Raw genomic sequence first — 142,269 nt, 5'->3', positions numbered from 1 at the left:
TGTGAGAGAGAAAAAGTTCAAGACACAGGCTCAACTTTCAGGAGGTGTGCAGTGTAACTGTGGAGCTGAAAAGGCAGAAGACGAAATGTATGTATACACACACACTCACACCACACCCTCTCACATACACACTCTCTCACACACTAATACTCCCAAAACTCAAACAATGACTCCCAGTGAACGAGAGCTAAGATTTAAGAAGGGTCTTCAGCAAGGATGGGGTGGATGGTTTGGGGGTGGGGGGGAGTGGGAAGAGGTACTTATTTCTATAATCAACAGGAAAAAAATAAAATATTTGGATTTTCAATGCATTTATTTTAAGTTTCACATAAAATCTTTTCCATGGAATACACTGTGATTTTTTTTTATCTGTCTCACTGATTAATTTTCAAATGTGATATAAATATTCAAACACACTAAATGAAGAATCAGAACCAGGAACATTACAGAAAAGGAATCTCTGTGGCTTTCCATTATTGCCATGAGTAGCAAGTTATTGCAACAGTTTAATAGTGGAATTATCCCAAATTCCTGTGTTAACACATGGCAGGCTTTCAATCAAATATATAACTTTGCTGAAATGATGAGGAAATATTTCCAGTATAAACTGGACGGAACTGATAAATCAGTGCTTTATTCTCTTCCACGTCAGATTCAAAATGATGACTGTTTTTCCGAGCTGCAAGAAAAAGAGTGTTCATTTTTAAAAAGTATAAATAATCTTCAAAAGGCTACTTTATAACATGGCTTCCTATAATCAGCATTATTAAGCAGGAAAATACTACCAAAAAAGGAGAAATATCTTACAAGAACTCCCCTACATAATGCAGCATTGATTCATTACCTACCGAAAAAGAGCATCTGTATTTGCCCCGCACCAGATCCAGCGTGGGGCTCACTCTCCCACTGACTCAAACACTTACAAAGGGCCTACTGTGTGCAAGACTTGCTGCAGGGCCTGGGGACGGAAATATAAACAGGGCAAGGTCCTAGCACGCAAGAAGCCTAGTCTAGTAACCACACAGAATTGTATACTGTGATGTTTTCATGGTCTATCTTCTTGAGATGCTTCAAGAGCGAAGAGAATGGAGATGTTGGCAAAACTGAGGCATACGGAGAAGTGAGAGGCAAAGCAGAAACGGGGATAACAAGGAGGAACACAGAAGTCGGCTGAAGTTTGGGGCGCCTGGGTGGCTCAGTCAGTTAAGCATTGGACTCTTAGTTTCAGCTCAGGCCATGATCTCACGGTTCGTGAGTTTGAGCCCCACACTGGATTCTGCACAGAAGGCATGGAGCCTGCTTGGGATTCTCTCTCTCCCTCTCTCTCTGCCCCTCCCTGGCTCTCTCTCTCTCTCAAAATAAATAAACTTAAAAAAAAATTTTTTTAATTGAAAAAAAAAAACAAAAGAAGGCAGCTGAAGTCTGGGGGCGCCTGGGTGGCTCAGCCGGTCAAGCTTCCGACTTCGGCTCAGGTCATGATCTCCTGGTTCGTGGGTTCGAGCCCTGCGTTGGGCTCTGTGCTGACAGCTCAGAGCCTGGAGCCTGCTTTGGATTCTGTGTCTTCCTCTCTCTCTGCTCCTCCCCCACTCAAAGAAATGAATAAACGTTAACAAAAAAAATTTAAATAAAAAAAAAAGAGAAAAGTGAGCTGAAGTCTGAATGTGAAGCAGTGAAGGCTCAGACTTTCTCCTAAAGTGAAAATAAATATAGGCTTTGTGGCATTTTTAGAAAGAAGGATATTGGGAAATGAAGATAAAATAAACAGCTTTGCCACGTGATAATGCTGCAACAAACTGCCTACGCCGTTCTCATTTTCTCTGAATATGCAACAGGAAAATGTTACTTGGGATTAGCACTGCACAGGAGACAATTTTTTTTTTTTTTTTTTAAATTCGGAGTTTTTGTCATGAAACTACCCATTCAACTGAACATAATTTTAAACCAGAGAGAACTGAGGAGGTAAGTACTTTACTCATGAGTGTGGCCAGGAGGGCTGATAAAAACATAGGGCAGCTTGGAGACAGGGTGCAAACACAATGGGCTGGAGTTCACGCCTCGCCAGAGTATGCCGTGTCCCTTGCAAGTTGCGTTTGTAGCTCTGTCCCATAGCTGTGTCACTCAACTGGAACCTAAGCATCTACCGCCAAATTCTCAGTTTTACCCATAAATGTAACAGCATGAAAATGCCTCTGTGTTTTCATCATGAAAAAGCCCATGAACTTTCTCCAATGTGCCAATGCCTGCAGACAGGCAGCCTTAAAATCACAGACTGATGAGTATATACTCAATTTATGTAATTTTCTTAGAAAAATGACATCTAATTCTCAGAGAATGTTAAAATTAAAGCATTATTCCCACAATGACGACTCACAGGGAAAACATTTTTTTAAAAAATCTTCAAGAAAGAAAGAAAAACAAAGAACTCAACAATCTTCATGCTGTTGTTCAAGAATTCAGCACATTTTTGGGGCGCCTGAGTGGCTCAGTCGCTTAAGCATCTGACTTCGGCTGAGGTCATAATCTTGCGGTTTGTAAGTTTGAGAACCACATCGGGCTCTCCACTCTCAGTGCAGAGCCCGCTTCGGATCCTGTCTCCCTCTCTCTCTGCACCTCCCCCCCACCCAAGAAAAATAAAGTAAACACTAAAAAAAAAAAAAGTTAAGTGCGCTTTAGATTGTATAATTAACTGAAATAACTGTCCTGATTTTATTTGAATGTCTAATATCTCAATTTCAGGGCTTTCCTATGATTTAATCTTTTTTAAAGTTCAACCTATGGAACATCTACAGAGCCAAGAGAGTATAGGAAGTTCAGATGAGGGCAGTTTCCTCCAAAGCTACAGTGGACTAATAAAGTTATGTACCCGCATATTACCTTCAGCAACAAAGAACTCCGCTAAATAAAACGCCGCCATCACAGCGTTCGGAGCATGAGAAATGCCTTCTAACTTCCCCCACTCGTAAGGTGCTTTCTCTGGATGCCACTGGACACCGTATACTGGGTACCTGTACCCTGCATGAAGAACACAAACAAGTAAGCGAGGTGAGAATGCTCTAGGCTGTTACTTACAATTCAGTTATGTTTTACACCCTAGGGAAAACATTATTTTATAATTCACAGTGTCAGGGTAAAATTGCGCTCATTCTCTCAGAGACAAAAGAATTTCAGCTCAGAATGTGAACATTCACAGTACATTTCCCTGGTTTTTCAACCTTTTACAATTTGTAGCATGATTTGCTAGGTAATCAGAGAAGGGTGAAATAGTTGAGCCTCTGAGTATAACCCAGTTAAACAGTCAGGTGCCCGCGCGTGATTAGTGACACAAGTTTCTTCCACAATGGGTCTGTTTTCCCCCTACCTCATGCTGTGTTTTCATTTCCTCCCATAACGTAATCATATGAGAATGAACCATGCTGTGCATTTTTGGTGTCCTTTTACATAAGCCAGTTTGTCTCAGCCTAAACTATGTCTCTGTGGAAAGGTTCCTAACTTCATAATTGGTGTTTCAGAGGGGTCACCAGAGGCCACCTGGAAAGTGACTTTGTGGACAGTTAGGAGGTTACCGAGGAGTCTAGGTAGAACGTGGTTAACACAGAAGTTGGCCAGGACTAAGCTGGATGCAGGGAGGTAATATTTTCAAGAGGCATTTGGGGAACAGAATGTTGCACACATTTTTTAGATGTGGAGAATGAGGGCAGGAAGTCAAGGACAACATCCGAGTTTCTAACCTGGGATGGTTTGGGAAATGCCAATGCTATCATTAAAGCAAAAAAACAGAGGAAGAAAATAGTGTTAAGGAGAAGGTAACAGGTTCAGACTTCAGACTAGGCTGACCAACCTTCCCCACAATTTCCCATACACTGTTTGTAAACCCTTGGACCTCTGACCTCCCCCAAGAGCAAGCCAGCAAAAAGACCAATCTTTGAATAATAAGAACTATATCCACTTTATTTCAGTTCATTCCACTCCAGGACCCTGGCCTCTCATGTGGCACAGCCTCACTGACTCAAAGACTGTCTACTATTTCTGTAAGTTGTCATGCATTGTCCTTGCTTGCACATTAGTGATTTCTTGGCTTTGACGGCTCGTTTTCCTTAAAGTCTCATCATATGGAAATCCCTTCAAGTCTGGAATAAATGCAGTTTCCTCTGGGGCGCTTAGGTGGCTCAGTTGGTTAAGCATCCGACTTCGGCTCAGGTCATGATCTCACAGTTCATGGGTTTGAGCCCCGTGCCAGGTTCTGTGTTGACAGCTCAGAGCCTGGAGCCTGCTTTGGATTCTGTCTCCTTCTCTCTGCACACCACCGCCCCCACTTGTGCTCTCTCAAAAATAAATGTAAAAATTTAAAAAAAAAAAAAAAAAAAAAGTATTCCAAGACACCTGGGTGGCTCAGTTGGTTAAGCCTCCAGCTCTTGATTTTGGCTCAGGTCATTCATGGTTCATAGGTTCAAGCCCTGCACTGACAGCACAGATCCTGCTTGGGATTCTCTGTCTCCCTCTCTCTCTCTGACCCGATCCCCCAACCCCTTCAAAGATACATAAATTAACCATGAAAACAAGAAAGTACTCCATTTAACTCCCAGGGGTTTCGGCGTGAGTATCCCTACAGGCACTTCCTCAATATACTGGTATCCCCCACTTGCCAGAAGTCCACATGTGCCACTTCACGGTTATGAGAGACTTACGTGAGTACAGCAATGGCGTTTCTTCATGAAAGTAAAAGCCCTCTTCGGATTTCTTTCACTTAGCGGAAATAGGTTCTAATGCAAGTCCCTCATAAAACCAAGGTGGCTTTAATGCGAACTTTTGGAATGTGGGGGGATACTCTTTGCTTTGTGCCATTTTGGTTTAAGAGTTTCATAGGAAGGTTCTACTTTGGGATAGTGGGGTATACTTGTGTTTAGGAAGATGTTTTTCTGAATGTGAATCATATTTTTTGTTGTTGTCTGCGGGAGAATCTATCATGGTGCTTAATCTATACCACTGCTAAAAACAGAAGTCATTTTCTCCATTTCTATCTTTAGCTACCCTTCCCTTACTCTTTATTTTCCATTTCCCTGACCCCATTCTTGAAGAGGACCCAGGTAAATCACAACTCATTTGGAAAAAGTCGGTTTCCAAAAATGCCCTAGCTTCTATCTTCACACCCCAAAGTAACATGATTTTATAATTCATAAAAGAACTATAAAATGAAAATTAATATATAGAAACATAAGGTTTGTATGTGCCATGATATATACCTTCCATGGTTGAAATAAACTCAGTCTCGCCATCTGTATTTGTAGTTAACACATTGAAAAACTTCTTTAACTTTTCATTCATCGTAAAATTCTAGAGTATAAAAATAAAACAAAATAATTACTTCTGTAGTTAATCTAAATGCATTAATTTCATTGTTAATTAATGTGATACCGTCATGGAGAGGCTCCACTTGTGGAAATTTGCAGTTAGAGGTTCCAGTGATAATGACATCAACAAGTCAGCAGGAAAATTCTGGAACATTCTGCTCTGGAATGCACCTGAAATAATTTAAGCACAAGAGAAATGATTTAAACACAGGCAAAATAAAATCCACCAAAGTCACTGATCTAACAGCCAAAAAGAGGCCATTATTAAGACATAATCAAGATGCCTAGTTGATAAGCAAAACACATCATTTCCACATATGTTTTCTGGACAAGCACAAAATGAGTTTAACACACAAATTCAAATATGTTCTATAATCAAGTATTTTTCTTACAGAATTGTAACTTGAATAACTAAAATCCTTCCAATATTATCATTATCAGGCTGGCCATAGAGTAAGCAGAGAATTTTAACTTGAGTTATCTTGAAATCAGGTACAGTTTACCACACGAACATATTTTTGTTTTCTCAGGAAATGATCCAGAACTTTCAACATATTTTTAAAGGTATCTGGACTTTAAAAGGTTTAAAAATACCAACAATGTAGGGGTACCTGGGTGGCTTAGTCGGTTAAGCATCTGACTCTTGATTTCAGCTCAGGTCATGATCTCGAGGTTCATGGGTTCGAGTCCCACATCAGGCTCCACGCTGATAGTGCAGAGCCTGCTTGGGACACTCTCTCTCTCTCTCTCTCTGTCTCTCTCTCTCTCTCTCTCTCTCTCTCTCTGTCTCTCTCTCTCTCTCTGCCTCTCCACCATTTGCTCTCTCTCTCTCTCTCAAAATAAAAAATAAAAAAAAAAAAGGAACACCAACAACGTAGAAAAGAACATTGACCAGGCCAAGAAATCTCTACTCGGTAAAGAGATCAGAAAAGAGCAGTTTACCTCACACCAGGCTCTGGAGTCTGATGCATAAACTCAAACACCAGCAAAAGGATAAAAAAGTTCTGATGATATGCAAGGCCCTGACGCCAGCTCTCCCTAAATGGAGCCTCTCACTCAGCATGCTAATGGCTTCCATGAGAATCCCTGCACCTCAGATAATAAAAATGCACTCAGGTAAGGCACTCTTCATTTTTTTTATAAACTGGGTTCTCACCACACACATCCAAAACAGATTGACCTAATACATGTGCTTCCCACAGAGCTCTTACGATGACTAAGTGAGATAATGTGAGAAAGAACTTTGAAAAATATAGAATATTCGATGGGTTCTATGTATAAAACTACTGCTTTCCATCCAAAATCCTTATGAGAACAAGATAGCAGACGGCACTCAACTCTGAGGCTCCAGAGATCAGATAACCTACAAGAATCATTACGTAGTTACACAGAGTGGTATGACAAAGAATTTGCCTAGTTCTGTGCCCTGAGTTCCTGACAGCTTCTAAAACTCTCAGAATTTCCTGAGAAATAGGAGAGTCTCTGTAATGCTAATGAGGTGACTCCTGGTGGGGCCCTAGGCAGCTTCAAGAGGAGGCTGGTCATCAGAAAGGTCAACCACATGACTAGAGTAGGTTAGGACTTTGAACCAGCCTGACTTCCGGGGACGGAAGGGAGACTGGAGATTGAGTACAGTCACACAGCCCACGATTTAATCAACCTTGCCTTCGCAATGAAACCCCAGGAAAAAATTCCTGACATGCCAGGAGGGTGATGTGACTCAACAGGGAGAGGACACAGAGGTTCTGCGCTCCCTCCCCAGATGTCACCTTGTGTGTATCCTTTATAATAAAAGTTAGCGCAGACACAGCACCTTCCTGAGTTCTGAGAGTCATTCTTGTGAATTACTGAGCCTCAGGAAGGGTCATGGGAATCCTCAAAATTGTGGCCAGTTGGCGAGTAGTGTGGGTGGCCTTGCGGATGTGACTTATGGCTGGTGTATCTTGAAATAAGGGCAGTCTAGCTGGGGAGATAACCTTTAACTGGAGGCTGAGCTAACTCCGGGTGGTCAGTACCAGAATCGAAAGTACACCACAGCTGGGATTCAAACAGAGTACACAGCCAAGGGAACAGTGCTGTACTATAATAGTTAGAGCTAACATTTACGAGACTTGTATTGAAAGCGTTTCACACAGTACCTGGAAAGCAGCGTCTTGTTCAGTCCTCACAAACGACCATAAGAGGAAAACCCTTAAAATCAGGAAATGAAAGCCGAGAGAGGCTAAGCCATGCCTCAAGGCAAACGCGACAAAGTAGGACTCAAACCCAGGCCCGACCTCAGAGGTCTTAATCACACATGGTCCCAGGAGCACTACAGGCAATGAGGGCTCCTCCAGCCATCTTCACAGCTCAGTGCAAAAGCGATCATCCACCTCGTCAGCTTGTGTAAATCATTTAAGAATCAGTAAACATTAGGAGCATTTCCGATGTGGAGATGTGCCACTTACGAATCCTGCCCAGGTAATATCTTTCAAAGGCTGGAAAAGACAGTACTCACCTTTGGTGAAGTTGAGCGGCATCGTAACTCCTTCCGTTTTCGTGAGCGTTAATAAGCACTCCCCACTAATCAGATACGAAAGCTCTTCAAATCCAAGGCATGTGCCCCACACAGGAAAATAGTCTCCATCATCGAAACTCTTTGCAGAGTGGAAGAGAAAACTAAGCTTATTCAACTTTTCGAAACAAAAATTATACATTTGGTTTGTCATGATGAGACAGGCACGTCATGCGTGGGTTTCTAAAGAACTTTCCAGGATCCATAAGTAGGCTAGCACTTCATCTTTCCTCAGACCAAGCTCCTATATAATAATTCAGCTTGAGTCAAACTACCTAACCTCACCTGCGCTGGGAAAAAGACTGACATCTGCCAGGCGGCTACTAACCAACACAAGTAACAATCAGAGACTGCAACCACCAAAGGTAACGCTAGATAAACGCCCATTTATACATCTTCTAGAAATCTTGTTGCTTTGGATGATTGTCTGGTTGGAACACACTCTGAAGTCCCTCCTCCATTCTAAGCATTTATAGTAATAGCTGCATGATTTAAATCAGATTTAAATCAGGGGAAAGCTATGATCTGGAAGGGAAGGAATGAATGGTCAGTAAGAATAAGGCCAAGCAAAAGTGAAATAAATTTGCATAAAGTGAAAGTTGCCAACTAAAGAAGTACAAATGTATTGAGCTTCTTCAAAAGGAGTCACAACAACTAGCACGGATGGGGAGAAAGTTTTCCAGCAACTCCATTTTTTTGGCTGAGGAATGATTAAACCCATATGTACTGATATTACCAACATGCGTTTTGCAACTTTTCTAAAAGCAGTGATTTTCCTGCATACATTGTAAAATATAACCTAACAGTCACTCATTTTAAGTGAGGAAATTGTTAAGGTTTCCCCCTTTTTTTTTTTCCTGTTCCTCTCTAAGAAAAATACAGATTTACATTAATTCCTATACTTTCCATCCCAAGGTAGGATTTCTAACACTTTATATGCAGGTCTGGCAAATTTTATTTTTAGAAGCTAGAGTTGCATCCATCAAGTTGAAAGGTCATACTGCATCTATAGTAAACACAAAAGAGGGCTTAACTGTTCTGTGTCCATAAGTACCAAATTAATTTCTCGGCTAAATGTTAAGTCCTTGCTTGCTGGGACCACATCTTTTATTTTTTGTGGATCCTCCACAAAGCCTAGCAGAGCAAAGGACACAGAGTAGCAGTGAACAGATCTAACAGACTTCGCTTCTCAAGGCTTCTTCAGGGAGGGCTTTGTGGATCCCAGGAGCTGTAGCTAAATCAGTTCAAGGTGGCTGAGCTATTTTCCTTTGCTTTGAAATCTTCAGGTAGCTAATTACATTTTAAAAAGTAGACTTTCAGGGGGCACGTGGGTGGCTCAGTCAGTTAAGCACCTGACTCTTGATTTTGGCTTAGGTCATGATCTCATGGTTCGTGAGTTCAAAACTGCACATCAGGCTCTGCACTGATAGTGCAAAGTCTGCTTGGGATTCTGTCTCCATCTCTGCCCCTCCCCTGCTTGCTCTCTATCTTTCTCGCAAAATAAATAAAAGCAAACTTTACAAAAAAAGTAGACTTTTGGATCTTATGGATTATGTGTTTCCTTTTTTTTTTTTTAATTGAACAAGCTAGTTACATGAGTCCCGTATGCAAAAGGAAAAATGACTACTTTATAATGTCCATATGTATTTCCCAAATGCATTTTAAATCACTCACATTACAAAATGTCCACTTTGTTCACTTTTTTAAAAAAATATCCACTGAGCATGTACTAAGTACATGGTAGCATGTGATATGAAATGAGGAACACCTCAAAAGGTGCTAGAACTGTGAAATCTGAAGAGACATAAGTAGCTAACCTCAACATAGTCTGTCTTCTGAAATATAAGCTCCTGAAGGTCGCAGATCCTGTCATATTGCAGAGTTGGAGCTAAGTAAATGTTTGAACTATTCTACAACAAAACACTCTAAAAGTTAAGAGGGAGTGGGACACCATTCCAATTGGAGTTGGCAAAGCAACTTCTACAGAAGGGGAGTAGCACCTTAGTCTGGAAACACAGCCAAACTGTGCACTGGGGATAGAATGGAAAGAAACAGACTAAACCAATTTAAAAGTAAGAGGACACAGGGGCGCCTGGGTGGCTCAGTCAGTTAAGTTTCTGACTTCAGCTCAGGTCATGATCTCAAGGTTCCTGAGTTCGAGCCCCACATTGGGCTCTCTGCTGTCAGCATGGAGCCTGCTTAGAATCTCTGTCCCCCTCTCTGCATCTCTCTCTCTTAAAAATGAATAAAACATTAAAAAAAATTTTTTTTAAGTAGGAGGACACAGAACATATGCTAGGAATACCAACCTGGCTTCAATTATGTGCATAAGGAAAAGCTGGAAAAGTGGGGATGTGGACACACTACATGTCTTGACCCAAAGACTATGATAGGCTACAGATTACCTAGCCTAACCATTAAAAGTCTTTAAGCAAGTATCTCGGATGCTAAAGGCATTTCTTTTAGGGAAATGTTTAAGGGCCGGGGGAGATACCAGGGCCAGCAAGATTATAGTTCAGGAGAGAAACAGTAAAGATCTGAAGTATGGTGCAAACGTGGGCTCAGTGTGAGACATCAGAAAGGAATCAAGAGGCTTTGGTGCCTGGTGACACTGTGGAGTCTAAGGTAACCGTTCAAGGTCAAATAGGACGGAGAGGAGCTTTCAAGAGGAGATGACAATTAGTAACATACGAACAATGCCTGGTTCATAAGACACAAAACAGCTTACTAAGCCCACATAAGGACCTGGATCATATTAATGAGCACCGACATAGAGGGCCGGTCTGCGAGACTCTGGTTCCCTGGGCCAGCCAGAACTAAATGAAGAACACAGAAAACAGGTGACAGCTGCCACGAACTTTGGAGCTGGCAGCTCCAAAGGTAAAGCGGGATGAGCCAGGGAAATCGTGAAGGAAGTACCACCACACGCTTAAAAAAGCATTATCCCCACGGAAAATTACAAAAACCCATCTGGTATAATAAACGATGAACAATATCTACCTGTATGGCCAAGTTGTAAAATTTTTTGGCTGCGAGGGCGTAACCAGACTTCTTGAGATTCGCGCTTCCTCCAGGGAAAAGGATCCTGAAACGACATAAAAGTGGGTGCATTTCAACCTCACGCCCCACTGAAAATAAACTCTTTTTACTTTAAAACAAGTTTTGCCTTAGGGCACCTGGGTGGTTCAGTCGGTTAAGCGTCCAACTTCGGCTCAGGTCATGATCTCCTGGTTCAGGCCCCTTGTCGGGTTCCAGATTCTGTGTCTCTCTCTTTCTCTGCCCCTACCCCGCTCGCACTCTCTCTGTCTCTCTGTCTGTCTCTCTCTCTCAAAAATAAACATTAAAAAAAATTTTAAATACATTTTGCCTTACCACATAAGTAACAGTATCATTAATGAAAGAAACTACAGCAAAAAGATAAAATATTTACACTCCCACACATTCACAAACTGCCGTAGTTAATACTTTTGTGCATATTCTCCTGCAATTTCTTCAATAAACGAGTTTATTTTTGAGATAGAGTATAGACAAATTAAGGATAAATAGGCAGGGGAGGGGAGGAGAGTATACAAAACTAGAAATCAAGTCGAGATAAAATTCCAGGCACAGCTAGGTTTAAATTCAGGGGATCAGTGATGGCAAAATCAAATGCAGGCTCATAATCGTGCATTGGTTTTGGCTCATAGAGAATTACTTTTAATCCTAAAGAACAAACTGGTCATAAAAATATACATGGGCTAGAAGCAAATATCCATGAGAATTTAATTTTTTTTTCATTTTTTTAAGTTTATTTATTTTGAGAGGGAGAGAAAGAGAGTGAGCAAGCAGGGGAGGGGCAGAGAGAAAGGGAGAGAGAAAATCCCAAGCAGACTCCATGCCTCAGCACAGAGCCCGAGGCAGAGCTCGAACTCATGAACCGTGAGATCATGTCCCGAGCTGAAGACGGACGCTCAAACAACTGAGCCATTCAGGAGCCCCTCGAACTACCTTCTGAAAGATCACCAATTCCGATCCCCAGACTTAGAACTTCTAAATCCCCTGAGCAGGCAGTATGCCATGCCATTCAAAGTGGCTTCAAAACATTAAAGACAAGCATTAAAGGAACAAAGATTATGTGACACTTAAAAAAAAAAAAAAAGACCTAAATGTATCTACCATGTAGCATTTATTTCTTAGGCCACTTCTGGTCTGCAGTACTTTTTCAACTCTCAACAAAACGATTCCTAAAACGGAATTCAGAAAACTACCATTACACCACTACAAGATAGTTACATTGAAACATGTATCCTTTTATGTATTTTTGCAAAAATAGATGACCTCCACCTCGTTCCCTATATCAAATCAATGCTTCAACTTACCCATTAATAGACCGGAAAAGCCTTTCATACTCTTCTTTGGTAAGATCAGGTCTGAAAACAACAAAAACAATTATAAAACATCCATTTCCAAAACTGAAAGAAAAAAGACTGAAAATAAAGTCCCCACATTAATTAAAAAAAAAAAGAAAGAAACATAATTCTTAAATGCTAGGCAATATCTCTCTCCCTTCCTAGAGATATTTTTTCAAACTACATGAAAATCATATACTGTAAGTATATCCTGTGTTGCTAATCAAACAAGTGAATGTGTTTTCATGTGGTCTCAATATAACTTAATATTGTGAAGTGTGTGTTAGTATGTAAAACTTTAAAGACCATGAGATTTGGGCACCAGTAATTTCTCTGTTAGCTGGAAACTATCAACAACACGTAAGGATACTCAGTAGTTTTATATAAAGACTAAATAAAAAGATTTATGAATATGCCTACCTTAACTACAGGCAGTTTGGGCAGATAAAAAACAACACATATAAATGCCAAGTCCCTTCTTCATCCCACCCCCACCACTAACTGCAAAGATCTGGAGACCACTGTGTTTTCAAAAGTCAGAAGAGTTCCGATCTAGGGACAGACTACATGTACACCACTGTAGACCGGTGCAATTTGCCCAGGTAATTATTCTGAAGCTCCCTTCATCAGACCCCGCTTAAGGGCTCCTAACATCACCACGTTATTGACGATTTTACCCCCTTCTCCAGAGAAAAGTGATGGGATTAATCTGTGAAAATTTAGTTAGGTCATAGTAAAATGGGTTTTGCTCTTCCAAAAGTTCACAAAATGCAAGAACAAGAGAAGAGAGCATCGTGATTATGAAATTCCTGCAACAGCTTTCCTACGTTAAGCAGTCTTCTGGTTCTGTAAGAGAATAACAAGACATAACGCCCTTTCAATCCGCCACAAAAGTGGGTTTCTGATCAAATGTCAACCACAGTCCATTTCTGCCCTAGGGAAAGTTTAAGGAACAGTTAGAACACCTCTCCCATTATTAAACACACTTATGATGCCCGGAACTTGGCTGTGCTTTGTTGTGCTGGGTTTTCCTCAAAGTCCAAATGAGCCTTGCCAGTCCGGGTCTCTTTAGAAGTTCATAATAATCCTCCTCCCAGCAGAGAGCTACAAAGCAGTGGGTGATATTAATGGTGCCTACCATTATCTTAGATGAAGGATACATGGGCAAGTGGCCCTGACTTGGGAAGCAGCAGGGAGATGAAACGTGAGTCCGCATTCCCAGCACCCTGCCAGTCCAATCTCCCCAGACTGTGCCAGTGACAAGGGAACCGAACAGTCAGGACCCAGAATCTTCCCCATGGATGTTTAAACCAGGACAGACAATCCTCACAGGAATGGATTTAGATCACTCAGCTACATTCCAGGGACTTCTACCAACTAGCCATGCATGCTGGTTTCAGTCATTTCATTAATTCTAAATAAATGGCTCCCATATTGTGCATGACTGAATTTTTGGACCCAGGTAATCACTTTTAAGGGGCTTAATTGTTGGGGGAAGGAGGGGAAGAAGTGTCATGAACTCAAGTGCCTCAGAGACCAGACAGCAAAAACAGGCCAGGTCATATTCTCTGAATATAGATGTTGCTTGCATGTTGTGATACTTTCTAGAAACGAAAGACCTTCTCAATAGGATATGAACTAGTTTGCTCTCTCGTTAACTAAAAGAAAACGGCTTAAGCCTGATAATGATGGTGGATGACACAGTTTCAGTGGCACAAAGAGGAGTGACAGGCCTTGTTGCCAATGTTGTTTTATTTGAAGTCAGCTCCATATCATTATCTTGGCGGGGGGAGAGAAGAAGGCCAGAAATTCAGACTTTCATGAAGGCTTCTGACTTGTAAATGTTTAAAAATGTTACAAAACGCTGTGTGAACAAAACAAATTTTTAAATCAAAAGGGGTCAATGCTACCCTTCAGGAGGACGCTGATCCTGGGTTCCACCAGTGGGGATTTAGCATAACCTCAGGGCACCAGGCACCTGAGAAGGCAGAAGGACAACAAAGACAAACCCCTTTACCTATTCCGGAATTTTCCTTGGGTCTTCCATCCTCCTCCTTATCCCTTCTAAGCCACGGAAGTTGACCCCCAGCATCCCAAATGCGGAAATAAACTCAACCTTATCAGTGTGGCCACTTCAGTCCCATTCTACATTAGGCAATCCTCTGTAGGTCACTCTGGAAATTTAGCTGCCATGAATCACATTGCTTTTGTAGGACTCTATGATTCTAACTGCTAGTGGTACACCTTAAAATGAACTTTGGGAACCCAACCTGGAAATTAACCTATGTGCTGACAGTCACACTTTCAGTGACTCCGTCATAAATGCCAGTATTCCGTTCCCAGTCATCAGGTTTCAAAACTTCCTCAGTTTCAAAACTTCCCCAAGTTTCAAAACTTGCCCCGTTTCAAAACTGGTCATTCTTGACTATTCCTCCCTGTGCCCTTTCATTCTATTAGTCATCAAATCTTGTTGATATTTTTAGAGAACGTTTACCCATCAGTCCTACAGCAAGCACTGCTCTAAGCCAAGCCTGCATCACTTCACACATAGCCTACCTCAACGGTCTCTGAAGTCGTCTACCTGCCTCGTGTCTCTCCTACCTCCCATCCAGGTGATCAGCACTAATGTCCTAAAAAACCACTTGCAGAGAAAGCTTCGGTGATGAAAACATTGAAACTCTGTTCTGAAGACTCTCTAAAGCCTCCTCGGCTCTAAAACTCTGGTGTTGGGGCGCCTGGGTGGCTCAGTCAGTTAAGCAGCCGACTTCATCTCAGGTCACGATCTCGCAGTTTGTGAGTTCGAGCCCCGCATCGGGCTCTGTGCTGCCAGCTCAGAGCCTGGAGCCTGCTTCGGATTCTGTGTCTCCCTCTCTCTCTCTGCCACACCCTGCCCCCTGCTTGCTTGCTTTCTGTCTCTCAAAAAAATGAGTAAACGTTAAAAAAAAAAAAAATGTAAACTCTGGTATTATCTAGGTTCCAAATAAGATCTCACTTGAAAAAATTAGATCTGCTACTAAAAACTGAAAGACAAGTGCCAAAGTGAAAGGGGTAGAGGCACTTAAACGTAAAAGGTTAAGCAAGAAGATGACCCTCATGAAGCTAAACATAAAGCCATGTTGTGGTACAACTCTCTCAGCTGTAATGCTTGCATTTTCATTATTAGTGTTTTATTTGAAGAGTAGCTTTCTTTGTTACAACTTTTTAACGTAAAATTAATGACAAAAACAGGTTTCCCAAAGCAAACAGCTGTGTTTTATGTGTGAAGTCGCTTATGATGGATAGGTAAGAGTGCCAGAAGATTGTAAAATACACTAATTTGGGGTGAAAAAATATTATAGATACTTGTAAGGTTTTGTTAAAAAATTCAGTTCTTTCCAAATCAAAATATGACATAAGTCATTTTAGTCTTACTAGGCCATTATATCACCAAAAGTAATGTAGCTCCTTTAAAACTGTAATAATTGTAATTTATACTGAATAATTGTAATTCATATTGTAATTTATGCTGTATTAGTCATTCACAAACATTAAAACAGAGTGTGAAGGTATTTTAAAAGTCATCTTCTAAAAACCTCTTTTATTCCCCAAGTGTTCCCGTATCCTAATATGATGGAATAAAGCTGGTTAAGTTTTAGATCCTTTTACTCCGTTACTTTCCAAATACCACCTTTTCCGGAGTATAGGAAACTGTCATTTTGTTCTTTACCGAATGCACAGGACAGACTTCTAATAGCTTGGCAAATACAGCTTTATTCACACTTTAAACAATTTAATGAGAGACCCTAAGCATTAGATTTGTGGCAAAAATCAGGTGCAACGTTGCCACGTTTAAATGATGCAATCATAGCAAAGGATGAGATAGACGATAATTTGCAATAAAGCAGGAGTTTTTTCCTTGTATGGTGTAAAAATATTGGATCATACCTTATCGGTACTACTCTTGCACCTGCAGACTCCAGATATTTTACATAGGATGCAGCAATATAGTATTTTCCCAGGCTTTTCATTTCCTTACTGCACGTTTGCATTAATACTCCTAAATTACAAAAAGAGAGAAAGAAAGGGTGGGGGAGAAAACAGTTTTAGTTTCAAGCAATTTCCTCTTTTTCTTACTCAGAAACAGAAGCATATCAGAGTAAAGATACCACTACCTTACTTGTTTAATTACCAGAATGAAACACCAAGCTTCCCCTATAAGTGCATCCATAAACTTTGAGAAAAGAGCAAGAGGAGGCTGATAGGAGTTTCAAGTAGCAGCCTCTTTCTCACCTCAGTTAGGGAGACCAAATGAGCCCCAAAGCAGGTTTACAATAGCACCAGCCTCCTTCACACAACCCAGAATCAATCTCACATCCTTAAATCTAGAAGGAGGCCTCTCCCCTCCCATACACACTCAAAGACACATTGTTTCCTTGACAATAAAGCAGTGGAAATATACCTTCTTTCCACATAGCTCCAGAATCAGCAACACTATGGTAATCTAAGCAACCAACATCTTGGCTGATTATAATACCTTCTTAAAAAGCCTGTCTGTATCCCTTCTTAAACAACCCGCAACAACTCCAACCTATTCTCCACGTGGAAAGAGATCTGATCGTATCACCATTCAGTCATCCATTTCTTCATTCAGTACGTTACTGGATCATAATATTTACCAGGCACTGAACTAGGTGCTGGGGACACATGAATGAACAAAACACAAATCCCTCCCTTGTGGACTTTAATCCTAGTGTGCGGGAGGGAGAGAAGAGAGGACAAATAACTAACAAGATAAAAGGTTATAATATAAAGTCTGATGGCTGGTGGTAAATGCTAAGGATTGAAAAAGTAGAGCGGAGTAAGAAGGTGTGTGTTGGAGAGGGGGAGGAGTTGGTCCCATCTATCCAGAGGTCCCATCTAGCCGGTCTCTTACATATGATGGCCAGGTAAATCCCCCCTGAGGATCCTCCCTTTCTGAGAAGGCAGAACATGACATTTGAGCCGCGGCTTCAGAGAGATGAGGGAGAAAACCATAGGCAAATATCTGGAAGAAAAAGGATCCAGGGCGTGGGAATAGCATGTGCAAAGGCCCTGAGTCCAGTGGGCGCCTATCACATCGCAAGGAGTCCATATGATTAGAGCCCTGTTTAAGTTTCTCCTTGTTTAAGCCACTGGGTCCCTAAACTTTCATAAACTCTCTAAGACCCTGTGTGCTCCGCCCCACCTCCCACCCAGGTTGCCTCTTATCACTGAAACCTCAGCCCCAGAAAGCCACTGGCATCCAGTATACAGCAAAACATGTCTGTTTGGAGAACACAGTATCACTCGCTGCTTCACCACCTGGAATACCTTCACAGTCTCTGTGGGCCACCTGACTGGAAGGGCTCCCTGTATCAATCACTTCTGTATTCCCAGCTTCTTGCAAAAAGTTGTCAGGCACTCAGTGGACATGTGCCCAATACCAGAATGTGTTCACTAGGACTGTCTTCCTTGTTGTGGACAGGCAGGATTATTTCCACTGAGAAAAATGAACTGTGGTAGGGAAAGAATTCGGGGGTGTCATCGGAAATGGGAGAATAGAATGGTACAAGGCAGGCAAGGTGAGGTGCCATAAAAAAGGGTCTGGGACAGGTGAACATAAGTACCAAGAAGGGGAAAAGTATATTAGAACAGGTAAGTTCCACCGTCTTCTCCCCTGCCCTGCCCCTTTACCCACATATTCACTTTTCCAATCTATGGGGGGAAGCTCAGGTCGTACGTAAGTCCCTCAACATGTAAGTCCCCCCAGATTCCACCCATACTTTAAGACCATCTCACAACGTTTGTGATTTCCTCGTCTTTGAATCCTTTGCACTTCCGCATTCAATGTCTTGCACACAGTAGGTGCTCAGTTATTTTGTCTTAATTCATGTGACCAAAAGCAGACTCTCCCTTTTTTCTATATTTAACCCTGAATTACCACTGTTTCTAGGAGAGGGAAAAGAGTCCCCCTCTTTTTCCTTTTTGCCTCCTCTGTGTACTCACAATTCTCAACACACTACATAGAACTTTATTTTGAGTTAATTCTCCTGGGAGACTCTAACCACCATTTTATGAAACCACCCAATTTATGAAATAAGGCATTCCAAGTTCTAAATATTGATATGAAACCCATTTGAGGGGCTCCTGGTTGGCTCAGTCAGTTAAGCGACTGACTTCGGCTCAGCTCATGATCTTGCGGTTTGTGAGTTCGAGCCCTGCGTCCAGCTCTGTGCTGACAGCTCAGAGCCTGGAACCTGCTTTTCTGATTCTGTGTCTCCCTCTCTCTCTGCCCCTCCCCTGCTCATGCTCTGTCTCTCTCTGTCTCGAAAATAAATAAAAACATTAAAAAAAAAATAAAAACATCAAAATTTCAGCACTACTAATATATATGAAAAAACACTCATTTACTTTCTCTTTAGTAACAGAATATGCTGTTCCTCTTACGGAAGATAAAAGAGTTTGAATGGCATAATACTACCTCGAAAATAAAGTCAATCTTAATTGTCTGACACAAATTGCTTTTGGTAAATTTTAATTCTAGGCTGATTGATGTTTCCTGGATAGCTTTCTCCTTCCCTGCCTTGAATGTCTGTTTGGGCAAGGCAAACTGATCTTACTCTTCTTAAAACATAAATTAGTTGAAAATGAAAAATTAGAAGCTTCACTTTCACACAGAGTAGAACTGACATTAGGGTTCTACTAGCCACTGCTGCCCTCCGGTGCTGAAGAATGACAAAAATCCAAACTATACCATAATTTCTTGATTATCTGGTCAATTCGATTTTTGTATGTGTAATGCACTGTACCTTGAAACAACGCCCTCGCTCCGTGAAGCTGTAATAAACATAACGCATATACAGTTTGTTGAGTTAGTAGAAATTCCTAGCTATGTACCAAAAAGAAAACAATCCGCAGGATTCTTCCCAGCGCACCCTCCTCCCCTCCAACTTCAAGAGCCATTCGAGTTTGAATCAGCAGGCAGCCCCAATATTTCGGCACGATCCAAACGGCGTCTGGGCTCGGCTCTTACTCGTGCTACAAATGAAGGCACCCAACGTAACCCTGGACTCGGGTATTTCCAAACCGGGACGCAGCAGCTGGAGCCCAGCGGCGGGAAGTGCCAAGGACGGACACCCGGCCCCAGCCCGCGGCTCCCGCCCAGCCTTCTTACCGATGATGGGCTTCTCGGAGGTGGAGGCGCGAGGAGCGCACAGCCCGCGGCTGGCCGCCCAGCACAGGAGCAGGCTCAGCACGCACAGCAGGCGCTCCAGGCTCGCCATCGCGCCCGCCGCCTCCCGCCGCCTTTCAAAAGCACAGCTGGCAAGACACCAGAGGCTGCAGCCGCGGCGACAGCGGCGGCGGGGCGGGCCGTCCCCGGACCGCGCGGGGGCGGCGGGCTGGGGCGGGGCTCCGCCGCGGAGGCCTGTGGGAAATGCAGTTCCGGCGCGCGCGGCGGCCGCGGGGCCTGCGCGGAAGGTTCCGGGGGCGCTGTCGCCGCACGCGTCCCATTGCTCGGCCCTCGTTCCGCCGCCTGCGACCCCGCGGCCGGTGCGGAGACACCGGAAGCTGCTCTGCGGGACCGGGGTGGACGGAATCCTCCTTTGGACTGTTCTATGGATGTGACCTTCAGTCCCGGGTAAGGGAGCCCAGGCTCTCGAAGGGGAACCTGCGAGTCTCCGCCAGACCGAGTCTTGTAACCAAGCAGGAAGCGGGCCTGGCGAGAGGTTGAGAATTCGTCTGAGAACTTTGCGCCAACCATCGCTGCCGCCTTAAAGGCCAGACGTTGACTTTAGGAATGCTGGCAGCTGGGTTGGGCACTCCAGCGTTCCGTGGAAGGATAGACTGTGACTTCAGAGGTAATTTCCACATCCTGCTGTGTGTTTTCAGGGTCCAGGCAGCCCAAGGAAACAAAGGGAAGAGGGAAGGACGATGGATGTGAACACGTTCCCAGGCGCGTGGCCTCAGCTCCGAAGTGGGTCAAGGAGGGGCCACCCCCTGGCATCCCCTGCAAAGGGGCACGTCCCCTTCACTGTTAGCGTCAGCCACAGACTTGCGGGCCCTACGCACAGGGCCAGAAATGATCACTTTGGCTCCTGGGCATTAAAAGTATTTTGTGTCTGTTTAAAATTTCAGAAGAGATTTAGAATCAACTAGGGTGGGAAACTAGGTAAGAGACAGAAACCTTTTGCTTTTTGTACGAACACCCAAATACGAAGATATGGTTTGTACTGGGTGCAAGTGCCCAACTCCAAGGGCCAAATTAAATTCAGAATAAAATTCTTGAGTGTTGAAAGTCTACGCAATCAGTACTGAACATTGAGGATGCAAAGGTGAATTGGACAATGACTTTTTTACAGGAAGTTTGCAGTTTCTTAAGGAGAAAAGACAGGACCAGAACACAACTTGTGGAGAGAGCAAGAATATAGTTTTGGCGTGTTTCAAGAAGAGTGAATGCAATAAATTATCTGGTTCGACAAGAAAATAGTGCTCCTGTAGAAGGGTGTGGTGAAGAGATAAACCCAAAGGATGTGGTTAAAGACATTATGAAAGGCCTTAAGTGCTCAGCTAGTTTTGAGCATAATTTTTGAACAGAGGAGGAGCCTTGGTGAATATGAATTTGAGGTGTCGGAGAGGTAACCATCCGCAAAGGAAAAATTATTACCTGGCATGATACACAAAAAATAAACTCCATATAGATAAGAATGTGAATGTGAAAAGCAAAATATACTTCGATAAGAAAACATAGGAGCATATGTTCATGACTTTGATGGCAAATGTTAATGGAGCAAAATAATAGATTTGACAATGCTATAATTTTGAAACTTTTATGTGACTTTAAGAAAGTTAAAGATAAGGCACAAACTTGGAAAATATATTTATAAAATATAGAATTTTAAAAGTTTGTTTCTAGAATATACAAAGAACTAAAATCAGTAAGGACAGCAGCCCAAAAGAAAATTAGGGAAAGACTATGAAAAGATAAACCAAACCCTCAGTAGTCATTGGAGAAATAAAAATTAAGATAATATGTCACATCCATCAGATTGGCAAGAATGTAAACTTTGAAATAATAATTAAAGCATGTAGAAAATGAGAATTCTTTAACACTCCTATTAGACTTGTATTATTACAACCATTATTGAGAGCAGTTAGGCAATATCTGGTAAAGGTAAAGTGGCATATATTCTGTAAACCAGCACTTTTCAAAGAGGTATACACCCTAGAAAATTCCTTGCATGTGTGAACAAAAACATAGATACAAATATGTTCTTTGCAGCATTTTTTTTTTTTTTGGTAATATTGAAATACTGAATGCAATGTAAATGACCTAGAAAAGAATGGATAGTAAATTGAAAAAGTAATAGACTATTAGGAAGAACGAAAAATCAATGAATTGGAGCTGCTTGGCTGCTTATGAACAGAGATAAATCTCTATTAATAAGAGATAACACAGATAAATTATGCTTGGGCTTGGAGGATAATGTCAACCACCTAAACCAGAATCTCCATACATTTTCAAAAACATATGTACAAGCAGTGCAAATATAATTACATGTGATCCATGCCTTTACCAATATTAGAAGACAAAGGATACCACAAACATCAAATTTTCAGAAAGTTGATTTGTACCAGATTTTAAAATCTTCCTCCACTGCTGCAAGACCTCTGGTTGCTGAGAGTGGGAGAGGCAGGGCTTCAAAGAATGAGAGGCACCTGGGCAGCTCTGTCAGTTAAGCTTCTGACCCTTCATCTCGGATCAGGTCATGATCTCATGGTTCAGTTCATGGGATCAAGCCCCTCACTGGGCTCCGTGCTGACAGCACAAAGCCTGCTTGAGATTCTCTGTCTCTCCCTCTCTCTCTTCCCCTCCCCCCAAAATCAAACCCCAGAAGAAAATGTCAAACATTAAGTGCCAACATACTAACCACAGCCTGGGTCTTGGTAAGTTAAAGCTTTAGCTGTCAAATAGGAGCTTGAAAATGAGTGAGACCAGAGGTGGCAGCTTCAGGTAAGTATTACTTCTCTTGTTTGTTTGTTTGTTTGTTTGTTTTGAGAGAGGGAGCAAGAGCGGTAGAGGGAGAGAGAATCTCAAGCAGGCTCCATGCTCAGCATGGAGCCGGACGCAGGGCCCAGTTTCATGACCCCAAGATCATAACCTGAGCCAAAATCAAGAGTTGGACTGAGCCATCCAACGCCCTCATGTTATCATTACTTCTGAGGAAGAATCAGCTACATTAACATGGGGGTTGGGTCCCTTAAAGACATAGAAATGAAAAGAAAGAAAGAAGAAGGGGGGAAATTAAGGATTCTACAGAAACGAAAGAGAAATAAGTCATGCCAACCACCCCACCTCTCCTCTACATCCATAAACCTGTCACCACTAAAAACATCATGTGTTAAAGGAATTGCACTTCACTACACTGACTCAATAAAATACTTTTCAACTAGGAAGTTGTCCACAAAAGACTTATTAAAAAAAAAAAAAAAATCAGACCAACACAGTATAAAACTACTCTGAGACGAAAACAGAAAAGGTAAATTGTAACATTTCACCTAACGAAAATTACTCCTCAAAACAGACAAAACAAAACTGTAAGACCAAGCTCCAAACTATAATTAAATATTCTCAGACAAGCATTAGCTATGTGTTTATATGTATATATATCAAATCTAGTTCACGACCTAAGAACAGAAATGAACAAAAACAGGAAGAAGTGTCACAAAAATGCACAGAAGGTGATCAGGAAAAAGTTGAAGGTAAAGACAAAACCATCTCACGAGTGAAGAATGAATTACCATTGTCTGTCTAAGGCAGAAAAGATTCAAGTGAAATTTTAATAAGCAGTGAAGAAAGGGAAGAAACAACCAAAGACAAAAGTGAAACGGGTCTGAGAAAAAGTGCTTAAAATGGAAGACAGGCAAAGAAGATTCAAATTATGTATTATTGGAGTCCAGGAAGAAGACAAAGCAATCGATTAAAAGCAATATTTATCATTATAATCCAAGAGACTTTCTGTAAGTTAGAGAAAAATGGTGAAAATTGACCTGGAATGAACAACTCTGAGACTTATCCTAGTAAAACTATTGGACATTAAGTAAAAAGAAGGAAGGAAAGTTGCCAGGCAAAATAATCAGTTTACTTATGCAGGTAAGAATATTAGTATGACCTCACACTTTTCAAGAGCAACATAAAAATCAAGGCAATAATGGAGCATCATTTTAAGAAAAATCCAAATAAATTCTTAGATTTCTGTATGCAGCTGAGCTGTACTTCAAGTCAGAGGGTTATAGAAATGCATATTTTAACTGTTCTCCTACACCCTTCCTGGAAAACCATCTAGAAGATGAATTTCATCTAAACAAAAGATGACTTGGGAAATACATCAGAATAACTGATTGTGAGCATTTAATATACTTAATTGTAGTACTAATACTAAAATAAGGGTAGGGACATGACTCAAAGAATAGAATATAAACATATATTCTGCCCAATAGAACACAAGTTAAAAAATGAGAGGAAAAGGGAGAGAGAAGGGAAAAACTAAAATGAAATCATTGTGGATAGGTAATAGGTGGGAGTCAAGGGTGTCATTTAAAACTACCCAGATATAAAACGTTAAGACAAGAGGAATAAAGGGCATGATGTAAGATAAATAACTATACCTACATACATAGATATAAGGCAGATAGATCCTAGCTGGAAGAGAGAAATCAGTGGAGCTTTCTGTAGTTATATAGGATGGGGAAAAAAAAAAAATTGGAAACTATACATGGTTAGATTTTTCCCATGGGACATGTGCTGAGTTCTGGGATGGTACCAGAAACTGGTACCTTGCTGAGTAGGAAAGGCAGAGCGAAACATCCCTTTATCTTGCAGAGTTTGGGAAACAAAGAGTGAAGAAGCCTTCAGCAAACACACAATAAATCTCTGCTTCTAGGCATTTGCCAGATTTTTAATTAGCAAAAGACGGGAACCAAGTTTAAAATCTGCCAAAGGCTGAACTTCAAAGTCTGAGAAAAAATATGCAAGACACCAATCGAAAGTTGAAGAAGACCAATTTTAAAGAATGGGAATGAACCAGAGATGGACTGAATCTTACTAAATCTGCAACCCAGCATAAGACCTGATTGGGTTGTCACTCTATCTGATAAAAGAAGAATCTTTGCTAGTGGAAGATACTATCTGGAGACTCTACAGTGTCTAGCATATAATAAAATATTTCTAAAAACATGAAGAAGCAGAAATAAATAATAGCAATCTAAAAAGAAAAGTAAAATCAAGAACCCATAGATGATCCTGATACTGCAATTAGAACACAAGGCTTTAAACATACTTTAAACAAAATATGGTTAGTTTTAAATAAAGTAGAGAAAAATATGGGCAAAATGGATGAGAAGTTTTCAACAGAGAATTGGAATCTATAAAAAAGAATTTTGAATTCTATTTTGCCTAAAGAATAATGTCTCCTCATTTTGTATAACACTTTTAACTAGAAGACATTACATCATCAGAGGATCCCGTTTTACTAGTATGAGTGTTTCTAAGACTGTAAGCACTGTAAGTTACCTAACAAAAATAGCTAAACAAAAGCCTCAGTAAGTTTAGTGCAGTATAATGCAAAGCAAAAATCAAAAGGGGGCACACATTGAATTTTTCTTCAAAATCAGGAAGACAGCAAAACAAAACTCACCACCGGAATGTCAGAGAATAAAACAAAGACCACCAGAGCTAACACAAAAACAAAACATAAACAAAACTGATACTTCGTCCTTCCCACTGTATTGGTATTTAGATGTGATAAGTAAAATCTCCCAAAATGACCTTTTCCCTCAGATCTGTTTGAGGACCACTTGAAATGATTAAATTTATCATTAATAACTTGTTTTTCTTAAATATTTATAATAATAATATCACATCTAACTGGGCCTATAATACATTTTTTCCCCACTTTCAAAAGGACAACCGTTTTGTTCCCTTCTAAATATAGATGTATTAGGTAACTGGATATTCCATTCTAATTTTACATCAATTATTTACCAAAAATAATGCATGTCTGAATTTCTCACGCCAGTTTTTACTTCAGGGTCAGGGCAGGTTCTCACCACTGGCCAATTTTACACTCTTTATTTAAGTGTAAATATTTGACTCTATGTGCTTGTGGGCCACTTGTTAGAAGTACCACTGACTGTCACCAAAGCAGAGAGTCCTGGGTGCTGCTCATCTAAATGCTATGACATCTAGGTCTCCAATCATCAAATGCCTGCAGATCACTCATGGCTTATCTAGCAGCAGAAGGGTATCTGGCTGCACCTTAGAATTTGTCGAGCCTCTTCTGAACTACCCTGTTTTACCATTTACTTCCCTTCTCTGCTCTGTTTCATCCACCTTGACCTCCAGGATAGTAGTGGTGGTATAGAAAGGGATACTCCAGCACTAGTCCTTGGGTAGGACTGGGAAGTGGCAAAAAGCAGTCTCATTACAACTTTACTGTTCTCCCTCTTTGGTCTAAAAGAATGTTTGAGATCTCAGATGGCTCATCTCTTCAAAGGGGAGAGCAATCCACTTAGTGAAGCCCCACTAAAGAAATCAACAGGCCACTAGAGGAAGAGGAGGAGAAAGTGGAGGAGGGGATAACTGAATAGAGCTAGCAGTATTATCAGTGGGACATACATCCAGAAGTTGAATCAAGTCACTCCTTCGGCATCTATTTAATTTTGGTGAAACCAGTAAGTTCAGTAAAACAGGACCTCTATCTCTGGGGGCTGGCAATTGCTTATTAATCACAAAAGAAAGGGCTCTTCCCAGGTAGGGCTCTACTTACTAAAAACAGGACCCGAAGACTTAGAACCACCAACCAGAGGAACAACTGTAGCCTTCTTTAGCTAAACCCAGTTCTAGCTTGTTCTTGGTTTATGGTTAAAGGGAAGCTGATAGGAGCAAACCTCGAGCTTTCTGTTATGACCCTACTGAGAAGGAGATCTAAACCATCCTAGAGCTTAGGAATATGAGAGCAGTAGAGTGGCCGGAATTGGGCTACAGAGTCTCTGTCTCTTCCTATTAATGTGCACTGGAATGTTTGAAACCAAGTATTTCTTCGCTAAATTAAAGAAGAGGCATTTCTTTGCAAGTTCTTCACTCATGACATCATCTAGCTTGCCCAGAACCCAATGGGAACAAAAGGTTTAAGAGTGGTTGAAAAAGGGAAAACTGAATTGTAATTTGGAAACATATAATGTTTCATGCAAAATTAAAAAAAAAAAAAGGTTTAAAATGAGCTAACCTCCCAGTTTTTAAAATTTAATTAAATTTATTTATTTATTTATTTATTTATTTATTTATTTAAATTTAAATCCAAGTTAGTTAACATATAGTGTAATAATGATTTCAGGAATAGAATTTAGTGATTCATCACTGACATATAACACCCAGTGCTCATCCCAACAAGTGTCCTCCTTAATGCCCCTCGCCCATTTAGCCCACCGCCCCCACCCAACACCCTACCAGCAACCCTCAGTTTGTTCTAGTTTAAGAGTCACTTATGGTTTGTCTCCCTCTCTGTTTTTATATTATTTTGTTTCCCTTCTCTTATGTTCATCTGTTTTGTATCTTAAATTCCACCTGTGAGTGAAATCATATGATATTTATCTTTCTCTAATTTATTTCACTTAGCATAGCACACTCTGGTTCCATTAATGTTGTTGCAAATGGCAAGATTTCATTCTTTTTGATCACTGAATAATATTCCGTGGTATGTATGTGTGTGTGTGTGTGTGTGTATATATATATATATATATATATATATATATATATATACCACATCTTCTTTATCCACTCATCAGTCAATGGACATTTGGGCTCTTTCCATACTTGGCTATTATCAGTAGTGCTACTATAAAAATTGAGGTGCACGTGCCCCTTTGAATCAGCACTCCCATATCCTTTGGATGAACACCTAATAGTGCAAGTGCTGAGTCGCAGGGCAGTTCTATTTCTAATTTTTTGAAAAATCTCCATACTCTTCTCCAGAGTGGCTGCACCAGTTTGTATTCCCACCAGCAGTGCAAAAGGGTTTCTCTTTCTCCACATCTTTACCAACATCTGTTGTTGCCTGAGTTGTTAATTTTAGCCATTCTGACAGGTGTGAGGTAGTATTTCATTGTGGTTTTGATTTCCCTGATGATGAGTGATGTTGAGCATTTTCTTCATGTGTCTGTTAACCACCTGGATGTCTTCTTTGGAGAAGTGTCTATCCATGTCTTTTGTCCATTTCTTCACTGGATTATTTGGGTTTTTTTTGGTGTTGAGTTTGATAAGTTCTTTATAGATTTTGGTTACTAATCCTTTATCTGATATGTCATTTGTGAATATCTTCTCTCATTCCATCATTTGCCTTTTAGTTTTGCCAATTGTTTCCTTAGCTAAACATATAAAGTTCAATACAGAATTTTTAAAAAGGTTTAAAATGAGATACCCCCAACCCCTAATTTTTTTAAAAAGCATAAGACTAGGGGCCCCTGGTTGTCTCAATCAGTGGAGCATGTGACTCTTGATCTTAGGGTTGTGAGTTCAAGCCCCACATTGGGTGTAGAGAATACTTAAAATCTTTATTAAGAAAAAATATAAGACTAGAATTAAAACTTCAAAAATAAGTTAAAGACTTGTCACCTATCACTATTTCCATACTTTATAGGAATCCCACCCTATTTCCATACTTTATAGGGAAGGTGGATTCTGGAAGAGATCTTTTGTTTTGCCAAGGGAGAAGGGTGATTATGGATTTAGAGAAACCCCAAAGGAGCCCTGAAATGAGACATAATGAGGGAAGAGAGAGAAAGACAGTAAGGGAAGGGAGATGAGTAGTCGGGAAGGGAAGAGAGGAGAGGGAAGGGAGAGGACAACAAACAAAAGTGAAAGACTGTTGTTCTAAGGTACGTTGTGGTTTTGCTGGGTGAGCTGCAATTTTGCCTTTTTGCATTTCTAGGTGGAAGCTTTATTAGAAGTCTACATTGTTCACTAATGTTTTATTGTCTGTATTGTGTGTCTGTGCCTGATGGGAAATTTATCTCAACACAGCAACTGGTTGAGGGCAGAGTCAGCTGAAGGAAGCCCAGTTACATGTCTGTATCTACATAAAGCATTCATGTAGCAAAGGGCTGAGTAAAGCTGAAGTAAAAATGGTTTCTCATAACCTTCCCCAGAAATCCTCTTATGATTCTACACAGCAGAGAATATTTGGGTGGCTTCTATCAAAGACAAAAACTGGACAAGCATGGTGGTTTATTTTTATTTATTTTTTTAAGAGAGGGCATGAGAGAGAGAGAGACAGAGACAGAGAGAATCCCAAGCAGACTCCATGCTCAGCACAGAGCCTGAGACAGGGCTTGATCCCATGACCCTGGGATCATGACCTCAACTCAATTAAGAGTCAGATGCTCATCAGACTGAGCCATGCAAGCACCCTGAGGTTTATTTTATTCTATTATAATTTAAACAATACCAGATCTGAATATCAGAGTTCTCAATATTGGTTTTGCCTTAGACTTTCATGGAAAGGGGTGAACATGTGGCGTTTTGGAGATTTACAGTAGGGGTTGATTTGCAAGCAGAAGTCTCAAGATACCTGAATAGGAAATGTTTTTCTCTATAGTTAGTAAGTTTCAAGGAGGCAAAGAGTTTCTAATCTTAGCTAATCAATAATGAGACAAAAGGTGGGAAACTGAAGGGTCTGTGTCTGGCCTTGTCAGCAGGTTTGGGCAAAAGAGAAAGGTCTGTGTTTGTTGGCTTTGTCAAACATAGTCTGTCTGAAAACAATATTAAGGATTAGAGTAATTAGTGTGGAATTTTGGTGAAAGTTCATTGAAATAGTCAACAAAGTCAGCATTTCTTGTTGGCGCTGTTCTTGGAGAAAGCGCTGAACCATCCGTTGTGCTCTGACAGTGGCCTAGAACTGAGAAGGGTTCTAGAGACAAGTATTTAATCAGGGGATACATACAGGAATAAGCAGAAAGAATATTATTAGAAATTATATGAAGGAATAAAACCAAGACTTGAGATCAGTCTAATGGATTCCAGAATATTAGTATGGTAGAGTCCGTTGACAATGGGGTCAGCACTGCAGTGGCAATGGGGTGCATTTCTTCATTAGCAACTTGAACTATATTTATGATGTAGAAGTCAGAGAAATTTGGGGGAACACATATGCAGTAGTCACTTTCAAACAGCACATGTCTTGCCTATGGATGCGAAGATCAGACCAAGGGCCACTCAGTTGTGGAGCACTGTGTGTTGAGTCTTTTGAAATTCTTGGGCAAGAAGTTCAATGTTCTTTATCACATTATTTGTAGTGATGGCTATCTCCTGTAGTCGGACATGGAAGATGTGAGAGTTTTGACTCCCTACTTGAGTAGCCCATAGTGGAGACGCTCTAGCCAAAAACGTGGCTCAAATGTGGTCAGATGCAAGAGCCAAGTCCTTGAGATCTCCTACCAAGCTCTCAGCTTTCCCTTTCAAGGGTGTCATCAGGTCCAACAGAGAAAGGAAGACTATATTAACATTTTGATGTCAGCCTTCACATTTTCAGGAAACACAGTTACTGGTAGACTGTTAAGATCAATGATAGTCATTGAAGAGGACAAAGAGGAATTTAAATACTTTAAGAAAGCGGTTAGACTACATATCCAGTAAGGACTGACAAGACTGGCTAGGTTATGAGCCTGTCCAGTATGCTAGGGTCTACTTCCATAAATGAAATAAGGTGTCTTTTGGAATAACCAAGGAAAATGGGGCAATTTTTTTTTTTTTTTTGCCATAATGTCATCCTTTCTACCATATAGAAGCTGAGAAAAAGGTATAGCTTTAAGGAGAATATCATATCCCGACTGGGACTTTTCCATATGTAAAACTTTTTTGGCCCCCCCCCCCCCAACCATGGCAGCACCCATGGTGGAGTTGTTTGATTTTAGGTTGCATTTTCTTTGGGAAACGATGAATAGTTACAAGTACTGTCATTAGAGTTGGCAGAGTAAAAGATGTACAATTGACTCTTGAACAACACAGGAGAATGGGGTGCCAACCCCCTGCACAGTTGACAATCCACATGTAATTTGACCCTCCCAAAAACTTAGTTACTAATAGCCTACTGTTGACCAGAAGTCTTACCAATAACATAAACAATTGATTAATACTTATTTTGTGTGTTATATGTATTATAGACAGTGTATTTATAATAAAGTAAGCTAGAGAAAAGGAAATGTTGTTAAGAAAATTGTAAGGTAGAGGAGCACCAGGGTGGCTCTGTGGGTTAAGCGTCTGATTCTTGATTTTGGCTCAGGTCATGATCTCACCGTTCATAGAAAAAGCCACATGTCAGGATTTGTGCTGACACAGTGGAGCCTGCTTGGGATTTTCTCTCTCTCCCCTCTCTCTGCCCCTTCCCTGCTCATGCATGCAATGTCTCTCCCTCAAAACAAATACTTAGAAAATTGCAAGGTACAGAAAATACATTTATAGCTCTGTACTGTAAAAAAATCTGCATATAAGTGGGCCCATGTTGTTCAAAGGTCAACTGTGTAGACAGAAACTGGAACCTAGAAAATTCTTGTCTGTGAAGTTGTCAGAGAAATAAATATGAGTTTTCTAAAAGTAGTCCAGATTGGATTTGGTTATTTGTTTAACTAATATAAAACATGGGAAGAATGTCCTCACATTGTGTGGGGACAACAGCTAAGCTGTTGATGGTGGTTTTAGGGTGGGAAGAAGAAATTTAAGGAAAAATGAAGGAAAGGGTGAACAAAGGCAAAAATTTTAAGAAAGATGTTAAAGTTGAGTAATCAGTTTAGCAAAAGCCATCCCCAGGTTGTGGGGATCCTGAATGTAAGTTAAATGAGGAATAGGGAAGAAGGAATAGTAGGACGGGCAAAAAAGAAAAAGACATGGTTCAAGGAAGTTTTGATAGTAATGAGTAACAGAAAAATAGGAAGAGGATAACAGAAAGGATACAAAGGGGAAATACGGAGAGGATTGAATATAACACCTGTAGATGATGTTCTGGCATGTTGGTTGGAAGCTGACCACTTTATGGTGTAATATAATTGTTCTTGGGAAAGCAGTCTACTTCATGTCATTATAAGGAAGGAAAATTTCTTTTTTTTTCCTTCTCTTCTGCTAGTTCCCTGACTGGGACCTTATAAAATTAGACTGACAAAAGATAGATTTACAAGAGAAAAACAATTTATGGAGTGTACATTGTGTGGGAGAAAACTCAGTGAAGAGTAACTCAAAGCGTTGTTTAGAACTTGGGCTTTATAGCATCTTAGCAAAGGAACAATAATTTTTTGGAGAAGTGACAAGGGAAACAAAAGGACTTCAAGTTTCTAGGGGTGGAAAATTGTGGGAAGGCAAATGAAATAGATGGAGAATTAGTGGAAGATATGGGCTAATAAAATGTATTATGTAGATTCCTTGGGACTGATAAGAGTCTCTAGTTGTCTCCAATGATTAACTTTTGTTTTTACTACAAATTTATGTCCTGCTTTTAGGTAAAGAGGGGAAAGGTAGGGAGCTTTTCTTCTATCTGCTTCTTCTCACTTGCCTTCAGGTCCAAATAATCCTTGTGCAAAAGTGGCATATTCTGCCACCTACATCATCATCTGCTTCTGGGGCCTCTCAAAAGACCTTCATTTCAAGGTTTCCTGTTAAGGTGGATTTCTGTTTGAAGTACAGCTTTTTTTTTTTTTTTTTTTTTTTTTTTTTTTTTTTTTTTTTAGTTGTGAAATGTGAACCCAAGGTTGTATTGTTTGTAATTTTGGAGCAGTTGTGGTTTTGAGGAGGATAGTGTGTTTTGGCTTAGGACCCCTAAAGTGTATCTACCCCTTTCATGTATACAAAAGGGAAGAGGTATGAGTAACTGGGGACTCCAAGAGTGAGCGAAGAGCATGGAGAGGATTTGAGGTTTTGAGATGCAGGCATGGAACCCAGTTAAGGGGGTCAGAGACATCTCTTTAGTCATGATGTATAAGGAAGAGGCTACGGCAGAAAAGTTAGGGAGTCAGTTCTGGTGACAGCTAACTATTCTTAGAAACCCTCAGAGTTGTCTTTTGGTCTTGCGGAGAGGGAAACTGATAACGGTGTTAATTTTTTTAGGAATAAAGCCTTTACTTCAGGGAGGATATCATGTGCTAGTACTTGAGAGCCACTCATTGTTTTATGTTTAGAGATGTTATGTCCCTTGTGGGCAAGAGCTTGGAGTAAATATTGGGCATTGACCACCATCATTAAGCAGAGAAGGTAATGAGGCTCGGACGCCCTCAGAGGAGGGACTGAACCTCCTCAAAAGAGGTTCGCCTGAGTCACGGATGGATGAGACTGAGCAGCAGGGAAGGAAGACGGAGTAGAGTGTGGGGCGGTGCCTGACCATTCCCCATCCCAGACCTTCACCTCACCCCAAGTGCAGGGTGTTCTGAGAAGAGGGGCGTGGTGCACGGCAAAGCTCCGCTGTGGGTGACCTGCCACAACAGCTCTGTTGGACTGGAGAGGGAGCTCCTGATGACAGCCAAACTGCCACAGGGGTGGAGCCTATTTATTCAACTCGGTTAATGAGTCTCTGGAACAACTGCACTGGGGCCAGCTGTAGTTTGTATGTCTGTGGGTGTAGAAGTAAAGGAAGTGAAGTTTAAAATCAGCTAAAAAATTAAAGCCAATCACTTAAGATACTTAAAACATAGAAACGAATTGAAGTTTGAGGCAGAAATAAAGGTCAACAGGGTAGGACCTTATTGTAACACAGCTAACATTTAGGATGAGAGAGAGATAAAAAGTAGAGAGAAGAGGTCAAGTCTGAAAATCTGTAAGGAGGCTCCTATGGACAGCCCAGCTTCCCAGTAAACAGTATCCCATATAGCACAAGGCAGACCTTCATCCACCTGTGATTGTTCCCCTGCGGGCTGTCGCCCAGCCTTGCACCGAGAAATATGCCTCGGTAAGGTCTGCATCCTGTGAGTATTGACCGTCTGCTAGATGCTGCTTAGATACTATTAGACAAAGGTAAAGAAGACTGCATTTAGGGGCACCTGGGTGACTCAGTCGGTTAAGCGTCCGACTTCGGCTCAGGTCATGATCTCACGGTTTGTGAGTTCGAGCCCCGCGTCAGGCTCTATGCTGACAGCTCAGAGCCTGGAGCTTGCTTCGGATTCTCTGTCTTCCTCTCTCTCTGCCCCTCCCCTGCTCATGCTCTGTCTCTCTCTGTCTCAAAAATGAATAAAACATTAAAAAAAATTTCTTAAAAAAAAAAAAGAAGAAGAAGACTGCATTTAAGAGCACTGTCGAGCAGGGAGACAGGCAGGTAGCTATAAATTCAGGGTCATAAGGATTGTTTTAGACATCCACACAGAGGATCCACAAGCAAGAACAAAGAATTCTCGAGAGGGTGAGAGGTTTCACAGATACGACAGGTGAGCAGGACCTTGCAGATTGAGCACACAGAGAAAGTGGGAAAGAGCACGGAGCAGAGGAAACAGCAAGAGTGAAGGTTCAAAGTACAGAACACGCACCTTTTACCTCCCTCCCTCCCTCCCCACCTCCCTTGCTATTGATACTGAGATGTCCTGTGTGGAGAGGGTGAGAGTTTCAAAGTGGTGAAAAGGATTCGAGCCTACAGTATAGGTGGGGTTCAGAGCAAGAATGGAAGAACAGGTTGGGACTGGTTGTAAGAGGCCTCGGGTGCCAATTAGCAGTTTCCCATACACCCAGCGCTGCTGTCTCAAAGTTCAGGTAATAAAATCTTGCAGAACGTAACTCTGGCAACAGCGGAAGGGGAACGTCAGGTCAGGAATAATGAGAAACTGGTAGTCAAATGTGGGCTATTACAGCCGGTCTGATGAGAGGTGATTAACCTTAGAAGTGGGTCAGGGCCGACATTTCCAAGTAGGATTGGTAGAGTCTGGTGACCTGTGGAACTGGGTCTGTGAGGAGCATGGTGGTGTCGTGGAGGGTGTGGACTTTACAGCAAGGCCAGCCAAGTGCGGTCTGATGCTGGCATTTACTAGCTCTGTGATCCTGAGCCAGGGACAGACACTTTTAGAGTTCAGTTCTCTTCTGTAAAAATGGGCCATTTTTTTTTTTTCAGCAAAGATTGAATTGAATCTAATGTTTTGTCTGGCACAAAGTAAGTAATCCATACATTTGAGTGCCTATCAGTGGGTGTTCAAGGCCTCCCATATTTTGTGTCACGTGCATCTTTCATTTTTTATATAATTTTTTAAATGTTTATTTATTTTTGAGAGAGAGAGAGAAACAGAGCACAAACAGGGGAGGAACACGGAGACAGAATCGGAAGCAGGCTCCAGGCTCTGAGCCGTCAGCCCAGACAAGCTCACTGTCCTGTTCCCATCCCCTCCCTCCAAAACAGGACTATTTACTGTTTCTCAGACATGGCCTATTCTTTGTCATCTCTAAGTCTTTGCTCATGCTATTTCTTTTCTTGGAATATCTTTCCTGTCTTCAGTTTTCATTGTTCTCTAGGGCAGTCAATTCTTAAAGCTTCAAATTGTACCTCATCTAAGAACACATCCTCAGTTACCCCACGTAGAAATGATCCTTCCTGCCAAAGCATTCTCTTGGAACCCTTCTAATAACGCTTACACTATACTGCAGTTCACCTGTTTTGGAGGTATATTTTCTCTCTTCTAGGTAGCATCTAGTTAAGTTTTCTGTTCACTATAATACTAAGTCCGTGTACAGTGTTACCAGAAGTAGATAGTTAATGGATGAATGTGGTCAACTCGGATAGAGAAGGGAGTGGTCAAGTGAATAGTAGGTGTGGGGGCAGGAGGAGGATGGTGTGTGCTTGCTAACCAGAAAATCAGTGGAGACGTACGGCTGCCAATCCTAATTTTATTACCATCATTTCTAGTTCTTCCTTTGTAACTCCTACTTCCTCCACAGCCTCTGAGAGTGGCAAAATTCAACAAACATGTAAGGCCAGTAAGGAGGGTTTCAGACAACATCGTGCTACTAGTGTGCTGAGTTTTGGGCTGGTTTGTATGTTTGACCTGTTCCGTGAGCTCTAGGCTTCATTCAGGTGAGTGGCAAAGAGAATATGTGCTCTATGACTTCAGTGTTCTTTCTGTAAGAAAAATACATAGTTTGACAAATAAAGTCATGATCCAGGCTAACAGCAGATTCGGTTTCAAAATTAAATTATCTGATTAAGTAGCACACTCTTTTTTCACTTAGAAGTTTTAACGTCTTTAAGTCTGCATGGCTTAGTTTCATGAAATTGGCTTGCGGTCCCTTTAAGCACAGCCAAAGCCATTAGAGAAAGATGATGCTGAGCTAAGCAGCCGGGAAAACCAGCCTGCAATGAAAACTTACAAAGGAAAACTAGCCTTTGGGTACTGGACAACCAGATTTGGTAAGTTTTTCCTAAGCTTACCTGTAAGGAAAAGTAATTTTTGAAAATGAATGCCTAATATTTATATTTAAAAATGAGAAAGAAACAGCGATAGCTTATGTAAAAGATCTTTATTATTTTTGAACAATATTAACACAAATTATTGTGCAGCTCAGTAACATAATGAGCAGTTAGAGTTAACCTTGTAAAAGGCACTTCTGGTGCAATTAAAGTAAAGTAATATACAGTAACTTAGTAATATAGACAATTTGATAGTTATTTATCCTGCCACCTTATAAAATTGCCTGCTCATTTCGCCTTGTTCTTTTCATGTTCTTCAGTGAATTGCTGCATTTAAAAAAATATGTCACCGTACCATCATGAAATGCACTTCTACTGACTATTTTAATTCTATTTACTGTTAATAACATCACCAGTGAATCACATTTAAACAACATTTTTAAATACTATCCTTTATTCACGTGCTAAAGTAATCATTCCTTCACAGAGTCATGAGTAAGTGTTTTAAGTATCCAAATGTAAATGAAGTGGAACTCGGATATAAACCTCCTTTATAGAAAAATAAAAGTTGGGTAAACCAGAGCTTTTTGTCGTTGTTATTGTTCATTGTTTTTCAATGATTTTATTCTGCTGTTATTTTTAATCATACAATTTTGTGAATTATATAATTTTGTAAGGAAGTCTTTATGATTTTTTTTTTAGAAAACAGGCACAATCTAATTTTTTAATAAAAATTATAATGTAAAGTTAGCTTCCCAATGCTAAATCAAAATTTGTTCTCTACTGAACATTCACAGTTGCTCTCAATTTTTTCATAGACATATGTACAGAGAATTAAAATTATCAGCTCACCTGATTAGAATAATTTTCTTATAAAGAAATATACCCTTCATATATCCTTTCACAAAGATACTATTGCATGATTAAAGTTGAACAAATGTGTAACAAATTTGCACTGTGTTTTTTTTCTTTTCAAACTTAAAACAAAATTTAAAAATTATGAAACACTGTGTCATAAATTGAAAGCTATATTGACATTGTATCTTTCTTAATAAATGAAATATTCTATGACATAAGCTATAATATAAACAGCACATTTTAACTACTGATTTTTTAAAGTAAATATGAATTATAGAATTTGTCTAGAATATTCTGATATATATTAAAAGTTAAATTATTTCATACATAATCTGAAAAGTTCCAGGTGTAACTGACAGTGATTTTTAAAATGTAAACATTTCCTTTCCTTTGTGTAGTTGTGTTATTGTTCAATTAAAAATAGAGTCCATGTATGACGACTAAGTATTATTCCATTTCTAAGTCTCTGTGTATTCTTGATAAGATAACTAAAAACAGAAGTCAAAATTACGTTCTTGATTTGTTTGAAAATGCAGAAATAGTATTAAGAAGCCATCAGCTAGGGGCGCCTGGGTGGCGCAGTCGGTTAAGCGTCCGACTTCAGCCAGGTCACGATCTCGCGGTCCGTGAGTTCGAGCCCCGCGTCAGGCTCTGGGCTGATGGCTCGGAGCCTGGAGCCTGTTTCCGATTCTGTGTCTCCCTCTCTCTCTGCCCCTCCCCCGTTCATGCTCTGTCTCTCTCTGTCCCAAAAATAAATAAAAAATGTTGAAAAAAAAAAATTTAAAAAAAAAAAAAAAGAAGCCATCAGCTATACCTAAAATATTTCCTAAATTATTTTTGATTATCAATTTTGTCAACATGAGTAATTTCAGAGACCTCTAGATGTTACATACAATAGTTTATGGTATCTAGACTCTTCAATCAAAATTTTCTATTGTGCAAATTATGCTGAAATAGAACCTCCCTGAGATAAACTGTCTTGCTGGCCCATAGAAATAACTCTGTAAAACTGTATTCAGATTTTAATCTGAATTATAATCTAATCTGACACCCACCCATGATGGATGTTGATAGATTTTTATCATCAGATGATTTGTACTAATACTTCTTTTTCATGGACTATTTGTAGTACACTTATTCCTAAACCAATGTAGTCAAATAACTTGGTTAAAAGGAAACTTTTCAGAAATATACAAAGGTGAACATGAATAGCTACTTTAAGAGATAACTTCAAGTACAAAAACCAGGAATCTCTTCTATGCTTTCAAGAAGTACTAACATTTAACTACCTGAAAGATAAAATGCATTTAAAAAGCAGTTTTCCAAATCCCCATGTTGCTTATGTCAGAAGAGTTTTACATTTTAGAAGATCAATCAGACAAGCATTAACTAGTTTAAAAAGATTATTTTTCTTTCATTCATGTAACCAGGTAGGATCTCACTCATGTATATTTAATATTCACATTAAATAACTTCTTCTCATTGATTGATCTGTGAAATGCTGCTGAGATAATTTTCAGACTTCATTATAAAATTTGTCCACTCCTGACAAATGTCCTCCATGGAGAATTCTGTACCACCGTATTCCAGAGGAAGAATGTCTGGGAAATGCTGAAGTAAGCTTTGTTTGTAATTGTTCCCATGCATATGAATCTGAAATAGCCAAAATGTTTGAGAAGATATGCCCCAGCCTCTCAGTTTACCAGATGCATTTCTAATGTAAAATCAATACCATAAAATAAGGCACTCTAATGACTTTCAAGATAGGAGAGCATGAATAGACACTATGCCCTTTATTTCTCTTCTTATGTAAGAATTTTACTTAAGTTTGTATTGTGTTGCTTATGAGTCTAATCATCTTACTGTTTTTTATACATGTTTGTATTCTGATAACTATGTAAGATTTATAAAAAGATCTATCCTCTTTCAAAAATAGATTTTTAGGGGCACCTGGGTGGCTCAGTCGGTTAAGCATGTGACTCTTGATTTCGGCCCAGGTCATGATCTCACCATTCGTGAAATCCATGCTGTCAACAGAGAGCCTGCTTGGGATTCTCTCTCTTCCTCTCTCTTTGCCCCTCCATCCCCCACCCCTTGAGTAAATAAACTTTAAAAAATAGATTTTTTTTAAACTCTAAATAAAATTATTTTATACATTCTTTTCCCTAATGTACATGTGATTCAAAACATCTAACATCCTGAGACTCTTCTATAGATGATAAAAAAATGTGCTACTTGGTATTGGTTCATATGAAATAAAAGCATATATCTGCACACACAGCTATGTATGTGGGGAGTAATTTATGTGGTACAATTAATGGCTATTAAATTGGCTATTAAAGAATTAAGAGACAATTGTGGTGGAGAACCTTAAATTTTCAAATACTTTACACTATAAAAATTGATCATATAATGCCATGAAGTTAAAATAAAGACTTAGAACCTTTAGCACATGTTGCTAGAAACAAATAAGTACCCTTTTTCCATCTGCTAGGGTAAAATGTTCATCTTTGCATTAGAAGAATAAAACAAGTTCCTCAGGAACCTCAGAGCCCCAATTCTTGGCTTCTTCTGAAATGTTTAAAATATCATCAGCTCATTGAAAAGAAAATCTCCTATCTCCTCAGGAAGGGCCAAATAAGAACATTCATAGGGTATTGGCAAAAGGTTGAATGGGAGGAGAAGGGCTGGACTGGGTCCCCACTTCTCTAATTGTGGCAAGTCCATTTCATGTCAATTAACTTTCACCGAAATGCTTCACCTCCTTCTCAATTTTTTATTTTTCTTTCTTTTTTGCTCATATTCTCCTATTTGTTAGGTTGAGTGTATTGTTATTTTTGCTTTTATTTGTCCAGAATATACCCCAAAATAGAAATACTTATTTTTAGACATTTTAGAGTTAAACAGAAGGTGGTCAGCCATTATGAAGCTATGCTGAAGAGAGACAATAATCAACACCCCAAAACTGACTTTTCTAAAAATACTAGAATGAAAAGTGGCCATCTTCGTAGGTGTGGTTCTTCTTGAAGACAGATAGAAATTCCTACTGAATAACCTCTACAAATTATCCTTTGCAGATTAATGTAGAAGAGTGGTTGCCATTCTTGGGAACTCAGATTTTATTTTTGATACTTGAAAAACTCCTAAAAGACATTAGATAGTCACCTCAGATAAGCCTCCACAGGATAGGTCAAAAAAGAAGACAAAAACAAGAACAATCAAATCGTTTTGCTTTAACTAACATGACATTAAGTCACATACCTTGGGTACTGTGATTTTCAGTCATGCATGTCTAATTTAAATACATTTATTTTTTATTTGCACAGATAACACATTCATATGGCTAGAAATCAAAACAAGATCAAAGATACACAGTGAGATGCCCTGGTCCCTACTCACACCTCATCCGCCTCTGCTACCATTTAGGTAACCATTTAGGTTGCTTTCTTGTATATCCTTTTAATGCAGCTGTAACCAGAGATTCTGATTTCTCCCCTTTTTATACAGAAGGTAGCATACTATAAAAGCTATCCTTCGTTTGCTTATTTCACTTTACAATACATCCTGCAAATTATATCATATTCTATTGAGTTGATGTGTCTGTTTATATAACCAGTTCCCCGATGATGAACATTTGGTGGTTTCCAATCTTTTGTTGCAGTGAATCCTCTCGTACGTGTAATTTTGTTAATGTGTTGGTATATCTGTGGGACAAAATCCCAGAAGTGCAAGGACTGTGATTTTGGTAACTATGACCACACTGCCCTCTAGAGGGAATGTGCCGTTTTGCACCGCCACTGGCAACGAACGAGAGGCCCAACTTCTCCAATCTCACTAACTTGGTTTTTCAAAATTAAAAAGGAATTTTAATTTATAAAAGCAGTTGGTTTGTTAGACAAATACTTACAACACTGGGTTAATTGTGAGGAGGGGAGGGGAGCTAATAATGCAATCCTTAAATAAAAAAAGGATTGGAATGTCTGCTACAGAAGAATAGTGACTTGAATATGTCTTTTACTCACCCGTTCCTTAATTTTTTCAGTCAGGAATGGTTTAATCATGGAAAAGACAGCATGAAAAATTATTGGCTCATTTATCAAATGGATACCGCGAACTTTTAATGGAAAGGAATCCTTTTGAAAATAAAAAAATGTTAATAACAAAGCGTAAATTAACATATATTCCTATCGAGCAGTGCATTCTCTGAACACTTGCTATACCTAGTGCATGCAGGACCTAAAGTGGGATTTTATTTTCAGAATTATGTATTGTATCAATACAATAGCCTCCTTTCCAGTTCACAGTCGCTAGAGTAAGGAAAAGATTTCACCTTACAGCTTAGACAAAGTATGTTAAGACCCATCTACATCTTTTGTAAGTAAGACACAGAAAATATCTTCCCTAATCACGTATACATGTTCTTTCAAGGAACCAATCAGTCATTTGGATATTTATAGTTAACCATCTTCTCGTAATTTTTATTTTGAGAAAATAATTAAAACTTCATAGAAGTTGAAAGGATAAACACACACTTTTAAACCTTTAACCCAGGTTAAGTCTTTCACATCAAAGTAACATAGGTTTATTTGGAAAGTTAAGGATAAATAAAAAACACTTCATCAATAGTTTTCCTACCCAAAATGTGTTGTTAATGTACTGATTTGTCTCCCCAAGTTTCTGTCATAAAAAAAAATTATTTTCCTATGCATAGCTTTTAGAGATGTGTTATCAATTTGGAGCTTTTCCTTCCAGATTCTCCCTGTGAATAATTTTATTTTAAACATAATTGCCAATATGGTCTCTAAATAATTTGCACCCTGTTTTGTTTTATTGGCACAATACGATTTTTTTTTACACATCATGAGTTTTAATATCATTGCAATAATCTATTAAATGGATGTACCATAATTTAAGTAACCATTTTCCTGTTACTGCGCTAATAAGCTGTTTCTAATTTTCATCTATAAAAATTGATGCCAAAGCAACTGTCTTCATTTACATAAGGCAATAAGCACAACTCTTACATTCAGATGACCTGACCTGGAATTCTTGCTTCTCTACTGACAAAATGTGTGTCCTTGGGCATTGTGACCTCTCCGATACAGTTAATTAATCTGCAAAATGGGAAAATAATAGCCATAGGCTCGTTTGGCCATTAAATGGTAATGCACTTGAGACACTTAACAAAGTACCTGGCACATAGTATATACAAAGTCTTTACCGTATTTAAGATTATTCCTTGGCTAGGTCCCCGAAAGTAGTATTAGATGATGGCCATCTTAAAAATATTTTAATTTCTGAAAGAACTGCATCAATTTATACCTTCCAAGAATGTTACATCCCATTGTACCATTGTTATAAATATTGTTTTGAGTCAATCTTTTAATTTAGGAAGAAAAATTTAATAACAAAAAGAGAAAATTACCACATTGTTGTTTAAATGTATAAATTCTGTGGTTACTAATTTTGAACGTATTTTTGGTTTCTTGCAACGTTCTTTGTTTCATGAATTAATCACCCTTTCCTTCCTCTTAGCGTCATTGAATTATGTGTACCATTTAAAAATTTTTATCTAATTTTCTGATAAATGCACCATCCCTTACAAATTTATCCCAAAGAGTTAAAATATACACTTACTGTAAGAACAGCAGCAATCTTCTTGGCTACCGATGGGGTAATTTGAAAAGCGTGAGAAAACTGCCAGCCTTCTAGATCAAAGACAGCTTTGATACCATTCCGTTGGGTTTCTACCTCCTCTACAATAAGCTCGGATGTGATTAGACTTACACGGAAAACATCATAAGCTGTGAAAACTTTTGGGTCCCATTGTGCTAAAAAAGAAAATTTTTAAATAGTATATCTCAGCATAGTGTAAAAACTCAGGAAGATTTACAAAGGGAAACCAATTCTTTCAAGACTTAAAAGATCAGTAGAACTAAAAACATGTACAATGATCATGGATTGAATAATAGATCAAATAGATCTAAAAACATGTTCCTGCTTCTCCCTCCACCCTCAGATCCCTAGCAAAGAACAGATTTTAAAAGCATGGGGGAAAAGAGAATGCATGCAGGCTAGATTTGACTGCCAGATGAAACTACGCCCACCACATGCAGGAGACGGCTGTGGCTGAAGATGAGAATGCCCCCAGGTATGCTCCAAGCTCAGAGGTATTGGAAATGAGAAAAGCTTTAGGGTGATAAAGCCTTATAAGGAGTAACTAGGGCCCTGTAGTAACCAAAGAGGTTGCTAAGGGAAATGTGTGAACAGCAGATTGGCAGGCTGATGTCTCAGACACTCCTCAGTAGCAACAGCACATAGCCGTCAAGTCTGAACAGGCCAGAACAGTAAGTGTGGGCTTTGGAAAAGAGACAGGGAAGCACTCCAGTAGCTGCCCACACCCAGGGGAAACAACTAGAAGACTAACTGACATTCTAGTCTTCTCCCCTCCCCTACCATCCCTGGGCAGGCCAGGGCAAGGAGAAATGGCAGTAACAGACAGGTAAACAGGTGATCTTAAAAGAAGATACGCAGTCATTCAGTATTATAAGAATTTTAAAAATTGGGGCGCCTGGGTGGCTCAGTCAGTTAAGCGGCTAACTTCGGCTCAGGTCATGATCTCACGGTCCATGGGTTCGAGCCCCACGTCGGGCTCTGTGCTGACAGCTCAGAGCCTGGAGCTTGTTTCAGATTCTGTGTCTCCCTCTCTCTGACCCTCCCCCGTTCAGGCTCTGTCTCTCTCTGTCTCAAAAATAAATAAATGTTAAAAAAAAAAAATTTTAAAAAATATACACATTCAAGGAAGAAGGAAGTTACACTCAATAGATAAAGGCACTAAAACGCAAGAAAACAGTTAATAAAGCAAGAGACGTTAAAAAGAAGCAAAATAGTTTGTGAGGGGAAAAAAAGAATAATGCAGGCTATTATAAGAACATGTTGTTACTTAAGTTTATTTATTTATTTATTTTAAATTTTTTTTTTTTTCAACGTTTTTTATTTATTTTTGGGACAGAGAGAGACAGAGCATGAACGGGGGAGGGGCAGAGAGAGAGGGAGACACAGAATCGGAAACAGGCTCCAGGCTCTGAGCCATCAGCCCAGAGCCTGACGCGGGGCTCGAACTCACGGACCGCGAGATCGTGACCTGGCTGAAGTCGGACGCCCAACCGACTGCGCCACCCAGGCGCCCCGTATTTATTTATTTATTTTGAGAGAGAGAGAGAGCACAAGCAAGGAAGATGCAGAGAGAGAAGGAGAGAGAGAGAATCCCAAGCAGGCTCTGCACTGTCAGTGCAGAGCCAGATGTGTGGCTCAAACCCAGAAACCGTGAGGTTGTGACCTGAGCCAACACCAAGAGTCAGATGCTTAACCGATTGGGCCACCCAGGCGCCCCAGGACAGAATATTATCTGAAAGAATCAGCTGAGATCTTGGAAATAAAAAGATGGCAATTCAAGCAAATCTCAGCTGAAGGGACAAATGGCAGAAAAGACAAAGCCAACGAGTGGATAATGGTTTGGAATACCAAGCTGAGGAATTCTCTGAAAAGAGCCAAGAATTGATATGTATGTATCAAAAGACTCATGCAGCTGGCAACAGACAGCTAGCAGAAGTTTCAACATCCAACTAATTAGAGTTCTGGAAGGTAATAATGCAGAGAATGGGGAATAGAGGAAAGGGGAGTAACAGTAGAGAAAAATGTTCCAACGCTGGAAAAAATGCAAGTCTTCATATTGAAGGTTCCATGGAGTGTCTAACAAAACAAATTAAAAAGAGGGGGGGAAGATTCATGAGTAAGTAATGGCAAAGTTTCAAAGCACCAGTTTCTGGCTTGGACAGCTGGGTAGAATGGTGGTACCATTTACTGAGATAGAAAACAGTGGAAGAGAAATGTTTGGGGAGGAAAAGATCATACGTACTTTTGGACATGTAAAAATGGTGACTGAGAGACATCTAATTGCATACAGATGGAACAAGGAGCTGGTTGTATGGGTCCCTGGGGACAGGAGATATGGGGGTGAGACAGCACAATAGGGATTGTCTTAGGTCTATGCAGAAAGTAGCATCAGAACACGAGGTTGAGGCCAATACCCTAAGGAATTTCAGAATTTAAAGGGTCTTTTGGATGGCTGACCCTTAACAGATTTAAATATTGATGGGGAGTGTCTACTAGCAAAGAAAAATTCAAAGATATATGGAGAAGAGACCATCAGAAGTATTCCCAGGTAGGCACAATAGGATTGCCCCTTGCCTTTTTAGAGCCTCAGCTGCCTGGTAAGAATTTGAATAATCAATTCATGGATAACCCAGATCAAATATAATATACTACTTCAGACATTGGCAGAAAGCTACCATGGTGAAAACTAGGAGCAGAATGATTGAAAGTCTGCAGTTAAGAAAATAGTAGCTGACCTAAATTTCTGAGCTCACCAACATAGTTGTCTAGACCTGTGCTGTCCAATATGGTAGCCATTAGCCACGTGTGGCTATTTAAACCTAAATTAATTACAATTGGGTAAAATTAAAAACTCGGTTTCTTAGTTCCAAAAGCCACATTCAAGTGCTCAATAGTCACATGTGGCTAGTGGCTATTGCAGAACAATTTCATCATTATAGAAAATTCCACTGGATAGCACTGGTCTAGGCTCGAAGCTTCTTTGAGGCAAAAGAAAAACATGCCTTAGGTTTCTAATTCCTTTTTCAGCCTCTATCTAACATTTATCGAGTGCTTCTTATATGTCAGGTAACGTTCTAATTATATTTCGTATATATTATGAGATTTAACCCTCACAGCAACCCTGTGAGATGGGTTTTCGTTTGACAGATGAGAAAATGGGATTACAGGTACGACTTCCCAGGTAGGTAGAAAGTAGCAGAGCTGGAGTTCCAACCTGGTCAATGTGCTGTAGAACTTGTATTCCTAAGAACTACGCCACAGTCAAAGTTAATGGTCACTGCTAATTGTATTTTTGCTGCTGCGGTATAGTAGTGGGTCCCAAAAGCATAAAATGATATGCTCTGGCTTGTGGGCTAATAATGGCAAAAACTGAGTTTCACCTTGTATTGCCCTGACAGGATGGCGAAAATGCTCTGTACATTTTGTCACTGCGTTTACTGCAGACATGATACCTAGGCAAAGGGGGTGATGCTAACGGCCCAAACCCTCTACCACAGATTTCCTTTAGTTCCTCCCATTAATTCAGTTAAGTTGAGGAAATTCATAAATCTTTATTCTGTCCTTTCATTTTACTCCTAAACCTCTCCTGATTCTCCTTTTCACCCTAGAATAACGTCTTATTCTGCGTAACACACAGGAAATTTGCTACATGCCTTGCTTCCCTGACCATCACTGACCTACATGTTTTCTTGACTTTAAAATCTCTTTTAGTTAAACAGTATACTTAACTATTAATGTACTGCAAGAAACCTCCCTAAGCAATAGAAGACTATTGATTCACTGTTAAGGTATATATGTATGTATGTATTTATAAAGGCTTTATTTTTAATTTTTTTAAGTGTATTTATTTTGAGAGCAAGAGAAAGAGAGGGTGTGTGTGTTTGAGCAGGGGAGGGGCAGAGAGAGAGAGAGAGGGAGAGAAAGAATCCCAAGCAGGTTCTAAGCCGTCGGTGCAAAATCAGGACTCAACTGACTAGGCCACCCAGGCGCCCCTAACGATTTTATTTTTAAGTAATCTCTGCACCCAGTGTGGGGCTCAAACTTACAACCCCGAGACCAAGAGTCACTGGCTCCACTGACTGAGCCAGCCAGGTGCCCCCAGTGTTAAGGTACTTATGATCAAAGTAGTACATTTGCTTTTTACTTTCAAGGTGTCATTTGTACTTCTTAACTTGCCCCCAGGTACTTTATGAACAAACCCAAAAAACAAAAAAAATACAAAAACCAAAAACCAAAAACCAAACTCCGGCCAGGCAGTACAGTCAGGACACTTGCAGAAAGAATCCCCTGCAGGTTTCAGTTTTATATTCCTGGGACCTCCAACTAGCATTGCAGATAAATTATAAGACTCCCTGTTAAAACTGGAATTCAGATGATCAGGATGTAATTTTTAACATAAGTGTGCCCCATGCATACTAAAAACTTATTTGCTGTGTTTATCTGAAATTCAAATGCGAACTGGACACACCATATTTTCATAAAATGTATGTTTACTTGCTATACAAAACAAGGATACTATCTTAACTCTGGCAACGCTACCCCTAAATAACTTGGGGAACTTCCTTCATCTTCCTAGAACACTGGCGGGGCAACAAGAAGACAGGACAGACATTGTGATGTCTGCTTTATAGACAACAGCTTCACGATTGACCCAGGTGTACTCAATACGTAAGCTGGAGCGAAAACCGGAATCCTTCTACCCCATCTTCTGATACCCTAAAGAATTGAGTGCAGTGTCTTCTTGCAAGATCATAAACAGTTGAGTTACAGGTAACAGTTGAGTTACCTATAATCAGGCAGAAAAAGCAAAGCTGTAGATATTTTAAAGTTCCCTAGAATATTTTCAGATGCAAAAGTTTTTGTAAGATTATAATTAATGAGATCCTCCTCATGAAATATTCGTTATCTTTGTCCTTCCCACTGGGCCAAGGGAGGATGCCGGGGGCCATGTGAGTCCTCTGTTACGCACCATTTTTAGCTACACAAAGGTCAAAGGAAGGGGTAGTCACCAACCTACAGAAATTACCAGGAAGGCCTGATGTGAAAAGGGGGAAGATGTGACAAGAGGGCCATGTGGAAGACACTGTCTTCCCACTACCCGGGAATGCTCCTTTCTCATCCCAGAGAGTGGGCCCCTGCCTCCTTAGCCCTGGGGGTTAACCCACTAGCCATTCACTCACTCCAGAAGTATTTAAGTATTAGGCCCTGGTTTCAGTGTTTGGGACACACTGAACAGACAAAATTCATGCTCTCATGTGGCATTATGACAGCTCAGAATTCTTATTTGGATTTCCTACTGAGTACTTTATAAAGCCTTTACCTTGATGTTTTCACCTTTTTTCCTTATTTCTCTACTCTGTTTTCTCTCTCTCTTATTTTATACCGTTGACTGTGTGGAAGAATGGAAGTAAGATTTTCATCGGTTTTTAATTTTCTCACAATTGCCAGTTTTATTATATTTGAGGGACATTAAAATCTTAATTAAACCTAAGTGAAAACCTAAAAAGCTGAATTCTTAAATATGGACTCATTAAAGCTTTCAATAGGGCAGTCAAGAAAAAAAAAAAAGAAAAAGAAAAAAAGTACTACGTGTGACTTACCGATTCTGTAAATAAGAACTTTGCTGCCAGTGGGATCTCTGGCTCTCAGAACTCCAAGGTAACCGGCCTTCAGAAGGCCAAGGATACTTCTAGGGCGTAGATCGGCACTTATTTCTGGACATTCTGCCCTCCACTTATAATAGTTTTTAAGTAACTGAAAAATAAAATAAAAATTGTCTACAGATAACATACCTGGTAAGCACTTCGTAAAAATGGTAGCAAAGCCTTGGCATTATGTGTGGCCCCTTCCATCCATTATGTCAGGATTGTAATCTGGCATATTTTTTTTTTTAGCTGTAAAAATTAAAGTTCTCTTCATCAAGGATCTCAGGTGATAAGACTTCACCACAAATTCAAAGTTGAGTAATTTTCATTTGGCTCCTATGCCCGGTAGTCTCCAAAAACAGCTGCAATACCCCCCCCCCCCCCCCTACACAGGCGCCATTCGCCCATCAAAGGTGGGATCCATTTGATTCCTCCTCCCCCTCCTCCCTGAATCTGGGCTGGTCTTACATCTTGCTTTGGCAGAAGTGACACTGTGCTAGTTTAGGAAGTCTGGGACTTTCTGTGTTTGCTTTTTGGGATCAAGATATCACATAAGAATAAGATTACTAAGGGGAGCCTGGGTGGCTCAGTCCATTAAAGATCTGACTTCAGCTCAGGTCACAATCTCACGGCTTGGCTAATGAGTTTGAGCCCTGAGTTGGGCTCTGTGCTGACGGCTCAGAGCCTGGAGCCTGCTTCAGATTCTATGTCTCCCTCTCTCTCTGCCCCTCCCATGCTCATACTCTGTCTCTGTCCCTCTCAAAAATAAATAAACATTAAAAATTAAAACAAAAAAAGACTAAGATTGCCAAATGGTAAGTCTAGGTGGAGAGAGACACTGGACAACCAGAGCCATTCTCAGTCTGATCTCAGCCAAGTTCCCATCTGATGCAATGTGGAGCGGAGATGAGCCCCACGCAGCCCTGCCAAATTAGAGAATCACAGACAAATAAATAGTTGTGGTTTGAGCCACTAAATTTGGGGGTGATTTGTTACTCAGCGATAGATAGCTGAAACATCCACGTTTAGTCCTTTCTGAAACAAGGAAGAAGAGAAACCAAACAAATTTGCTCCACAAATATTTTGGGAGCATCTACAATGTTCCACACACTGTGTAGGGGCTTGAGTTACAACAATGAACAGAGTAAAATGCTTGTATTCCCTGGAGCTGACCTGTCAGTGACCGCTGCATCATACAAGCCATGTTTTGTAGTGAAAAGTTAAATTCCCAGGCTGCTGCTTCAGAAAAATCTTAACTCTACCATTCGTTATCTGTGTGATCTTGGGTAAATATTTAACTCCTTTGAGTCTTGTTTTGTCTATATCTGCCCGGTAGGGTTAAATCATACACGGGCATAATGAGTGGTAGTTACCACTGCTGTTGTGATAATTGGGAGTTATTTGGATTTATATTGCTCATCCAAGTATCTTAGTGCAGGTTTATATTAAAGGTAACTAGGATTTTTTGGTTTCATTTTCTTTTCCTTCAAAAACAAGGGCTAAATCAAAGATACAAAGGAACATCTCTATACCACTACTATTCTTTCTACGAATAGAAAAACAACAAAAATCAATGTTTAAAATTTTTTTAATGTTTATTTATTTTTGAGAGAGAGACACAGCACGAGCAGGGAAGGGGCAGACAGAGAGGGAGACCCAGAATCCAAAACAGGCTCCAGGCTCTGAGCTGTCAGCAGAGTCAGACGCAGGGCTCGAACTCACAAGCCGAGCCGTGACATTATGACCTGAGCCAAAGTCGGATCTTTAATGGACTGAGCTGCCCAGGTGCCCCCAAAATCAACGTTTTAATTGAGATTTGCGTTCAGGGTGGAACAGTATGCCTGGATGGCCCGTCGTGGCAAAGTGTGAAGGAATCCTGTTTTAAAAGAACCATCAGTAATGGTTACTCTGCATTGACAAGTAAAACAGATATTGCCAGTGTCTTGTGGAGAATCCTAAAATCATTTTATGCATGTAAAATTTGTGGTTTTAAAATTTTCCTCTTCACGATTTTCCGTGTCCTCAATTTTTGTAAAATGCCAGCATGTTTGTTTTGAGTTTAAAGAGGTCTGCTAGCAATGGGGAACTGAGGTTCAGATGAAAGGAAGGGACGGATCCCATTGTCATTGGAATAAACATGACAGGTGTGATCACAAAGTCGTTATGCTCTGGATGAGAAACTACAAATACAAATACAAAAACCAAGCAGAAGGGGGAATTCCAACCCTTGGGCAATGTAAGTGACTGAAAAAGGCTGAAGAACGAGAAAAGCTGGTTGGACTGTATACAGGAGAAGCGACACCTACACCGTGATGCACAGAAGGGAGGGAGAAGTTATGTGTGCCAGCTGCCCCTCTCTCCTTTCTCTCTCGCACGGATATCGTCTTTCCAACTTTCTCTATTTCTGTTTTTCTCCCTCTCATTTCTTCATTTGATAAACTTTTCCGAATTGTTTTAAAAAAAGAGAGTTGCTACAAGTTAAATGAAACTGAGAGGTAAAAACGAAAAAAGTCCATAAATCTGCCAACAACGAAATAATTGGTGACCTAAATAGCAACTACCAAAAGCAGAAAGAACAAAAGGTACATTGTAGATTCTGATATATTCATTCTACTCTATGAGTTTCTCTTCCTCCTCCTGTCTGAGAGGGCATCAGAACAAAGGTTAAAAGCATGTTGCAATGCTCATTACTTCGATGGTCCCTCAGATATACAAATAGTCCTTTTAATACTGATTCAAGGAAAACGCTAGACACAGCATATCAGCACCTATATAAAAAGAATGATCTGAATTTACCATGGAGCCATAGAAGTTGTAGGCTCATTAAAAGGGATCTGTTAGGTAATGGAGGCAGGGTCTTCGGCTGATTGATCTCTGCAGAGTGGTGGGCACCAGGGAGTTAGGTACATGTGTTGAATGAAAGAATAAATGAATGCATGGGTAAGCCAGCTGAATTCACAAACCTGAGAAACTGGCTTTTGTAAAGATGTGCAAATCACTCTTATGCTTGGACATTTAGCTTTTGCAAATTGAAATATCTAAACTCGGATCTTTGATGATTACTTTTCCATTGATAAATCAATTCAAAACCCCGGCTGACATATAAATAAGTTATATAAATGACCTAAACTGCTACTGAGCAATTCTCAAACAAATCATCAAAAGTCCACAACAACAGAAAACTGGAAGCAGGTCGATATTCATTATTGGAAGGCAACTCTTTTGTACCACAATTAGGAATAATTAAATAAATAAAAGCTATGGTTTATTTTAACTATGCGTTGTAATCGAGTATGTTTCTTCTTACATTTTTCACGTACTTTCAAACAAAATAAGGACTATGTTTGTGCAGCTTTTATAGGGTTCAATGGCATCATTTCAATTCCTTCTCACAACCATCCTGAGAGGTAACTACTGTTACCCAATTTTTTGGAGAAGAAAACACCAAAGAAGCTACATTTACAAAAGAAGCTACATTGAAAGGGAAATTAGCAGGGAGAGTCAATGGATTTTGAAAGCTGCAAAGACTTTGGGAAAACCATAAAAATATTTAAAAGATAAAAAAAACTTGCCACACGGAGCAAAAATATAAGGAACTGAACTAGTCACTTGTAAAAGACAGGAATTCACAAGAATATGTGGGACAGGCAAAGGTTAACAGTTGGCTGTTTTAAGTTCATTGTTTTAAACAGAAGGGTCAAGTGTAGTGTGCTTGAGAGCATAGGCTCTGCAAACATCAAGCCAAGTTCAGATCCCTGCTCTACCACTTAATAAATGACTTCGGACTAGTTACTCTCTGCATCTCAGTTTCTTCCAAAATAAGTGAATAATGACATAATCCGCACAAACACTATTTACCAAAATACCTGGTACTCCATAAGCTATTAGAATCATAAAAACCTCATTAATTCATTATAACTTGAAACATAAAAACTAGAATAATGAGAAGTTTCAATGTAACTGAGGGGCTTGTCAAGCTTTCTTCATATGCTAAAACTTTGGGGTTTTTATATTATAAATAAGGGACTTTGAGTTGAATTAGCTGCTTTTATGGTGGAAAATGAAAAAAAAAATAGTTTCACACTCTAAGCCTTTCCCTTTCCTTTCCAGTTGGCAGAAAAGTGAGGCAAAACGTTCACAGACACTTGATCCCTATCCAATGGATTTAGACAGTCTTGCTGGCCAATTCCTCAAGGATATGGTGCAATGAAAACAATTCAGGAAAATAAAGAATACAGGAAATAATATATATAGCAGAGGCTGGGGGTAAATTTTATTTCTTCTTTTGTTTAGACATTACTTTTATTTATTTATTTATTATTTTTTAAGGTTTATTCATTTTTTTGAGAGACAGAGACTGAGCGTGAGCGGGGGAGGGGCAGAGAGAGAGGGAGACACAGAATCCAAAGCAGGCTCCAGGCTCTGAGCTGTCAGCACACAGCCCGACGCGGGGCTCGAACTCACAAACTGTGAGATCATGACCTGAGCCAAAGTCAGACGCTTAACGGACTGAGCCACCCAGGCGCCCCTAGACATTACTTTTAAAAAGCAGCTAAAATGAAATCGGTAAATCATTCACTTTTTTATTATTAGTTACCTCTACACATTTATATGCTTAATGCCTCATTTGAACTGTACTCTTCATAGGACCTAAGGTTGTGTTTGTATTTAGTAGTTGCTGAATTTAGTTTATTGTTCATGATGTTGGAATACCTGGGTAGACATCTGACAAAACAAAATTAGAGTCAGGTTCTTATTTCATTCCTAACATCAAAATAAATCTCAGTAGATTAGCAACTCCAACATTAAAAAGAGAAGTCATAAATTACTATAGAAAATTTTGGAGAGGAGAAGAGCTTATAAGACCCAGAAGCAATCAAAGAACAATCTAACTGATATATTTGATTACATAGAAATGTTTAAACTCTGCCGAGAAAAAAAAAATAGTACAAGCTATGTCAAAAGACAACAAACTAGGAGAAAGGCTTATTTTCTTTAAACATAAAGATATTTTATGAGTAAAAAATTATATGTATATTTTATGTGAACAAAATGGAAGAGAATTAACAAATGGTAAAAACAGGCAGTTAACTGGAAAATAATTTAAAAATTTTAAGTATACGAAACATGATTAACCTCACTTATAACTTTAAAAATGCATATTACAATGAGAACCAATTTTTCACCAAGCAGGTTGACACAGATCATAATGTTTGATAGTACAGGGTGGGTGATAATAGGAAGAAAAAGTCACCATTCTGTAGCATAAAAGTGATAAAGTTAGTGCAAACACTTTGAAGGACAGTTGTTGCATTCATCAACATTGAAAATGCACCTCTTCAGCAACTGTACGGGCTGAACTTACCTTATAAGGATATATTCCTGTTTTTGCACAAAGACAAATGTATAAAGACATACTACAAAATCCACTTGGTGATGGAAGAAACCCCGTTTCTCTTATTTACTGCATTTTGTACACTGCCAGGCTAATTGCAGTTCAAAAAATAATCGTTGAAGGAATGAACAGCATGCATGATGGCATTGCTGCTGGCTGATGACAACTCCTATGTCCAGTAACAGGGGACTGTTAATAAATGTTAATATAATTAATTCATACAATGGGATTGCACACAGCTCCCCAAAAGAATACAATGTATGCACACATGCTGAAATAGGCTGATCTCTATGAGAAATTATGTAAACAAATAAAATAAAATAAAGACCAAACGTAAACCACATACCTATGCCACGTGAGCTCAGACTATACCCAGAAAGAGAAACATGTTACCAGTAACTGCTTCTGGGTAACCAACCAACGAAATGAAGGTTTTGGATGGGGAAGTTTTTTCCTTTAGAAAGTTACTTTTAGAAACTTACTTTGCACTCCTTGCTACTTACGGATTTTTTAAATCCCCCATGCTCTTTACTTTTTCGGTTAAAAATTAGTTAACAACAAGAACAAAAAACTCATACTGAGACATGTTTACGATTCTGTACTATACTACGTCCCCTGCGGCCCACCTCGCAACACGACATTGAGCAAGCCAGTTGGCAAAAGGGCGAGATCAGGTTCAATTGCTGGGTGCTTACTCTTACGTCAGGCTCTGTGCCAGATTGGCTAACGTTCAATTCTCGAAATCAGTCAGTGGGCTAGGCTTTCTCACCATTGTTTAACAGAAAAGGATGCTGAGCCCAAAGTGACAGAACTCAAGGTTACATCTCTCTTTTCGATTCCTGTCTTCGCACCACCCCTTCTCTCAACCATCTGTAGCAAACCTGGAAACACAGAAGAGCCAGCTGGTCCCATACCTTTCCACTCAAAATATACCGGACTGCTTTACCGTCCTGACAAAGTATTATCAGGAATGGCACTCTTTTGCTAGAATTTGGCCTCAGACCTTCAGTTTTACTGGCAACTCCATACTCCCGGCCACACGTGCAGTGATCTGCTAAGATGTGATAAATCCAGGCTTCCTCCTTCTCAGCTGTTACTTTGGTTTCTATCACCGGCTTCGCGCCAGGGAGAGGAAAGGCATTCGCCCCGAACTTCATGGGCTCGGGAGACTCGTGTAGAGCAGAGCTCCAGTGGTTGGAGGTCAAACGGGCCATCACCCCGGAGCGCTCCAGCTTTTTCTAGGTTTTCCGTTTCCAAGACCCTGAGAAACTGGCAGGACCCGCGCGGGATTTCTCAGAGCACCTGCAGCCACCGCGCCCGCCGCCCGGTGCGCGTCAGGGGCGCCTTCCCGCCACGGTTCTGCAGGCGACTCGAGCTTTCGCGGGGGTCTGGGCCGAGCCGCGGCGGGCCCCCAGCCCTGCCCGCGGAGGGGAACGCAGCCGGGAGGCACGCTTACCCGCCAGGCCAGGTCGAGGTCGAAGTCCCGGGCGCGCAGGAACCGCAGCAGGAAGGAATCGGTGAGGGGCAGCGGCGTCGGCGGAGCGCCGGCCGCCCGGGCCTGGCGCCGCAGCTCGGCCAGGGCGGGTTGCAACAGCGGGGACTGGTCCGGCAGCGCGCTGAGCTGCAGCCCCCGCTCCGGCCCCGGCCGCGTCTCTGCCATGCCCGCCCCGCCGTTTCGGCCGCCCGGGGCCGGGTGGCCGGGAAAAGCGCGGGCGCCGCGCCACCCTCTGGCCCCTCCCCCGGTGGCGGCGGGCCGCGCACACGCACCCGCCCGCCCCGCGGGGCCGCGACCGGCCTCGCGCGGCCGCGAGGGTGTGCGCCAGCTCCCGGAGCCGCGTGGTGTCCCCCACGGTGCTGCTCCTTCTGGAAACCCGAGCCGTTCTTTCTCCAGTGAGGGAAGGCGTGGTGTCCACCGCCAAAGGGAGGATGTCAGAAAGTTTGCTCGCCTACGCTGATTGCCATGAGTTTGGATGTTTTTCCAAAAAACAAAAACAACAACAAAAACAACAAACTATCTACCTACTAGAGGAAACTTTTCCGTCTTTTTCTCCCTCCCTCCGTGCCTCCCTTTCCTCTTTTCCTGCCTTCCTCCCTCCTCTCCTTGCCTTTGCTTCCTTCCCACCTCTCTTTCTCTCTCCCTCCCTTTGCTCTTTCTCTCATAATCACTTTCTCATCTTGGAGCTGGAAGGACAGCCATTTGGTGGCACTGCGGCCGAAGTACTACTGAGCGCCCCTCCTTACGCCCATTAAAGCTCCACGCAGACTTCCCGTCTCAAAAACGTTTTATTGCCACAGTGGTTTCCAAAAAACACTCCATAATGCCGCCTTAACAGACTCCCTACTTGGCCACTTCCTCCAAATCCAGGCAGTCTTCTCCGTTCTTGAGACTTCATCCTGTTAGTGATAAACACGGATGACTAGCAAGTGCCAAAAAAAAAAAAAGAAAAAAGTCTTAAACACCGTGTACTTCTTCCCTTCCCGTGCCCCACCGTGTCTAGTCTTTCAGTGGCCTGGCCAAAGGTGTATGACCTCATCCAAGTGAGCCCAGGTAATGAAGATGAATCAGGGAGTCGATGTGGGAACCAGAAAGGTCGTCACATTGGCGTTTTCTTGATCTCTACCCGCGGCAGCTGTCCTAGAATTGACCTGCCTCCCGCAGGGAAATCCATGAGACTAATTCTTACTGAATCTACGCCATGTGCCAGGCAGATGCTAGAATTGTACAAACACACAAAGCCAAATCTTTGCCTTAAGAGACAGTGGTGAGAGGCCCTGCCATTTCATTCATTACAAGAACAGTTACTGAGTTGCTGGCGTTTCCAGACTTTGTTCAAGGTGCAGAGTATACACCTGTGAGTGAAACAGACAGACCCTTGTCTTCCGGGACTTTTCATTCTTGTGGATGGGGACAGGCAATAAACAAGACAAATAAATGACATTGTGGTGTGAGAGATGGGGATCCGTGCTGTGGGGAAACAAAGCAATGAAGGGTGATAGCACCTGTAGTGATGCTCGGATGAACCCCTGGAAGAGGTGAGGAAGCTGGCCCAGGGATATCTGGGATCGCAGGGCTACGGGCTGTGACTTCCAGTCTGATGGAGCTGGGAAGCCAGTACAGTAAATCATCAGAATCCAATGAAAAACAATGTAAATGACAGACAGAGATTCCAAGCTTTGATTTTTACTTGGGAGTGAGATGGAAAGCTATTGGTCTCAAGGTTTTACAATTCAGTGTGAAACTGATATGAAAGAAGTACTGGGAATGTGCCGTGAACACACAGAGCAAGGCCACTGGTCTCTTCTCGGAGATCTGGGTACACTACAAGGGGGACGTTTGCTTGGCTTTAGTGGTGCATTGGCAGTTTGCCAGGTAAAGGAGAAAGAGGGCGGTCGGGAAGAAGGTATTGGGTCGCAATAAAAGAAATACAGGGGAAGCCAGATTTCTCTAATAGTTTAATGTGTTTAAAAGTGAATTAAGAGTGTATGTACAGCATGTTTTCCTTTTCAAAATTTTTCAACACATTCTTCTACTTGTTCTTAGAAATTAGCATCTGCTTTTTTGAAAGTGGGCAGAAACTTCAGTGAGACTCATGGACACAGCTGTGGTATTCTTTTTTGGAAGTATGCCATGTATGGGTTTGATGTCCTGTTATTTCTGGATCTCTGAGACTCTTATAAGAGAAATGCAAAAGAATACTGACCAATGGATTGGTTGCCATTAAACTTGGCGAAAACGGAACCAACACGGAGCCCAGATGACCAGGAGAAATGGCCGTGGTAGCAGTGGATACCGGTAACAAAGCATGAAGAAATTCCGGTGTCTGCAGTTCCATTAAAGAAAAGACTGCAATGTCAACGGAAAGAGAAAGAAAAGAAATTGGAGAAGAGGTGTACACATATAAGGCGAGACTCCTACCCTAAAACTTGATTACTTGTTAAATAATGCAGACCACGTGGGGCGCCAGGGTGGCTCAGTCTGTTAAGCATCTGACTTTGGCTCAGGTCATGATCTCGAGGTTCATGGGTTCCAGCCCCACGTTGGGCTCTGTGCTGACAGCTCAGAGTCTGGAGCCTGCTTCGGATCCTGTGTCTCCCTCTCTCTCTGCTCCTCCCTTGCTCTCTCTCTCTGTCTCTCTCTCTCACTCAAAAATAAATAAACATTAAAAAAAATAATAACGCAGACCATGCTTGTGTCTTTCAACAATGTATCTTGTATCTATATAAAAACTTTAGAATTCTTAACACAGATTTTCAGATGTTACTCAATGTTTGTTTTGAAGCGTTTTCGAATTTGCTATGTGCATATTTCACTTCAGTGAGCTGTCATGTTTACTGAAAATCCATCTAGTTCTCTGGTACAAAGATTCCAAAGGGGTTTTTGGAACTAATGGTATGAGGAACAAATAGAGGAAAAGTTAGTTACTATTTGTACAAGTAGCTTACTATTTACTCTGAAATTAGTTAGCAATTAATTATTCATTAACACATAATCGTTCATAAGTATATGCATTCATTTATTTGACTTTCAGCCTCACAAAAAAGACGTAAATACTATCTATCACTGCTAAGAGATAACTCTCAAAAAGAGGTACAATCATTACTCCAGCAGACATAAAAGTGAACATGTGTTAAAACTTCTGTTTTAACTTGCACGCAGAGAACCGGGGACATGTTATAACAGGTTCAAAGGAGATTTCAAAACAGCATACTTTTATACGAAATGAAAATGAATATGCAAACAGAGGCAAGACTAACTTCTTCCACAGTGACGAGGGAGGCCAAGTGAAACTCTACCAGAGAGGACAGAATTCACATTTTCTGAGATAAGAGTTAAGTGCCATTGCTATCAGTTACCTGCAATTTATAAAGTTGTGAGACAGTGTAGATGAAATCAGAATCCGATAATCCAGAGGGTGTCATTTAGAGTCTATACAGAGCCTAGGTTTCTACCGAAGCACAGAGTTTATCCTACATCACTTGGGAAACCTCACTTAAAACTTTTCAGTGTAGTATTTACCATGGAAACTTTCGAACACATGTCAAGACAATAGTAGTACATTGCCTCAACAATCAGTGCTGTTTTGCCAATCTTGTTTTGTCTGCCTCTCCCACTTTTTTAAAAAGCCGAAATATTGTAAAGGATCCTTACCTATCATATTTTATTGGTAAATAATGTGCATTTTTTCTTTTTTTATATTACTAAATACCATTTTCACACCAAAAAAAAAAAAAAAATTAGCAACAGTTCCACAGTGTCATCTAATATCCAGTGCTGACTATTTTCCATTTTCACCTCCGATGTACAGCCTCCATTCTCCTCTCCCATTTGTGTGCCGTGAGGCTGACTGATTGATTTCCCCAGGGTGCTCCTTGCCCTCTGGCTCCCAGTTCTGCTTAGCTGGCGGAGGCAACGGGGAAGAGTTTGAGGTCAGGATCTTATTCCCCCAGCTCCCTCCCCATGGGGTTGCCCCATATCGACTGTATCCCTTTATCAAAGCCCACCATGCCTTTTAGGCAGCCCTTTCTTACAGCTACAGCTACTTTCTCTGAGTTTCCATAACTACCCACCCCTCGTCCGCTCAGGTCTATATTAGTCTGGTAGGGCTGCTGTAACCAAGTGCTGTAAGAAAGATGAAATAATAAAAATTTCTTCTCAGGGCACCTGGGTGGCTCAGTCAGCTAAGTGTCCTACTTTGGCCGACATCTCACAGTTCATGGGTTCGAGCCCCACATCAGAGTCTGTGCTGACAGCTCAGAGCCTGGAGCCTGCTTCGGATTCTGTGACTCCCTCTCGCTCTCTGTCCCTTCCCCACTCATGTTCCGTCTCTCTCTGTCTCTCAAAAATAAATGAAATGTTAAAAAAAATAAAATTATTCTCACGATACTGGAGGTAGAAGTGCCAAATCAAAGTGTGGGCAGGATTGCTCGCTTTTTTGGAGACTGTGAGGGAGAATCTGTTCTGCGCCTCTTTCTAACTTCAGGTCCTTGTGGTAGTGCTTGGCACCCCTGGGTTTGTAGCTACGTCACTCTGGTCTCTACCTCCATAGCTGCATGGCCATCTCCCTGACCTGTGTTTGCATGGCTACATTTTCTTCTTATAAGGACACCAGTCTTATTCGGTTAGATTCTACCCTAATCAAGTACGACCTCATGTTAACTTGATTACATCTACAAAGAACCTATTTCCAACTTAGGTCACATTCTGAGGTTCTGGGAAGGGTATGAATTTTGGGCAGACATCATTCAACCCAGTAGAAAATCTAAGAGTGGTGGTGACTTTGTGTTGCCCATGCCCTCACTATTGTAAATAGTCCCTTTATGAAACTATCCTAAATTGTCAAATTTGAGTATACCATCTGTTTCTGGTCAGAGCCCTGTCTGCCCAACCAGTGGGGCACATTAAGATGATTAAGGTCTCTGGACTACATTATACAAAAAAAGCAGGAGAGTTTACACAACAGTGAAATAAGATCACAATCCCTTGCTGTGTAAAGGCAAACTCGGGTCTGATTATCTTCACTGATAAAAATTGGAGAGCCTGTTTTCAATGTCAGTAGCACAATGTTTATTTGTTCCGGTTAAACTCCCTCATCTAGAACCTCAGCAATAATTTTTATCACCACCTGATTACTTTTGCAATAATCCACAGTCATCCTTTAAAACTCATTTGGCTTTTGCTAACTAAAGGAGTAAGTTAAATAGCCCCAACCTCGGCAGTTACCTAGAAATGTGGTACTGCTTTTGGTTTACTCTCTTGGGGGATACTGGAAGAATGGGAGGGGGCGGGGAGCAGGGTGGTCAGTTTCAAGGGCCTCTGTTTGCTTTTTCTATGATAGCACTTATTCCGTGGGTCGTAAACAATATGGGGATTCTGCCAGATACTAAATATGTTTAATTGTATTATATATTCTGCAAAGTGAGGAAATGACCATAGGATCAATCTCCTATCTCATCAGGTCCATTGTAAAATAAACTCAGGTGAAGACTTCATCTATCACCTGACCTCCACAAGCCCCGTTCTGCCTGGAGACCACGGTGGTATGTTGGAGCCCTGGGGATTACCTTCGTAATGTCTGGTAACCCTCCCATGCACTAGGTCTTTCTCTTTATCCTTGTTCTCTTGCTCTGAGAAATGGCTGCAGGTACCTCTGGGCATGACTTGGGGGAAGGGTCATGGTATACACCTGTTGGAGCACAGGAACTGGTCTCATAGGACCCAGCTTCTCCTCAAAGATCCTCACATCCGTGAACCAGGCACTTGTTTAGATATGTAAACTAGGTACTTATTTCTTCATTTTTGAACGATGCATGCCATTCTTTAGTTGTGCATCAAGAATCATGTGGATTAGTAGAGTAAAAATTGTTCCCCTTGTTAGGAATATTATCTCGCTTACAGCTGGCATTTATTTGAAAATGACGTGTGTAAAAGCCTATATAAAAGTTTGTTTATTTAAACAGATGTATATACTCCTATTATGTGTCAGGTAGTATTCTAAGTTCTTTACAAATGTTAACCCATTTAGGGAAGAGTACGCAATGGGAAAAAGATAGTCTATTCAACAAATGGTATTGGGAAAACTAGACAGCTACATGCAGAAGAAGGAAACTGGACCACTTTCTTACACCACACACAAAAATAAACTCAAAATGGATTAAAGTCCTAAATGTGAGACCTGAACCGTAAAAATCCTAGAAGAGAGCCCAGGCAGTAATCTCTCTATCAGTTGTAGCCACATTTTTCTAGATATGTCTTCTGAGGCGAGGGAAATAAAAGCAAAATTAAACTATTGGGACTACATCAAAATAAAAAAACTTCTGCACAGTGAAGGAAACAATCAACAAAACTAAGAGGCCACCTACTGAATGCGAGAAGGTATCTGCAAATGACATATCTGATGAAGAGTTAGTATCCAAAATATATAAGGAACTGATACAACTCAACACCCCAAATAAAAATAACCCAATTAAAAGTGGGCAGAAGATGTGAACAGCCATCTCTCCAGAGAAGACACACAGATGGCCAGCAGACACATGAGAAGATGCTCAACATCACTCTTCATCAGGAAAATGCAAATCCAAACTACAATAAGATATCACCTCACACCTGTCACAAAGGCTAAAATCAAAAACTCAAGAAACAGCAAGTGTTGGCAAGGGTGTGGAGAGAAAGGAACTCACATGCACTGTTAGTAGGAATGAAACTGGTGGAGGCATTGTGGAAAACCGTATGGAGGTTCTTCCAAAAGTTAAAAATAGAACCACCCTGGGATGCCTGGGTGGCTCAGTCAGTTAAGCGTTTGACTCTTGATTTCAGCTCAGGTCATGATCTCACGGTCATGAGATAGAGCCCAGCTTAGGATTCTCTCTTTCCCTCTCTCTCTTTCTGCCGCTCCCCGACTTGTGCCCACTTGTTCTCTCTCAAAATAAATAAATAAACATTAAAAACATAGAACTACCCTACAGTATAGTAATGACACTACTGGGTATTTACCGCAAAAATGTAAAAACACTAATTCAAAGGGATACATGCACTCCCATGTTTATTGCAGCATTATTGACAATAGCCAACTTACAGAAGTATCCCAAATGTCCATTGATAGATGAATGGACAAAGAAAATGTGGTCTATACACACTGCAATATTATGCAGCCATTAAAAAAAATGAAACCTTGCCATTTGCAATGACATGGGTGGAACTAGAGAGTATAATGCTAGGCAAAATAAATCAGTCAGAGAAAGACAAATACCATATGCTCTCACTCATATGTAGAATTTAAGAAACAAAACAAATGAGCAAAGGAAAAAAAGAGAGACAAACCAAGAATCAGACTCTTAACTATAGAGAACAAACCGATGATCACCAGAGATGAGATGAGTGGGGGAGTGGGTGAAAAGGTGATGGGGATTAAAGAGTACACTTATCATGATGAACACTGAGTAATGTATAGAATTGTTGAATGACTGTATTAAACACCTGAAACTAATATAACACTGTATGTTAATTATACTGGAATAAAAATTTAAAAAACCATGTTAAGTCACTTAATTTTCATCACAATCCTGCATGGTAGATTCTATTACTCCCAAGCTATTTTGGAGGAAACTGAGGAACAGAGACATTAAGTAACTTACCCAACACCACACAGCTGGTATTAGTCCAGTTCAGATTGCTTAATTATAATTAAGATTTAACCACCATGCTATGTCGCATCAAACATGCAATCATTTTTCATAAGAATTTAAATTGTGGAAAGCGAATGATTTTAATACAGAAATGACCGATTGGGTCAATGTAGTATCATTATGCCTAAAAATAAAACCATTGAGTAAACATTCAGATTACTAATACCTACCATTTTTTCCAGATACTGTGCTAGGTATTTTACATACATTATCTCTAATTTCGTAACAGAGCTTCAGTGTGGGGTAATATTACCCCTGTTTAGAAAGGAGAAACTTGGATCTCAAGAGGTGATTGCAATGCAGCCTAATGCCACTCGGCTCTTACATGCTGAGCAGGATGACTAAAGCCAGGTCCTGACATTACATATCTGCCTACCTGAGCCACCGGCATATTAGGAACATTGTGATAATGTAGGCCGCTCTCAGGGGGACATGGTAATTGACTCTAATTAAATTGAACATACAAGAGCCGAGAATGAATCCTAGAATACCTCTCCTTACTCAAGTACATATCTTTCACTCATTTAGACTCAGAGAACTAAATCACGCAAACATCCTTACATTCAGTGGTAACAGATGATGCAGTATTTTCTGTGGCTGAAAAGCCCTGGGCATTGGAGGTACATTAAGAGTTGGAATGAGATTCTGTTTCTCACCAGATCTGTGCTACTCAGGAAATACCTGAGTAGTAAAGACTTAGCTTTCCTCCTCACTCAGTGGGGATCATTTTTACCACATGACAATATTTCTGGACTCAACTCGAATGAGATAATACACGTGAAAGTATAGGGTAAGTGAGTAAAAATTTAGGCTAAGATAAGTATGCTCTGTGTGTTCAAGATCTGTTTATGGTCATATAGATTCATAATATATATTTTTCTAACCCTAACCCTGACCCTAATATACCAAAACGCTTACGCCCATTCCTTGTTTCGTGACTCTGACTTAGCTGACTACTAATCTAAATCAGTTAATTTTGAGTCTGCTCCTTCACCATCCGTGTCCCCAGTGAATGATCTCAGGATGACATGAGTTGTTCAGAATCTATTCTTTCCTTTCTGACCTTAAACAGTGAACCCCAACTCTATCCCAAATCCCTGAAACCTCGTTTCATTGCTGAGACACACACTTTCCTGCATCTTACATCTCTGAAATTGGGATATATGTAAGTGGCTTGCGACAGCCGCTCTCCGTCCGACCACGGTTGTGACATAACAGATGTTGCTGCACACCCTAAAGGGCCAGACTGGCAGAAGGCGTGTGAGTGACATGGAAGAAAATCCAGAACGAAAAGAGTGCCGTGAACTTTTTTGGTGGTAAAGCGTATCATGAGGAAATATTTGCTGATTTAATCATTTGGTGAGTGTGCAATAAAGTGGCATTAAATACATTCTCAAGGTTTTCACCACTATCTAGACCTAAATCTTTCTTCATTATCCTCAACCAAAACTCTGTAGCCATTAACCCATAACTTCCCTCTCTCCAGCCCCTAGCAATCTCTATTCTACTTTCTGTGTCTATCAACCTGCCTGTTCTAGTACCTCATACAAGTACCTTCATATAAGTAGAAAACATAATGTTTTCTAGATCCATTCATGTTGTAGCACATATAAAAATGGCTTTACTTTTAATGGTTGAATGATATTCCATTGTTTGTATATACCACATTTTCTTTATCCATTCTTCTGTCCACGGGCACTTGCGTTGCTCCTATTTTTTTTTTTTTTTTTTTTGACTATTGTTGCTACGAGCACTGGTGTAGAAGTAGCTGTTTGAGTCCTCTGGATATACAGCGAGATGTGGCCTTTGAGTCATCCGGTAGTTCTCTGTTTAACCTTTTTAGAAACTGACACACTGTTTCCCACAGAGGCTGCAATTGCTGTAATCTTGGGGTGCCCAGCTGTCACAGTTGGTGGAGCATGAGACTCTTGAACTCAGGATTGTGAGATCAAGCCCCATGTTGGGCCGACTTTTAAAAAAAATTGTAAAAAGAAAAAACCATTGTAAAAAGAAAAAAAAAATTGGTGTAATCTTTTATCCCCCATCAACCAAAAGATTGAGAGTACAGACCAAAAGGTCATGGGCCAGAGACTTAGACTTTGGGGGTCTCAACATCCCCAATGTCAAAATAAAGCAGCTGTATTTCATTGTAAACCTGGCTTAGAATCCAGAACCAAAGGAGTTCGTTCTTCCATGGATTCTTCTAACAAATGCTGCATTTTGACGCCACAGGGAATAGTAGTTGAGTGGCAAACTTTGCACATGGATGACTCTGAATTAAAAAGTGATACAAAAGAGGTAGTCCCTGGACGGGAAGAAGTTTAGGAGTGCACTAACCACAATATAATGCTAATACCCTCTTTCAGTGAATCTAAGGTGCTATACATTATAATACAATATTATATATGTTATATATTACATATATATATAATAGAAGTAAAGATGCATTAACTTATGATGCATTGCTATAGCATCATGGATTATAATATACCTCCTGGTTTTAGCAATATAAAAATGTGGAAAAAATGTGTTTTAGGGGTGCCTGGGTGGCTCAGTTGGTTAAGCATCTGACTCTTGATTTCGGCTCAGGTCATACTCTCACAGTATGTTACCGAGCCCCATGATGGGTTCTGCGCTAACAGCTTGGAGCCTGCTTAGGATTCTCTCTCTCCCTCTCTCTCTCTCTCTGAATCTCCTCCCACTCACAGGTGCACACACGGCACACACACACACACTCTCTCTCTCTCTCTCTCTCTCTTTCTCTCAAATTAAACATTTTTTAAAAATGTGTTTTAGACTCAGTGAAATATAGTATTTCCCTTCTTATGTATTAATAAGAGTTATTGAGTTGTATAGGATAAAAATACCTAAGTTTGAAAAGCTCTTTCTATAAATATAAAATAAAGTATTTGGATGATAAGAAAGCATTGTATCATAATATTTTTCTTCCTCAATGATAATGGTGCCATTTACAATCAATGACATCTTAGCTTTGATAAAATAATATATCAGCTTTACTTGTACTTTGATTCTGTTCACTTCTTAGTCTTGAGTTAAATTATGACTCTAACTCCTACTTACCAGTATCTATCCCTGTTACAATCTTTTATGTGACAGGTACAGCATCAAGTCCTGATGGTCCGAACCAGTTAAATCTTTTAAGATATTAGTGGTTGGGGGTAGTAGCTACAGAAGAAGTTCTCTATAGGAGTTTTAGTATAACAGCCTTTTTGTTTAGCAAATGGTAAGGAAGATTCTACTTCCCAAGCTGGAACAGACATTGGAACAATTTACCTGGGTTTTGTTAGAGACAGAGATTTCCAGCCCCATCCAGACCTATTAATCAAAATCTCCAGAGAAGACGCCTAGAAATCTGCATTTGTAATAGACACCCAGGGGATCCTTAGGATAAGGCAAGTTTGAGTGAGAATCACTGACTGAAGGTAATCCATTACCTTCAGACCTACGCCTACAGATTTAATAACTCTAAAAGTGGCATGATATAGGCCCTCCATCTAGATGAGCTACCATGCTGATCAAGGAGATATCTTGGAGCTATCTGAACAATTCAAAAGGGAAATGCTCAAAAACGTCACCTTTAAAAACCCTAAAATGTAGCTTTTCTAAGTTCCACTTAGCCTAAATGCAGGAATGTACATCCTCAGTGGGTAGTTTTAATTCTGTCCTGTTAAAATACAGTCGGTTAAGGAAGGGATTATAACAATAGCCTATGTCCACATCTGTTAACATAGTATCTGGTGACCTGAATGCCACTTATTTAGGCACACAGACTTGTTCCTTAAGGCTTTAGATACGTAATCGGAGCCTTTGGGCTGTTGAAGTTACCTTAAACCTCATTTCATCAAAAAGACCCGTACGTTAATACTTGCAAACCACAACGCATGGAAGGAACCACGAAATCTCTTAAGAATGCTGGCTCATAACCCTAACCCACACAGCCCTTTCTTAGCAAAGTCGCCATTTTCGGGTGCAAATTATAATTATGGTAAATAACATTCATTGTAAAAGGGAGACTGCACGGAGATTCTAACGTCCGCCAGTTGTCCCCTTGAGGAATCCTGTTTGCCTCCATTCAGCGCCCTTGACATCCAGGACAGATGACCGCCGCGTAGTTCAGTACTCGTTGAATGTTGAACTGCGGAATGGGATTTTCTATCACACACATACCTGCTAACTATGTGCCGGGAATCATTCCAAGCACTTCATATATTATGTCTCGTAGAGATTGGTAGTCAGTTTCGAGAGAAATCATTCTGCCATCTTCCAGCAGCAGCAATTTCTTTTACAAATGCTTGTAAAGTGATGCCCGTGTGCCAGGCACTGTGTGAGATCATGTGAAACTTTATTTTAGACTGGCTAGCCCAAAACAGCTTATTTCAAAACTTACGTGACAGAGACTCATTCAATCTCTCTTCCTTCTCTAGAAAAAGAAAAGAACCGGACTAGATACTTTCTGAGGTATAAACTTTAAAGCTCTAAAACATTCTGATTCTATCAACCTAAATTTTGCTCTCTCCCATAATACCTTAAATGAGAGCATTTATATGGCTAACATTATATCCATTAGAAAATGTAAAACTCGGGGCGCCTGGGTGGCTCAGTCAGTTAAGCATCCGACTTAGGCTTAGGTCATGATCTCACATTTGGTGAGTTCGAGCCTTGAGGTGGGTTCTGTGCTGGCAGTGAGAAGCCTGCTTCAGAGTCTGTCTGTCTCTCTCTCTCTCTCTCTCTCTCTCTCTCTCTCTCTGCCCCTCCCCCGCTCATACTCTGTCTCTCTTTCTCTCAAAAAATAAAAAAAATAAAAAAAAAGAAAAGAGAAAGAAAACTTTAAAATCTTCGCATGGAAATGCTTCTGTATGGTGGAAAGGAAAATTAACGTAAGTAGCTACATCTATATAGCCCACGGTCTGTATAATCAACACTAAGAAGAACTCCTAACCTAAGAGATCTCCTATCCCCAACAAACAGGATGACAGCAGTGGAGTGACGATTGAGAAAAGCACCTGCATATGAGGGAAGACATTTCCTGCACTGTAGTTATTATCTAACATCAGATTAAGAATACGAACAGTGCCAGTTTGTCTTGTTTCATAGGTAAATGTTAATATGTAATTTTTCTGTTGTATGAAAATCATATATGTAAATTGTCCTATTTGAGAAATAAGAATAAACATGGATATGTAAAGATTTTGGAAGGAATGAGGCAATCAGCATCTGCAGTCTGTTTATTCAGTGGTGGCCTTTGGTACACTCCCCAGTGTTGTAAATATCCAAAGACCAACTCGGGCATGTGTTTACCTAGCCTTGCCCTTTGAGTTCCTTCTGGAGCTCAGTTATGCAAATTCACCAAGTTCAGATAGTACCTCCAAATAGGGTTTGCTTAAGTTTGTATTGCTAAAAAATGTATATATATACAATGGGAGATGATTCAACCATAAATGACAAGGAAATCCTGCCCGTGGGGACAATATGGATGGACCCAGAGGTCATTATGCTAAGCAAGATAATTCACAGATAAACACATATTCTGCATGGTATCACCGATCTGTGGAATCTAAAACAAGAAAGAAAAGAAAAAAGAAAAATGCTGCTAACTTTGGGCTTAGTTTTTTTCCTCTTTTCTAGTTCCTTGAGGTGTAAAGTTAGGTGGTTTATTTGAGATTTGTTTGTTTGTTTCTTGAGGCAGGTGTTTATTGCTATGAACTTCTCTCTTAGAACTGCTTTTGCTGAATCCTGTTAGTTTTGGTGTATTGTATTTCCCTTTTCATTTGTCTCAAGGTATTTTTTGATTTCTCTTTTGATTTCTTCTTTGACCCACTGTTGTTCAGTAACATGTTGTTTAATTTCCACATATTTGTGAATTTTCTCGTAATCGATTTCGTTTCATACCACTGTGGCCAGAAAACATTTTTGACATGATTTCAATCTTCTTAAATATATGAAGACTTGTTTTGTGACCTAACATACAATTTACCCTGGAGAACGTCCCATGTACACTTGAGAAGAACGTGTGTTCTATTGCTTTTGGATGGGATTGAGCTTTGCTTTGTGAGATGTTTAAAAAAATTTTTGTTTTGAGTCATCATGTTGAGCCCAACGTGGGGCTCGAACTGACGACCCCGAGATCAAGAGTCACACACTCTACTGACAGAGCCAGCCAGGCGTCCCTGTGAACTATTTTTTTGATTACCAATTCAGTCTTTTTATTTGCTGTAGGTCTATTCATATTTTCTATTTCTTTTTGCTTCAGTTTTGAGAGTTTGTGTCTTTCCCGTGTCAACTTCATCTAGGCTATCTAATTTGTTAGCATACATTTGTTCTCAGGATTCACTTACAATCCTTTTTATTTCTGTAATGTCTGTAGTGACATTCCCTCTTTCATTCCTGCTTTTAGTAATGTGAGACTTCTCTCTTTTTTTTCTTAATCTAGCTAAACTTTCGTCGATTTTGTTGATCTTTTCAAGGAACCGTTTTCTTTTTTTAAGTTTATTTATTTCTTTTCGTAATCTCTACACCCAACGTGGAGCTCGAACTCACAACCCTGATATCAACAGTCACATGCTCTTCAGACTAAGCCAGCCAGGCGGCCCCAAAAAACCAACTTTCAGTTTCATTGATTCTCTATGGTTTTTCTATTTTCTATTTTATCTTCATTCTGATCTTAATAATGTTTTTCCCTCTGCCACCTTTGAGTTTAGTTTGCTGCTTTTTTGTTTTAGAACTGCAGTTCCTTATGGTGGAAAGTTCGGTTACTCACTTGAGATCTTTTTTTAACGTAAGCATTTATAGCTATGTATTTCCCTCTGAGCACTGCTTTCAGTGCATTCCATGAATTTTGATATGTTGTGTTTTATTTTTCATTCATTTCAAAGTGTTTTCTAGTTCCCTTTATGATGCTTTTCTTTGACACATTGGTTATTTAGGATCGTGTGATTTAATTTCTATAGATTTGTGCATTTTCTGGTTTTCCTTCTGTTAGTGATTTCTACTTCCATTGTGGTCAGAGAAGATCTTTGTTTGATTTCAATCTTAATTTATTGATACATTGATAATAGTGATATTACTGATTAATCTTCTTTTTTGTCAACCAGCATATGATTTATATAGGAGAATCTTCCATGTGGTCTTGAGAAAAATATGTCTTCTTCTTGTTGTTGGATGGATTATTTTATAGATATTTATTTGGTCTAGTTGATCTATAATATCTTCAAGTCTTCATTTTCTTGTTGATCTTTTGCCACAGTCTTCTGTTCATTTTTGAAAGTGGGGTATTTGTTTGTTTGCTCTTTTATTTTTCTATTTCATTAATATCTCCTCTAATCTTTATTATGTCCTTGTAATGCCTGCCCATCCTTGCACCTAGGTCTTTCTATGTATTTATAGCTATTTCTTTAGCCACCTAGCATTACTGGGTCAAAGGATATGAACATTTTAAAATATCTTGATACATGTTGCTACCCCATCTTCCAGAAAAATTGGACTAATTAATAACTGTGCCAAATAGGCAGGTTAGGATACTGATGCAGCAATGCTATATTAATAGGGTTGGTAGCTTAAGCAGTATCAGTCTCCTACTGCCACTGTGACCGGCTGCCACTAACTTAAAACAACACAGATTTATTCTTGTACCATTCTGAGGCCAGAAGTCCAAAATCAGTTTTACTAGGCTAGAGTGGCGGTGTTTGCAAAGCTGCTTTATTCTGGAGGCTCTTAAAAGAGCCTTTAGTCCCTTGTGTTTTTTAGCTTCTAGCCTGTGTTCTTTGGCTACGGGCCCTTCCTTTATCTTCAAAGCACATCACTTCAATCTCTGCTTCCATCATCACATGGCCTTCTCTGACCTTGACTCCTCCTGTGTCCCTCCTATAAGGACTGTTGTAATTAAATCAAGCCCACCCTGATAATCCAGAATAGTCTGCCCATCTCAAGACCGTTCATCTAATCACATCTGCAAAGTCCCTTTTGTCGTATAAGATTCACGGTTTCCAGGGATTAGGATGTGGATGGCTGGAAGTCATTATCCTGCCTACCACTGCATCAGCCTTTTATACACACTACATAAATTTATGCACAAGTGATAAAATCTGACATACATTTTAGTTGCCAAATCTATCTAATGGCACAATATTACAACTAATGGCATTAAAGTTCACTTGTATTATTGATAGTATTACTAGGAACAGAGCTGAGGAGCATCTATTAGCATAATTCTGTGGTGTCTGAGGCCATGAGCTGGAGAGATCACTGCAGGGCAAATGCACAGCGAAGAGGGAAATTTCCTGAGCCTCATTGACAAAGAGCATCTGGGCCAGAAAAATTAGGCTTTTGGCACAGACTACTCTAAATGTCATACATAATCACATGCATGTAGTCATCAATGTGTCATAATTTTGGATTCTTATAGCTGAAAATCTGAAAGTTGAGAACTGCTGGTAATTGGAAAATTACTGATCCAAATTTGTTTTTTAATTTTTTTTAATGTTTATTTATTTTTGAGAGAGAGGGAGACAGAGCATGAGCGGGAAAGGGACAGAGAGAGAGGGAGACAGAATCCGAAGCAGGCTCCAGGCTCTGAGCTGTCAGCACAGAGCCCGATGCTGGGCTCGAACTCACAAGCTGTGAGATCATGACCTGAGCCAAAGTCAGATGCTTAATCATCTGAGCCACCCAGGCGCCCCAACTGATCCAAATTTCTTAAAGCACTATGTTGTAAATTATGCTTCACAAAATATAGTCCAGATACCTCCAGTTATTTCTAAGGAACTCACAGTTATCAGAGTTGGATGTACATCTCTTTAATGTTTGTAAGAGACCATTGTTTATATTATCACTTAGCATAAATCAATAAATTTTTTATTATATGTAATAGGTGAAGAGATTGATGGGGGGAGGGGGGGAAGAATAATACCTTGAACTGCAAAACAGAATCAAAAGTTTGAGAACCGAGTAGATTTAAAAAAAAAAAAAAAAGCAATTCATTCCACCATAGCACCACCTAGTGGAACTTTAGAAGAAATCAATTGGTTTTTCTATCCGCCTTGGATGGGCAAAATAAAATGTAAAGTGAATAAGGGTTCATTTAAAAGTAAGCTCAATATAAAATGCAGTTCCTAAAGCAATTAAGAGATTGATATGCTCTATTGAAAAATAAGGAACAACCTTATATTTGTACAAAAAATCCCATTTTTTTCTAGTTACAAATTGAGAAATACTCATTTTATGTACTTTACAAAATAAGAATGAGTACACTAGAATAAAAGTCATTCATAATTCCACCATTCAAGAATGTATATAAGTTCAAACATTTTTCTATGTCCATGTCTATACATGTATATTTTATTTTTAATGTTTATTTATATTCAATATTTATATTTAATTTTATTTAAGAATAAAATTTTAATTTATTTTAATACTTATTTATATTTAATATTTACTATTTATTTAGTGTTATTTATATATTTTTTAATGTTTATTTATTTTTGAGAGAGAAAGAGACAGAGAGTGCAAGTGGGAGAGAGGCAGAAAGGGAGACACGGAATCTGAAGCAGGCTCCAGGCTCTGAGCTGTCGGCCCAGAGCCTGACGCAGTGCTCAAACTCACAAACTGCGAGATCATGACCTGAGCCGAAGTCGGACGCTTAACGGACTGAGCCACCTGGGTGCCCCTATACATTTATATTTTAAAATGGAGTGTATGTCATAGTACTGTTTTCATTTAGCATTTCTTTGGCTACATTAAGCTATTAAATTTTTATCTATAATAATGTTTCATGGATGAATCCACTAAAAATACATATAAATTGAACATATGTTTTGGCTAATTAGCAAGAGCAAAAAAACTGAAAAAGACTACCTCCAGTTTGAGTCTGACCAAATTTCCATGAACTAGTTACTCAACCTCAGCTAAGTAGTAAAATTTATTGAAGGTCAAGGTCAGTTTCTTCTCAATAAAATAAATGGGAATAAAGTTGACTTCTATAGTGCTGATATGAATAGTGCAAATAAAATAACTAGTACAGAGAGAGATTATCAATAAATAATAACCATATCTGTGTTTGTTGACTTAAACTAAATAGATACGAAAATCATTTAGTAATGATGGAAATACATTTTATGGGTATTAGAATTGACCTATCACAACCGTTAAAACTCCTTTATTATACATTAGTAGAATTTTTACAGATTAGAATTTGTTTAAAATTAAATTGTATTATGTCAACTCAATAAAGTGTTTACCTTTTATATACATTTTATTAGACTCTGTCCAAAATTAAACAAAAATGTGTCAAATATATATAATTTTATGGAATTGTAAGAACGATGTCGTGTTGACTTTCACCTCTATGTAGGTAATTGCTGTATCTGTATCTAATGTCCTGACTTGTCATGTCAAATTTCAGGTGTGTTCATCTATGAACATATGTAGGACATTTGAAAAATGAGGTAAAACTGTTCATATTGTTATGTGTTTTTCAATTTTAACTATTATATATATCGTCAATATATACTTTCCACTAATCCCTTGCTATAAACTGTTCTAATCATTATCTTTATGCATCTTTGCCTGCAAATCAGATTACTTCCTTAGGATAAACTCCCTAAAAATGAAACTGTAGAAGTAACAAGAACCTTAGAGTAGAAATAATGACATGTCTTGCGGGGCTGATCTTTACAGCCTTAGTCCACAAAGGCAGGGGTAAGACCCCTCAAAGCAAAGTGAACTAAGTAATTCTAGGGTGGCCAATATTAAGTTACCAAGAAAGCCACCTCTCTCATGGTCTAACTAGACCCAGGGATTGAGTCGACAATATCTGAAAGAATATTTGGAGTATATCTTAGTTTGGGCTCTCTGGAAGGAGCACGTGCTGTGACAATCTGCTTTCTGGAGGTGTTAGGGATTGCTCTCAGAAACAGCACCCCTAGGGGTCCAGGGAAGCAAAGCTGGCAGGAGTTGAGCCATGATTCAGCTGCTGGAGAGAGAAGCCTCAGTCAATCCCAGAGCCAGCTTGAGCTTCACAGCTGGATCACCCTTCGGAGATGAAGGAAAGAGATCTGTGGCCCCCACCCCAACCAGGAACTGCAGGCCGTTGCTGGGGAGGTGGGGTAACCTTGGGCAAAACAACTTCTTCTGAGCGCAGTTCCTGCAGGAGGTCTGTGAGCCATCAGCAGCCAAGAATGGGGGTGGTTGAGGAAATGGGTGCCTCGGTTCTACGGGGAAGGGGGGATCTGGGCAGGACACCACCACAGCAGATAAATTTTCTGGTCACTCTTCCCCGAAAGTTACTTCTTTCAGCTAAGGCCTCCATAACATTGCAGCAACCTTTGAGTTCATGTTTCATGCTTGACCATTACCTGAACGACAGACTTCCTATGTTGCCATTTAAATAGAGACTCAAATGTGTTATCAGACAATTCAGAAAACTGCCGTTCTCTGTGAACACTGAGAAGCCTAGCAAACAATTGCTTCTGAATGAAGTCCACTATCTCTCCAAGGAGATAGACGATCCAAGGAAGCACACCGGAGGCCAAGGTCAGCGTCCCCTTAGAACTTAAAAAAATGTCTTCCCAAAGCATATATGAGAGAGAACTTCCGGCCCTGAGATTCCACTCAACACAGCATGGTAATTGGGCTTCGGGAATTTCAGCCTCTGTGAAATGAACAGGCACTTCAAGGGCTCAGTTAGAATAGCAGGTAGTCACCAAAGACATATAAGTAATCGTCAGTACAGTGCACACAGAAGGAGGCTAGGAAATTAACTGTACTACTGTTGGGAAGACTAAAACGTCATAAAATACACCGCCAAAAGTCGTGAAGCTGGTAAAGTGAAATTTCTTCATCATCGTTTTGTCCCTTAATTTTTCTATAGATATCAGATGGAGTTGGAGAAATTCTGCTGGTTTTCCTGACTTTTTTTTCTTTTTTTCCCCAATGTTTATTTATTTATTTTTGATGTTTTTTTTTTTTTTTTTTTTTAACGTTTATTCATTTTTGAGAGACAGAGAGAGAGCGCGAGCGGGGAAGGAGCAGAGAGAGAGGGAGACACAGAATCCGAAGCAGGCTCCAGGCTCTGAGCTGCCAGCACAGAGTCCGATGTGGGGCTCGAACTCACCGGACTGCGAGATCATGATCTGAGCTGAAGTCAGCCGCTTAACCGACTGAGCCACCCAGGCGCCCCTATTTATTTATTTTTGAGAGAAAGAGAGAGAGAGAGACAGAGAGAGGGAGAATCCCAAGCAGGCCCTGCACTGTCAGCGCAGAGACCGATGCGGGGCTAGAACTGAACGAACCCGTGAGATCATGACCTGAGCCGGAATCAAGAGTCAGACGCTTAACCGACTGAGCCACCCAGGCACCCCTGATGTTTTTTCTCTAACTTCATTCTCTTCCGAATCCCTACAGCAGCCTCTGGATTTTCAAACAAAATTCCGTATCTTAGATTGGAGTGTACATGACGAACTGCATGCTCTGTGCTGATACAATGTGGGGTTCTGCACCTTTGGTGCTTTTCAGTATTTCCCTGGTGCTTTGTCAGCTCCTCTGGCTGCGTTGGGATTTACTACATTAATGAATCCCTGGTTAGCTGGTTTAAGGGGATGTACGTCCATCCCTTTTTCTCCATCTTAGGAAGTGAGACATATCATTTCAATTTGCCAACGATTATCTTTTTCACTTGATGTGGTCATCATTAATTCCTCCAATCGTCAGCCCTTCTCAGCTACATTACTGGACCACCTGTTATGTCACATCAACCTGCTGTGCCCCAGCCAGGCTCCCTGTCTCTCTCTCCCTCTCAGGTTCCCATAAGCCAGGGCACATAAGTCATAGCTTCCAAATATATTCTAAGCATATTCGTGTCAAATTCTATGAGAGAAAAGAACTGTTTCTCCAAAGAAGCAATATAATTATGGCAAAAGCCTATCCTGATCATCTATATTACAGGCTATTATTATTTTAATTTCACATTTCTTAAACTGTAAGATTGAGTCATTTGAGTGTCTTCTTTGATGAATTCCTGGGAATTGTCTTTGCCCATTTTTCTTTTGGAAATGTATTTTTTTGCCCATTGATTTGTAGATGATCTTTATCCATTACGGATATTAACCCATTTTTTTCCTTATTCTGATTTGTTTTCTAATAAAGAAGTAGAGAAAACTGGATGTGCCGAAATTACCTCAAATTTAACTTTTGCAATGGAGCTCAACATTCTCCTTTCACAAATGGGCATCATTTTAATATGTTCATAAACCTGTCCATAACATCACCTCTCTTCAAATCTCCAAGGCTAGAATCTTCTAAATTATCTTTAACTCTTCTCTCTGGAAAATCCCTCGTATCTGCAACCTATCACCAGATCTATCATTTCTTTGCTCAAAATAAATTCTTCTGTCATTCCCCACATCTGTTTTTATTTTTGTTTTACACCACCTTCAGTAAATCCCTCTCTCATGCTTCCTTCTGATGCAATAGAAATGATCTCCCCTGCCTCCATTATTCTCCAGTGAAAAACAGTTGTTTTTAAATCTCAAAGGATACTTGCATAACTTCGGGATTGACCTCAGGCAGGGGGAAAGGAGCTGCCAGAATTCCCCAAAAAAAAAAAAAATGTAGGTCTGACATGTTTTTAAGCACGTGAAAGAAGGCTGATGATGGTATCATTTAAAAAAATGCAGACATACAGGCTAAGAAGAGGATCTCCAGGCATAGAATTGCAAAATCAAAGAATTTTAAAGCAAGTTGAACAGATTATGTAATCAAAGCCACTTATTTTATAGGTAAGAATATAGGAACCTCGAGAGATTGAATAATTTGTTCAAAGGTACATCTAATTATTATATATTTATATAGTTATAAGTTATATATATTATGAAATACAGATGAGCATTTTATAGTGTAGCATAAATAGGAAGTAAATACTTTAAAAACATTTTATTTTATTTTTAATTTTTTTAATCTTTATGTATCTTTGAGAGAGAGAGAGAAAGTGCGAGCAGGGGAGGAACAGAGAGAGAGGGAGGCAAGAATCTGAAGCAGGCTCCAGGCTCCGAGCTGTCAGCACAGAGCCCCATGCAGGCTGGAACTCACAAACCATGAGATCATGACCTGAGCCAAAGTCAGGCACTTAACTGGCTGAGCCACCCAGGCGCCCCTATTTTATTTTATTAATGGTACGAAAATCCTTTTTGCTCTTACTATTTTTTATTAAGTTTTTAAAATTTAATGTTTTTTATTTATTTTTGAGAGGCAGAGAGAAACAGAGCATGAGTGGGAGAGGGGCAGAGAGAGAGGGAGACACAGAATCTGAAGCAGGCTCCAGGCTCTGAGCTGTCATCAGCACAGAGCCCGACATGGGGCTTGACCCCACCAACTATGAGATCATGACCTGAGCTGAAGTCAAACGCTTGACCAACTGAGCCACCAAGGCTCTTACTATGAACTATGTTTTTGGTGAGTGCCAAATGAATATGCACAATCAACTTTTAAATTTTTGGATTATCCGGGCTCCTGGGTGACTCAGTCAGTTAAGCGTCCAACTTCGGCTCAGGTCATGATCTCACGGTACGTGAGTTTGAGCCCCACCTCGGGCTCTGTGCTGACAGCTCAGAGCCTGGAGCCTGCTTCAGATTCTGTCTCTCTCTGTCTCTGCCCCTCCCCTGTCTGTGCTCTGTCTCTCCCTGTCTCTCAAAAATAAATACATGTTAAAAAAAATTAAAATCTTGGATTATCAGTTTGATATAGCAACCCAAAAGTTGAGAATAAGCTTATTTTGACACTTGGTTATTTAAAAAACAGTAGGTCACAAAGATATGTAGATTCAATATTCATTTTTCAATTTGATCCACCTACTCAGAAGTTTTTATTGAAAAATCATTAGTAAAAATTCACCTTCCCTAATATCAATTCACTGTTCTTGATAAGTAAGTGGAAAATGCTGTACTTTCAAATTAAAAAAAAAAAAGTGCTTGAATCCCGTGGGCATGCCTCATTTTAAAGTGGAAGTAGTTAAAATAACTTAGAAAAATCTGTTCCCAAGTTTTCCAAGTGTGTAGAGATAAGAGACTTTTTACAGGTGACATATTTATATCTATTTACTTTACTTTTATTTTTTTATTTTCATAGAGAGAGAACGCACAAGCAGGGGACAGGGGCAGAGGGAGAGAAAAAGAATCCTATGTAGGCTCCGTGCTCAGTGCAGAGCCAGATGTGGGGCTTGATCCCACAACCCTGGGATCATGATCTGAGCTGAAACCAAGAATCAGATGCTCAACCGACTGAGCCACCCAGGCGCTTCTATTTATATCTATTTCAAAATAAAATTAAATGATTATTTCCAAAAATATGTTTTCAAAACACTTATTTTGAAGAAACAAAAACAAAAAACTGTATTTATATTTAAAACGTCATTATACGAACAGATTAAAGGTGTGAGTTTTTAAGTAACCACTAGGTGGAGTAATACTAAAAGTCTCATCAAAATAAAGGACGGCATAGCCGGAACTTTTTTTGTTGTTTAATTTTTATTGAAGATTAATATATACACACAATGTACACATATTTGACTCCAAAAGGATGATAGACCTAAATATTAGAGCTAAAACTATAAAACTTTTAGAAGAAAGCATAGAAGAATATCTTTATGACCTTGCTTTGGATAAAGATTTCTTAGGAAACAATAAGCATGAACCCTAAAAAACAAAATTAATAAATGAGACTTAAGTAAAAACTTGTGGTCTCTGAAAGGTACTACTATGAATAGGAAAAGAAAAGTCACAGACTGGGAGAAAACGCTTCCAAAATACATGTCTGATAAAAGACTTGCATCCTAAATATATAGAGAACACCCGGCACCCAATAAGGAGACAAACAATCCAATAAAGAGGCAAGAGATTTGGACACATCACGCAGGAAGAAATGTGGGTGGCAAATAAGCACACAAAAAGATATTCAACACCATTCGTCGCTAAGGAAAAGCAAATTAAACCACAATGAGATAGTTCTTCACAGCTACTAGAATGTCTAAGTGGGCCCACGTGGGATGACAATAACAAATGGTGATATAGAGCAAGTGGAACTCTCATAAATTGCTGGTGGGGATGCAAAATGATACTGCTATTTTAGAAGTACAGTTCAGGGGTTTCTTATAAACTTAAACATATATTACTATTCAACCCAGCAGTTCCACCCCTACACATTCGTTCAAGAGGAATGAAAACACCGGAACCTTCAGTGGGCAAACGTCTATTTGTAATAGCCAAGATTTGGGATAAGGTGCATGCTCATTAATTGGTAAATGGATAAACATATGTATATAATGAAATGTAACAGCAAGGAATGAAGTCAGTATGTGGAATAACATGGATGAATCACAAAAGTATTACAGACGGGAGCGCCTGAGTGGCTCGGTGGGTTAAGCGTCCGACTTCGGCTCAGGTCATGATCTCACGGTCCGTGAGTTCGAGCCCTGCGTCAGGCTCTGGGCTGACAGCTCAGAGCCTGGAGCCTGTTTCAGATTCTGTGTCTCCCTCTCTCTGCTCCTCCCCTGTTCATGCTCTGTCTCTGTCTCAAAAATAAATAAACGTTAAAAAAAATTAAAAAATAAATAAAAAAATAAAAAAGTATCACAAACGATGCAACAAGGAAACACCTATACTCTACATGCCATTTTGCGAGTGTGTGTGTTATGTGTTTATTTAGATATAGATATAGATACATAATATGTAAAATATTATCATAAAATTACCAGGAGGATTACTGGGTCAAAAGCTATGTGTGTTTGTAATTTTGTAATTTTGTAATTAGCAGCTGTACTAATTTACACCCCACCCGCAGTGCCAAGTGCACCTGTTTCCACACAACCTCATCAAGGGTGTGTATAAGTTTTGGATTTTTGCTAATCATCTGACAGAGAAATGGCATCTCAGTAGAGATTTAATTTATATTTCTCTTCGCAGAAATTCTAATGTATTACTAGTATATTATTAATATATTCTAATATATTACTAATATATTAATTAATTACATTTAATTTATATTTCTCTTTGCAGAAATTCTAATATATTACCTGGTATTCCAGTTGTTCATCTTGCACACCCCCCTGAGGCACTCAGACATGACTTACCGTAGCACCTCAAACTTGTCTTGCAACTTTAAACCCCCATGCAATTATATAGACTGTTTCCCGATCCTAGAATGCCCTCACCTCCAGCATTTGCCTGTTGACCCCCTGACTACCCTCCAAAATTCTCACCATCTTTGTGAAGCTTTCCTTGGTTCTCTTAGACTATGATGATGTTGCTTTCCTCTGAGCTGCTGTCGTACTTTGCAGCTATAATCTCACATTTCATGGTGAATTGCAATTATTTTTCCAAATCACTGTGAGCTTCTGAGCATATTACAAGGTGTATCTGAGTTCTATAGGACAAGGGCTTCAATTCATTCAACTCTTTATCCTCAGGAGCTGAGAGGGAAGGGAGTCTGGCACAAAATAAGACTACGGTAAATGTGTGCTGATCTAAAGGAATGGTCTCTGCAGAAGCAAACACGTTTCTGTAAGTACATATGCATGAATGAATGCACATCTATGAAGGAAATTTTCTGATGAATAAATCTAACAGTGTAATTCTGTATCTAGTGATGATTTATCTCAAACTGTCCTCCTTGAGAACTCACATTTTAAAAATAAAAACTTATGGGGCGCCTGGGTGGTTCAGTCGTTTAAGCGACTGACTCTTGATCTCGGCTCAGGTCATGATCTCACAGTTCGTGAGTTTGAATCCTGCTTCCAGCTCTGCACTGATTGTGTGGAGCCTGCTTGGAATTCTCTCTCCCCCCCTCTCTGCCACTACCCTACTCGTACTCTCTGTCTCTCAAAATAAATACATAAACTTAAAAAAATGTTTTTTTTTAAATCTATGTTGTTTGGTAGTCCAATATGGTCTAGAAATAGCTGGTAGACTGAGAGATCCAAGCATTTTCATTTTATGCTGGACTCCACCTGTCCTTAAAGGTCTTAAGGGACAAGATAATCTGAAATGCCAGCATGGAAGAAACTCCCTGCCTTCTGTGACAACTAGAGGCCGGGAAAATCCTTCTGATGGCGCTAAGAAACACGATCTGAGGTATAAGGGAACATGTAGCAGATACAGCAAAGCAAGTGCAGGTATCGGGAAGGCGCTGTCCCCAGAACCAGTGTCTGCTACCTCCCTCTAGTTTGGCCAGCTCTGCCTGTATTCTGAGGGCCTTACAGAAGGCCTTACAGAAGGCCTTACGTCGGGATCCCTCACCCATGCCAACACAAATCTGTACGCTGGTTTAAACCGAAAGGGCCCAGGAAAATTCATCATTATCTTCTCATCAAAAGTGTTATGCCTGGAAATAAACAACTTTATAAACCTGCACCTGCACACAAACCCAGTGGGGAAGGTGCATTTCTTAGCGCTCACGATCAGCACAGAATCTTTTGTAAAAGTTGTGGATAATGGGTTCATAAAGACAAGAAGCATTTCCTTATGACCCAAGGCCACTCCTGAAGAATGAGTACTAGGGAAAGCCAGAAAAGAATTGTTATGTGCTACTGAACAAGTATAAATTAAATAACTATGTGCTAGGCGTCATGCTAGGAAGCGGGGACGAAAAGTTGCATAAGATAGAGTCTCTGCCCTAAAGGCGCTTATATAAACTGGCTCTGAGGATGAAAACAATAGTATCATAGATTTGCACGGTGCTCTTAAGTTTACGAAGTGTGGCACATCTTGCAAATTCACTGCCCTGCCCCCTTTCCACACTACCGGAACGTAGAGGCCATTAACAAAATACACAGTGCTATGGAGGGTCAAGGAGAAGAGATTCCTCGTAGGAGGGTGACAGGGGTTGGTTGTGAAGACTCCACGAAGAAGAAAACATTCTGGATGAGCTTTGAAAGGGGAGCATATTTCGTCAGACCACAATTGGTGGCATTCATGATAATAAATAACTTGTGCATAGATGTAAAGTCAAGAGGATGTTAGGGACAAACGTGGGGGGAGCCTGAGGAGCGTTAACGGGGCTGCAATAGAGTATCAGAAGAAAATGGCACTGGAAATAAAGGCTTGGGAATGCATGCTTCATTTATTGAGATTTGGGGTAAATTAAATTTTTTTTAATGTTTATTATCTATTTATTTTGAGAGGGGGGAGAGTGCACGCAAGTGGGGAAGGGCGGGGGGCGGCGGGGAGAGAATCCCAAGCAGGCTCCAAGCTCAGCATAGAGCCTGATGTGGAGCTCCATCTCATGACTATGAGATCATGACCTGAGCCGAAATCAAGAGTCAGATGCTTAACCACCTGAGCCACCCAGGGACCCTGGGAACTAGCAAACCGAAGGGATGAATTGTGCTTTGATCTGAGATAGGAGAATATTGGTTTAGCTACTTCAAAAAAAACTCTTCATTTATTTCAAACTATCCCTCCTAGTTTTACCTTATATGTACCAGCATATGGCTTAAATATCCCTCCTAGTTTGACCTTTTATGTCTCCCTCCCAAAATCTTGTCAAGACTACCCTTTTCCTAGTCAGTCACTAATCAGTTCCTATACATTTCTCCTCTCCTCCCCTTCTCTCCCACAAGGCAGTTGTTTCTAGGATGATGAAATTTGACTTCTCTTTTATTTTAATTTATTTTATTTATTTGTGGTTTCTGATTTTTCTGTAATGAGCAGGAAGTGTTTTAATAATACAAGCCTATTTTCGAAATAAAATGTTTATTAATACCTGAGATTATATTCTCCAAGATTCTTCTATATAAAACATAAGTGTTATTTTTCTGTAATCTAATATCATGCATACCTTTCTGCAGTTTACCAATTATTGGATATCAAATTTTTGAAGTGATGAATAGTGCAGAGCAGTTACAATTAGATGAAAATAAATTAGTATAAAAAAGAACAATCCGGAGGCGCCTGGGTGGCTCAGTCGGTTGAGTGTCCGACTTTGGCTCAGGTCATGATCTCAGGGTTCGAGGGTCCGAGCCCTGCGTCGGGCTCTGTGCTGACAGCTCAGAGTCTGGAACCTGCTTCGGATTCTGTGTCCCCTTCGCCCTCCCGCCCTCCCTCACTCATGCTCTGTCTCTGTCTTTCAAAAAAAGTGAATAAACATTAAAAACAAATTAAAAAAAAAACAAAAAAAACCCAGGGCGCCTGGGTGGCTCCGTCCATTAGGCATCCAGCTCTTGGTTTTGGCTTAGGTCAGGATCTCACAGTTCAGTTCCCACGTCAGGCTCCATGCGGACAGCACCAAGCCTGCTTGGGATTCTCTCTCTCCATCTCTCTCTGCCCCTCTCCCTCTCTCACATGCACAGACACACGTGAGCATGTCCTCTCTTTCTCTAATAATTAAATACACATTTTTTAAAAGTACAATCCTTCTCCTGGAGCTAAAAGAAAAGGCAAAATAGGTAACAATTCTTAAAGATGCAGAAAATGTTACAAGACCACCTTTTTGACCAGCTTGCTTTCCACAAATATGAGCAATATGCTAGGCGAAGTTGACATCCAGATGGAATCCCATCCTCAAGGAGCTTAAAGAGCCAGTCAGGGACATGGGCAATACAAGGGATGCCCAGGTGCTAGAGAAGACAGAGCAAAGTGTCTGACCTCACCTAATAGGATCAAGGAAGGTATCCTGGAAGACAGTAATGTAAACGAGCCCCTAAAGGATGAGTAGGAGTTCCTCAAAGAAAAGGCTAGGGAAAAAGGGAGCACACAGGGATTTCCCGGCGGAAGCAATAATCTGTGCAAAGATACAGAGTCAGGAGTGCATGTAGCACGTTGAAAGAATTCTACGTGGTATATTGAGGCCAGCAGGTAGGAGCGCATGTGTGTGTGAGTTGGTAGGAGTTAAAGGGAAGAACATAAGATAGACGTGTACGAAATGAGTCATGTTGAATATAGTACACTACAGTGTGGAAGAAGTTACCGTCTTTATTTGTATGTAGTTTAGTTTCTATCTTCAAAAATTCTTCTTAAAAGGTAATTTATGTGACACCTATTATTAGTACAGTGACACAAATATACAAATTATTAAACAATACATTTGGCTGGGGGGCACCTGGCTAGCTCGTCAGTAGAGCATGGGACTCTTCGTCTCAGGATCATGAGTTCAAGCACCAGGTTGGGTGTAGAGCTTACAATGAATGAATGAATGAATTTGACTGTATTGGGGATGAATGCTCAAAACTGTTTTTCTGGGGTCAGTGAAGCTTCGAGACAACTGCTCTAGGTGAGGGGAAACCATGAAGGGTTTGAAGGGGAGAGGGATGGCAACAAGATCTGAAACTTTGGCAGGAGGGTGAAGGACGGTTGGTGGGAGAAAGCATGCAGGCAGTTCAGAGGCATTAGTCAATGTGAGAAATGGTGACAGCCTAAACTAGGAAGGGGGTTTGGTGGGACCGGTGAGATTCAGATGGGGCTTGGTAAACTGACACTTTGTGCAGTGCGGAGGGGAAATGAATAGAAGTAACAGAAACAGAAAGAGGATGGATGCTGTGTGAAACGATAACAGGTGAGCCAAATCAGAAGTCCCATGCAGAAAAATGTAATTCGCCATTATTACAGGATGCATATCCGGTGTAAGTCACTGTTTATAAATAATATTAGTTTAATGCAATAATGCATTTTAAGCTCGAAATTTCTAACCCATACAGATATGACACAATAAATATGCTGATGGTGACTGCTGACCCAGAAGTATACACAACTTACTATATTCTGATCAAAAGAAACATTTGAGGGGCGCCTGGGTGGCTCTGTCGGTTAAGCTTCTGACTGTGAGTTTGAGCCCCACATTGGGTGAGCTTGAGTTTGCTTCAGGTGAACTTGAGCCCCGCTTCAGGTGAGCACGAGCCCTGCTTCTTTCTCTCTCCCTGCCCCTTGTGGGATTATTTCTCTCTCCCTCTCTCTCTGCCCCTTGCTCACTTGTGCCCTCTCTCTCCCTCTCTCTCAAAAAAAAAAAAAAAAAAAAGTTAAAAAAAACATTTGAAATGTAATGAATTCCAATGGAAGTGGTTTAAAGTTCTGAATTCATTTATACTTGTAAACACCATAGAATGTTGTGAAAGATAGTGACATAATTACAAGAGCATAGTCTCTAAAACCTTCAGAGAACTCCCATCTAGACATAATATAAAGCTACAGATAATGTCTAGAAATAGGCACAAGGTGTAGGAATGAAACATTTTTACTCTAAAGCTATCAGTCATCACAAACTCAGTTGGCACATTGTGATAGAATGCTATTTTAAATAGTGGCTAGACTTTCCCTCTTGTTTTAGACCTAAGTGTGCGACCTTACCTTATTTTCCAGTCAACTTACCTCGCAAAGAAATAATGCAATAAAAACAAAACTTCTTCAAGTCCAAGGCTACTCTTTCGTATGCCCACTATTCACTGGCTGTGCTGGATTTCACTTTCAATCCTGAAACAGCTCTTCCCTCTGCTTTCCCTCTACCGCTTTTCTCTCGATTTCATTTTGCCTTGAGTGTATTCCTTCTTATATTTCATGTTCCAGTTTAAACATAATTTCCCCAAGGAGATGTTTACTGTACCAACATATGGCTTAAATACTTTCAGTCTCTGATCCTGCGTACTTACTTCCATTTTGGTAATGTTTATTTGACCTGCAATTTTTTTTTGTACCTACCTTGTACTGAGCCATAGACATCCCATGGGCACGAACACTGCCTGGCTCCATTGGCACTCAATAAACATTAATTGAGTAAAATTGAGCTGTATAGGCCAGCTCTATAAATCAGGTCCATTAGGCCAGAATCTTCATTGACAAACTCGTAAGTGCGAGAGCCATAACTTAATTTTTACAATTCAACTGGATTTCCAGTTCAGGGATCATTTTACCAGGCTGGCAAAAATTTTGTCTTGGTCTATTCAGTATCTTTCCCTCTTTTTCTCTACTATTTGCATAAAGCCAAGATACTGAGATGAGAGCTCATCTGTCCTTAGTGTCATCTGTCCCCTCAGTCACTTAAGACATCAATACCCATCTGGCCACGTTGAATTAGTCCAAGAGGGTTTCTCTGGAGACTTCCCTTTCCTATATTGTTTCTCTTTTCAGCAGGGTTTTTCTCCTCTACCTGTCTCCATCCTTGGGCCTGTGGGACTCATTCTGCTTCCTCAGGACTGCAGAGGGCACAGAGCCCGCCCCAGAGGTAAGCCCAGGGGCATGGAGCTACACCTGTCACTCGGCAGGGACGGCACTTTTCTCTTGGACTCCAGCAACACGCCTCATCTCTTGAAATTCCTTTCAAGCCTCTGGATTCTTGCTTGCCAGGGTACAGACTGTGGAAGAGAGAGAGGAAGCTGTGTTCTTACTGATGCAATCTCCCCACTCTTTGTCTATTCATCAGTATCTTCTTTTTATCTCTAGGCCTGCTTTTAAAACTCAAAAGCCAGAAGAGAATACCCCCAACTCCCTTGCAGCCACATTCCTTTCCTGAGTACAAATAAAGGAGCCTAGCTGATGCTTAGAAAAGACCAAGAAGACAGGAGAAAATGTTAAGGAAAGGGAGAGGGTCTGCATGAATACTGGTAAGTATCACAAGATTAGTATTCTGCTTCATACTCATAAGGAAAATCTTGATTCCTGAATGAAATATTTCTAGTGGGTCACTAATGGGAAGGTTAGGATTACTTGCATTTCTTTTTTTAAATTAATTAATTGTTTTTAATGTTTATTTTTGAGAGAGAGAGAGTGAGTTGGAGAGGGGCAGAGAGAGTGGGAGACACAGAATCTGAAGCAGGCTTCAGGCACTGAGCTGTCATCACAGAGCCTGACGTGGAGCTCAAACCCATGAACCATGAGATCATGACCTGAGCCAAAGTCGGACACTTAACTGACTGAGCCACCCAGACGCCCCTTTATTTATTTTTGAGAAAGGGGGGTGGGGGAGGAGCAGAGAGAAAGGGGGACAGAGGATCTGAAACAGGCTCCTCGCGGACAGCAGAGAGCCGACCTTGGGATTGAACTCATGAGCCATGGGATCATAACCTGAGCCAAAGGCAGACCCTCAACCAATTTAGCCACCCAGGCGCCCCAGGATTACTTGCATTTCTTAATCTGAGAATGAGTTAAAGTGCAATCACCATGGTGCTGTATAGAAAATCCCCTGGCATCTTCTCAGAGAGAACACTGGCTAACTGCCTGCTCGTTCCAGATGCTGGACAAATGCTTCTCAACGACACTGTATCATAGGCAACCCTGTGACATAGGCACGATGATCCCATTTTTAAAATGAGGAAATTGAGCAAGTGTTAAATAACTTAAATTCACACAGCTATTCAGTGGCTTGGCAAGAATTTGAAGCCAAATATATATGACTGAAAAATCCATGTGTTCGCTTTCTTTTTCATTGCCTGTCATAGAATTCTGGATTCATGTAGACCACTGGTCCAAGACGGTATTTTATTATATTTCAGTTTTTTATGAATTTTTTTAGTTCCCCAAAATAAGTCTGATTTTTTAAAAATTAAATTCATCTGACACTCTTAAAAGGGATTCATAAAGTATTGTACTGGTTTCGTAGGGCCACTGTAACCAGGTACCACAATCTGGGTGACTTAAAAAATGAGAAATTTATTATCTGACAGTTCCAGAGGCTAGAAGTCAAAAACAAAGTGTCAGCAGGGCCATGGTCCCTCTGAAACCTGTAAGAAGGAATCACTTTGCCTCTTCCTAGCTTCTGGTGTTTTACTGGCAGTGTTCCCTGGCTTGTAGCTGTAACACTTCAATCTCTGCCTCTGTCATCACATTGCGTTCGTTCGTCCCTCTATGTCTGTATTTCTGTTTCTCTCATAGGGATACCAATCATATTGGATTAAAGGCCCACCTTAGTCCTACCTTGTCTTAACTAATCACACCTGTAAGGGTCCTATTTCCAAATAAGGTCACATTCTGAGGTGCTGGGGATTAAGACTTCAATGTATCCTTCTGGGGAACACAATTCAATCCATAATAAGTATGTTCTAAGTACTTTAGGAATGAATTGTCACAGGGGTGCCTGGCTGGTTCAGTCAGTAGACTGTATGACTCCTGATCTTAGGATTGTGAGTTCAAGCCCTATGGTGTGCTTACTTAAAAACAAAAACAAAACTGAATTGTCACAGTTTAAGCAAGATGGTCACCATTTCATATACAAGCGAATTAACACCTGCTCACTAACATCGTTTTATGTGAGAAGAAAAACAGGTATTAGTGAAGATCTTCAACTTTTCATCATTAGCCATACACTTTTGGATTTAGTAATTTTTAAAACTTAAGTGGTGCAAGCAGTGTATAAAGTGCTCAAAATATTTACAGATCAGTTCATAATAAATACTATTGTTGCAAAAACGCTTAACAGTTTCACCAAGTATTTTTGAACATGATTTCTCACTTAATGCTCAAAACAACCCTAATATGTTTTTCTCCATTTTGGAAATTAAGAAATTGGAATTGACAGTGTTAGACACCTGTTGAAGACATGCCTTCTGAAGACGCATTCCTGGGATATGAACCCAGATTTTGTTAGTAAAATTCTGGAGCTCTTATCACACATCTTGCTTGGTACATTTAACATTTAATGATGAGGAGGATGATAAAGAAGATGGTGATAATGATAATTGCTAATGTTTACTGGATGTTTACTGTGTTCGCAGGACAGTGCCAAACACTGCACATAATTATCTCTCATTTAATCGTTTCAAGAACCCTAAGAGGCACAGGCAATACCTAAGCAGAGATGGAGGGAAATTAGCCCAAGGCTACAGTGAATGCTGAAGTCAGGATACACACTCAGAGGTCCTACTCCAGAGTCTGCCCTCTTAACCACTTCCGTGCAGCCTCCTTGACCTTGTGAAGCCTTCCTAGACACTCTCCATTTCAAAGACCTCGTCATGGGAGTTCTTGTTACACTGTTACAAACCAAAGTGTTTTACTGGCACATTACAAACCAACATATGACTACCCAAATGACTTTAAGCAGATTACTTAATATTTTCTTTTTTTTTAATTTTTTTTTTAACATTTATTTATTTTTGAGACAGAGAGAGACAGAGCATGAACGGGGAAGGGGCAGAGAGAGAGGGAGACACAGAATCAGAAGCAGAATATTTTCAAATGCCAGTTGTCTCAAGTATAAAATGGAGATATACCACAGTGAGGCTAAATTACATAACGTACGTAAATGACCTGGTACACATTAGCCATGTAATAGGCACTCAATTAATCGTAGTTATGAGTCAGACTGATATGATAGTTGGTTGTTTACAAGGTACTCTGGGGTTTTGGAGGAGGGGCAATTAATTTTGACTGATAACATCAAAGGCCTTATAGGAAAACTCACAGTTGGATCTTGAAGAATGGAAAAATGTTAACAGGTGAAGACGGGCATGCTATGGTCTGAATGTTTACGTCCCCCACAAACTCATCTGCCGAAATCCTAACGCCTAATGTGATGGTGTTAGGAAGTGTGAGGCCTTTGGGAGGAAATTAAGTCATGAGGGCAGCGGTCTCATGAAAGAGATTAGTGTTGTTGTAAAAGATACTCCCTCCCACCCCCCCGAAATCTCTTACCCCTTCTGCTAGTGAGGGCACAGCAACGTGCCAGCTATGTACCAGAAAGAAGGCCCTCACTAGAACATGACCATACTGAAGGCTGGATCTTGACTTCCCAGACTCTGGAACTGTGAGGAATAAATTTCTGTGCCTTATAAACTACTCAGGCTGTGGTACTTTGTTATAGCACCCTGAAGGAACCCAGACAGGACAACTAGGCGGAGAAGCCTTTTGGAAATAAAAACATGATTCTATAAGTTGCCCCTGCCTGGAAGAACAAGGGTCACAAAATTGAGCGCTTTCATACAAAAGAATGGGACTGTGACCCTCGAATCCGTTAGTTCCACTGGTGTTGATGAGTAGTTCAAAAAACATCCCTCCTTCAGCTATCAACAGTCTGTAATTCTGTATTTACGTGTGTGGACCATTGCCAGTTACCCATGTCACTACTGTAGTGGCAGAAATAGATGTAGTCACGGCACCGGCCCCTCTGTATCTTTTTTTTTTTTTTTAAGTTTATTTTGAGAGAGAGAGGGTACAAGTGGGGGAGGGCAGAGAGAGAGATAGAGGGAGGGAGAAAATCCCAAGCAGGCTCCATGCTGTCAGCACAGAGGCCAACTCGGGGCTCGATCTCACGAACTGTGAGATCATGACCTGAGTCTAAATCAAGAGTTGGACGCTTAACCTACTGAGCCACTTAACCTACTGAGTAGCCTACTGAGCCTACTCTATCTTATACCTGAGGAACCCGATCCTTTTCTTCTCTAAAACTGTCACAAATGCAGGCTGAGAGCAGTGAGCAGCCATCCCCATAAGGGAGAGGTGAGCGCTTTGGTTTGGAGTTGGGGGGGGGGGGGCAGCTACTTTATTTCCACATGCAACCTGCTGGGCTGAAATCAGTGGTAACTCATCTCATTGGCCTGGGAGAGAACTCTCTTGTCTAGTCCCATTGCACTATTGGGGGTGGGGTAGATGAAGGAGCAAGAGTCCTATAAGGTCAGTTGGAGAGAATCAGTACTTCTCTATAAGTCAGCAAATTCCAGGGTTCTTGTTCTCCACCTCTCCATTATACCAGTGATGAGTTATTGCTTCCATGCTCCCACCATCTACATTTTTCCTCTTCACTGTCCACGTAAATGCTACCCACTCAAAGCTCACTTCCTAACATCTGCTGCTCTCATAATACTCCAATGGCACTCAGCTCGTGAATTTTATTATTTTGGAAAAAGCAGAGGCCTTTCCAAAAAATCGCCTTAAACTTGTTCAGAAAACTGGCGTAACCATCTGAAAAACTATGTTCTAATTCCAGCTGAATCATTTTATCACTTACTATTACGACTTAAGTCTAAATTTCTTCTTTTGCAAATGAATTATATACTACCTATCCTACCTCAGAGGACTGAGGTTATGCCCCACATATGAATGTAAATTACAGGGGTGCCTGGGTGGCTCAGTTGAATGAGCATCCGACTGTTGGCTTCAGATCAGGTCATGATCCCAGGGTCATGGGATCAAGCTGTGGGTCGGGCTCCCTGCTGAATGTGGAGCCTGCTTGAGATTTTCTCTGTCTCTCTACCCCTTCCCCCTGCTTGCGCATGTGCATGTTCTCGCTCCAAAAAAAAAAAAAGAAGAAAAAAGGAATGTAAATCACAAACTGTAAATCACTATTGAACTAAGTATTATTGTGGCATATTTTATCTTTGTAACTAGACAAGCTCTCTTGAGTATAAGATTCATGTCTTTTTTGCATTTCCCCCAAAATGCCTCACAATGTGCTACAATCATAGAAAGCATTCAGTATTTGTCAATAAGAAACAGTATTATTTTTATAAAGAAGAGGTCTTTGGTCAGTTTCAGGAGATTTATACACTCAATATTATTAAACAAGATTTAATTAACATATTCATTGTTTTAAAAACCCAGTTACATTTCTGATTAAAAAAAATTTTTTTTATTCATTTTTGAGAGACAGAGAGACAGAGAGACAGAGTGAGTGGGGGAGGGGCAGAGAGAGAGGGAGACACAGAATCCAAATCAGGCTCCAGGCTCTGAGCTGTTAGCACAGAGCTGTGGGCTCGAACTCATGGATGATGAGATCATGACCTGCGTCGAAGTCAGAAGTTTGACTGTACCACTCTGACTTTTGAATGACATTTACAAGTATTGTCCTTTTATACTCTTTTCAATCCAAATCTAATTTAATTGTTAGATTTACCAGAAATATGAAAATTTTCCATTTGAAGTTTCCAATTAAAAAAACACTTATAAGCAAAACTGGAATTCTTCAACATTTTCACATTAAAAATGAATCTTTTTCCTTTTAAAATCTTTTATTTGATATCTATGTGAAATTCCGGGAAGTACAAATCCCTTTTAATAACACGTAGTCAGTCTTTGAGCTTATGGTGGATTTAGTATTGACAAAAGTGTTGTAGTTTTATTTTTTTTAATTTTTAATTTAAGTATAATTAATGTGCAATGTTACATTAGTTTCAGGTATACAACACAGTGATTTAACAAGTTTATACATCTTACTATCCCTACAAGCATAACTACCATCTATCATCACACAATGCTACTACAATATCATTGATTATATTCCTTATGCTGTGCCTTTTATTCCTTTGACTTGTTCATTCCATTACTGGAAGCCTGTATCTACCACTCCCCTTCACCCATTTTGCCCATCTTCTACCCTCTTCCCCTCTGGCAACCACCAGTTTGTTCTCTGTATTTATAGATCTGATTCTTTTCATTTATTCATTTTTTTTTTCAGATCCCACATGAGTGAAATCACGGATTTGTGTTTCTCAGTCTGACTTATTTCACTTAGCATTATACCCTCTAGATCCATCCATGTTGTTGCAAATGGCCTGATCTAGCCTTTTTTAATAATTGCATAATATTCCCATGTATTTTTGTGTGTATGTATCACATCTTCTTTATGCATTTATCTATTGATGGACACTTAGGTTAGTTCTATATCTTGGCTATTGTAAATAATGTTAAAATAAATACAGGGGTGTGTATGTCTTTTTGAATTAGTGTCTTCATTTTCTTTGGGTAAAAACCCAGTAGTGGATCATATGGTAGTTCTATTTTTAAATTTTTGAGCAACTTCCATACTGTTTTCCACAGTGGCTACCCCAATTTATATTCTCACCAACAGTGTATGAGGGTTCCTTTTTCTCCACACCTTGTCAACAGTTATTTCTCCTTTTTTCAATTTTAGCCCTTCTGACAGGTATAAGGTGATATCTCATTGTGGTTTTGATTTGCATTTCCCTGATGAGTGACGTCGAGCATCTTTTCATGCGTCTGTTGGACATGTCTTTACCTCCTTTGGAAAAATGTCTATTTTGGTCCTCTGGCTATCTTTTAATTGGATTGTTTGTGTTTTGGAAAAATGTTCTAATTTTAAAACATTTAAGCTAAAACTGATTTTCTCATAGGCTAGAAAGTTGTATCTGACATTCTATGATTCAACCAAGACTTTTAATCAACTACGTATGACATATTTAATCTGCACATTGCTTTTTAATATATTTAACTTAGAGAACCACAGTACTCATATAAAATTTTAACAAGTCAATATCATAGTATGTACCTGCAAGGGAATGGAACTCTTAATTATTATTTACACTGTGTCAATCACTATACTTGTCACTTTGTTTATATATATATGTTTATTTGTTTATAAGTTTATTTATTTGTTTTTATATATATATATATATATATATATATATATATATGTATAGTTTATTTATTTTGAAAGAGAGAGAGAGAGAGAGAGAATCCCAAACAAGCTCCGTGCTGTCAGTGCAGAGCCCGACACAGGGTTCAATCTCCTAACTGTGAGATCATGACCTGAGCTGAAATAAAGAGGTGGATGCTTAACCGACTGAGCCACCCAGGCACCCCTATACTTGTCACTTTAAATACAATTGATTCTTATTATTCTTGTGTTTCTGTACTCGCAAATGCCTACTCAGTTAAAATTTATTTGTAACCCTCAAATCAACACTCTAGTACGAGCTAAGGAAGTCAATCTGGGTAATTATGCACACAGTTTGGTATTAACTAGTTATCTCCCATGACCTACCATCCCCTTCTTCCTTGGTAGTAAACTCTCTGACACATGGCTACCCAGAATGTTTTCCAAGTTTCCTTCAACTAGGTGTTTTCATAAGACTGTTCTAGATAGTAGGAGGTAGACAGAAGTAGGAAATGCAATTTCTCAAAATGTCCATGAAGGAGAGAGACATGCTTTTCTTCACCTTGCTTTCTGTTGGTAGGAATATATGATGCCTGGAAGTTGAGCAGCCATCTTGGATCACAGTGTTATCGTGAGGACGGTGGACCAACAGGCTAGGAGTCTGGATACCTAACCCTGTGACAACAGCCCAAGCCCTGGACTGACAATGTCCAGATTTATATGTATACACACACACACATATGTATATATACACACATACATATATATACATATATTTACACACATACATATGCATGTGTGTGCGTGTGTGCGTGTGTGTGTGTGTGTGTGTGTGTATATATATATATATGAGAAAAACAGACCTCTAGCTTAAGTTCTTATTATTTTGGACTTGATGTCACCTGCAGCTGAACCTAATTTGAACTGATAGAAAAAGTCATGCAGAAATGCAGGGCCATCGCTTAGAGTTATAGAGAAGTAGAAGTCTACTGGATAAGGCACCGGGATGGCCGACGGGTAAATGGGGGCTGAACCCTAACCTACCCACTCCTTTCCAAGCTTTGAATAGTGTTTTGTTTACCAAGAGCCTGATATATACTGGTAGCCCTGTAGAAAAGTCAAATTTTGTCTAGAATCTAAACTCTAGAGCAGCATTTTCCAAAAATTTTTGAAAATTTCATCTGCATACTTCTGGAAGAGATGATTTAAGGTAGTCCCTTGAAGTACTTCAAACAATAATATTTAATACTAAATTAAATGGGCTTATATTTCATGGTAGTTACCACTCCATTCTGCAAGTTCAGACCTCAGTGCTAGGAAGCACAATAAGCAAGGAAGGAGACTGTTGAAGAGCAGAAAGAGAACAGAAAGCTCACGCAACATCATGTCATTAGGCGGTATTTTATGGTGGCTAGAGCACAAGCTCTGGAGCCAGACTGCCTGTGTTCAAATCCTGGCTCCCAGTGACCAGCTGTGTTATTCTGTTTCTTAACCTACTGTGTGCTAGTTTTTGCAACAGAACTGTAATTTAAATAATTACAGTGCCTGACATATAATGAACATTCACTCAATGAACGTAAGCTATTCCCACCATTCTGGTAATTGTTTAGCAAAGGAATCTGAAACTGGCCATGCTTGTTGGAAGCTCACTCTTTGCCAGGAATTGTACATATCTGACCTTACTTTATTTATTAGGAAACTAAGTCTTAGAAAGTTTCAGTAACTTTCCCAAGGTTATGCAACTAATTCTAGCCCAGTGAGAATTCAAACTCCAGTGGGTTGGATTCCAAAGCCATTGTTTTCAACAAAGATAATTAAGGACAAGGCCTGTAAGATTTCACAAGCTTCCTCTTGTATATTCTTTCCCCCCTCATAGCATGTAGCAGCAAACTCTTGCACGCCATAAAGTTCTGTATGGGAATGAAGAATGGGTACACCGCAGATTGAGAAGAGTAATTGGAAGGGTGGGAGAAGTCTTGGGAAGTGGCAAGAGTGATCAACCTGAGCTGAAATTCCACCTGAGTCCCTGGGACCTGTGGCAAAATAAGAGAGCATGGGAAGCTGACCTGATATGAAAAATGCCTCTTGGTGATTTACAAGAAGCAGTAAACTCTCAAGATAAGTTCCAGTTCTGTTTCTCAGTGCTTCTAAAATACGTCGTAGTGTAAAACACAAAATGAATCCTATCATTCAACAATTTCATACTTTCTCAATTATCACTTACTTGACGGCGTTTAAATAAAGAAAGAATTTACTAATCTAAATTATTTCTTTTTTTAGAGTCCGCATTATATCTGTTAGGCAAGAAATCTTTGTCTTTATTGCAAAGACATTATTTCAACATAAGTTTCAAAATCTTGCAAATCGGCTACTTTCGTTTTGCCAATTTGCAAAAGAGTCACTTTACCAGTTTCTTTTGAAATTAACTTTTCGACTGAAAAGCTTCGCATAACTATGCGTACCTTTGCCGAGGTAACTTCTTCGACAAAATCAACTTAACATTAGGGGAGGGGAACACAAGTGTAGGAATTGGGTGGTAAATTTGACTCCAGAGGTTAGGGAAGCATTGTGAGTTATTCTGAGCACGTGCCTGGGTTTTGGTGAGAACCAACCCTTGCCGGCGCACCTCCTATTTGCTTTTAAGTGTTAGTGCCCAGAGCTCTGACCTGGCCACTTTCGCTGCACGTGCGAACTCTTGCGGAAGGCCCAGCAACTCTGTCCCGAGGGTGGTTGACTCACCCAGCCGCCCACGTGGCCGTGGATGGCCTCAGGAGGCTCTGGCGGAGGCCCTGCCACCGCTGCTCGCGCACCCGGGGCGGTGCGGCGGTGGCTGCGACGCTGCAACCCACCAACGTCCTCTCCGTCATAAGGAGGGCGCCGCCGGCCCTGCGCCTCCGGCCCGGCTCCGCAATCCCTGGCAGCCGCACTTCCTGCCCAGAGTGCGCTGGCATCCCATCCCGGCCGGCTTCCCGCTACAGCCGCCCGCCGCGCGCCCCGCAGCATGCGAGCCCGACCAAAAGAAGCCGCAGAAGCGACCCTGGAAGGTGGCGCTCGCGGCCGCACAGGCGCACTGCCTCCCCGGCGCATGCGTCCAGGGGCCGACCCGCGGTCCCCGTCTCCGGTGACGTGGCGACGCGCAGGCGGAGCCAAGGTCGGTAGCGGGCGGGTGGGTGGGGGAGGAAGAGCGAGGTGAGCAGGGACGTCAGAGTGGAGAGCGGAAGGTCAGGGAGGCTCGGAGCGGAAGTGAGACTAGGGAGTCTGTCCGCCATTGTGGACCCGAGGAGCGGAGAGCGAGAGGGGGAAGAGCAGCCTGCACGCCGAGCAGAAGGGCCCCCTCCACGGACCCCCGAGCGCGAGGCCGTCTTTCTGGCTTCTCGGCGAGCGGCGGCAGCGGCGGCGGCTGGATCAGTCACTCGGCCGAGGGCGGCAGCCAACTGCTGTGAGTGCACGGGGAGAGGCCCAGGCGGCGGCGGCGGCGGCGGCGGCAGCGGCGGCAGCAGCAGCTCTCGGGTTGCGGTGAAGAATGTCAGCCACTAGCGTGGATCAGGTGAGGGAGCAGAGGCCTCAGGCTCGGCGAAGGCCCGAGCCCCGGAGCTCCACCCTCGCGTGGGGCTCGGGCTCCTCCCCGTCGCCGCCGCTGCCGGCCCCATAACGGTGCTCTGGGCTCAAGTTGCTGCGGTCTTGCCGCCCGGGCCGGGGCGTGCGCCCTGCCCCCGAGCCTGCGGCCGAGGCGGGAGGCCGCGGGGCCGCGGTGGGTGGGGGAAGGACCGCTCCTAGGGGGCCTTAGGGCACAGCTGAGGGCGGCCGACGTGGGGCTGAGACCAGGCGAGGTCTGGGAGACGGGTTTTGAGTGGCGGGTGGGAGGTTTAAAGACCGGGGGTGGTTGGGAAATTGGAGGCTATGGAGGATGTGGTGGGTTTTCCTCCTACGCGGATTGTTGAAAATAACTTGTCTTTGATAATGTCTTTGATTAACACACTTTCTCTCTCTTTTTTCTTCTCATTATCACACCTTCCGTCTTGCTGCGCAGAGACCTAAAGGGCAAGGAAATAAAGGTGAGTTTGAATATTTTTCTCTTATTTCTTAATGTTGGTTCGATGTGACTTCTAAACTTTGAGAGGGCCTTTTTGCACCATTTTGGGGGGTTGGTTGGTTTGTGTGTTTTGAAATGTAGGTTTAGAGAAATATTCATCATGGCTAAAGCAGCGAAATGCTGTCCCAAACTTCTGTGGTTCCCTTGCTTTGAAGCCACTTTCATAGAAACCAGAGTGGCAGGAGAAACAGTTTTCTTAGTTGTATCTCAGTTAAGGAGGGACTAGGAATGTGGTGACATGTCTTTAATTTTGCAATTTATCTGTATTGTGTAACTTCTGCCACAAAAATTTCTACAAATGTGTGCAGATAAGTGGACATGTTGTTCGACATTGCTAGGTTACACTGGAGAATGCAACTCAAGTTGTATTCCATGTCACGTTAGTGAAAATTGTACTGTTAATCACTGGTTCTACTGAAGTCAGTTGCAATGAGGCAGTAACACCAGAGAGATCAAAACTGAACAGGCGCAGTCCTGGTGGCAAGGTGTGACTCAGGCTGGTATTTTAGAAAGGACTGAGAAGGAAATAGTTTGTGAGGTTTCTGCTACGGTGATATGATTTAGTCTTTGAAAAAAAAAAAGTACTATTGAAAGTAAAGCATTAAAAAAAATAAGTGTATTTTGTGCCTCTTAATATGGAAAATACAGTCAACTGACTGAAACATTATGACATTAATCATGTGACATTAGTAAGTATAGAACAATAACTGCTTTCTTGGGACAGTGCCAATTAACATTACAGTGAATTACATATTTATAACATTTTGTAATAGGGCCTGATATCAGACTAAATAGAATTATGTTTCCTGTTTTTTATTTCAGTAGTATGGTATTACCTAAAAAATAAGATGTACAGTAGCTTTTGAGATACAAGTTCACAGTCTTTATTGGTGTTCTTTATACTCTTAGCGTTTTTATTTGCCTTTGCAAATTCGAAAATAATAGGTTTTGAGTACTCAGCTCAGTTAATTTTCTTTGAGTTGTAGTGCATTTTATTTGAGAATTTGTACATACCAGATGAATGGCACTGTATCAGATACCATGGATTTACCATGAATTTCTTTTGATTAAGGATGTATTTTGGGGGAGTATGTACGTATTTAGAAATTTCAGTTTTTAATTTTTAGAGGTAAAATTTTAATTTTAGAATTATTTTCTGTTGTAAGCATAAACTTCAATTCGATGTTGTTTATTTTAAATGTTTTAAAATATTCATTTGTAAATTTGAAAAGAATGATCCATTAATTTTTTTTTTTTTTGCTAGTCTGCTCATGAGGAAGTATATAGACTTGGAGATATATGAAATCTGTGGTCATTATTGCCTAGCATAAATTATTTTATCCTAGATCTGTGGGGAGGTGGCACTTTGCAAGGCTATTTGAAATGCTAAGTGTTTTGTGTTACCTGCTCTAAGGTAAGTATGCAAGTTCAATGAAGTACATACTTGTTTAACAAAACAACATAAAGCATCTACAGCATTGTAAGCCATTACTGAACTAATCTGTGATATAGTCATTTCACTTAGGTGGTATCTTTGATGTTATAGTTGTAAATTACCTATGACACTATTGCATATTGACTATAAATATTTTTTGGTTATTAAAATTTTTTTGATCCATCCGTGTAACCTCTTTTAGATGTATTTAGACACACAAAAGTATTTATTTGGATAGCTCTTTATTCTAAGAAATTTTCTTTTTTTCACCCTTATTGTCCCGTTCATAGTTTTATCCATGGATAGAACAATGGACTGGGATCACTAGGAGACCTGTGTTCTAATACTTCCTGTGGCTACTGACTTGCCAAGTGAGCTTGAACACATTGCACCTTTTGGTCAGACTTTCCCCTTCTATCTATAAAACGAAAGTGGTAATTCTAGCTGTAAATCCTATTGTATGTTATGAGGAATGACAATTACGGACGGGAGTCCACTGCTCTGGTGGCCATTTTATTTGCTGGATTTCTTTTCACCTGCCTCACCTCATCTATTTTTAAGGTGCAGGGAGACTTTTTCTAAGACATGGCAGGAGGGAAAAACTCTACTGGCCTAAAAGTATTGGTAATCATTTAAGATGCTTTAAAATGGTACATGCCGCAAGTGCACAAATACACATATACATTACTTGTATTTTTATGCCCCTGCAGGGAGAATTACAAGGCGAAGGCAGCACTCCAGTGAACTGATACAAGTAGCTATGTGTGTGTTTGAGAAAAACTCCTGTGCCTTAGCTGACTTGGTTTTCAAGCTAGTAAAAGTGTTTTACAGTTATTCTGTTTACTTTTGTGAAGCAGAAAGCAAAGTTATTTTTCTTGAACTACAGCCTGAGTGGTTTAAGAATATGAGTACTAAACTTGAATTCAGAACTTCTCAAACAGAAAAAATATATGTTGCTGAGGAGTTGTCAGAGTTCTGAAAGCAGAATCCTCTTCAGTTGACTTAATATAATTTCAGAGATGCTGTATTTCTTTTCTGAATTATCTTCATTTGACAGTGTTAGCCTAACACCTGTCTGCAGTGTTTTTGATTTTCTAAGGCTTTTTTCCCTGCATATCCTTAAGGATATGCACTAACAGCTAAAATGTGAAAGGAATTCTGTATCAATCTCTTTGTAAGGCAAAAATGCTTTCATAGTATACGTTGTAATTCTGGGTGTACTTTTTTTGGAAGTTTGAGTTCTTTTTAGTTAATAGATTTTCTTTATATTAAATATTAGAACTCTTTTATTATACGTGGCTAGGGTAGTACTGAAGCTTTGTAGAAATTTAAGGCTAGTTAACTATTGGTCCTTTATTTATTTACTTATATCGGTCTGTAATTTAAAATTGATATTATATCACTGTTATTTATTAATAAGTAGAAGTTTTGTTTGCTAGGATACAAGGGAACCTCTCCTTTTCCCGCAGGCACCACAGATAAAAGTGTCAGATCCCATACTCCTAGTAGTCTTGCTACCAACTTTCTCCTGTGCCTTAAGTGTAAAAATAGACCAGTACATGGAAAGGAGTTTATCTTTGCCCTCCTCTCTCCCCCATCCCTTTCCAACAGAGGGACAGAATTGCTTGGTACAACTGCAGGTTAAAAGAATTAGGTTGAATTTGGCTGTTATTTAGTGTTTCAGAAAAGTAGTAGAAAATGCAGTATTCTTTTGTGTCCTCTCCCCACACTCCCTCTGGAAATGATTGCTAAGCACTTTATTGTCATTTTAGGCTTCATTTTATTATTAATCCTCAAAACATTCCTGTAAGGAGATAGAGGGTATATGGTATTGTCGCTGTTTTTGTAGGTGGGAAAACATGATGCACAGATCTGTTGACTTTCCTAACTTGATGTAGTCAGGACCAGAGCAAAGAATCACCTGGCTCCTAAGGCCCATGTTCTATCTTGATTTGACTCTGCTTCATAGAGCAGAGGAAACAGGCGAAGAATCATGTAAGTCATCTGTTCTTTTTTCCCTGAAGAACTTGTACAGACTATGGAACTGGCTTGGATTTCTTTACTATTTAATGGCTTTCAGGTTCCAAGACATTAGTTTGTCATTAAGTAATGTTCAAAAACTACAGTCTTTAAGACAGCTGAATTTCTTAAGGAAAGGTATGGTTTTGAAACTCAAGGGCTAGCCTATTCAGATTCTAATTTAATGCAAATCGCTTGTCAGTATTTGTGCAGTACTTTTGATTAAATATTTTTTTCCTTAGATTGACGTACTCCTTGAATAATCTTTTAGGACTTTTTAGACATATTCATGCATCACTTACGCACAGACTGTATATTTACTTAGTACATGAGAATATTTTGTTCTTAGTCTCAGCATCTTAGAAGAGAAAGAATAGAACAGAGGAAATGAGTAAGAATAGCACTGTAATATACATTTAGATGGATTTTAAGGGGGTACTTTTTTTTTTGTTTACTATATGAGCAGTATGGGCTAAATTTCTGAGAATCTAATGAATATAAGAAATAGATAGTTGTAATTTTGAAATGGGTAGCTGTGTCAGATAATAGTACGTACTAGTGTAATAGTCCAATAGTGTAGTGAAGATTTTTTTTCAAGAGAGACTAGACAGACCCCTTCGATGAAGGGGTGGTAAAGGAGAACAGGTATGTTAGAATCCTGTGGGCTGAAATGATTAGCCCAGCAGAAATAACCTAAGGTACCACCTCTTTATTTTTGGTTTTAGTGGCTGTTAACCTGTTTAAATTCTAGGGAGCATATTTAGTTCAACCTTGGCTCTAATGCAATCCTTACCAAATACAGTTAAACCACCCCGGTGGAGCCAGGATCAAGGTGACCTTCATGTTGCTCTTTTGATATTTGAGGGCAATGTAGCATCATAAGAGGTCTACTTTGAAGGCTTCACAGAGTAGTATCATTTCTTTGAGTGATCATCCCTACTCAGTGGGTGGCAAAGAACTAAGGTATTTCACCTATCTTTGCTCCCGTGCCACTGTCAGCTTATAATACTACATTTTTGGTTATCTAAACTCTTTGGAAAAATTAGGGTAAATCAAAATGTAATGATGCTATAGAGAAACACACAACTTAAATCCGTACCCCCAGGTTTAATTTATAATACTTTGTGACACTGTATTTTTAAGCAGTAAATTTTCACATACTGCAGGGTTTTTTTTGTTGTTGTTTCTGAGGGATTAGTCAACATCTGTTAGAAACTTTCAGCTTTTTTCATCTCGCATGTGTTTCAGAAGTAGAATAGTATATTTAGAGAGTGTCATTATATCAAGTTTTAGCCTTGTAAAACTTCTGTTTATGTGGTCCTAAAGAATTTTTAGTCTTATTTGGATCTTGTAATATTTTATGTCAAATAATATCCAAGATTATTGAATACTGTCATTGAATCCTCAGATCAATGAGGTAGGTACTAATAATAACCTCTTTGTATAGAGAGACAGAGTTAGAGAGGCTGAGTCACTAACTAGATATCACTCAGCTTCTCAGTGTTAGAGTTGGGATTGGAACCCAGAACCTTCTTCTAGTCTGTATTCAAAAGCCCTCTGAGACAGCAGTCAGAATGACAGTTTTATAGAGCATTTTTGGAAATGATCTTTGAACAAATAAGGCATTATAAACTATTCTCTGGTTTTCTGATGTGTTGGAAGAACAACCATGGTTCTCTTTAGTGTCTTAACTTTATTTGTGCTTCCAAGTGAAAGTCTTTATAATATTTTGGTTTAGAATTAAGACCCCTTTTCTTTAGATTTTTTTATAATTTATTCATTGTGATAACTGCTTCAGTGAACTTTAGCCACTTTCTTTAAGACATTTACTCTGACTTTACTTACAAAGAAAGTTAATTTCGTTCTTTATTTGCCTTTATTGGACTAATATAAAGATCCAACAAAGGTAGAGAACATTCAGGATTCTATGATCTACAACACTATTTGAAGTTATTTTAGATTCAAATATGATATTAGGGAACCTTTCCAACAATTTAATTGCTTACTACCATGTTGATATTGGGGTGTTTACATTATGTTTTTGGTAATGGGAGGTGTATATAGTTTATGTAATCTTGGGTATATACAAGCTTTGTAAGTTTTTGGTGACACATAAATATTTGTATCTAAATCAAGTTAAATTTCTAAGAGGATTTTTTAATGAAAAGAACAACTCAGGATAACTTTCTGAGTTGGTTGAAAAATACTGAAAATTTTAGGTTATTCTGTCAGTTTCATAAAGGTAATTACCACACATCTAATATAAACATATTTTTTAGTTTCAGTACAAAACGGTTCGATTCATCAAAAAGATGCTGTAAATGATGATGATTTTGAGCCATACTTAAGTAGCCAGACAAATCAGGTAAGTCTGACAGTCCCATATTTAGGAAATTAAACTTACATTAGTATTAATTGATTTTTCAAATAGATGTCTTAATTGAATGAGGCTAACCATAACATGTATTAATCTAGTGTGCCTGCATAATAGCGAATAGCAGTTGCAGCTTTGTGGTACAGGAGAATTCTTTAGAAATTCTACCTGGCTGAAACTAGAGTGCGAAATACAAAGATTTGAAGATGGACATTATTTGTATGCGGTGTGGTTAGATTTTTTTTTGAACGTTGAGAGAATTTAACCTTCTAATGTCGCTGCCGTGTCTTTATAGCCAAAGCAAATTACAAGATTTAATTAGCTACACATTTGTGGGAAAGGACTAGTTTATGCCTGAAATTTTTGGTTAATACATTGTTTTCTTTTCCAATTTGAGTTTTGTTGGTAATTAAAGTTTTAATACAACTAGGTAACGTAGGGAATAGAAGACTTTATAAACATGCTCACCTTCTATGTTATAGGCTTGGAGAATTTCATAAAATCAAATAACTGGTGACTCTTGAGGTTCTTTTATGTTTGGATTTTTCACAGATAATCCTATGAATTTGTAAACAGGTATAATTTAGATTTCAGCATTGAAAAACAAGAGTATTCTTTGGTCTCTGTATACCATATCTGCATCCATTTGTTTATTAATAAAAATATGTCCTCACTAGCAACAAATTTAAAAAAGAAACTTTCATTGTTAACTAGTGTCTTGGGAGAGAATATTCTGGAATGAAGACTGCTTTTGTTGTTTTGCTTAAAAAACAGTAGATGAAAAATGTACCTTGAAATCTTAACCTCTAGATTTTGTTTACATTGTAAAAGAATAAGGAACCAAATATTATTGCAGACCTTTACAGTTGTAGGGAAAATTTGAAAAGAAGTAGTTCCCAATTTGTAGTATGTAGGATTATTTTCAGGACTGTGGAGCGCCATGGTTATGTTCAATCTGATCTACCTCTTGGTCATTTCTTGTTAACCACCCCCTCCTATCTGTTGATCTACATTCCTAGCTTATGTTGGGAAGAAGTAAATAAATGAGAAAATAAAAATGGGTGATAAAATCTATGAAAGTTTGGCTGCTCATAAAAGAATGAAAAAATTCATTCCATACTTAAATAATCTAACTTTCTGATCTCAATAACAGACATTTACTTTCCACCTGAAGGTTGTCAAAGAATGCTATCACCGGAAAATAGAAGATCTTTGTTTTGAATTGTAGTGCAAGGCTTAAAAGAAATATATACGATATTCTATTATATTTGGGCCCATACAGTAATCTCGGTTAACATCTCTTAGGGCAGTGTTTCCAACTTTTTTTGAGTTTGCCAACTTATTTTGAGAAATTCTGATACTATGAGGTATAGTAGATATTTTCTCAAAAAGGTCTTCGTGATCAGATAAATTTTTGATATTTTAAATTTTAAATATTTGAATTTTTTTTGCTACTTGATTTCATACTCGACTATAATAAAATGATTTTCTAAAGCAAGGATGCAGTTATGAAGATCCTCTGACTGACTTGTTCAGCCTCTGTTTTCAAGGTGTTTTAATGGAAGTTAAATGTATGAAAATTACAACCAGTAAGAATCCTCTTGTTTTACTTAGTAACAGATCTTGTATAATTTATTTGTCACAGGGGCTTAGAGGATTGGTTTTTTTGGCATTCCACAGAGGTGCTTCAGGTCTGCCTAGGGAAAACCAGGGAAGGGCACCCGTGATCCCACCCATGCAGCAACCAGAGCTGTGCCCTTCCTTCTTTTGTCTGTTTTATATATTGGAATTCTGCATAAAATTGGACTTGTAAAAAAAAAACTTTCAAAGCTTCAGAAAACCATTATTTTTTTAAGAATTAAAGGTATTTATGTAGTGAACCCAATTTTAAGTTTGTCTCATAAAAGTTTCCTTATGTTGGGATAAAAATACCTACAAAGGTTTGTTTTGTGGTGTTTAAATAGAAGGTTTTAGGTTTTATATTAAATTGTTACTATAATTTGAACGTATATTCATACGCTGTTTATTTTTTTTATAAATTTTTTTTTTTAACATTTATTTATTTTTGAGACAGAGAGAGACAGAGCATGAACGGGGGAGGGTGAGAGAGAGGGAGACACAGAATCTGAAACAGGCTCCAGGCTCTGAGCTGTCAGCACAGAGCCCGACGCGGGGCTCGAACTCATGGGCTGTGAGATCATGACCTGAGCCCAAGTCGGCCGCTTAACCGACTGAGCCACCCAGGCGCCCCTCATATGCTGTTTAAAGAGAAGTTTTAAAATTTGATGCCAGTAAGGGTGTATTATCCTCCCTCTCCTAGTCAGTACTAGTGAACAGGTTTTAGCAATTATGTTTCTGTAATACTAAAAATAATTATCTGTAATCAGGGCACACATTTACCTTTTAAAGAGTACTAACACTGGAATGTTGAAAACGGGGTTTATTGGAGATAAAAATTGAAAATTACCTGAAATCTTAGGAGTTTCACAATTTAATCTTAGGAGTACAAGAATTCAAGTTACTCATAATAACACCTAGGTAAAAGAAAATTTTTAAAAATGGACCTTTTAAAGCAGGTTTGTGAAAACTAGAATTGTTGGTGAAATATCTCAAGTAATTATTCACAGATTACAGTTATGCAAGCATTTATATTTCCTTGCACTGATCTAGCTGAGTAATTGTTTAATTAAAAATTTTTGCAGTTAGATGTGTAATATATCTTTAAAATTAAATGCCTTCATCTGGCTTTAGTATTATAAATAACAAAAATGAATCTTTTATCTGGAAAAGTGGTTAATGTTTTTGGCTAATGATTTAAATTGTTTTGTATACTTAGATCTAATTCGTATCAAACCTAGGGATACTTTAACACAGGTTGTTGGCCTTCTGTGGTAGAGTATTCTGTTTTCTAGTGCTCAGTTTCTTAAGGGATAATTTTTATAGTAATTTAGAAAGTAAATGTTCGTCCTTCAGGTCTTAAAATTAGTCTTCTAAAGTTCCTCAGAATACTCTGATGATTAAGTTGATTGGAAAATTCAGGTTTAACTGGTACTGTTACAGATGCCATGGAATTTATGCATACAAATTTGAAGAATAAGTTGGAAAAATGAAGTTTGAGCTTGTCTGCTTGTATATATGGGGAAATAAATTCCTAAGCATGTTTATCAGAGAAGTGGCATGGAGAGTAAGAAAGTAAAAAATATTTTGAATTTTGTTATTCTGAAAACTGCCCTTAAAGTTTGCATTATCTCTGCCTGTTGGAATGATTTTCTAACTAATAATTCTATATTGCCACTCAGCAGTCCTCTTAAAGTCCCGAGTCTGATTGTGGCACTGTCATGTTAAAGAGTAACCACAGCTTCACAACAGTGGATACGTTTATTATATGAATGGCCTTAAAATTGCTCCATTTCCCTCATCTTTGGTCAACTTTCTCCATCTAATATGCTTGGGGAAATAGGACTCATTATTTTCTGAAAAAGTATTTTCTGAATATCTTCCTTTATGATCTGTTTTGTATTTGTGTTTATGATTTATACACAGACATACACAGACTTATGTCTATCCCTTCATGATTCTTTTCTCATTCTCCCAGAAAGTTTTGCTTTGGTTGTACTTCCATTATAGTACCTGTCAAGTTGTAGTGTACATGTGTCTTCCTCACTAGACCTGGGAAGTGGTCCAGGTCAGAGACCATGTTCATGTTGTGTCTCCAATGACTGGCATTGTATCTAGCACATAGTAGGCATTAAAGTATTGAATGAACGGATTGGGTTATCTGCTAGAATTAAGGAACAAAGAATTACAGTTGATGAAATATTTAGGTTAACTGGGTACCATGTATAAAACATTTTTTGTGACATCCTTATGATTAGATATGTGTAGAGTATACTTTTTGAAAAGCACAATAATATTTTTTAAAGTATTAGGAGAAAATACACATAAGCATTAAAAGTGTACTAGACATGACCCTCGAGGTCATGACCTGAGCCAAAATCAGGAGTCAGACGCTTAACCAACCGAGCCACCCAGGTGCCCCTTCACATAACTTTTTAATTCAGAAGTGATTTCTGGAGTTTGAAGTACCTCAGGTTCTTAATGGAAAAGTTTTTGTTTTTCTCCTTACAGAAGTACTTTTATTGGTGAATTGTGCCTTTTCCATTTTAATTGAACTTATGAGACATTTATAGTCTTCTTTCTTGGAAGGAAAGTTAAAATGGATCTTAGGTTGCTATAAGTGAAAGACTGGTTATAATTGAGTTGTATTAAAATGTCTCAAGTCAGAGCAGTGATCTTGAACCTCTTGTTCAGATTTTCTTAGAGATACTAGAAGAACAATTGATCTATTTCATAAGGCTAAGGAATAATAATTAGAAATGATTTAAAAATTTTAAGGAAGATCTTTTCATCTTTTCTGTATTTTAGTTTCCAGATTTAAAAAAAAAAAAAAAACCCACAAAACTAAAGGTAAAAGGCTTAAGCTCCCATACTTTATATCCATATAGCTCTTTGTAGTTAACAGAGTAGATTTTAAAAATCTTTACAACTGATAAGACCAGCAGGTGTTACTCCCATTTCACCACCAAAGAGTCAGGGTTAGAGAAATATGATCTGAGAGATCACTGACACAGAAAGTAAAAGATTAAAGAATTGAGTCTGTGTCCTTAGCTATTACATCCCAACAGCAGTTTATACTCTTAAGATATGGACTAGGTCTGAAATTATATCATGTGTTTGGTGATTAATTTACATTTTAAAGGGGTAAGTTGTAGTCACAAATGTAACTGTCGTTGATTGAATACTTAATGTGTTTTAGACACTGTATCTTTATTTCCTTTTAGTAGATGAGAAAAAAATTCAGTTTAAGTAACTTGGCTACTTTCACATAGCCGATGAGTACCTGGTTTGTGATTCGAGTTCAGATACCTCATGATTTCACTTCAACCTTAGGTTAAATGGCCTCCCCAGATTGTGTTTCTAAGTTTATGCTCTGGGTAAAGGGTCTGTGGATCTCTTCTTATAAGTATCTTTTGTTATATCCAATGATTGTGCCATCACCTGTATTTACCTATTGTTATTTTTCCCCTTCCAAATAGTTTTTTGATAGTGAGGGAAACATCAAACATTTCAACATCATTTGGTTTAAAGATTGCATATCTTTATCAAAGAATATAGTAAAATTTCACTATAACTGACCAATTTACAAATAATGAATAAACTATTCAAGTGATTATTTGAACATAAACTGTTCAATTGATTATGTCTCATTATAACCAGGTTTGAAGTAAAAGGTGAAAGTAAGTTTTGAGTTGTTTTTTTCCATCATCAGTAAGTGGAACTTTTGTTCCTCTTCACTACCAAGGTACATTCCTCTAATTGATATTCCACTTAGCTAGCAATTAAAAACTTACCTTAAATTTAGCAGAACATCTTTTTTAATATTACTATTGAAGCTCTACTAATTCAAAATGTGTTGACCATATCTTTTAAACTCTGAAAGTTTCCTATAGTTTTTCTTTTTCTTTTTTTTTCTTTTTCTTTTTTTTTTTCTTTTTCTTTTTCTTTTTCTTTTTAATTTTAATGTTTATTTTTGAGAGAGACAGAGTGTGAGCAGGGGAGGGGCAGAGAAAGAGGGAGATACAGAATCCGAAGCAGGATCCAGACTCTGAGCTGTCAGCATGGAGCCCGACGTGAGGCTCAAACCCACAAATTGTGAGATCGTGGCCTGAGTCGAAGTCGGATGCTTAACCGACGGAGCCACCCAGGTGCCCCTCTATAGTTTTGTTCTTACTAGAACCCAAAATGAAGCCTTGCCTTTAGAATCTGATTAAGTACTTTCATGGGGCTAAAACTGCTGAAAGAATTGGAAAAATAAATGGTTAGTGTTGTTTGATAAACTGCAGAAAGCAGGCCAGTTACCCACTATACTGATGAAGTGTAGGTGGTGGAAATAACACTGGACAGCTCTATAATCAGATCGGGGACAGCAGTGCGCCTGCTTATTAGCCAGAGCTGTCTGTTTGGTAGCCCTCATGACTAACCGAACGCATTTTAAAGTAATTTAAACTTGCCGTTTTTACAAAGTCTGTAATTGAGAGGTGAAGTAGTAAAAATTACAATTAAAAAAACAATGGAAAAGATCTCTAATAAAAGCCCCCACACCCAAAAGTGTTTGGGCCTGTTCCAGCCCCACAGGTAACAGAGTTGGCAAAATTTGTTTCCCCAGTCTCCAAAGAAAATTGGCTGGTTTTTTAGGAATGAGTACAGATGAGACCATCAGTTAAAACAGGGTGGACAAACTATAGCCCAGGGATCAGATCCACTCTATGCTCTGCACTCTGAAAAAACCCCTAAGCTAGCAGCCTATTTACCCTTTGGCCTTTAGTTTGCTAACCTCTGAATTATTATGGTTACAGATAAGTTAGGAACTTGGTATGTAACTGTGTGAAATTTCTTATCTGTGATGGTGAAATAATATTCAACATAAGTTAGAGGTGTCATTTTGCAAAAATTTGATTATGAAGAGTTCAACTTTAAAAACTTTCTATCTGGTCTGATTTTCCACTCCCACAATAGGTAAGGACTTACTGAGTCCACATTTAATGCCAACATTCTAAATTAAGACTTTGAAACTGATTACCTCCCTATTCAGCACACTCTAGTTTTCTTCCCTAATATGGAATTTATTCACTCCCCTGTATTTTATGTCTTTTTAACTGTAGGTTTTCTTTTAGAATGAATGTATCTGTGTTTTTCAGAAGCAGGCATTCAATAAGTGCTTGGGTGAAGTAAATAATAAACTAATAAATAAAAGGATAGTTTTAGTAACTTTAAGCTGAAAAAAGATAACTTAAAAAATATTTTAATCTATTATGCATGTTATATTGGCTGACCTGTTCATTTTTATTAAGCGTTTTGGAGTTTTATGTCACGGGGACGTCCTTGTCAGTGTGAAGCCCTATGAGTGCTTTTATTTTTAATAAATAATTTAGTGATCAGATTATACACACGTGAGTGTGTGTGATCTTCATGGCTAGTAAGTTTAATAATCATTACTAATTTTTTCAAGAAGTTTTTCTTTGCAAACCATTGTTGGTGATTTTGAGCTTTCCTGAAAATTTCTCTAGTATTAAATATAGCAGCCAGTATTTCCAGTGTTGGTCTGTATGACGATGCCAGTACTGTTGTGGTTTCAAAGATGTTCTTCATTTCCTTCATACTAATATTCTGAGCATTATATAGGTAATAATTAGCTAATACAGTTGAAGAATATACTCAACTAAATTAGTCAACAGTAGCCCATTTATTTCCCGTTCTGAATGTAGTTAAAATATACTTATATCAAGTATATTTTAAGAGTCATTGTTTTTTCTTTAAATCGTACTAAGTGACAGAATTGTTTTTTTGTCTTTAAGACCAAGCATTGCTGGAAATACTCAATAAATCTGTGTCATAATTAGTAATTTCAATGCAACTTTTGTTTGTCTTAAGTTACTTTTTTTTTAATGTTTGTTTCGAGAGAGAGAATGAGCAGGGTAAGGGCACAAAGTTACTTTTTTTTTAATGTTTGTTTCGAGAGAGAGAATGAGCAGGGTAAGGGCACAGAGAGAGAGAGAGAGAGAGAGAGAGAGAGATAGAATATCCCAAGCAGGCTCTGCAGGGGCCAATGCGGGACTCAAACTCATGAACTGTGAGACCATGACCTGAGCAGAAATCCAGAGTCAGAAGGTTAACCAACTGAGCCACCCAGCACCCCTCTCTTATTTTTATATCCGTTTTATTGGCATCATTGCAGAAGACAAAATATTAAGTTTCTCATAGAGGACAATTTTGACAGTTGCGAAGTGTGTCACAAGTAACTTCATAATAATAAAATATGTCAATTGCCAATGATAGGCCCTTAAAAGAATGTCATGTGAATACCAGGTAGTATCTATGATGTTACTGTCACACGTTTATATTGATACACTTTCTTAAGTGGTAGAGAAGTGGTGGAAATACTTTCTTGAGTGGAAGAGAGTAACAACAACAAAAAAAGCTAAATACTTTGCTCTAGGAACTTTGAATAAGAATGCCTATGTAAATTAAGTGAACAGTCAGCCTTCAGAATGGTATTCATCCTCGCATGGTGACTTCTAGTTGTCCTGATTAGGTATTAGCTTAATTCTTGCATTTTGCTTAATTCTATACATTCAGAGGTCTGTTCAATGCTTTAAAAAATCATACCTAAACCAAAGGGTGAAAATCTATTATCAGACATGTTTTTGGCTTAAACCAATTTTAAAATAAATCCTTAAAATGTTTGTTTTTTACATTGGCTAGTAACAAGTTTGAGGTTTTTTTCTTTAAATAGAATTTGGTGTTTTCTTTTATGGCAAATCATTAAATGAATCATTAGTTACTATTCACAAGTAAACATTGATTTAATTGCAGTAATTCTGGAAAAAATTGCAGGAACTCACTATTTCTAAATTAAAATTCTGATTAGGAAGGTGATAGTTTATTGGGTAAAATTCAGAAATTAGAGTCTAAAAAGCGGCACCTATTATCCCACCATTTAGAAACCACAGTAAGGATTTTGTTTTGATTTTTTTTCAAAATGAGCAAGACAAAACAAAAAGCAAATTTGGATCATGCCATAGGTATAATCTTGTCATTTTTTTCTTCTCATAGTGTGAGCATTTCTTTTTTTTTTTTTAATTTTTAATGTTTATTTTTGAGAGAGAGAGAGCATCAGCGAGGAAGGAGCACAGAGAAGGAGACACAGAATCAGAAGCAGGCTCCAGGCTGTCAGCACTGAGCCCGACATAGGGCTCAAACTCATGAACCTTGAGATCATGACCTGGGCCAAAGTTGGACACTTAACTGAGCCACCCAGGCCACCCTTCTTTTATTGTTTCTTAATGAAAGTACAGAATGTAACTGCTAAATTGGATTCCATCATATAGATAGGTATTCTAAAATTCCTCTATTATTTGGCATAGATTCCAGATTTGTTTGATCTTTGCATGTAAGTTTTTGGATACATTAACTGTTTAAAATAAAGTTGGCTGTAAATGATCAATTTGTGTCTGCAGAGTTTATAAATCAGATTTTTGTAGAAATGATATTTTTAAATTGTGCCAGAGGATCTGACTCTTAGAAATAATCCTCTTCCTACCCACCTCCTCGCTCCCCTCCCCCAAACCCTGCAATTTTATAACGAATATTTTAAAATAAAAATACCAGCACATTTTTGTTTTGATAAAATTGGGTTTGAAATTTTCATTTTATCTGGAAGAAGTGCATTTGGTTTTCATTTATTTAAAACTATTTGTTTTTAATCTTTGAGAGTCCTTTTTTCCCCCTGGTCTTAAGAGGATACTTCGCTCCTGATTATGATCTTTTGTCTTCCAGAGTAACAGCTATCCACCAATGTCAGATCCATACATGCCTAGTTACTATGCTCCATCCATTGGATTTCCATATTCTCTTGGGGAAGCAGCATGGTCCACGGCTGGAGACCAACCTATGCCGTATCTGACAACCTATGGACAAATGAGTAATGGAGAACATCATTATATACCAGATGGTGTGTTTAGTCAACCTGGGGCATTAGGAAATACCCCTCCATTTCTTGGTCAACATGGATTTAACTTTTTTCCTGGTAATGCTGATTTCTCTACATGGGGGACAAGTGGATCTCAGGGACAATCAACACAAAGTTCTGCTTATAGTAGCAGTTATGGCTATCCACCTAGTTCTCTTGGGAGAGCTATTACGGATGGACAGGCTGGATTTGGCAATGATACTTTGAGTAAGGTGCCTGGCATTAGCAGTATTGAGCAAGGCATGACTGGACTGAAAATTGGTGGTGACCTGACAGCTGCAGTGACAAAAACTGTAGGTACAGCCTTGAGCAGCAGTGGTATGACTAGCATTGCAACCAATAGTGTGCCCCCAGTTAGCAGTGCAGCGCCTAAACCGACCTCATGGGCTGCCATTGCCAGAAAGCCTGCCAAACCTCAACCGAAACTTAAACCCAAGGGCAATGTGGGAATTGGGGGTTCTGCTGTGCCACCACCTCCTATAAAACACAACATGAATATTGGAACTTGGGATGAAAAGGGGTCAGTGGTAAAGGCTCCACCAACCCAACCAGTTCTGCCTCCTCAAACTATAATCCAGCAGCCTCAGCCATTAATTCAACCACCAACATTGGTGCAAAGCCAACTGCCTCAACAGCAGCCTCAGCCACCACAACCACAGCAGCAACAAGGACCTCAGCCACAGGCCCAGCCTCACCAAGTGCAGCCCCAACAGCAACAGCTGCAGAATCGCTGGGTAGCTCCTCGGAATAGGGGAGCTGGATTCAACCAGAACAATGGAGTGGGCGGTGAAAACTTTGGTTTAGGTGTTGTTCCTGTCAGTGCTTCACCTTCTAGTGTAGAAGTGCATCCAGTGCTGGAAAAGCTAAAGGCCATAAACAATTATAATCCCAAAGACTTTGACTGGAACCTGAAGAATGGACGTGTGTTTATAATTAAAAGCTATTCTGAGGATGACATACACCGATCCATTAAGTACTCTATCTGGTGTAGTACTGAGCATGGTAATAAGCGTTTGGATGCAGCTTACCGTTCCCTGAATGGGAAAGGCCCACTCTATTTACTCTTCAGTGTGAATGGCAGTGGACATTTTTGTGGAGTGGCTGAAATGAAGTCTGTTGTGGACTATAATGCATATGCTGGTGTCTGGTCTCAGGATAAGTGGAAGGGCAAATTTGAAGTTAAATGGATCTTTGTCAAAGATGTTCCCAATAACCAGTTACGGCATATTCGCTTAGAAAATAATGACAACAAACCAGTTACCAATTCAAGGGACACTCAAGAGGTACCCCTAGAAAAAGCTAAGCAAGTGCTTAAAATAATTGCTACTTTCAAGCATACCACCTCAATCTTTGATGACTTTGCACATTATGAAAAGCGTCAAGAAGAGGAGGAAGCCATGCGTAGGGTAAGAGTACAGTGGTTTTTGTATGTAGGGTCTTTTTCTTGGGGGGGTACATATGGATGGGTGTTCTTTAATGCCTTTTAATATTACATTTTGAGTTTAGGAACTTTATTCTGAAGGAAACCAACCACTTAGCTTAAGAAACAGAACTCTGCAAACTCCCTTGAGGGCCTCAGAGGCACATTAAATCCTTTTCTCTTTCCTTCCTAAGTGTCATCCTTACTCTGAATTTGCCTGTTCTTTATATTCAGGGGATAAAGGTCATTGAGTTGTATTCATCAAAGCCTAGTAAGTTCTGCATTTATAACTAAGCAAATTTAGGAACTGGTGAGGGACTCTAATCACTAATTTTAAACATTAGTTTTAGGCAAAAACGTGCTTAGGATTTTGAAACAGCTTTTAAATAAATGTTTGAATATAATTTATTTTGTATTTGTGAGAAAACAGATTTTTTTTCCCCGAAACTCCTTCCTGAACCATTTTTTAAAATATTTGAGAGAGAGCTCGTGAGCAAGCAGGGGATGGGGAGGGACAGAGAGAGAGGGAGAGAAAGAATCTCAAGCAGGCTCCACACACTGGTGGCGCAGAGCCCGGTCAGGGGGCTGAGATTCACCAACCATGATCTGTTAATGATCTGAGCCAAAATCAAGTGTCAGACCCTTAACCAACTGAGCTACCCAGGCACTCCCTTCCTGAAACATTTTCATAATTTGTACATTTAAATTAAGCACTTGTATAAAGTATAGGAAGGATCTGACTTTGGGAAGGCAGTTTAGAGTTGGGAATGCATGGACTTTGAGATTTTGATTGAAGAATTTGATTTCTTATTCTGTTATTGACCCTCTCTGAAACTCGTGAGACTTTCCTGAAGTTATGCACTCTTTTTGCTTGCGTCATGTAGGCCAGAATTTGGTCACGGGGCACAAAGGCAAGACAGCTGGGGAATGTTTTCTGTTCCAAACCGCAGAAGAAAATTGGGGTCCTGTTTTTAGGAGGAAAAGAGAGAATGGATATAGTAGACAACTAGCAGATTTTTCCATAGACGGTACATTCAAATTTCTTTTCAAATGCCGCAAGGGTAAAGTTACTAGAAGGTTTTTTAAAATATTGACTGGTAGAGAAAGAGATACGGGAAGAGCATGCAAGCAGGGGAGAGGGGCCAAGGTTGAAAGAGTCTTAAGCAGGCTCCACACTTAGCATGGAGCCCGATGCAGGGCTCAATCTCACAACCCTGGGATCATGACCTGGGCTGAAGTCAAGAGTTGGATGCTCAACTGACTGAGCCACCCAGGTCCCCCAAGTTAGAAGCTCTTCTAATAAATTATGTTGGTTACTATGGAAAGCTCTTACGTAGAAAATGTCAGTAATTTGTTTCTATGTGTGAACTTAAATATCTGTGGCTTCTTAATCTTTGCAGACAAGGGAACTATTTGAGCGAACGTTCCTCACTGGTGAATAATATTGAAATAATAATTCTAGAACAGTAGTTTGCAAACCTTAAGCTGCTTAAATTATTGGGATGCTTCTTGGAATGCAGCGATTCTTCCGCTGTAGGAAAATCTGATCTATGGATGGCCCTTGAACAAATGTGCAGGTCAGGGGTGCCCCCCCCACCCCCCAATTTCCATAGTTGGAAATTTGTGTGTAACTTTTGACTCACCCAAAACTTAACCACTGATAGCCTGCTGTTTACAGGAAGCCACCTTGCTGATAACATAAACAGTCGATTAACACACATTTTGTATCTTACATGAATTATATACTGTAGTCTTAACAGTCGAGTAAGTGAGAGAAAACATGGTATTAAAATCATCAGGAAGATAAAGTACATTTACAGTACTGTATTTAACAGAAAAATCTACATATATGCCAATGCACACAGTTTAAACCCATGTTGTCCAAGGGACAACTGTATTTCATAAAGGACCTGCTGGTGTACATTTTTAATAGATACCTTAGGTGATTCTGGTGCTAGTGATTCCGGTTAAATGTGGGAGAATAGTGAAAAAGGAGGATCAAAAGTAGCTTCTGAACTTTTGAGCTCAGCAGGTGAGTAAATGGTCATACTGTAACTGCCATGACCAATAGTGGATCAGTAGAACTGATTTGGGGTATGAAAAGTAGGATGCAGGTTTCTTTTTGAGGAGGTGCTGATTTTAAGGTGTTTTTGAGAAATATGGACTGTGAAATCTGTGATTAAGCAGTTAGATGTGAGAGTCACACATTTGGGAGCTTTCTTTTCTTAAATAGTTGATTCCACGAAAGTGGCATGAGATTGCTCAGGGGAAAAAGATGCATGGCAAGGAAATATTTACCAATTTTTTTTTCTCTCCCACCACTAAGGGGTGGTCACCCTTGTATGTCTTCCACATTTCTTACCTACCCGGTCTGCAAATTTAGTCCTAGTTTATTATTTTTTTTAATATAATTGTCTCAGGAATTATTTATGACAGTTACATATTGTTTTTATAATCACATATACACTATATACCACAGTGATTTAAACTTAATTTTTAAACTTAAAAATTTTACATTTAAATTGTTTCAGAGTTTACTGCCAGTCTTTTGATGGTATATAATCCATCTTTGACATGTTTATTTTGAATCTTTTTTTTGTTGTTCAACCTTATGTGACATATTTGATAATTTTTTTTCAGTTTGTTTATTTTGAGAGAGTGAGTGGGGGAGGGGCAGAGAGAGGGAAAGAGAGAATCCCAAGCAGGCTTCACACTGTCCCATGAACTGTGAGATCTTGACCTGAGCTGAAACCAAGAGTTGGACACTTAACAGACTGAGCTACCTAGGTGCCCCTTCCATATACTTTTCAACTTGTTTAGTTTTTTAAAATTTACCTACAGTAAAATTGTGAATTTGTAAATTCCCTTTTGCTGACTTGTAGTCAAGTGCTTCCCTCCCCCTTTGATCAATCCATTCTCTGTCTCTATAAGGCATTTTTCATAATGTCATGTAAACGAAATTACATAGTGTGTAATCTTTTAAGATTTCTTTCACTTAGCATGATATCTTTGCAGTGTATCAGTGTTTTATATATCAATTCTTTGTTCCTTTTAATTACTAAGTACCATTCCACTGTGTGGATTCACCATAGTGTTTTTATCTGTTCATCCTTTAAAGCACTTCTGAGTTGTTTCTAGTTTTTGGAGAATGTAAATAAAGGTCCCATAACTTTGTGTATATATCCTTTTTAAAAAAGTTTTTTAGGGGTAGTTGAGTGGCTCAGTCGGTTAAGCATCTGACTCTTGATTTCTTTTCAGGTCATGATCTCGGTGTTCATGAGTTCAAGTCCTGTGTCAGGTTCTGTGCTGATAGCACGGAGCCTGCTTGAGATTCTGTCTCCCTCTCTCTCTCTCTCCTGTCCCTTGCTGGTGCTCTCTATCAAAATAAATATTTTAAAAAAAGATAAAAGTTTTAAAAAAATTACATAGTATAATTCACTTTTTGAGGAAGTACAGTTCCATGAATTTTAACACACTTATAGATTTGTATAACTATCACCATGATCAGGATACAGAATAATATCATCATCCTGGGAAAGCTATCTTGTACTATCCCTTCATATTAACATTCTTCCCCCATATCTAACTTCTGGCAACCGTGATTTGGACTCAGTATAGTTCTTTTTAAATTGAAGTATAGTTGACATACAGTGTTATTTTCAGGTGTACAACTTAGTGATTCAACATTTACATACATTACAAAATGCTCACCACTGTAAGTATAGTTACTGTCAGCATACAGAGTTATTACCATATTCACTATACCTTGTTCTGTGCTTTTGTACTTATAACTGGAATTTTGTACCTCTTAATCCTCTTCACCTCTTATACCCCTCCCCACCCTCCCAACTTTGTTGATTTTTAGATTACACATATAAGTGAAATCATATGGTATTTGTCTTTCTCTGTCTGACTTATTTCACTTAACATAATACCTTCTAGGTTCATCCATGTTACCACATGTGGCAAGATTTCATTTTTTTTTTAATGGCTAAGTAAAGTCCCATTGTGCGTGTATGTATATACACCACATCTTTCTTCATCCATTCATCCATTGATAGACACTTGGCATTGCTTGCATATTTTGCTATTATAAATATTGCAGCAATAAACCTAGGGGTGTTATATATATATTTAAATTAGTGGTTTTGTTTTCTTTGGTTAAATACCCAGAAGTGGGATTACTGGATTGTATGGTGTTTCTATTTTTAATTTTTTGAGGCACCTCCATACTGTTTTCCACAGTGGCTACACCAATTCCCATTTGCCCAAACGCTGCACAATGTTTCCCTTTTCTCTAAACACTCGCCAGTACTTGTTATTTCTTGTTTTGATGCTAGCCATTCTGACAGGTGTCAGGTGCGATTTCATTGTGGTTTTGATTTACATTTCCCTACTGATTAGTGATATTGAGCATGTTTTCTTGTCTGTTGGCCATGTCTTTGGAAAAATGTTCATTCATGTCCTTAACTCCTAATTGGAACTGTCATTTGTAAATCTCTTTTCCCATTCAGTAAGCTACCTTTTAGTTTGTTGATGATTTCCTTCGCTGTGCAGAAGCTTTTTAGTTTGATTCATTGTAGTTTTATTAGTATCCTTTTTTGTGAAAGGATATTTTAAGACTCATTTTGACCTTTTTCTGTCATCATTGAACCTGGAAGAGGATCATCCAGGTCAGGTATTTGCTCCAAAACAGGGTTATTGTTGTTTTTTTTTCCTTTCTTCCTTTTAATGTTTAGTGTTAGTTTCACATTCTCTTCCTGCTGCAAATGTGGAGACAGGAGAATCCTGTTGATTGTTAACTTTACCAGTCAAATGATTCATCAGCCTGTGAAGAGTGAGAAGGGAGAGCCAGTACAATGAATATGCTAGTGGGTGAAATTTAACTTTTCTTTGAGTTTGAAACAGCCATGTCGGGGAAACTGTTTTCTCTGTTTATTGACTGTTTTGCATTTGGGGTATCACGTGTCCTTGCCCAGTTTTCTTCCTGGTGCTGTTATCCCTTGTCTAGCAGGAATGTGTAAATTTTCATTTGTAGATTTTCTCTTGGATAATGTTGTGCTTACACTTTAGCTTTCCAGCATAACTGCTTTTAAATACGCTTGGCAACCCAGTGATAAAGGATGTGTTCCCCCTCTGTTGTAGGTCCTCCTTGGCTCCATCAAAAAGGACAAATTAGTGGTGTTTTGCTAGAATTTTTTTTTTTTTACTTGTTATGGCCATTTTCTTTGTTAAAGAAAAGGATTTGCAAGTCATTGTTTAGTGTTCTCTTTTAACATGACCCCATCTGTCTTGTGTTTTGCTGAAATTCTTCAAAGCTTCTGATATGTGGAGGTCACATTTTCCCAGATGCAAATTCTTCAGTCTTTGGGTAAAGTAGGGTTTCTTAAGACCCAGAATAGCACTAATTATAAAAGAAAAGATTGATGAAATTTGACCAGTTTAAAATCTGTTCATCAAGGGGCTCACCAGTCAGAGAATGCAACTCTTGATCTCAGGGTCCTGAGTTCAAGCGTCATGTTGAGCATGGAGTCTACTTAAAAAAAAAAAAAAAATCTGTTCATCAAAAGATGCTTTAAGGAGGGTAGAAAGACATGTAAGGCCCTAGGAGGAATTTGGACATAAATGACCAAAGATTAGTTAGTATCAAGAATGTAGAAAGAACTCCTGTGAATCAGTTTAAGAAAAAAGATGAACCCAGTTGAAAAATGGGCAAAAGATAGATTGAAACAAATATGGCTAAAAAGTATATGAAAAGATACTCAGTCTTATTAGGGAAATACAAATCAGGAGTATAATGAAAAAAATTTTTATATCCGTTTATTTGGTGAAATTGAGAAATTTGATAGTATCAGGTATTAGACTGTAGATCAACAAAAGCTCTTCTACAGCTGGAGATAGGACCATTAAATTGATAACAGCCATGTGGGGAAGTAATTTTGCATTTTTTTGTAAAGCTGAACAAAATTTCATATATTTTATAGTTCAGTTCTTTGTGTACACACACGCATGCACACACATATACATAGCTAAGAGAAACTTCCTAAATACATCAGAAGACACACAAGAATGTAGATAATAGTAAAAAGACTGGGAACAACCTAAATGTTTATCATCAGGAAAATAACCAAAATATATTGGTGCCATAATGATAGAGTAGAATTGATTGAACTATAGCTACATGCAGCTGTATGTGTGAATCTTTTTCCTTTTTATTTGGACATAATTTTTAATTTATTTGGAAGAATAAGAATAATATGTGAAACACACACATGCCTTTTATCCAGATTCACCTATTAGTGTTCTTCCCTGTTTGCTTTTTTCATCAATTTGAGAGTAAGTTCCCTATATCATGGCCCTTTACCCCCCAAAAAGTATAGTGTTTATTTCCTAAGGATAAGGGTATATAACCACAATACTATTATAAGTTGATTCTCAGTGTCCTTTTTGCCATTTTTTTTCTTTTTTCTAGTATAAGATCTGGTAGAGAAGCTAAAATAGCCAAAATAGAATTAGCCAAAATAATTTTAAATAGTAAGAACAGTTTTAGAAAGCTTATACTAATCTGACCTCAAATCTTTGCCTTTCCCTGGTTTGGGAAGATTTTTTCTTACGCTTTTTCAGGGAGTTACTAGTTTTAAATTTTACATTTGGGTCTGTGGTTACTGTAACTTTCATTTCTCTTTCTAGTGTTCATGTTTTTATTTAAGTTCTTAGGCCTACTTATGATAAAAGAAGGATTTTAAGAAGCTAAGTCCATCTTCTCATCACTGGGTCTTTAATTGACTTTTGTTTGTTTGTTTGTTTGTTTGTGGTTATTTTGACAACAGAGGAATTCCCCAGGTTGTCTTGCCAGCAAAGCACTCAGTGGAGGAGCCTGCTAGACATCCTGTCAGGTTGTATAATACTTAGAAAGTCATGCTGTCTCTTTTAAACTAAGGGATATTGCTGAAACTTAAAACTGGAAGAGAAATCCGTGCTAATTATCATAGTATTTGCCTCGTTCTTCATTCTTAATATTTTAACACATACTTTTGATACCAAAATATTTTATTAAAGTCAAGCTTAATGGCAGAACAACCAAGGCAAACTCACTAAAAGGATTCAGGAACAGAAGATAATTTAAAATATAAAACAAAATTTATTTTGTTCTTAGGATTCGTATGTAAAAAGAAAAGAAAGCCAGAAAATGTTTTTGGAAATGAGAAATACGAATGTCAAAATAAAAACAATACAGCAAGCAAGCAGGTAGTAAAATAAATGCTCGTGTTTTAGAGCTAGTTAATCTGGGGTTTCAAATCGAAGAAATTTCCATATGTGGAGTAATAGAGATGAAAAATACAAAAGGTAAAAACAAGTGATGGAAAGAGGGGACGCCCACTGTCTTTCTAAAGGAGTGTTGAAAGAGTATAGGAAAAAAACCATCAAAGGGAAGAATGGTTAGAGAAAAATGCCCAGAGCCAAAGGTTGTATGTTTTCAGTGGGAATGGGCTCAAGCTGAGTGACTAGCAGCATTATTTCCAATTGAAAAGAATTAAAGATAGGATAAAGAGAAAATCTTGAACTTCCTGAGCAAAAGACAAATTGCCTTCTACAAGGGAAGGAGAATCAGACTATCAGAATTTTTCCATCTACAACTCTGGATACTCCTATGGAAACTCTTAGAGTGGAGGGGAATGGGGTATATAGAATTATATTCTTAAGGTCAGTGTCCCATTATATCAGTGAAGGGGAAACGCAAACTAAAGAAGATTTCAGGTGTACAAGAGTAGCCGCATATCCTTCATGAGAAGGTAACCTGAAGAGGTTTTTTAGCAGAATGAAAAAGGTATTCAAGAAAGATAATACCTGGTAACTGGTTATACTAGAACAAGTATCTCTCAGCAGGGGCAGACTCTATGTATCAGACAGGTCTTCATTGTATGTAGTGTATCTCAGGACTATAAGCATCTCCACTGTGGTCTTTAAAGCCTGACAGATGAAATGAGCCCTCAGTGGGGAACCACTGACCTTGGAGAAGTGAAGGAAGCTAAAAAGAAAATAAAATTCTAACTAAAAGAAAATAAAAAGTTTCTAAGTAATCATGTTCACAGAACATAAGTTCTGTGAGAGCAGGGCTTGCTTTTGTTCTCTGCTGAATCCCTAGCACCTAATGACTGGCACATAGTAGCTGATTAAATATTTGTTGAAGGAGTAAATGCTTTGAAGAATCTCTTTCCTTTGGGAAAGTTTGAATGTCATTGAATTTTTATTTATTGGTTTAAATTGCTGTACTTTTTTATTTAGGAACTCTGTACTCAGTTATTCAAGTTACATAATAAATGCTGCTGATTGTTTTTCCCATTTGTAGAAATGGACAATTTAATTATAGTTAGAACAAAATGTTATGAGATGGAATAGAAGGAGAGAAAGAATTGAGGAAGGGTAAATAAATGCACTGTTTTTCTCATCTGAAGGTAACAGATGATTGTTTAAAGATGATATATCAAGCAATTGTGCCTCAAGCATATTATTTAAAGTCATAAAGACAATCACTAAAACTAAAAATAGTGTGGCTTCTAGTGTAAGGCGGGGGGAAGAGAAGGAGAATATAACACGTCCACTGTAATACATTACCTGTCATATACAATGGGAATTGATAGTGTTCGCATTGAAAGAACAAGAAATTTATGTGTTAGTATGCTACTTAAAGTTATAGTGGCGACCCATTAGGAGGAACTTAGAAGGGGCTAGAGGTGGGTACAGGAGCTTACTTTTTACTTGAACTTGCTATTTGTATATATTACTTCTAATGATAAAGCTAGTTTAATTGCAAAATAAGAGAAAGAAAACAAAGAACTAATAGTGTTCTGAGTATATTTGTACAGATAAATATGAGTAATCTGCACAGCAGTAGAATCTACTTTTGACTATTTAGATAATCTTTTTATTGAAATATTACTTCTGCTGTACTTGAATGTGAGTCATTCAGATCCTACTAGATATTCTTTGATTATAAATCCTTATCAGGAAACCTAATCCCAAGTAAAATTTTTAGTTTTAGGTTCCCTGTAGAAATTAGAGTTTTCAATTGCCTGTAACTTTGAGGTGACTTCCTAAATAATGCATTTATTTACCTGTTCTCTCAGAAACAGATGAAGACCCGCAGTTTATGCCAAAACAAGCAAGACATAATGATAATAAAATCCCTATTAAATTGTTTTAATTTCTAGAATCTTCTATGCATTTTGCTCATGTATACCATTGTATATTGTTAGTTATTTTGAAAGAGCAAATTTTAGTACCTCCAATAATATTTTTCATAATGGGAATACTTTTGATTCTGAGATGAGATGATAGTCTTTCTCAAAGTAACCAAATTTTTTGTTAATATATAAGAAGTCACTTCAACAGTAACACTACCTGTTGTGACAACAGTGAACATTTCTCTGACAGTTCTATACATCTTTTTCTCAAGTAGAACATTTAGTTTAATGCTTTCCCATTAATCAAATTATAGTTCTTTAAGATCAAGAATTAGTCGAAGTCTGTTCTCATCTACCTTTTGGTAAACTTTTTTATGGATGGACTTCTTTTATACTGAGTGAGTTGATTATGATTAACAGAAACAAAATTTTGCTTTTCCTTTCATCTTTACTATAAAATTTGAAGAATAATATTTCTTTGGAAAATAGTTTTTGGCACAAGATGTGTCACAGTGGATACCATAAGCTTTTTTTTAAATTTTTAATTAGGCTCCATGCCCAACGTGGGGCTTGAATTCATGACCCTGAAATTAAGATTCATGTGTCTACTGACAGAGCCAGCCAGTCACCCCAATACTATAAACTTTTTATATTACGTATTTAAGTAATTCTCTGATAAAACATTGAGTGGTATTTTTGTATAGTCAAGATGATACAGTTTTAAGTGTAGTAATACTATGTTTTGCACTTGGTAAATAGTCTTTGTAAGCCAGAGTTGGGGAAACGACGTGCTCTGATTAACATTTTAGGGTACTGATTTGTTTTTATTTTTTTCTCAGATTAAGGTTCTTGCGCCATAGGAGAGTTAATAGTGGCTGTATTTTGTTCCGGTGCTGGTTAAGAATTTTAGAAGTTTAGTAAATGAACTATCTATAGCTCACTGGGTTCATGCTAGATCTTTGGGAGATACTTCTTTCATACCTATTACAGTATGAACAGTCATCATTAAATTTGATGGGTATTTCACTTACTTTTCTTCAGCAGCAAATACATTATTACTTCATGAACATATGTGTTTAGGTGATACGAATTATCTTGTTTAAGTTTCAGGAAGTAACTTAAATTGTTGAATTATCTTTCCAGTTTAATGATTTATTTTAAAAATTGTATGTGCAATTTCTTAATTTAGAAATTGACTTGCTATATTGCACTCTAATTTCTGAGTGAAACTCACTTCACTGCCTCTTGACAGAAAACTTTGAACTTATAGAAAGGCATTTCAACTCTTAGACATTACATATTCAATACTGATGTGTTCTGTTTTGCATTTGAAATAACAAAAGGGAATGGAGGAAAGATAATAGGATATATAATAAAATAACTAAGGTAACAGAAAGCTACTAGTTAACAATTCCACTTTTGAATTAAAAGTCTGGAATGTACTAATTTTATTTTTTTCATTTTATTGTAAACAGACCAAACTCTGATTCCAAAAGAGAATTGTGTGTGGATTCCTTTTATTTGGCTTTAAGACCCTCTGTTCCTGGGTCCCCAGATCAGCCATTTTGTGTGAGGAATCTACTAGCACACATCTACATCTTGTATTCTGGTCAACCTATATCACCATATATTTAGTTCCTGTATGGTTTTTTCTTAACTGGGATCCCTTTTTCATTCCAGCAGATATATACCAAGGGTTACTAGTAAGCCACTAAAGATAAATAGCCCTTCCTTTATGGAATTTAATCTGCTTGGACAAACATAATTAATTTCTCTCAGTTTTATATTTTTCAGTATTGAGGACCTACATGTCTCTTGAAGAATTTATTTTATGTGTGTGTGTGTGTGTGTGTAAATATATATATATATTTATTTATATGTTTATACATTATTTATATTTATATATATATTTATATATTATATATTTATTTATATATATTTAATTTAATTTTGGTATTTTTTTAATGTAATTGGTAATTTCAGTTTTACTTTTCAGTTGTTTGTTGCTGGTTTATAGAAATATTTTGTATCTTCTGACCTTTGTAAATTCATCTATTAGTTCTAGGAGTTCTAATAGAACATCCTTAGGATTTTCTGGCTGACAGTCACAGTGTCTGTAAATAGAGACCATTTTATTTTTTCTTATGCTTCTTTTTTGTGTGTGATTTTAATTTTAATGTAGTGTGGCTTAAATGTGAAATTAAGTGAAAACTCTAAAACCAAAATAAGACTACACATAAACAAAAAAGTTAGTGTAGTGAGTGATGTTATTTTGCTGAAACTAAATCACAGTTCAAACACATGAGTTAGTTCTAAGGCTTCTTAGAATCATATTCTTACTCTCATTTGGACCTAAACTAACGTATGCTATGACTGTTGTCCACCACTTTTCACTATTTGAACTTACTCCTAACTCTTTCATTTTATAGTACACTTTGAGATTACTTGATCTTTGGTTGGTACGGATAAATTGATAATAAATTATTAGACTGCATCTGTTCTTTTTTTTCAAACCTGAAATATTTCTTTATTTTATAAATGCAAACTTGGGCACTGGAATCTCTTAAAGCAGTTTTTTATTGTAGTGTGATCATGCAGGGGATCAAGAATGTTAAGTCTCACGTACATGGAAACATTAAAAAAATCGAAGATTTGGCTTTGTAGAACAGAGCCTCCAAAGCATAATCATTCTCTTTTCCCTTGATGATTTTTTTTTAATTTTGATTTTATTTTACAGTACAGAATTGATCTATTTCCTTTACATTTTTTGTGTTTTGCTTTCCTACTGCAAAATGATCGATCATGTTTTTGGGACAGTGCAGGTCAGAAGCTTATCTCAGTATTAAAATACTTTTATGGATCTGGACAAATGTACAGGCTTTTGAACAGCTGGGGCTTTTATCCATCTGTTATTGCCCTTGTTCTACTCTCTAGTGTGAAATTTTTCAGTTGTGTAAACCAGTCTGAGTAGATTTTAACTCTGGTAAATAATTAATTTTCCTTCTGAAGAATTGAATCTATTACATATTTTAACTACAGTCATTGTACATCTAAAATCTTGTCTTTTTTTGGAACGTGTCCCTCTTTTTTATTTAAGTCTGATAATTCACTGGTTTTAACTTTGGGGCAGAATTTAACCCTCTCGTAAACAATAAAAAGAGAAGCTGGGCAACCATTAAAATCAACAGTACTCTGTGGAATATCTATGTATTTCATATTACTGCACCAATATGATACTTAATGTATTTGGGAGTTGTGTTTTTCTAACTTCTCACTCTGATTTTTTAAACATTTATTTGGAAGTAATTTTTAGATTTACAGAAATGTTACAGAGATAATATAGGATGTTTCTCTGTATGTAGTTTCTCCTAATATTGACATGTTACATAATCATAGTATGTTTATCCAAACATATGTTTTTCCAGATTTCCCCACTTTTCCCAGTTTTTCTGTTCAAGATCTGGAAAACCAGTTTTGTATTCAGTTTTTATGTCTCCTTAATCTTCTCTAAGCTATGACAGTTTCTGTGTCTTTCATGGCTTTAACACTTTTGAAGACGTTACTGGTCAGGTGCTTTATAAGGTGTCTTTCAATGTTGGTTTGCCTAATGCTTTGCCATGATTAGACTGAGTTTATGGGAAGAGTACTACGTAAGTGATACGTCCTTCTCATCTGATCGTATGTAACTTACTGTGATATTAATTTTGATTGGTTAAGGTTGTATCTGCTAGGTTTCTCTAATGTAAATGTCCCTTTTCTCCTTTTGCATACGGTGTTCTTAGAAGCAAGTCAGTATGTCTAGCCCCACACTTTATTTTTTTAATTTAAATTTTAGTTAACATACAGTGCAGTATGGGTTTCAGGAGTAGAATTAACGTGATTCCTCACTTATATACAACACACAGTGCTCATCACAGGTGCCCTCCTTAATGCCCATCGTCCATCTAGCCATCTCCCACCTACCTACCTTCATCAACCCTTAGTTGTTCTATTTTATAGTTAAGAGTCTCTTGTTTGTTTACTGCTCTTCTCTTTTCCCCCTCCTTCCCATATGTTCATCGGTTTTATTTTTTAAAATCCACATAAGAGTGAAATCATATCTTTGTCTTTCTTTGACTTATTTTGCTTACCATAATACATTCTAGCTCCATGTAGAATGTACATGTACAAAATGTACAAAAATTTTATTTTTTGATGACTAATATCCCATTGTGTGTGTGTTTGTGTGTGTGTGTGACATCTTTATCTGTTCATCAGTTGATGGACATTTGCAGTCCACACTTTAAAGAAGGAAAAGCAAGCTCCACCTCATGCAGGAAAGAGTATTAAAGAATTCGTGAAATTTTTTATTTATTCAGCTCTTGTGTTTGTTCTTTTTCTTACTTCTAGAATATTCCTTTTGTCTTAGATCCCTACAGTTCTCTAATTTTTTTTTTCTTTGTGATTTCCAGCTCTTTTTTTCTGATTTGTAATTTGAGATATTTCTTAGACTTAATACTCTACTTTCTAAATGAGGCTGTGACCATTTTCCCCTTTAATTCATCTACTGAAATATTCAGTTTGAAAATTAGATTTTTAACGTAAACAAAGGTGTTTGTCTTTTTGCATTTGGGTCTCAAGTGCCTGCCTGCTTTTTCTTTTTTTTTCCTTCCAGGTATTCACTGGTTCCTTTTGCAGTTCTGTGTTACTCTACTTGTGTTCCTAGTGCTTTTTCGCATTTACTTTTTGGATGGTGTGGCATCTTAGATACACATTTACTTTTTCCCTTGTGGCTTTTTTAACCTCAGGTCTGGTTACTGAAATATTGCTTATAGTGATAAACCTACCAGTGATTAACAGGAAGTAAGTCATTTATCTCTAAGGTATAAAGGCAAGCTGTTGGCCTCTCTCAGAAAACTGAAGAAAATTTTGTTTTCAAGCTGTTTCCTAGGTAGAGAAGTCTTAGCTCATCTGTGAAACTCATGGTTTAACAAAAAGACATGGGTTGGCAAGTAAACTTCTTCCTGGAGCTCATCTCCACATGCCAACTTGTGGATCTTGACCTTAGGATCATATGTTGGTCTCCAGTGTCTACTCACTTCAAGGTGGGGAAGAAGCCCTATACCAGACTCAAAAGCCCTCTAATCTCTGAATCTGCCTGTTTGAGGCCTAGCTCTGTTAATGGAAAAGGAGAGGAGAAGCCGTTCCTCTACAACTTATTTTTTGAATTGTCAATCATTAAAAATAAAAATTCTGTGAGTCACTTTGGGATTGTGTCCTAAAGAGTGTATATGTTTAAGTGCCTTCTTCTGAACTATCACTAAAGACATAGTCCTGTAGGTGTACTGGACCATGGCTTCCTTTGAATGATTTGGGTTTCCTTTCTCCCTCTATCCAGCTATCACTGATAGCTCGGCATTACTTAGCCTCATTTTTCTAGTGGTCTATGGCTGATAGCATGCCCATAGATATCTCATTATATTCAAGTATTTGTTTAATATTAACAGTGTCAGGTGCAGTTCTAGATCTTGTTAATGTAAATGTGGTTGTTTTGTTTTGTTGTCTTAAAGCCGAGGTGGTGTTGACCATATTCAGGAAGACCTGAGTTTTGTTGGTGGAATTTTTTCCATGCTAAGGACTTCCAAATTTGTATACCCACCCTGGACCTTTCCTCTTATCTCCAAACTCATGTATCCAGTTGCCTGTTTGACATCTTCTCACAGTTGTCTAATAAGCATCTTAAATTTAATATAACGCTGTTTGCCTGCCCCAAACCTTCTCTATCTCTGTATAGGGCACCACTGCCCTTCCAGTTGTTGAGGCCAACGATGCTGGACTCATTTGTGAAACTTCTCTTTCTCACTTCACGTCTAATCAGTCTATCAGTAAGTAACTTGTCGGCTCTGCTTTCAAAATGTATCTGGAATCCAAGCTCTTCACTAGCTCTGCATCTTCCAGCCCTGCCTAAGAGCTGTTATCGTACTGGATTATTACTGTGCTAGCCTTTCTGGCTTTCCTGTTCTCACCTTTGCTCCCCTACAGTCTATTACCAGCAAAACAGCCCTTAGGAGATCCTCGGGAGACAGTTTTTTCATGCTTCTCCTGATACTGTTAGTATCAAAGTATTGCCAACCTCAAAATATGTCAGGAAATATTCCCCCTTTTTCTAGTCTCTGGAATAGTTGGTGTAAGTTTAGAGTTATCTGTTCTGGGACAGTTAATGAAATGCACATCCAAAACTATGTGAGCTTGGAGGCACCTGACTGGCTCAGTCAGAAGAGCATGTGGCTCTTGATCTTGGGGTTGTGAGTTCAAGCCCCATGTTGGGGTGTAATTACACACACACACTTAACATGTGAGACTGGTGGGTTTTTTTGGGGGTGGATTTTTAATTGTTGATTAAAGTCCTTTTTACAAGTCTCTTCAGGTTTTCTACTTATTCTTGAGTTTAGTTTGGTAAATTGTATGTATATAAATTGTACTTTTAGGAGGTTGTTTTGTCTTAAGCCTTTTTTTCATATTGGCATTAATGATATTTTTATTTTTTAGTTGTATCAGTCTTTTGCTATTAATGTATCTTCTTTTTAAATCAGTCTTTCCAGAGATTTTTTCTCTTGGTAGTTTTTTTTTCTCCCAAACACTAATAGATTTCCCCCTCCAAACACCCAATTTTTATTCTCTGGTTCTCTTTATTCTTGTTTTCTGTTTCATTATTTTCTGCTGCTATCCTATTTTATTCCTTCTACTTTTGGGGGCTTATTACTCATTTCCTAACAGATTGAGTTGGATGATGAGCTCATTACTTTTCAGACTTTCTCTTTTTTTTAAAGTTCTACATGTGTAAATTTCTAAGTGTTTGTTGGGACTTAGACTAAGCATTTTCATTATTGTACTCATGTAAAAATTTTTGAATTTCCATCATGATTTTTTTTGGAGATTTTTTAGAAGTGGTTTTAGAATTTCCAGATGTGGTTAAGGTTTTTTGTTAATCTGTTTTGCTCCTAAAACTGATGTCAGAAAATGTGATGGTGCATGACATAGACCATGGTATTTATTGAGATTTGCTTTCTGGTCTAGCATGTAGTCCCCTTCTGTGGTTGTTCTATGTGTACCCTATAATTGGTTTGGTTTTCTGTAGCATGTATATTCACTCTGTATTTTTACTAATATATGTGCTTTACCAGTTACTTAGAGAAATGTGTTGAATTCTCTTGCTATAATGACAAACCTGTCAAATTTTCTTTATAATTCTGACAACTTTTAATATATGTAAAGTTGTTTTTTTAGTTTAATGTTATTGCAGCTTATTTTAAAAATATCTGTTATTTAGTATCGAGTGACCGTTTTGTCTCCCAACAGTGGTTTTTGCCTTCAAATGAGTTTTGTCTGGTACTAATATAGTTGTATCAGTCTTTATTTGGTTTGTGTTGTCATATGTCTTTTCATTACTTTTAACTTTGTGACCTTATGTTTTAGGTTGTTTTCTTGTAAATCATATATAACTGGATTTTTGAAAAATCTGAACTGTTATTTATATTTTCATTGAAGAACAGAGTTTTTGATGCTTGATTATAAATGTATATTTCTGCTGTCTTAGTTTGTACTTTCTAATTAAATCTAGTTCATTCAGGCTCTCCCCTCAACCCTTCTGTCCTGTTGTATTGATGTATGTGGTTTTTTTTTTTTATTTTCCTCTTTTCCTGGCCACTGAGTTAGAAGTTACGCATTACATACATAGCTATCTTGTAATACGTATGTAATTTGTATATTTTAAATTTGATTCAGCTAAAGTGCATAGTTGATTACAGTTGAAACTGAAATAGTATCTCTGACTTCTATTTTAAATAACACACGATCCTTATTGCTATAGCTGATCATCTCCCTTGAATTAAATTTCCCTTTGTCTAACTTATCCTTAAATAGTGACTTTTTTTTTTGTCTGTAGTTTGAAGGTTCTTCATGGAGTTGATAAATTTCTGTAGTTTTTATATCTGGCTAATTAAAGCAGGCTTCAAAATTTTTCACACAAATCTATTTGTTTTCTTTAGTTTAGAACTGAACTTTATGATTAGGCTGTTTTTTATTTATTTTATTTTTTTAATGTTTTATTTATTTTTGAGAGAGAGAGAAAAAGCAAGCGAGCAAGCAGGTGAGGGGCAGAGAGAGAGGGAGACACAGAATCCAAAGCAGGCTCCAGGCTCTGAGCTGTCAGCACAGAGCCCAGTGTGGGGCTCGAACTCAGGAACTGTGAGATCATGACCTGAGCTGAAGTTGGACACTTAACCGACTGAGCCACCCAGGCGCCCCAATTAGGATGTTTTTTAAAAAGCTTTAGGGATTGTATACAATCAGACGACACTTCCTGGTACCATATTCTCTTTTTTGTCCCTTTTTTTTTTCTTCATATTGTTGGATTTAGCTAGCTCTGTGCTTTCGTTTTGTTTTATTTAATTACTTTATTTATTTTTAACATTTTTATTTATTTTTGAGAGACAGAAACAGAGTGAGAGCAGGGGAGGGGCAGAGAGAGAGGCAGGCTGCAAGCTCTGAGCTGTCAGCACAGAGCCCGAGCAGAGCTCAAACCCACGACTCGTGACCTGAGCCAAAGTTGGACGCTTAACTGACTGAGCCACCCAGGCACCCCAAAAGTTTTATTTACTTTTAGAATATCCCACTGGAAATGTGTGTATGAAATGATTTTATTTGTAGTTACCATACAGGAGGGCATTTATTTTATTAGCTTTCTGTATGAAATACTGTTATTTAAGTTCTAGAAATATATTAAAGTCAAAAAGAAAGGAATTTAGTAACAGATAACTTACAGAGTTCTCTTTGGAATTTAAAATACAGTTTTCTGATGGTGTCACAGGATTGGAAACTAATTGACCATTTGCCAAGAATATTCATATTTATTATAGAGCATGTATTACCCATGGAAAATGGGAGTAGTGAAAACAAAAAAGTTTTATAATGTGTTTAAACTAAACAGGTCTTTTTCACAGTGTGTTCTCTGGACCAGCAGTGTCTGGATCACCTGTGAACCTGTTAGAACTACAAACTCATAGGTTCACCTTCACACATTAGGGGCCCAGTAGTCTGTTTCCAGAAGTTTTACAGATTATTCTAATGCTAAAATTTGAGAACTGAGTTACAAGGTGGTGCAAACTACATGATGCGTACATTTAACAGGCATGCACAATGCCAGTCATTCTTTATTTCACAGACAGAAGTACTGCAGATATATATTGGGATAGTAAACAAAATGAAAACATAACGCAGTTTAACTTTTGTTCAAGGGATTTCCAACTTCTTAATGGAATTAATAATGATGATTAATAAATATTAAGATTTCTAGGGGCTCCTGGGTGACTCAGTCGGTTAAGCATCTGACTTCGGCTTAGGTCATGATCTCACGGTCCGTGAGTTCGAGCCCGTGTCGGGTTCTGTGCTGACAGCTCGGAGCCTGGAGCCTGCTTCAGATTCTGTGTCTCCTCCCTCTCTCTGACCCTCCCCCGTTCATGCTCTGTCTTTCTCTGTCTCAAAAATAAATAAACGTTAAAAAAAAAAAAAAGATTTCTTGATATGAAAAAGTACAATATGATGAATATGAGAATATGATATAGAGGAAGTTTGTGAATCAAGGTATTTTTTAATTAACACTAAATTCTTAATTTAATCCAATTTTAGTGCATTTTAATGCATCTCTTTTCCTCATAACCCTACCTAGCCAATAGTTCAAATTGCCACAGAGGCCTTTTAGACCTTAATACCTCACCATTAAAAACTCCATGAAAAGGCTAGAAAGATGTTCATATTCTCACCTTAAAATCTCACGGGAAAATAGGGCGTGGAGAAGGTCATGCTGTCTTGATATAGGTCTTTTGTTTGAAATTCTTTGTTTTAAAATGTTTTGTGGTAATCCTCCCTCAATAGTATGCATAGGTAGTAAATCTTTTTTAATTACTCAAATTAGTATTTGCATAACTTTTTATTATAGTACAAATAATTTCAGTCTTTAAATAATGATAGTATTTTATTAAAATTCTCTGTGCTTTTCTTTCAGGAGAGAAATAGAAACAAACAATAACCGTATGAAGATGTCCTGTTAGAATTACAACACTAATGATGTAGACTCTGGAAATGCCTAATAAGTCAAAGAAGACGTTATTAAAGCTTTTTTTCTGCTTAAGGTGACATCTCTGAACTCTAACACAGAATTGACTCTTCTTGTAATGGTTTTCATCAGCGCATCTGCCCTTATACTCTCACCAAACACACTTGAGAACTGTAACTTCGTCAAGCACTTTCTGTCCTGAAGCTTTTACCAGTATCTGCTGTCTTTTGTAATTATGCATCCTAGCTAAGGCACAGAAGACTGAATGAATGCAAGGATTCATTAACTCTTTGAATTTGTTAAATACTAACAGTTAACCATTAGAAGTGGTTCAATGATGTAAGAGTCACACTGCTTCAACTTTTTCTTTGTTGTAGTTTTTAAATTGTCAATTTTTAGCTATTTGACAGATTAAAAGCAAAATAATCATGCCATATTTAGTCCTGGAGTTCAAGTCTAAATGTTTATGTGAAAAATTATTGTAGTAAACTTTTAATATGGCAAAGCAACCTTAAGCTCTATTTTAGCCAAATGAATCATAATCTGAAATTATATTAGAACATTTCCCTTGTCTTCAAACCGTTTGGTGTAACAGAATATTGATATGCAGCTGGGTGGACTTCACCAGTTAATGCACATTCTTCTCCCCTCCTTCCCCCAATAATATGTATACTGAAAAATGTGCATTTGTCTGAGGAATTATTTTGTTTGCTACCACTTAATGAATCTCAAAATTTTGAGTAAATGTACCTCAGTCTAATCAGACTTTTTATGACCTTTATAACTACATTTAAAACCCTTAATTCCTATTTCTGGGTGTTTGCGAGCCTGATTGCGATCATGAAGTAAAAATTTATTATTCTAGGTATTCACTAGCTAAATAAACAATAGTTCTTGTTTAGCAAGCATATACTGTTCCTCAACTCTTTTCTCCAGCTTTTGCAGTGTCCTGGCATCCTTAAAATACTTGGAAAATATGGCCTTGATCCATGGATTAAATCAGTATCTAAGTGAATGTGTTGATGTTTTATTGATCAGATCTATATAAATGGGAATACAGCATATATCTGGGTATTCTTATAGTTATCTTTTTAACATCTTATTTTTTTCATTAATTACATATCAACATTAATTTTGTAACTTGAAACAAATTGATTTTGTACAATTAAACGTGTCAAGCATCTGTATTAACTGATTTGATGGCATAAGGTTATGAAGATAATGTACTGCCCCTTATATTACTGTTCCAAAAGGAGGAAACTATGTAGAAAGATACATTAAGGGTGAAAATAGCAATATAGTAGATTTGAATACCTTGATGTTTTGCATTACTCCATTTATGTTTACATCATGTTTAGAAATGTGTTCATTTACAGTGGTCTTTGGTCACTTTAGTTCAAAAATCTAGTGACAGATATTTCTTTGAGGCTTTCATTTATATAATTTTTTTGTACAATGTTTTCTTAAAGGTACAAATACTGTATTCAAGTGAAAAAAATACAGTATTTGTAGATAATCGTAGCTACTTCACAGTTCTTTCGTAGTCCCAGTGTAGTTATATCAGTGTTTACTGAAGGGAACATCAAAATATTAGTGGTATGTTACAGAATAAAAGACTTTCTTAAAGGAAAATTGCACCTATTTTACCTTTTTAAGAGTAAGCCATGAAATCTCGTAACACGTCTCTTAACTATTTATACTGAAAATTGGCATTTGGGTATAGTCACCACAGCAATGTTCTGTATCCCTAAGATTATATAGATAGGATGTGTCAAAGCTGACTGTTGTCACTCTGGAGGTCCTATTAGACAAAACTGTAAAGGGGTGACCTTGTAGAAAGGGTCTGAGTCCTCTCTCTGAGGTTCTCTTTTTCTTGGTGCTTTATTAGCAACTCTGAATATTTTTATAAAACTAGTTACATTATAAGTGGATTCAAACTTGTTTAATTTACATTAGGTTTCTATGTAAGAAGTGTCACTCACTCAGCGAGCAGGCTGATTGCAGTAGCAGACGCAGCTGTCAGATGTAATCGAGGAGTCTATTCAAGGTGAGGAGTACATCCCAGTGCCTTTAACCTGGATTTCTAATACGAAGTGAAATGGGTGCAGCGTTCCTTTGGAAAAACGACAACAACAACAACACTTTTGTCTTTTCAAAATTGGTAATTGTTTTCTTCAGAGCACCTACCTTCTCTTCCTCCTTGGTCTGTCAGTGGATGGCAAAAAGGTTTTTCTCTGAATGACATGATCACAGATTGTCTCAATAGCACAACTAACTATTTCTTAACTGTAGGGACCAAAAGGGAGAGAACCTGGGCTCTGCAGCAGGAGACACATCATCAAATGTTTGAATAATCACAAATTAAGACATTATTGGCCCAGTCAGTTTCTTGCTTCCGATTTTTCCAAAATCTGGTTTGAATGTTTCTTATTAAAGTTATCTTACGTGGGTATTTTATTTTGAAAGGTATTATAGTTTGTATATTTAACAGTAAGGGGGAAAATGTAACCAAAATTAGTATTCTTTCTCTATACATATTGGTACTTGAAGATTCCTTTCAGAAGAAACCCCAGCCTTTTCCTAATTTCAATACTTAATTCCTCATTTTAACTCGAGTGATCTTTCTAATTCAAAAGCTGTGTTCTTTTTGAATACCATGCATGGGGGTTAAGCTGATGTTAAAACAGTTTGCAATAAAAAAGAATCAGCTTAAGTCATTTAATCATTTCAAGTGCATTCTGCATCCTATAAAAATAAGTTTGAGAAATTAAGAGAATTGTGTTTTCATTAAGTTTTGCATATCTTTTGTTATGCCATGTAAATTCCCTTCTTTTTCGTATGATTAAAGAAAGGTTATGATAAAATGATTAGTTCATTTACATTCACTTGTAGCAATTACATGAGAATTTGAATTTTGTCGTGTTTGGGTTTGTTCATTCCTGTGAATGATGGTACAGTTAGGTGAGATTTTCTGTTATGGTACCCAAACTCACCATTTGGTCCTCTTTAATCTTTGAGGGTTTCAATAAAAATTGTTCACTCATATCTGTGTTTTTTCCATTTTATCTTCAAAAATATATATTGCTTGCCAGAAAACAACATTTTTGTCCGTCCTATTGTGGGTTTCCTGATTGACACGTCTCTCGAGTACAAATAGATTGTATCACTCGTTTTAGTTGGCCATTTAAATTAAGTGGGGGAATTAGAGAGAGGGTAACAGTTTATCCTAATCTTGATCTGCTCCAGTGAGCTTATTGAATTACATGCTCTTAGTACTAAACTTAGAGCAAAAGAGAAAGAGGCCTATTTGTTTTCAGGTAATGGGAGCAAGTAGTGGTACCAGCTGTCTAATAACCCTAATCCCCCATCCTTGGTTCCAAGGAATGCTTTTCTAACAGTCTGCGTGTTATCCTTTGGGATGGATAGAGCTTGTGTAGATACGATCTGTGATGAATGTGGATGGTGCATTGATTATTGGCCGGGCTCTTTATCTAAGGTACTTGTCCTGATGGGGGAAACCAAAGAGTTTAGTTTTGTGCTGTTAAAACTTTCCAGATGCACTGTTGGCCTGTGAAGAGGGCACAATTTTACGGAATCCCCAGGTGTCCCACACTGTGGCATCATTTGGAACCTCCTTTTTACCAGTCATTTCCTAAAGGGAGCGTTGGCATTTCATCAGCATATTTATATTCGAGGCTACTCGTTTGTTGTTGGGACCCTAATTCTTACCAGCCTGGCTTTATCTTGCTTAGTGATACTAGATTTTGTAAGTCTAGTTTAGAAACTAAAATATCCTGTTTGGTTTTTTTTTAAGTTTATTTTGAGACAGAGAGCGTGAGCAGTGAAGGGTAGAGAGAGAGGGAGAGCGGGAGAATACCAAGCAGTCTCCACACTGTCCGCGCAAATCCCGATGTGGGGCTTGCACTCACAAACTGTGAGGTCATGACCTGAGCAGAAACCAAGAGTCAGACTCTTACCCAGCTGAGCCACCCAGGCACCCTGGAACCCAAATATTCTTGCAGTCAGAAGTTAACTGGCCAACTCAAAGTCACTAGCTTTCTAATTACAGTACTTGGTGATAGCATGATCTTGAGGTGTATTCTTTTCTCATTCCTCTTGGTGCAGTAGTGAGAAGTAGAACTAATATCACCTACGTGTGGTAGTGGCAGTTTAAATACAGTTTATGTATACTGCACTAAGTTCAGAATCTGTCTACTCTATAATTTGAGTTACCGTTTGGGACTAAATATAAACTATTTTTGTAAAACAATATGCAAGGAAGATGTACGTGTGGAGTTCATAACACTGATGAGTTCCCCATCCCTTCCTGCCACCCCACTTGCCTATCCAAATACTCCTCCCCACCCCCTTACATAGAACACACGTAGGGATGTAGATAGTTGAGTGTCATTTTAAAACATTGGATATATCTGACACCTCTGTAATCAGAATGGAATTAATCCTAAAAGGGAATGTCTTAGAATTGGAAGTTGAAAGAAAGACCAGACTTCAAGTTATTTCTAACTGGTAGATTGACCCTGAGCGAATCATTTCCTTCTTTTAGTGCACTTACCAGGAGATTGGTATAGAATACGTCTAAGGTTCTTGGCAGTTCTGAAGTTTTGTGATTTATGATGCAAATAGCTTTGTAGACTATGACCTATTCTAGCAATGGTGAATGTTTGGTCTTTAGAAACTAAGTTTGGAAACCAATATAATTTAAAAAAAATAATTTTATTTACAGAATATAAATAATGAACGCCTCAATTAGATTTTATACATTGTGTGTATGACTACTACTTTCCTTCAATGATTTTTGAAGTTCTTTGGTACAAAATCCTCATCTTTTCCATAGTATTGATAAAAAGAGACAAGAGACTATGTGTTCCAAAGAAATCCAAGTCTTTTTTTTTTTTTTTTTCCTCTTCATTATCCTGTCATTGTATATTATCCTTATGGGTGTTTCTTAAATAAAAATATGCTTTATATTTTTAAAATAGTTTTACAGAAAAATTGGGAAGAAAGTAGAGTTCCCATACACCCTGCAGCCAGCTTTCCCTATTAACATCTTACATTAGTGTGGTACATTTGTTACAATTCATAGACCAGCATTGATACATTATCATCATACATTTTTTCAAATTTTTAAAGTTTTACCAAATGTCCATTGTTTAGTCCAGGATGCCATCAAGGATAGCGCGTTACTTTTAGTTGCTATGTCTGCTTAGCTGCTTCTTGGCTGTGGTAGTTTCTCAGACTTGTTTTTGATGATCTTGACACTATTGAGTACAGGTCAGATTTTGTAGAGTGCCCCTCTGGAATTTATTTTGTGATCTTAGGATTAGGTCGAGGTTATGGGTTTTGGGGAGGAAAACCCCATAGGGAAATTGCCCTTTCCATCACATATCAAAGAGGCATAGCCCCAACATAGGCTTGATGATGTTGACCTTGGTCACCTGGCCAAGGTAGTGTTGGGTTTATCCATTGCAAAGTCACTCTTTTTCCTCCTTTCTGTACTCCTTGGAAAGAATCACAGTCCACCTTTGAGTGGGTAGTTGTGCTCCCTCTTCTCCATGTGTTTTTGAAGAGAAACATGAGAATGTGTTTATTACTGTTTAGCCTCATCCCAGCAGGCTGTGTCAATACATTTTCTTTTTTGCTTGTATCTTTTTAGAACTCTTTTTTCCCCACTTTCCCCTTCCGCTTTTTTCAACAGAACAGTTGCATATTGGAGGAATCTAATGGAGATTCCTACCTGCTCTAAGTTCTAAATGTGTATGTAAGATGATTTTTAACAAGGGGATTGAAGATGTATTAATAAAGGAGATTTAGATGATGGCAAGATATCTTGGTCTTACATGTATAGAATGGATGGTCATTCATCCATTCAGTAAGAATGGATGGTCATTCAGATTTGGCTGGGCTGAAAGCCCTGAGTTGGGAGCTAAACGGTTACGGTTACAGTGGTTCTTTCCTTTAAAAAGGAAGGGTGATTTAAATAGCTTGGCATCTGTTTTTTGATGGAATTCTTTTGAGATACTTTGTTGTTTTTTTTAAAAAAAAAGTTTATTTATTTCTGGGAAAGAGCACAAGCGGGGGAGGAGCAGAGAAAGAGGGAGACACAGAATCCGAAGCAGGTGCCAGGCTCTGAGCTGTCAGCACAGAACCCAGCATGGGACTCAAACCCATGAACTGTGAGATCATGACTTGAGCCCAACTGAGCCACCCAGGTGCCCTTGAGATACTTCTGAGGCTGCTGCATCATATTCTGGCGAAGAGCATGGACTTTGGAGGCCTGCAGACCTGTCCTTGAATCCTGGGTCCACTAAATTAGATCCAAGCCTAGATTTTCCTCATCAATTAAAAAATTAAAAATAAAGAAAATATAGATCCTATTTCAGGAGGATTAAATGAAGTAACATTCAAAAAATGTTTAGCACAATCCCTGGGCCTGTGGCGAGGCTTCAAATGTTACCAGTTCTATGCTCTTTTATTTGTTGGGGAGAATTTAGAATTTACTGATTGTCATTGAAGATTTCTCAGGGGTAATCTTCACTACTTACAAGCAGCTTAAAGGTGGTAGAAAGCTGATTACTTTTCAATTCATACTGTTCTATCATTGAGATCCTGAGAGCAGTCACTTCCTGAATGAAAGCTTAAATTATCATTTATACTCCTTAAGTCAACTCTTGGTTTCCAGTTTTCAGTGACTTGTCAGTTACGCTTTTTCTAAATAAGTAAGATGTAACAACATAGAGTTAGTTTATCTGGCTAGTGCTCAGCCGTGGGCAGAGCCAAAGGCAGATGAGGCCAAAAGGAAAGCAAATATGAGAACAATAGCATGAGAACAGCTATAAACAATAGAAGAAAAATGAAGCCAAAGATGAAAATTATATCCTAAGAAGAAATTTTTTGCTTTGTTACAAATGGTCCTTGATGTTGATACCATTTAAATATATTAGTATCAAGCGCCAAGCTACTAAATTTAGCAGTGAGTTTGATGTCCTTTCTTGAAGGGAACATAATCCGTGGATTGTGAGTACAGTGCCTCCCGAGGGGTCTCCACTCCACTCTCTACTCTTGAAGGATTTTGTGCAAGTGCCAGTTTTTATAGAGTGCTAGAATAGGCAACGCAGAAACGGGTCATGACTGGTTAGCAGCTCCTGTTTTCTCGGGTAAGGTGAGCTAGCTAAGAAGGTGACTTGGAGGCTTGTGATTGGTGTGTGTTAGGTTTCCTTGCAGGTTGTTTAAGGTTAAGTGCAGGCTGATGTAGGTTTAGTTTTGAGACAGCCTGGCCACTGGGGGCAGCCTCCATTTTGTGGGGGCCAAGGTACAAATTGCCTTTATCATTAGTAAGTAGTAGCTTCATTATGCATGAAGCTGTTCATTATGCATGAACAGGACAGAACGCGAACACCAATGTGGATGCGTTACTTCCGTGTTTCATCAACGGTATGGTGCAGTTTGGAAGTAAGAGGTATTTTGACATCCATGAAATAAGATGGCAGTTTTAACTCTTCAAGAAAGATTATGTCTTGAGGTAAAAAGGTTACAAATAAAACTCAATATTGTTGCATGCTAATAGTAAGACTGTTATCTCCAACTAATATACGAAGCTTATTCTTTCTGCTTGGGCTTGCTGTACAAACTGACTTTTGCATTCTTCTGTAAGGCACCCAGTGCTTGGACCACCCATAATACTCGCATCCCTGTTCCAGTTGTACCTGTTTCTTTTATTATGCAATTTAAATATGTAAACTGATTAAAAAAAAAACAAAACAGCATGTGACTGAAAGAGTTGTTTCTATGAAAACTAAATTGACAGTTTGGAAATACCTGATAGAGGTGCCGTTGTCTAATTAGGTATAGATCAGAAAACTGTAAAAACTTGTCAGGAAAGTCAAAAATGTGGAAGTTTGCAAGTGGATTTTCAGTTCTCACTCCAGTGGGAAATCTTAGGCGATGCGTTAGAGGTAAAGGCATGGTTCATAGAAGAAACACATCAGGGAACTTGAATCAGAAAGTCTTGGACGTATATAAAATAATCTGTGAATTCAAGTATACGTCTGTTTTAAATTAAAATGTTTGAAGTTTGTATCACTTCTTATGAATCCATTCCATTATTTAACACTTCGTTTTTAAGATTATAACCTAAATTACTCTTTTTTAAGTCCCAAAACTTGTTTCCCTCTACATTAAACAGGTTAACCATTTTCTGCTTGTGGTTGCATGTGTACATGTGTAATGATAAGCTGTTATGATATCTTTGCAAATAAATGTAATAAAGAAGTATTCATACCACTTAGAAAATATAATGTGCTAGCACTTACGTATGTGTTTCAAATATCTAAGCTGTAAGGAATGTTTCCCGTATGAAATGTGGGAGAGAAGAAATATACCCAGTAACAATGACTGGTGTCTACAATTACAGCCACTGAAACCGTGTCGAGTCTTGGGAGTTGCCTTGAGGAAATCTTTTCTCCTTTGGAAAGGCACATGTTTAATTTCTAAGAGCTTGTATAAACGGATGGTTTTCCCCCCATTTCTCTCTTTTAATAAGGCCAAAACCAAAAATGCCTAAGGAAGAGGAAGTCAGCCATTAAATAGTTATTTTGGAATTACGTAACCTAGGCTTTCCAGATACGCTTGTTTTTTCATTTTGTTTTTGTTTATCTTTTACTGCTTTCCAGGCAATATTTGAAACACATTAAAAACAAATGAAAAACCAATGGAATGATTTCCAATAGCACATATATAGTAGAAATAAACTCATTTGCATCTGTATTTATTTTCAAGTGGATTTAAATTTTTTTTTTAGTTTATTTTTTGAAAGAGAGGCAGAGCTCAACCGGGGGAGGGGCAGAGAGAGAGAGGGAGGCAGAATCGGAAGCAGGCTCCAGTCTCTGAGCTGTCAGCACAGAGCCCGAGGCGGGGCTCGAACCCATGAAACTGCGAGATCATGACCTGAGCTGAAGTCAGCCACTTAACTGAACCATCCAGGCGCCCCTTCAACTGGATATTAAAAAGATTTTCCAGAAGACCCTTTGAACAGCTTTCTCACGAAGGTTCAAATTTTAAAAAGACACATTAATACTAAGTTTTGTTCACATATAGGTACCTAGCTTCTCCTTTTTTAGTTGATGTTTATAGCTTGGTGAGGAAACCCTATTCCATTCACAATGAATTCCATTCACAATGAACTTACTCTATTTTCTTTTTTCTTTTCTTTATTTTTCTCTTTTTCCCTTTTCTTTCTTTCTTTCTTTCTTTCTTTCTTTCTTTCTTTCTTTCTTT

General features: G+C 38.8%; 4 protein-coding genes across 8 annotated transcripts; 1 reads left to right on the top strand and 3 right to left on the bottom strand.

The window, feature by feature from the left end:
* Positions 1-423: 423 nt before the first annotated feature.
* On the bottom strand, positions 424-19,664 carry GGH (gamma-glutamyl hydrolase). The gene is made up of 9 exons (XM_049633349.1): positions 19,462-19,664; positions 16,215-16,326; positions 12,261-12,311; positions 10,903-10,987; positions 7,846-7,984; positions 5,413-5,519; positions 5,241-5,331; positions 2,875-3,012; positions 424-679 (listed from the first exon to the last, which is right to left on the bottom strand). The coding sequence occupies exons 1-9, from the start codon at positions 19,568-19,570 to the stop codon at positions 555-557; spliced, it is 957 nt and encodes a 318-aa protein (XP_049489306.1). The 5' UTR covers positions 19,571-19,664; the 3' UTR covers positions 424-554.
* A 17,677-nt stretch (positions 19,665-37,341) lies between these two features.
* Positions 37,342-55,000, bottom strand: TTPA (alpha tocopherol transfer protein). Its single transcript, XM_049633350.1, has 5 exons — positions 54,732-55,000; positions 47,836-47,989; positions 42,197-42,390; positions 40,582-40,692; positions 37,342-38,212 (listed from the first exon to the last, which is right to left on the bottom strand). Exons 1-5 carry the CDS (start codon positions 54,933-54,935, stop codon positions 38,039-38,041), a joined length of 837 nt encoding a protein of 278 aa, XP_049489307.1. The 5' UTR covers positions 54,936-55,000; the 3' UTR covers positions 37,342-38,038.
* A 392-nt stretch (positions 55,001-55,392) lies between these two features.
* On the bottom strand, positions 55,393-95,887 carry LOC125924659 (uncharacterized). Its single transcript, XM_049633351.1, has 3 exons — positions 95,434-95,887; positions 56,977-57,119; positions 55,393-55,692 (listed from the first exon to the last, which is right to left on the bottom strand). The coding sequence occupies exons 1-3, from the start codon at positions 95,852-95,854 to the stop codon at positions 55,522-55,524; spliced, it is 735 nt and encodes a 244-aa protein (XP_049489308.1). The 5' UTR covers positions 95,855-95,887; the 3' UTR covers positions 55,393-55,521.
* Positions 95,888-96,005: 118 nt separating this feature from the next.
* YTHDF3 (YTH N6-methyladenosine RNA binding protein F3) lies at positions 96,006-136,018 on the top strand. Of its 5 annotated transcripts, XM_049633344.1 has the most exons (7): positions 96,006-96,314; positions 96,798-96,822; positions 100,145-100,290; positions 102,594-102,679; positions 112,085-113,683; positions 120,528-120,593; positions 132,925-136,018. In XM_049633344.1, exons 3-6 carry the CDS (start codon positions 100,233-100,235, stop codon positions 120,579-120,581), a joined length of 1,797 nt encoding a protein of 598 aa, XP_049489301.1. In that variant the 5' UTR covers positions 96,006-96,314; positions 96,798-96,822; positions 100,145-100,232; the 3' UTR covers positions 120,582-120,593; positions 132,925-136,018. The 5 variants fall into 5 exon arrangements, 4 of the variants coding, with proteins under 4 accessions (XP_049489301.1, XP_049489302.1, XP_049489304.1 ...); XM_049633345.1 differs by lacking the exon at positions 100,145-100,290 and having other exon boundaries at positions 96,007-96,314; XR_007458502.1 differs by having other exon boundaries at positions 96,058-100,290; positions 132,925-133,051; positions 134,932-136,018.
* The last annotated feature ends 6,251 nt before the right edge of the window (positions 136,019-142,269 follow it).

Source organism: Panthera uncia, chromosome F2 (assembly GCF_023721935.1).
Source record: "Panthera uncia isolate 11264 chromosome F2, Puncia_PCG_1.0, whole genome shotgun sequence".
NCBI lineage: Eukaryota > Metazoa > Chordata > Mammalia > Carnivora > Felidae > Panthera > Panthera uncia.
Note: the sequence above shows the minus strand (reverse complement) of the source record. Positions and strands in the feature narration are given on the sequence as shown.

Coding starts and splice junctions, on each gene's coding strand:
- LOC125924659 (XM_049633351.1), bottom strand. CDS start 95,854: ATGCGCCGGGGAGGCAGTGCGCCTGTGCGGCCGCGAGCGCCACCTTCC. Junction 57,120..95,433: donor CGTGCAGCGAAAGTGGCCAG/GTCAGAGCTCTG, acceptor TTGACATTGCAG/TCTTTTCTTTAATGGAACTG. Junction 55,693..56,976: donor TAATGGCAACCAATCCATTG/GTCAGTATTCTT, acceptor GGCACTTGCTAG/TCATCCGTGTTTATCACTAA.
- TTPA (XM_049633350.1), bottom strand. CDS start 54,935: ATGGCAGAGACGCGGCCGGGGCCGGAGCGGGGGCTGCAGCTCAGCGCG. Junction 47,990..54,731: donor ACCTCGACCTGGCCTGGCGG/GTAAGCGTGCCT, acceptor TTTATTTTTCAG/TTACTTAAAAACTATTATAA. Junction 40,693..42,196: donor AGATTGCTGCTGTTCTTACA/GTAAGTGTATAT, acceptor TATTTTCAAAAG/GATTCCTTTCCATTAAAAGT.
- YTHDF3 (XM_049633344.1), top strand. CDS start 100,233: ATGTTCTATCTTGATTTGACTCTGCTTCATAGAGCAGAGGAAACAGGC. Junction 100,291..102,593: donor GGAAACAGGCGAAGAATCAT/GTAAGTCATCTG, acceptor CATATTTTTTAG/TTTCAGTACAAAACGGTTCG. Junction 102,680..112,084: donor TAAGTAGCCAGACAAATCAG/GTAAGTCTGACA, acceptor TTTGTCTTCCAG/AGTAACAGCTATCCACCAAT.
- GGH (XM_049633349.1), bottom strand. CDS start 19,570: ATGGCGAGCCTGGAGCGCCTGCTGTGCGTGCTGAGCCTGCTCCTGTGC. Junction 16,327..19,461: donor CTCCGAGAAGCCCATCATCG/GTAAGAAGGCTG, acceptor TTTGTAATTTAG/GAGTATTAATGCAAACGTGC. Junction 3,013..5,240: donor GTTTATTTCAACCATGGAAG/GTATATATCATG, acceptor TTCTTCATGCAG/GGTACAGGTACCCAGTATAC.